Source organism: Lissotriton vulgaris, chromosome 1_2 (assembly GCF_964263255.1).
Source record: "Lissotriton vulgaris chromosome 1_2, aLisVul1.2, whole genome shotgun sequence".
In the NCBI taxonomy this organism is placed as follows: Eukaryota; Metazoa; Chordata; class Amphibia; order Caudata; family Salamandridae; genus Lissotriton; species Lissotriton vulgaris.
Genome location: NC_141686.1, coordinates 309,184,875 through 309,329,053, shown reverse-complemented (window position 1 = coordinate 309,329,053; position 144,179 = coordinate 309,184,875). Strand labels below are relative to the sequence as shown.

Below are 144,179 nucleotides of genomic sequence, written 5' to 3'. Positions count from 1 at the left end.
GCTTCTTTAAAAGAGCCTTGACAACAGCAGTTTCCCAAGTAGGTGTCACCAGACCCTGGGCAAAGGAGACGTTCATTAGGTCTGTCACAGGGACCACAATGGAAGCTGCTGCTTGTTTGAGGAACTTCATAGGGGCCGGGTCCGTAGGGGAGCCAATTTTCAGGGATGCTAAGGCTTTGGAGACCCCGCTCACTGATACTGGACCAAAGGAGTCAAGATGGATAACTGTCTCTCTGGCCTGTGTTCCTAAGTTCAGCTTACCATTATCCTGAGGCAGCGTGGGCTGGGGCAGGGTGTCTTCACAATTTTTGTATGGAAGAACTCTGCAAGCTCCGTACATTTCTGTTTGTCATAAGTGACAGCCGGCTCGGGAACTTTGAGAAGTTCTTTTGTGGTAAATAAAATTACCGGGACTATTTTTCTATACATTAAATGACAATAAGGATAGCTCAATAAAATGAGAGGCACAGTCTGTGATATCTGAGTCATACGGGCTTTAATTAAGTGGCTCGAGACACTGGACATCGGGTTCCATCACCACTAAGGTTCAGGAAGGGATATTCAACATTTTATTAACATCACACATTATATATAGTAAAACTGTGCAATTGCATTGAATACAGTAGGCGTAACAAGTGGAAAAGAGAGTGATAAGAACACATGGGCGTAAAAGAGGGCGTGTACAGGGGCGTACACGGAGGTGTGTACTGGAAACGTCACAGAAGTGTCATAGGTGGGTGGATGCATAGAGAGATTCTGCAGGGTCAGCAGAAACCTTTAACATGGGTGCGTGCGCAACTGAGCATGACGTGGTATTGACGTGTAACTGGGGAGAGCTGGGGGGCTTGACTTTAGCACTAGTAGAGGAGTCTTGGTGTCTGGGATGTCAGAACGACCTGTACCTATAACATATCTGGTATCTTGTGTTTGGAGGATGTATTGTCTGAAGTAAAAGGTCTCTCGGGCAGAGGCCGTTCAATACTAAATGCTAGTGCGTGCATACGTGTCTTGGTGCAAAGCGCGGGGCCATGGGCCTACCATGGTAACGGGTTCGGTAAATCACTTGCAAGGAGACAGGAAGACCGGGCCCTTTGCTCTGCAGCCGGAAACATGTTTACCTATTTCACTAGGCTGGAATGTGTTTTTACGGAGGCTGAGCAGATAACTGTAGGCAAAATACCGTCTTGGCAGGCAGGCCAGGCAGGCCAGGCCAGGCCGAGCCGGGCACCGCTTCGCTGGGCAGGAAGTAAGGTAGAGGTCAGGGATGCATACCTAAACTGCAGCTTTCAGAGACAGAAGAGGCTCGGAGCCTCAATTAAGGGCCTGGCTCGACTGAGCCAGAAAAACGTGGAAAACGTGTGCTTCGCGTTATTTAATAGTGCACCATGTAAATGCATTGGAAACGTGGGCCCTAATGCGGAATTGGTACTTTATACATGAAGGGCTCACTAACTGACATGCTAACACGGGACGGAAATACATTTGTATTATCATGGCGGACACGGGAAGGAAATTACATGACATACATGGGGCACGGGTGCATGGATAGGGTGCGAGTGGGGGTCACACTGACTACATAAAAATTTCTATTTCCTCACTTTGACCACTTTAAAACTCTCTCTAGAAGAACTAGAGGCAGATTTTATATGCTCTTCAAAAAATAGGGCTTTTGCCTGTCGAAGAGCGGACTTATAGCCCCTCATAGCGACACGATATTCATCTCTCCTGGATGATTCCCATTTCTTCCTCCATAACCTCTCCAGCTTTTTACATCCCTTCCTAAGGGTACGAAGCTCGACAGAATACCACGGAGCAGAGCCTACTCTTTTCCCCCACTTTTGAACTCTCTTTTTCGGAATGAGAGCGTCCAAAGAAGCAGACAGCCAATGGTTAATATTGGCATCCACCTTAACTGGGTCCGACTCACAAGGAAGGGGCATGTCTTCCAACTTGGAGGTCCAGTCGTTGATCGATAGTCTGGACCAGGCTCTGTCGACCGAAAAAGCCTGCTTGGCGCTTGTAGGCCGTGAATCAACTTGCCAGAGTGCCAATACCAAGAAATGGTCAGACCACGAGAGGGGATGGGCAGGCCTAGCCATAAAGCGGGGAATGTTGGAGAACATTGGGTCAAGTAAGTGTCCATTTTCGTGCGTGGCCCCAGAATTAATTAAGACCAGCTCACACGCTTTTAGGTCGCCCTGAAGATCTTGGGCTACTGGGTCGGTGGGATCATTAAAGTGGAGATTAAGATCTCCCAGCACCATGAAATTAGCCGTAGATGAGGCCAAGATCGTCACAGATTCCACGAGGGAGCCAAGAACACCGCCAAGGTGTTCTTACCTTTGTCAAAGAGAATGGTCTCAGTTGACCCAATGACTGTGGGGGGAGAAGGGAGTTGAATGGATGGTTCGCCGCCGACGATATTCATATAGCGAAGAGCCATAAGTTCATCACGATCGTAAGTCCGCCTCATAACAGAGCGTTTTAGCAGAGTGTCAGGCCCTAGGCCCGTCTGGGCCCGGACGGGCACAGACGGGCTGGACTCTGGCGTGACTCCGGCGCTGAATCGGCGCTTCCGCTGCGCGTCACCGCTGCGCGTCTCCATGGTGACTTTAAATAGGGGCCGCGCCTCCTGTGCCTAAGACTAAAGCGCTCGCGAAAGTGGCGCCTGCAGAACGTCCCTAAACTACCCCCAAGATGGCGGCGATGGGATTAACCAGCCTAAAGACCCGCGAAAAGTGCGGTGAGGGACACAATTAAGATGCAGGTAAGTGCTACTCTGGGGAAACAGTTTAAAAACAGGGTATGACAACAAATTAAATAAAAGTAAATCTGTCAAAAAACGGGATACTCAGTTTAAAAAACACGCGACTAAGTCCACGCACTGTGCTTGCTTGGTAGGGTAGCTCCTTACGCTAGAGAATGCATAGAGAGAACGCTGTCCGCTTTAGGGCGCACAAATCAATGTCAAGGAACGGGCTGCCTGCTGCACTCGTCTTAAATAGGGGCCGCGCCTCCTGTGCCTAAGACTAAAGCGCTCGCGAAAGTGGCGCCTGCAGAACGTCCCTAAACTACCCCCAAGATGGCGGCGATCAGATTAACCAGCCTAAAGACCCGCGAAAAGCGCGGTGAGGGACACAATTAAGATGCAGGTAAGTGCTACTCTGGGGAAACAGTTTAAAAACAGGGTATGACAACAAATTAAATAAAAGTAAATCTTGTCAAAAAAACGGGATACTCAGTTTAAAAAACGCGCGACTAAGTCCACGCACTGTGCTTGCTTGGTAGGGTAGCTCCTTATGCTAGAGAATGCATAGAGATAACGCTGTCCGCTTTAGGTCGCACAAATCAATGTCCGGTCCAATCTAGAGTGAATTTATTTATAATGTTGATTGCCTATTCATTTATTGGTACACATTTTAAGCTGTATTGCATAATATGGTATTGTAATTATTTTTACTCCTTTTCTGAAAATAATAAAGATATTAGAACAAAAAACTACAATGTACAGTGTAACCCATAAAACGATTACAATTTTACAACGGTTACAATTTTACAACGGTTACCACCACTAGAAATGTAAGACTTAAATTGTTACTCGTACTCTGAAAATCCATATAACTCTAAAGCGCCCCAAACCCCTCTGCGATCATATGTGAGCTATACAGGAAGCAAACAAAGGAATGTCTGACTAAAGGTGAAGAGTTCAGAGTAATGCAAACCAGTTCAAAGCGTCCTCGCTCTGTCACATGCGCAGCGTCCCAGCCTCTCCTCGGTGCGCAAGGACACTTACCGGACTTGGGGTAAGTGACGATGACGATGTCGTTGACCTGGAAGTCCAACTTGTGCAGCGGCACAGGATTTCCTACAACGAAGTTACATCGAGTATCACACAAGTTGTCCTCTGATGGTGCTGGAGGCACCACTTATTGAGGTACATGTTTGTTCTTTTGGTTTTCTTGAGTGGATGGCGTCTCTTCTTTCTGACAGTAACAATGACTTCCTCTTGGAGGTTGTTGCAACTTACTGCTCATACACTTTGATTGATTAATCTGGCTGGCACTGATCATCTGCAGGATTTTTTTGTTTCTTTTCTCTCTTTCCTCTTTTATTGATATTTTGTATTTGTCAACCTTGTAAATAAAGATTTTTTTCTCCCAAAATTTTTATGCTGGATTTCAAATTAATTTTCCTGCCGGAATCTCAAATCACTTAAAGATCGATGCTCTAACTTCTTGCTCTTCAACTCTGTGTTTTCCATAAACCTCTGTCTGATGGCCTGACCAGGGGAGGGTGTAGTGAGGTCAGGGGATTAACAAAAGACATTGCTAGGTTAGCATCAGTTAGTATATGCTTGGCAGTCATTTTTGCCACTTTTGCACATGTTACTACATGGCTTTATTCTTGTGGATAGTCTGCTGGTGCAGTTTCGCATGAGAACTCTCTGCCTTTCACACATTTAGCTTTACACTGTGCTCCTCGTCTGCACACCATATTCAAGGTCGAAAAACAATGTATGCTGCTGATTCACTTTGGTTAGTCCCAAGCCCATAGACACAACATAGAACACAGCTGCACTACTGAAAGTCGGGTGCTTTTAATATGTCATTGCATGCATGAACAGGCATATGAAGAAGTTCATTCCAATGAAGAAGAGCTGTGCTTGTCCTGAGATGTAATTCCTTGCAGCCAAACTTGGAGGTATGGGGTCCCCCTGACAAAGCCCAGAGGTCTTCTATAATTATAATAAACTAGCTTATTGCACAGGAAAAGTGGTAAGGCGCTGTAGTCCTGATTCCACGGTCATTATGAAATGGTTTCCCCTTTTGTGCTTCATGGAATTGTAACCATGCTGATTATATCGTTCTTATGCATTTTGCTGCTAGTAGTGGCACGTGTACTGCATTATAGAGCACATTAAATAAACATTTTAAACTATACTGTGTCTCTGCTTACTCATGTTGTGGACAAGTATGAGTGTTTGAACGAAAGAGTGTTCTCGCTCCCGAGATTCCTTAGAGGGAAGGAGTGACATGTTCTAGGATGTCTAATCATTGGTAGCTTCGCTGTAGTACGGAGAACGAATGAGACACTATTGCTAGTCGGATTAGGGTTCTGGGCACCGAGGTGGGTTTTCTGGTGCACCACTGCACACCAAGGTCCTGGTTTCCTGCGCATAGTTCTGTGTATGTTCAGAATCCCTGCAACAGTAGTCTTTTGTGTCCCTGAGACTTCAGAATACAGGGCGCAAGCCATTGGAGTCAATCTGGGATCATCTGAGATGGGTCAATCCTTGTCCTCACCAGGGCAGCTTAGCAAAGCAGTGAAGCAGTTCCTCAGAACAGTCAGTCCAGGCAAAGTGGCAATCCTTATTGCACAGCAGCCTTTACTTCAGCAAAGCTCCCTCCAGGGCCAGTAGTCTACTGATTTGATAGGGTCTGAGCTCAGTACTTATACCCAAACGTGCCTTTGAAGTGAGGGGTGACTTCAAACCAGCTGCTTTTAGTCCCCTTTTATCCCAGCCCTGTCTGGTAGGCTATCCATGGGTTGTAATCAGTCCTTTGTGTGAGGACAGGACACGGCCTGTTCAGATGTAAGTGTGAGCTCATTTTACCCCTTCTTGCCCAGGAAGGCTATCAGAATGCAGATGAGTTCTCTGTCAAACCCACCAGCCCAGACGTGTATTGGAGACAAGCTGTAGGCACATGGACCAAAGTTCAAAGCAGAGAAATGTCCACTTTCTAAGTTGGCAGGGTATGACCAGACGTGGGTCCCTTGCTCACTTAGCCACTGGATTCAAGCTAGCCAGGCTGAAAAGGGGTGTTACCCCGAAACCGGTCCCAGGATGCTTATTTCTGGTCCACGGAAGACATGGATTGGCAGTTTAGGCTGGACTGTTCCCATGAGGCACAGGGTCAAGACTGATTTGCATATAGCTTTGTTTGAACGGAGGTGGCAAAGTGAGCTAAAGCATTATGATGGATTCAACCCAGATCTGTGATTTGGGGGTGAGTGTCTGAAAAGTTCAGCGCTCCATCCAACATCTCCTTGTGTTTGCTTTGTTCGCCCTAATTTGGCCGGGTATGCCCAGACCTGGGTCCCTTGCTCACGTTGCCACTGGATTCAAGGTAGCCTGGTTGAAGAGGGGTGTTACCCCAAAACCAGATCCAGGATGCTTATTTGGTCCAGGGAAGACATAGCTTGGCAGTTCGGGCTGGACTGTTCCCATGAGGCAAGTCAGAAAGTAATTCCCTTTGGGCGAATTAACATTAGTACATAAGTACTCACAAACATACAGTCGACTGACCAATACCTCACATATAACAAGGAAGCAATGCAAATAGGTGAAAATTTCAATACATGTGAAAACACTCTGGAAAAAATAAAGTATTTAAAACAATTTATTAGCATACATTACATCAATTAAAAACTGAAAATTGGGAAACAAATACAGGACGGAACAATAATCAATAAAATCAACATTCCAATAAAAAAGGAGTTTACAGGGAGAAAGGACTGAACTCAAACACAAAACAGTAATTTTGAATTTTTCCTTAATTTATAATCCCGGATTAACTCCGTGGGCATCGACGCGTTTCGGCGGTTCAATCAATTTAAAGCCGCCTTCATCAGGACAGTGTGTACAAATTGTTTCCCAATACTTCTCAAGCAAGCAAAGGGTCTAGCAGTGTATCATAAGGGGTGTTCAGCCTTCTTATCATTTAGTAGAGATATTCGTCCAGCGAATGATCTATATCTATTCAGACTTCTGATTAAAAACAGTGACGAGAAGCATTTATATAAATTTCAGTATCGTTGACCCATCCAGCTTAATGACTGGAGGAAAAAGGTTAGAAACGCTGCGTCCAAAGCACGCGGTAATTCTATTATCAGTTTTGACTTCCACCTCTCAATGGAGCGTTTTACGGAATAAGTGAGGTTCAAGGTTCAGGGTTCCAGTAGGATACCCACTACACGAGCAATTTCCTCTCTGTAGACCCTTTTATCTGTAGACCTCGTACGTCCCGCGTGGATGTCTGCTCGTCTTACCGGCTAGTTCCCATGAGGCACAGGGTCAAGGCTGGTTTGCATATTGCTTTGTCTGAACTGGGGTGGCTTGGTGAGCAAAAGAATGATGATGGATTCAACGAAGATCTGTGACTGGGGGTGAGTGTGTGAAAAGTTTCAGCGCTCCATCCATCATCTCAATCAATCAATCATTTGTAGAGCGCACTAATCACCTGTTTTTGAGGCCGTTCTCGTAATCCAGTCTGCTGCTGACGGGGGCCTGGGTGACCATTCTTTGTGTTCCTGTGGTTATCCATCTGTAGATCTTGTGAAGCATGCAGAGGGTGTTGAAGCAGGAGGAGGAGATGGCATTAACCTGCTGGGTCATTGAGAGCGATGAGTCCAGGATGAATCCCAGGTTGTGTGCGTGGTCAGTGGGTGTTGGTGCGGCTCCCAAAGCGGCCGGCCACCAGGAATCATCCCAGGCGGAGGGGGTGGTGCCGAGGATGAGGACTTCTGTCTTGTCTGAGTTTAGTTTTAGCTGACTGTTGTTCATCCATTCGGCGACAGCCTTCATTTCTTCTTGGAGGTTGGTTTTGGCGGTGGCAGGGTCCTTGGTGAGTGAGAGAATCAGCTGGGTGTTGTCGGCATAGGAGATGATGTTGAGGTTCTGCAATAGGGCGATGTTTGCGATTAGTGCCATGTAAGTGTTGAAGAGTGTTGGGCTGAGGGATGATCCTTGGGGTACGCAGCAGGTGATCTTGGCGGCTTCAGATCGAAATGGGGGAGGCGGAGGAGGTGATCCATTCCAGGGCTTTGTCGTGGATCCCAGGCATCGCGGAGGCGTGCACGTAGGGTACGGTAGCAGATGGTGTCTGTTAGAAATGGGATCACTGGCTGGCCAGGGCTTTCGCCAAAGTCAGTCAGAGACCACCACTCCTAAGTCAGGGCAAGGGAGTTACACGCCAAGATAACCCCTACTAACCCTCTAGGTAACGTGGCGCGAGCAGCAAGGCTAAACTTGGAGGCGATATGAGTTAAGTATTTGCGCACGCACCCCAGCAACAACACCCAAGGCCCACCACAAAGGAAACTCCACACAAGGTTATATAAAAATAGCCTTTGTATTACACCACAACACATTAGATAAAACACACACTTTACAATGTGCCAGGGGCACGGGCAGAACCACCTGGACCACTGTCAGGAATCAGCACTTTTAGAAGTTAGCACTTTTAGCACATAGAATTAAAACTGTAGTACAAAAATAACATATAGCACACACCCAGTGTCAGGTCCCAGTGTCCTCAGGATGGTACGATGCCAAAAGGGTTCCACCTCTCGATAACCTCTGGGTCTGACTATAACAGACTCACAGTGGGGATCAAGCGAGGGATAACAGCAACAGCAGGGCAGGAACGGGAGGGCGGAGAAGCTGAAATGAGAACAAGAGGCAAACAATCACAACCTGTCTTGTAACCTAGATAGCCTTACTTCTTGTACTTCGCTAATCTGTACCGTCCTAACTAAACTCTAGTTACCTGGAGGGTAGGATAGGGTTGGCTTTGCCTGGCCATCAAAGTGTAGAATACAACAGCACAACCTAAAATACAAGACAATGCATATTAAACGAATGCTCGATACTACAGGAAAAAGCTCCCTATGGCAAGTGTCACATACCAGTGTGAGTTAAGGTAGGGGTTTCAACAGAGGGCAGAATGGAAAACAGCCAGCCAGGCGAAGCTCATTATACCCCTGTTGTGTAAAGAAAAAGTAAACAGCAATAATAGGCTTTTGCATCCTATTGGAACACGAAATAGAAAAGACTTCTGGGTTACGTCACCCACAGCCTTAACGTTGTTATACTCGGCTGATTAGGTCCTGAACCAGCGAGCACACATAAACAAGAAATTGTCTCACAAGGAAATACAGTCTTCCAGTTCGTGAAAATAAAGTTCCTTTCAATCACCCATAACAGATAAACGATCTCTGCCAATGGTGATCACAATCATTTTACAAGTAATACCACTGCCCGTGATCTCCACTAAATGTCAAACGAAGGGCAGTAGCCTGGAACCTCCCCTTAACAAAAGAGTACTACCAGGAGCTGTTAATAGTCAATGAAGCATCTGAAACCTAGAACAACGGGTCCCAAATCACGAAGCCACTGGACAGGCTCCGTTACCCGCAAAGAGGAGCTTCCCCTGAGCGGAACCCGCTATAGAATAACACCAGCAAGAACCACGAAGGACATGAACAGATGAAACAGAAAAGGATACGCTGCAACAATCCAGGACGAGGAATCCTACCGTCAGCTATCCGGAACCAGAATAAACGGCGAGTCGATGTGAGGCTCTCTCCGTCTTGAGGCTTCCTGGAACCTACGTCATAGCCAGACGCGTCGCTCTCCCCCGGGGCTCAAGGGAAATGTAGTCTTTTCCAGAACACATGTTTCTAGGCAGTGTTCACTATGTTCCACCTCCGTGGGTCGTAACAGTACATCCCTCCCCAGAAGAACACTGACAGAGACATGGCTTGTGAGGGAAACGATTGTGGAACATCCTAACATACTTGGGAGCGTGAACCCCAGATGCAGGCTCCCACGAATTCTCTTCATTTCCATACCCCTTCCAAGCTACTAAATACCACAATCTGGTGCGATAAATCTTGGAATCCACAATACCCCTCACTTCATGCTCTTCCTCGCCATTAACCTCAACAGGAGAAGGCCTGATCTTCTTACCCCCCCTCGTGGGCTTGACTAGTGATACATGAAATGCTGGATGTATGCGCAAGGATGAAGGCAAAGCCAATTTCACCACCACAGGATTCACCAGTTTGACAACCTTGTAAGGACCTATGTATTTAGGATTGAATATACTGTACTTCTTGAATCGTATGTTCTTCGTGGATAACCATACATAGTCCCCTTTTTTATACACTGGACTGATCTGTCTGTGTTTGTCTACATAGGTTTTGTATTTTGCCTTGGCTTGTGCTAGGTGCCCCTTAACCTTCAGCCAGATCTCCTGGAGATTCTGCACCCTTTCCTGGACCTCGGGGACAGGGGACGCGGGAGCTGGGTGACGGAACGGAGTGAAATTAGGATGAAAACCATATGTGCAGTAGAAAGGGGCATGTTTTGTGGACCCATGAACAGCGCTGTTATAAGCAATTTCAGCCAACCATAACTGTCCCACCCAAACCTCATTAGTGACATCCACATAGCATCTCAAATATTGTTTCAAGGTCTGATTTGCCCTTTCTGTCTGCCCATCTGTTTGAGGATGGAAGCTCGTGGATGTACTGGATGTTATACCTAGAGCCTTACACCACGTCTTCCAGAATCTGGCGGTAAACTGACTGCCCCTGTCAGATATAATCACTCTAGGTAACCCATGTAACCGCACTATGTTTTGGAGGATTAGAAGCGCCAACACACTAGCAGACGGTACTTTCTTGCAAGCAATAAAATGCGCCATTTTGGTCAAATAATCCACTACTACTAGGATGGCGGTACACCCCTGATCTACTGGCATGCCTACCACAAAATCCATAGAGATGCATTCCCATGGAACATCAGGCGTGGGGAGCGGCTGTAATAACCCTGACTGTTTTGTATGCAACGTTTTCATCTGGCTGCAAACCGGACACTCCGCCACCCAATTCGTCACATCTTTTTTGATGTTTGGCCACCAGAATTGTCTTTGTATCCGCTCAAGCGTCTTGCTGTTGCCATTATGTCCTGCACAAGGTGCATTGTGACACCACTGAAACACTTGCTTCCGTAGGGCCTGGATGGGTACTAACAATTGTTTCTTTCGCATGGGTAGACCCTGCACCATTGTCCACTCTTTATGAGCTTGTAACCATTTCTTCCATTCCTCTCTCTGTACATTTCTGACTACACTGCGTAGAAACATCTGAGTACAAGTGACACCTATAACCTTCTCAGGGTTGATAATGGCCTCTTCCTTTCTGTCTGCAGAATCCAATTTGTTATACTGGCGCGATAATGCATCAGCCTTTCGATTGTCTTTTCCCGGCCTGTAGGTCACGATGAAATCGTATTCTGCGAAATGCATCATCCACCGCATCTGGCTAGGCGTCAAGTGGCGCGCTGCAGCCATGTACTGTAAGTTACGATGGTCCGTATAAACAGTTACCGCATGTCTCGCACCCATGAGATGATGCCTCCATTCCAAAAATGCTGTTCTTATCGCCAGTAGTTCCTTCTCGGCTATTACATAGTTTTGTTCAGCCTGATTTAGCGTACGAGATAAATATGCCACTGGATGCAACTGGCCCGTGTCAGGATGACGCTGTGATAACACCGCTCCTACAGCTACATCCGAAGCATCGGCTTCCACTATAAAAGGCTTGCTAGGGTCTGCATGCATCAGTACTGGTGCCGAAACAAAGGCTTTCTTCAGCTCATCGAAACTTCTTTGGGTTTCTTCTGTCCAAACAAAGGCCACCTTCTTCTTCAATAACCTCGTCATAGGGCAGGCCATAGCAGAGAAGTTTTCGATGAACCTGCGATAGAAATTCGCAAACCCAATGAAGCACTGGATGTCTCTTACGGTTTTGGGTGTAGGCCACTCTTTGACTGCCAATATCTTCCTTTCGGACATCTCCTGGCCCTGTGGTGTGAGCATGACCCCTAAGAATTCCACTGAGGTAGCGTTAAACTCACACTTACTGAGCTTACAGTATAGTCGATGCTCCAATAACGTGCGTAAGACAGCCTTCACATGACCCGTGTGTTGTTTGGTGTTGGAGGAGTAAATCAAGATGTCGTCTATATATACAATGACGAAGCGATCCAAGTACTCCTTCAGAACGTCGTCCAAAAAGAACTGGAAGGCTGCCGGCGCGTTACACAGCCCAAAGGGCATCACCAAATATTCGTATAGCCCAAAACGTGTCTTTATGGCTGTCTTCCACTCATCCCCGGTCCTCATTCGGACTAAGTGGTAAGCTCCCTTTAGATCTAGCCGTGTGAATATCACTGCATCCTTCACCTGCTCTAATAATACAGTGATTAATGGAAGTGGATATTTATTCTTTACCGTAATAGCGTTCAATGCTCTGTAGTCTGCACAGGCTCTAAGATCACCGTTGGCCTTCGGGATGAAGAATAACGGAGAGGCGGCCGGAGACTTAGATTCTCTGATGAATCCGAGCTCTAACAGTTTATCCAAATATGCCCGGAGATGCAGAGTCTCTGGTTCCGTCAGAGCATACACACGTCCTGCTGGTATTTTAGCTCCAGGAACCAAATCTATTTGGCAATCATACGGTCTGTGGGGTGGTAGAGTTTCCGCTTTTGCCTCACTAAAGACCTCTGCCAAATCTTGATAAACAGCCGGGAGTTCCACATCCTGTTCAACTGCCGTGGCTATATGATGGATGCTAGCCAAACCTATAGCTGGACTTGGTGTTATCGGATAACAATTCCTCTGGCAGAACTCCGATGAGAAATGCAGAACCTGATTTTCCCAATCTACTGCAGGATTGTGTTTTCTCAGCCATGGGAGTCCAAGAATCACCCCATACTGCGGTGCGTGAATAATGTTGAAGAACAACCTCTCCTGATGTTCCACACCCATGGTCATACAGAGATCCTTGGTTTGTAACCGAATAGGTCCGGAATTCAACTTCCTACCATCTACCGCAAACACTGCTTCAGGGATTTCTTTCTCTTGCAGTTCCAGACCTAGACTACTGGCTGTGTCCTGGTCCATAAAACAACCAGTCGCCCCCGAGTCTAACATTGCTTTGATCCATATCCTTTTCTCCCGTATGTCCACTCCTATATCCACATAGAAATGTATAGCTTCTTTTGTGCTGTGTCTATCCAATGAAGGGATATACAACGTACTTGAAGGGCACCCTTCACTCCTCTTCAAGCCTTCTCGTTTCCCGCCTCCTGGTCAGAAGACAAAACAGACACCTTCCGACTTTCATACCGGTTTTTTGTCCTCGTTGGGCATTCTCGTATGAAGTGCCCCTTCCTGCCACAGTATAAACACAATCCCCTTTTTCTTCGATATTCTCTTTCCTCTGCCGTCAGAGGGGATCTAACAGCTCCTATTTCCATGGGCTCGGGTTTTGCAGTGGACGTTGCTTCCGCTGTTCTGGAGTACTCATAACTAGACCTAGTCTTGTCCTTTCGCCGAGATTCTCCCCTTCTATCACTGAGGCGATGATCCAACCTCAGCACCAAGCTAATTATATCCTCGCAAGTACTGGGTTGGGGGTCTATAGGAGCCAAGGCGTCTTTCATCTCGCCAGTCAATCCATTATAAAAGATGGCTAAGCGCTTACTTTCTGGCCAGTCCGTTTCAGTAATTAACCTCCGAAAATCATTAAGATAAGTTATCAGATCCCTATTTCCTTGCCTTAACCCCAACAGGTCCCTATCTGCAGACAAGGTGGCCGACCTGCGGTTAAATGTTTTCTCGAAATCTGATTTGAAGGCCTCCCAATCCCTTAACAAAGGATTGTCTCTCTTAACTAGTGGTACTGCCCATTGAGCCGCATCCCCACCCAAATAAGATATGAGAAAGGCCACCCTTGCATGGTTAGTGTTAAAGACCTTAGGTTTGCATGAAAAGTGTAGTAGGACCTGCGTGAGAAAAACCTGCACCTTATCACTATCCCCATGGAACCGTTCTGGAGCGGCCAATGGTATCGGGGCGGGGACTTCCACTACCACGGAGGAAGTGGGCTGGGTGCCTGCATTGAAAGGGTTTCTACTCAACCTATCCACCTGTGCTTGTAATGCTGCAGTTTCGGTCCTGGAAGCCTGCAACTCAGTCTGCACTATGGCCAATGCGGCCATTAGGTCTTCGAGAGTGGTCATGATATCGCACCACCGGGAGGACTAAATTCTTGGGCCGTTTATTCTGTCAGGTCCCAGTGTCCTCAGGATGGTACGATGCCAAAAGGGTTCCACCTCTCGATAACCTCTGGGTCTGACTATAACAGACTCACAGTGGGGATCAAGCGAGGGATAACAGGAACAGCAGGGCAGGAACGGGAGGGCGGAGAAGCTGAAATGAGAACAAGAGGCAAACAATCACAACCTGTCTTGTAACCTAGATAGCCTTACTTCTTGTACTTCGCTAATCTGTACCGTCCTAACTAAACTCTAGTTACCTGGAGGGTAGGATAGGGTTGGCTTTGCCTGGCCATCAAAGTGTAGAATACAACAGCACAACCTAAAATACAAGACAATGCATATTAAACGAATGCTCGATACTACAGGAAAAAGCTCCCTATGGCAAGTGTCACATACCAGTGTGAGTTAAGGTAGGGGCTTCAACAGAGGGCAGAATGGAAAACAGCCAGCCAGGCGAAGCTCATTATACCCCTGTTGTGTAAAGAAAAAGTAAACAGCAATAATAGGCTTTTGCATCCTATTGGAACACGAAATAGAAAAGACTTCTGGGTTACGTCACCCACAGCCTTAACGTTGTTATACTCGGCTGATTAGGTCCTGAACCAGCGAGCACACATAAACAAGAAATTGTCTCACAAGGAAATACAGTCTTCCAGTTCGTGAAAATAAAGTTCCTTTCAATCACCCATAACAGATAAACGATCTCTGCCAATGGTGATCACAATCATTTTACAAGTAATACCACTGCCCGTGATCTCCACTAAATGTCAAACGAAGGGCAGTAGCCTGGAACCTCCCCGTAACAAAAGAGTACTACCAGGAGCTGTTAATAGTCAAGTTTCAAGTTTCAAAAGACCTTTATTCGAATTTGTTAAAATTCATAAAAGTACCGAACACATCAAAGAACATATACATTCACATATTACAAAACAGTTAAATAATTTACATTTCATAATAACAAAGCAAATCATACAGCAATTAGACAATACATTTCATTAAGTTAAAAGGTTTTAGCAGTAGTATCTTCGACTGAATCTGGTTTCAAGGACTTTCCATAGTCTTGCGTGCACGTATGGCTAGTCTTAGAAAAGTGCTAGTGCGAAATGTCACTTCATCATTGTCCAGGGTGAGCAGCAGCAAATAGGAATCCTGAAATGTAAGAGGTCTAAGTTTTCTAAAATATGGGGTTAAAAGCCATTTGGTATATCTCACATAAAATTTGCAGAAAAACAGAAAGTGCAAATCGTCTTGAGTGCTTGTACCGTCACAAGGGCAGGGGGTAAAGTCAGTAAGGTGTTGATACCCCAGAGGAAAAGAGAGCAAAAATTTCACAGTTCCTGCCCTTAGACGAAATAGTAGAGATCGTTCCCAATTTGACATAGGCAGTGATAGATAGGGTGGCATGATTTACATACAAAAACCATTACCGATGTATTTTTTAACCCCTGATTTCTGCAGTTCAATTCCAAGCCGTTCATTACGGTAAAGTGCATACAATGCCTTTTGGACCTCATATTTGTCCTTTGGTTCTATAGCCGTTGGCTCAGTAAACAAAATACCTCTAGCAATTTCATTAAATATTTTAAAAACTTCTTTAAACCAGGGGATCTGCATGCCATTTTCACTGTTAAGGCAGTCCCTGATGATGTTTTGCGTAAGGGCAGCAGCCTCATTCCTCCAGATTCTGATCCAGAAGAGTGCTGGTCTTGCTTTAATAAAGTCGTTTATAAAAGGAAGGTTAAGTTCATTATGACAGATGAAATTGGAAGAGGAAATTGGTGCTCCCAGCAATTTCCTGCAGAAACGGTTTTCCTCTCTTTGAATGCCAGTGCTGCTGGCCGATCCCCACACTTCGGCTCCATACGTAGCAACAGGGGAACACTGTAGTTTAAAAATTTTAACAATAGCTTTAGTGGCACCGATTTTCTTTGGGCGGGGGAGACTCAGGACAGAGTTGTTGGCTTTCGAGAACTTGCTCGTGGCGTGGGCCACATGCCCACTCCAAGAGCCGTTCGCAGCGAAAACCAACCCCAGATAAGGGAACTTATGGACAGATTCAAGTTTATCTGTTCCAATTTGGATAGTACCGAGTTTCCTTTTGCCCGGTCCACAGGACATGATAAAAGACTTTTTAAAATTAACTTTCAAATCCAGTCCCTCCATAAAATTTACAAAACTATGTACAAGCAGACGTAGAGCATTAGGTGTACGTGCCATAAGGACAGCGTCGTCTGCATATAAAAGTACGGGCAAGGGATTTCCTAAAATAGTTGGGACATCAGGGGTAGCTTTCTTTAAACGGTTGGACAAGCCATTAATATAGATAATAAACAGCAGGGGTGCTAAAACGCACCCCTGTCTCACCCCCCTCCCTATCTTGATGGCTCCCGACACCTCTCCGCCCATCCCAACACGTACCCGAGCATTCAAGTCAGTGTGGAGATAGGCTAAGAAATTAACAAGAGCGGCATCGAGACCGTTTGACAGGAGGTTTAACCATAGCTTGGATCTGTTCACAAGATCGAATGCGGATGAAAGATCCATAAAAGCTAGGTAAACGGGGGATGAGCGAGCAATGCAGTATTTATCTATTATCAATTTTAAGTTTAGGCATTGCTCGACGGTTCCTACCCCACTCCTAAACCCCATCTGGCAGGGGTCTAGAAAGTCAGAATCAGACGCCCATTCCAGTACCCTGTTATAGATTATTCGTCCTAGTATTTTTAGAGTATTATCCAGGAGGGAGATGGGACGATAGTTTACTGGGTCAGATCTGTCTCCCTTTTTGTAGATGGGGACAATAATACTTGTAGCCCAGGTGGCGGGCATGGCTACATGTGGGAGACTGTTAAAAATGTTTAAAAGTATTGGTGTCCAAAGATCAACATTAAATTTGATAATATCAATAGGGAGGCCGTCCGGCCCGGGCGCCTTGTTACCTAGGCTTTCTTTGATAGCTTTCCTGACTTCTAAGTCCGAGATCTCTAGGCCTTCTGTTTGGTTCAGATTAGGGAGAGGTTGCTCATCAACGGGGGCGGCATAAATGTTAGAAAAATGGGTCTCCCAGGCTGAGCTGGTTATATTACAGCTAATTTTTGTAAGCTCTTTGCCCATTTCCCTCGTTCTCCTAACTGCAGTCCAAAAAGGGCCACTGCCACCCAGATTGGCGCTGATAACCAGCTTATCCCAGTGATCACAGAGCAAATCTGCCTTCCTTTTCGATGTTTTGTCTTTATAGTTTTTCCTGGCAGCTCGAACAACGTCCTTACACCTGGGATTGGCAGAGAGAGCCTTTCTTAGCTCTCTGTTGGCCACGGAACAAGATGTATCGAACCACCGTGGCTCTTTGTGGACAGCAGAGTGTGGGACTGACAAGAGATTTTTTATATTGATGCATAAAGCTTCAAAATCAGTAATCAGTTCTTCATTATTTGTACTTGGGGAGGAGAGGCATTTCAATAAATCCGGGTGTGCCTCCCGAATCGTATCTATAATGGCCCCACAATCAATTCCTCTCCATTTAAGGCGAAGGCCGTCAATTGAGGGTGTGATATCCCTTGCTCCATTTAAGTTCATAAAAATCGGACTGGGTGCAAGGTTAAAAATAGCAAACAGAGGATTATGATCGCTGAAAGGCGTTTGCACCACAGTGGATTTAATTAAACAGTCCGTTAGCACAGGCGATGTAAAAATGTAGTCGATAATTGAACCGTTATCCCTGCCCTTAAACGTAGGGGCGTAGGGAGAATTCATATCATACCCTACACTCATTACATCAGCAAGATTAAAATCAGAGAGTATGCTAATCAGTTCCAAACCCCTGCGGTCATTACAGTGATCAAAATTAGTGGATCCATAGTTATCTATAAGTTTCACATTAAAATCTCCCCCGATCAGAATACTAGTCTTAGTGTCTACTGACAGAGAGCAATCAATCTTGTTTAAAACCTTAGATAAAGCAACAAAATTTTTGTTCGGTACACCATTAAAATCATTATTGTAAAAATTAATTAAATAAATTGTGGTCTTTGATTTCAATTTATATTCCAGAATTTGAATGTTGGAATTAGCAAGGTTATCCGACTTCAAAACATTAATTGTACCGCCTGCCAAAATTCTAATCCCCGTGAAGAGTCCACCCACCGCTCGGCCAAAACTAGGTTTTGGAGATGTCAGGCTGAAGCAGTGGTAGCCTTCAATATGCAAGTTATCAACAGCCCAAGTCTCTTGAAACATAAGTATGTCTATGTCATTAATTAGTTCGGTCCATGCAGGGTCAGAGAGCTTAGATTCTAAACCTGCAACATTCCAGCTTAGTATTGATAGGCCGTGTTTGAACCCCTGATTAATAATTGTGTGCCTAGTATTGCCATTATCATGAATAATTGGTTCGTTTGAAATGGCCGGAATGCTATCCGACAATATAATTTCTGGAGCTGCCGTTTTAACATGGAGCGATGCAGGTGAAATTATAATTGTGGCATCCTCTTGGTTACAGGTTTTTACATTGTTGCTTAATTCTTTATTTAGGGGTGTAGTCAGTCAATCCTGTTCGTCTAATGATGATAGATAGTCGAACCGATTGAAAGTTGGGATATTGTACATTGGCCTAGCTTGTGTCATCTGTGCAAACTGGAATGGGTTGGGGATTGAGTAGGACCTATCCCTGTGATTGCTCAGGTGCATAGTTGGGGCTTGAGAGTACTGCGGATGGTTGGGGGTAAAAATTGGCATTGGAGGTTGTGGGTGCCAATTGAGGTTGTTGGAAAAGGCGGTATTTAAGTTCTGGTTTTGGGCAAAAAGGGGTGATTTGACCCTTGCGCCAAAATTCATCTCTGGGTGTGAATTAGTGGGGAAATTGTTGGGAAAGTTAACCGTGGCTTGTTCTGGGGGTATCAGGTGTCGATAAAAATATCCCAAGGGAAGGAGCGTGGTGTTAAATTCCAATGGCGATGGTAGAGGGGCGTTAGCTAATGTCTTCTCTGCCCAGTGTGGTTTTCTAAAACTAATAGTGACACAGTCACCCTCAAATTTTTTCCTAAGTGGTCCTATCCAACCCACCCTCTGTGTGTTAATAATCTCCCTTGCACCATCAATCGGGTAATTGCAGTTGGTAATCAGCCAGTGCAGGGTTTTATTTTTGAGTGATGTGGGATTTTCATCCTGATCCTCTCTTAGTTTGGTAACGTTTACTAACACTAGTACATATGCACCGCATTCCGGGGGAAGATTAATGCGGGCAGGAACTTGTCTGGATGTTTTTGGGGTGGGTTGGGTCAAGATAGGATTGCTTGTTGAAACTGAGGGGTGACCTGTGGTACTCGCAATTGGGAGTGTGGTATTCGTGGTGGTATTGGTGCCAGGATCCTTCCTTTTGTCTGTAGATTTACTATTAGTACGGGGTGTAGCTGTTTTTTGTTTAGTAATTGGGCCATTGGCCGGCGCAACAGGTGCGACTTTATCTACATTATTTGGGACGACTGGGGGTACTTGTAATATAGTTGTTTTGGGACCTGCTATATTGGTAGGGTTACTATTTTTTGTGCTAGCTGCAGGACCTCCCTTTAGGAAAGTCTTAAGAGGGTTGCTCAATTCGTCTAGCTGTTTTTCTAATCGAGCAAGCCTATTTTCGATTGGGGATAAGTAAACACTTAATAAATCCCCCAGTCTTTCCAACAGGGGGTCATATGATTTGTCTATGTTTCCGTTAGTGTTTGTTGTTCTACCCTGCTGTACAGTTTCGCTATCATCCCTCTGGGGAATTGCCATAACCTTAGACGCGTTATGATTATTGTCAGGGACGAAGTTGGTATTTTTCCCAGGTTTCCTTTGTGCCCGGCCATATTTCCTGATCGTAGTGACCCGGGGCTTGGGTGCGTGTGACTTCAGTTTTTGAACTGCCCCTTCTCGCCTACCTCTAGCATGCCTGGTGTTATCAGCAGATTTTGCTTTGGGAGAGGGGTTAATTAGTAAGTCAGGCGTTTTTTCCAGGTCTGTGCTGGTGTCGGTGTCTGTGTCTAACAGGGGGATGGAGGCTGAGAGGTTAACCTCGCTGGGAATTGTGTGTATGTCGGCACAAACATCAAGTAGGGGTCTGATGTTGATAGGCATAGTTTGTGCAGGTGTAGTGGCGGTGGCAATAAGGCCAAGCGAAGAACGTTTGGCATGCGCCAGGTCTTGTGATACCCTGCGTTCTAATAGGTTAATGCCCTGATTGATGGCATCATTGGCCTTAAAGATAAAATGGTCAATGGGGCCAGTCACAGCGGCAGCAGTTCTGCTGCGGGTGCCTCTTGGGGACATGCTGGCAAATACTAACCCCTGTTCTGCGATTTAGGTGGTTGCGCAGGGCTACAGATGCAGGTGTCAATGACACGTAGCAAACACAATATTTAAACAAATAATAATAGCAGATAGTCCCAGCAAAGATAGCAGTACCCACAGTTCCCAAATGAGAAATGGCCAGTGGACCAAAGAACAGTACCTTCAATTCATAACGAACGGGTAAATATAAAGGGAGTGGCCCCGTCCCGACCTCCTCGTGCCTCTGAGGGCCACAGAGGGCCCGCCCTTTGCCCGGGCTTCGCCCCGGGCGCTCCCGCGCGCGACTCGCGGGGGCGAGGGGGGTGTCAGCGTTTTACCTGCGCCTCCGGGCGCTTCGAGCGCGTCACGGTCGCGCTGGTGCCCCAGGGGCTGCTGGGGATTGCAGTCCTTTACTCCCGGTGCCGGTGCCTCCCGGAAAAACACTCCGCCGTTTCCCTCACGGCTTTCCTCTGCCCGATGGCAGTCCAGTGATGGCTAAGACTGGTGTCCCCCCTGGTCTCGTGGGGGTCAGCGTTTTACCTGCGCCTCCGGGCGCTTCGAGCGCGTCACGGTCGCGCTGGTGCCCCAGGGGCTGCTGGGGATTGCAGTCCTTTACTCCCGGTGCCGGTGCCTCCCGGAAAAACACTCCGCCGTTTCCCTCACGGCTTTCCTCTGCCCGATGGCAGTCCAGTGATGGCTAAGACTGGTGTCCCCCCTGGTCTCGTGGGGGTCAGCGTTTTACCTGCGCCTCCGGGCGCTTCGAGCGCGTCACGGTCGCGCTGGTGCCCCAGGGGCTGCTGGGGATTGCAGTCCTTTACTCCCGGTGCCGGTGCCTCCCGGAAAAACACTCCGCCGTTTCCCTCACGGCTTTCCTCTGCCCGATGGCAGTCCAGTGATGGCTAAGACTGGTGTCCCCCCTGGTCTCGTGGGGGTCAGCGTTTTACCTGCGCCTCCGGGCGCTTCGAGCGCGTCACGGTCGCGCTGGTGCCCCAGGGGCTGCTGGGGATTGCAGTCCTTTACTCCCGGTGCCGGTGCCTCCCGGAAAAACACTCCGCCGTTTCCCTCACGGCTTTCCTCTGCCCGATGGCAGTCCAGTGATGGCTAAGACTGGTGTCCCCCCTGGTCTCGTGGGGGTCAGCGTTTTACCTGCGCCTCCGGGCGCTTCGAGCGCGTCACGGTCGCGCTGGTGCCCCAGGGGCTGCTGGGGATTGCAGTCCTTTACTCCCGGTGCCGGTGCCTCCCGGAAAAACACTCCGCCGTTTCCCTCACGGCTTTCCTCTGCCCGATGGCAGTCCAGTGATGGCTAAGACTGGTGTCCCCCCTGGTCTCGTGGGGGTCAGCGTTTTACCTGCGCCTCCGGGCGCTTCGAGCGCGTCACGGTCGCGCTGGTGCCCCAGGGGCTGCTGGGGATTGCAGTCCTTTACTCCCGGTGCCGGTGCCTCCCGGAAAAACACTCCGCCGTTTCCCTCACGGCTTTCCTCTGCCCGATGGCAGTCCAGTGATGGCTAAGACTGGTGTCCCCCCTGGTCTCGTGGGGGTCAGCGTTTTACCTGCGCCTCCGGGCGCTTCGAGCGCGTCACGGTCGCGCTGGTGCCCCAGGGGCTGCTGGGGATTGCAGTCCTTTACTCCCGGTGCCGGTGCCTCCCGGAAAAACACTCCGCCGTTTCCCTCACGGCTTTCCTCTGCCCGATGGCAGTCCAGTGATGGCTAAGACTGGTGTCCCCCCTGGTCTCGTGGGGGTCAGCGTTTTACCTGCGCCTCCGGGCGCTTCGAGCGCGTCACGGTCGCGCTGGTGCCCCAGGGGCTGCTGGGGATTGCAGTCCTTTACTCCCGGTGCCGGTGCCTCCCGGAAAAACACTCCGCCGTTTCCCTCACGGCTTTCCTCTGCCCGATGGCAGTCCAGTGATGGCTAAGACTGTTAATAGTCAATGAAGCATCTGAAACCTAGAACAACGGGTCCCAAATCACGAAGCCACTGGACAGGCTCCGTTACCCGCAAAGAGGAGCTTCCCCTGAGCGGAACCCGCTATAGAATAACACCAGCAAGAACCACGAAGGACATGAACAGATGAAACAGAAAAGGATACGCTGCAACAATCCAGGACGAGGAATCCTACCGTCAGCTATCCGGAACCAGAATAAACGGCGAGTCGATGTGAGGCTCTCTCCGTCTTGAGGCTTCCTGGAACCTACGTCATAGCCAGACGCGTCGCTCTCCCCCGGGGCTCATGGGAAATGTAGTCTTTTCCAGAACACATGTTTCTAGGCAGTGTTCACTATGTTCCACCTCCGTGGGTCGTAACACCCAGTCACTACTGGTACCAGGTGAGCACCACCTATGCAATCCTCACTATCCTATGAGATTACACTAGGGAACCTGGGCTCTGCTAGCACCGCCTGTACTAGCAAGAAGGAAACCACCTAAGTATCGCTATACCTGTAGGGGTCTAAGGAAGGAAAACACATGATGCATTATCAACACATTCAGCGGTGTACAAGCAAGGCACATGACATATCAAGACACATTCAGAGGTGCAAGGGAAGGAAAACACATGATGCATCAACAATAAATTCAGAGGTGTAAGAAAATGAACAATTGCGCCAACCCACATAAGTCACCACCTGTGACTGTCCCTAGGCCCTCTGGCCTTGTTGGGGCTAGGACGCCCTGTGTCCAAAGTCAGGCAGGCTGCGCAGGCAGCCAAGAACACAAGCCTAAACGTAGCAGTTGCCCACAAAGTGCTGGGCAACTGGTGCAAATGATGGGGCCAACGTGGGAGCCTCTCTAGGCTCTGAACACTGGTGGGGCGAACACGATGTGGGAGCCTCACAGGCTCTGCAGAAACAAAATGTCCCCCTGAGCCTCTCTGGGCTCTTAACGATACTGGTGGCGCCTGAATCCCTCGTGGGCTCTCAGTAATCAAAATGCCCCCTTGAGCCTATCTAGGCTCCAATACAACTGGCCAGGGCGGTGGAGTCCCTCTCGGGGGACTCGATAAAGGAATATGGCCCCGGAGCCCTTCTCAGGGCTTCAAATAATCACAAGCGCGAGGTCGCGCTACGGGGGAGGGGCGGACACGGACAATGTGTCCCGACGCCCCTCTCCCTTGTCTGCCACTCACGGGGTGTCTCGCGGCGGCTCGGCTCCTCTGCTGGGGCCGCTCTCGACGGGCTCCTAAGCTTCCCCAGACCGGGGGAAGCAGAAAGGAGACTCGCCGGTCCTGCCCTCGTCCGGGCGTCTTGTGCCTGCCTTCCGGGTCACGGCTGCAGCCAATAGCAGCGCGGCCCTGGGAGACTGGAGGCGGGACTTCCGGGTCGCCGTAGGCAGAGCGGCGGCCCGAGGGAAGCTCTTTTTTGAAGTGGCAATCCGGGGGCAATGCCGGGTGGGCACCGGCCTCCAATTAAATTAAGAAGCGAGGTGGGCACTCGCAATTTCAAATAAAGGGGCACAGCCCAAAAAGGGCAACAACAACAGCCACAGGTGCGGCGTGGGCAGCCGCGAACCGGCGGCAACACGCAGGGCGGCCCCTGCTTTCCCCACGCAAAATGCGGGGCGGGGAAGCGCGATCGGCAAATGAACAGGCAAATGCCGGGTGGGCACCGGCCTCCAGCAGACCACGCGCTCCCAAGCGCAAGGGGCATCAATAAAGCGCTCTCAGCGCTAGGAACAGGGTCACAGTGCTCCCAAGCGCTACAAGGGGAAAGTAAAGCGCTCCCAGCGCTATAAGCAAAGGAAAAGCGCTCTCAAGCGCTAGAGGGCACTCAGTTCAGCAACAAAGTCCCTGTAGGCAGGCAGGGGGGCAAGGCTGGGCCCAGAGCCAGCACACTGGGTCTCCAGGCAGGGAGACTCTCCAAGTGGCGGTCCTCTGGCCCAGCGGCAGCAGCAACAGCCCCCTCAGGATCCTGGAAGAGAACAACTTCTGTGGGGACACAGCCCCATTTTTATACACCAAATCCTTTGTTTGGAGGTGCAGGGTGGGGGAGAAACCAGTCGCAGCTGGTTTGGGAGTACCCTTAATGGCCCAACCACCCCTTTCTTTCACTGGCAGGGCTAGGGTCATCAGTCACACCACAGGGGGGCGGAGCCAGCATTGTGTGGGGAAAACCCAGCCCATCCAGGACACAGGTACACTCCTCCCACACATTACTCATGCTAATCTCACACTCACCACCGGGCAGACCCACCCAGCCTTCCTGGAGCCAGGCTCACCAGCCAGCTCCAGCCAATCACACGCCAGGCATATTTTATATTAATATGCCAACTCCTAGAAGCGGCACTTCTACATATGACACACTCATGCAACACACACCATTGCGAAGCATTCACTCTCACGAGTTCGCACATATCAGATTCGAACCTGTACACCCCACGCATCAGGAACTACCAGGGACACATATATTCCCCATGCATTCCTATGGGAGGGCAGGCCTATCTCATCACATGTACTCAGAGTGCGCACGCACTTTCCACTGGGACACAGTGAAAGTGCGCAGAACCCAAAATCACCATCACCAGGTCACCATTACAAGCAAAAAGTCTAGGGGTGAACCTGCCACAAGGGCCAAGTCCAACACAACCCCCTTCCAGCCAAAACGCAGGGTAGAACAATCACCACCGTGATGGACTTCCCTGCTTGGGGCGATAGAACACGGACGCGGGCCCGCAACTGCAGGGACACCCTCCTGTTCTACGCCACGGTGAACCCATGGGATTCCTTCTCAAACCACTGTCTGGACCAACTGGGCTACCCCACTGGTACTCCCAAGTTGTCCGCGGCCAGGACCAGGCCCTGGGCCACCCAGGTGCCACCGGTCCTTGCCAATTCGCAGAGCGGGGGGTAGTAACCCCTGGCACATAGTAGCCATTCTCCACTCTCCCTGTCTGCAAGACAGGACTAGACTGCCACTGGTTCTCCAGCCTAGGGCCACCAACCTCAGGCGGACCAGGAGTCTCAGGGAAGGCTCTACTCCCCCTACCTCTTCTTCTAGGGTTCCTCCTCCTCCTGCGAGGGGTACCCTTACAACGCCACTCCAACCCAGGGCTTATCCCCTCAGGTTGCACCGGGGTCAGAGGTGGGCTCTCCCACCCTCTGCACCCCCTTCCAGAGGTCTGCCCTCTCCCAACTGGAGAAGTTCCTCTGGAAGAAGAACCGGTCAGGACACTGGTTACAGTCGTCCTACCCTTCAGGTCAGGCTGAACCTTAACCTGGCCTCCCAACCTCCGGTCTAAAACCTTTGGTGGAACAATTGCCTGGCACTCCAGGACTTCTGGGGATTCACATGCCATCCCCCTGAGGCTGACACATGACCCATGTGTCGTGTGACTGTCTGCCTGGCGCAGATCTCCCGCCTCCTGTCCACCTGACAGTGCGCAAAGATCCCCCAGACCAGAAGTGGCGCCACCCGGGTCCCCCCAAGAAGATCTAGCCCAACTGGCTAGTCCTTGGTCCACTGGTGCATCCACTGGGAAACTCATCCCCCAATCACTCCTCACTTCGGACTTCTGTGCCCTCCCTCCTGAAGTAGCACTGCCGGACACTGGAACCACTGGAGCTCTAGTTACAGAAGCTCCAGGTTCCCTAGACACTAGTAGATCCTCCTCAAGTGTACTAACAGGACAGCCTAGGTCCCTAACCTGGTGTTCCCTCAAGAAACCACCCAGGTTCTGAGATAGGGCTTCGGGCCTCTGGGGACTCTCAGCCTCCCACTGACTCCTGCTCCACTGAGCCAGGTAGTCAGCCCCTCCACCTCTCTCACTATACTGGGACCTAGCTGGGCTACACTGAGCCTCTTACACCACGCTGGGCTGGAAGATACATATACCACTACTGTTGGACTCACTCACTAGGGACTCTAAAGAACCTCTAGCACTCTCCCAGCGGTCTGCATCATCTGCAAGCTCACATGCATCAGACAATCCACACCCCAACAGGTGTTGGCGCAACCCTGGTGAACAACAGCTGAGCAGGTGCTCTTTGACAATCAGATCAAACAAGATATCAAAATCATCTTTCGTGTGAACCTTTACCCAATCAAACAGTGTATCACAACATTCATCCTCAAACTCCACCCAAGACTGGTGAGACAGTTTCCTACTGTCCCTGAACTTCACCCTTAACTCCTCCTCTGGGGAAACAGGTACCAGACTGGGGGACCTGGGACTGGGATTTCCTACACTGAAATCTATATAGCTGACACCACTGGACTCAACCCTCCCTGGGGAATCCAGACAATCAACACTGCGCGCAGGGGATAGTCTACCCTTCGGAGCTCGTCTGCCTCTGGTGGAGGCCCTCTCAGCCTCCTCTATCCTTTCCTGTGCTAAGACCCTCTCAGTCTCTAGCTGTTGCTTCTTAACCTCCAGCTGTTGCTTTCTAACGCCCAGCTGTGCCATAGCCTGGGCATGCTCTAACTTGAGCTTCTCTAAAGCCAGCTGGTGCTCCCTTTCTCTCCTCCTATCTTCCAGCTCCTCTGGGGACAGGGAAAGGGATGAGGTGCTGCCTCCTACACTGGACCCAGCAAGGGATTCCCTATCTATGGGGTCCTCACTATCTGCTGGCGTCCCTGTGCTATCATTTTCTTCCTCCTCTTCCTCCTCTTCAGGGCTCCCCACAGACCCACCACCCTCCTGGTGTGAGGCCCGGGCCCTTTCCTCACTGCGCTCAAGATCCCTTACACCATCGGACCAGGTAGCTCCTAAGTTCGTACTTAGTATCTGACCCATCCACCCCTATGTCTCTCTCTCTACAGAACCCTTCCAACTCCTGCGTATTGTACCAAACTAGATCACTGAGATCAAAGACAAGCTCCATCTTGGCAGGACGTTCTAGAGACAAGATCACACAGGGAACCTAAGGGTCTGAGCTTAAACAGGAGTACACAATTCACAAAGGTTCAGCAAGTTCCCTCTCCCAGAGAACTCACACTCACTTGCCTAGTGCCACACACCATTCATTCACACACAACCCCCCCCCCCCTTGGACTAGTAAGGCAGTTTCTACCACCCCTGATTCCTCAACCTGACCACACGTGACACAGGTACCAAACTCTGGGTGCAGAGTGGGGGAACAAATGTACTGGACACAATTAAACAATGATACCTTCAGGAGAAGAAAATAATGGAACTTCAAAAAAACAATAATCCCCAAAATTGTGGTCATCTAAAATGCAGAGTTTTGTGTGTGGCCAGTTGCCACTGTGGTACAACGCAAACACAAATCCTTATCCTCACCGCTAAGTCAGGGCAAGGGAGTTACACGCCAAGATAACCCCTACTCACCCTCTAGGTAACGTGGGGCGAGCAGCAAGGCTAAACTTGGAGGCGATATGAGTTAAGTATTTGCGCATGCACCCCAGCAACAACACCCAAGGCCCACCACAAAGGAAACTCCACACAAGGTTATATAAAAATAGCCTTTGTATTACACCAAAACACATTAGATAAAACACACACTTTACAATGTGCCAGGGGCACGGGCAGAATTTACAGGGGATATTTACAAGACAGGGCCACCTGGACCACTGTCAGGAATCAGCACTTTTAGAAGTTAGCACTTTTAGCACATAGAATTAAAACTGTAGTACAAAAATAACATATAGCACACAACCAGTCACTACTGGTACCAGGTGGCCCTGTCCTGTACATTATCCCCTGTAAATTCTGCCCGTGCCTCTGGCACATTGTAAAGTGTGTGTTTTTATCTAATGTGTTTTGGTGTAATACAAAGGCTATTTTTATATATAACCTTGTGTGGAGTTTCCTTTTTGGTGGGCCTTGGGTGTTGTTGCTGGGGTGCGTGCGCAAATACTTAACTCATATCGCCTCCAAGTTTAGCCTTGCTGCTCGCGCCACGTTACCTAGAGGGTGAGCAGGGGTTATCTTGGCGTGTAACTCCCTTGCCCTGACTTAGGAGTGGTGGTCTCTGACTGACTTCGGCGCAAGCCCTGGCCAGCCAGGGATCCCATTTCTAACAGTGTCGAAGGCGGCCGAGAGGTCCAGGAGGATGAGGGCTGGGGTTTCGTCACTGTCCAGCAGGGTCCTGATGTCGTCGGTGGCAGTAATGAGGGCTGTTTCGGTGCTGGGATTGCTGTGGAATCTGGATTCATCTCCGGAATCATCTCCTTGTGTTCACTTTCTAAAAGTGGCATTTCTAAATAAGTAATGTCAAATCCAACTTTTCCACTAAAAAGGATTTATCATTACCATTCCAAAGATAAGAAACATGATTTAGCTTTCAAATTATCAATAACAGCTTAAAAGTGATCAATGTATTTCCAATGCAAGCCTATGAGAGTAGGTCTTACTGTAGGGAAAATTAATATTGCTGTTTGTCACTACATGGACATGTAAAACTTAAAAGTACATGTCCCGACTTTTAATTACACAGTACCCTGCTCTTAGGGCTACCTACGGCCTTCCTTAGAGTTGACCTTTATGTAATAAATGGAGAGTTTAAGGCTTGGCAAGTGGTTTTAGATGCCAAATCGAAGTGGCAGTAAACTACACAGACAGGTCCTCCAATAGCAGGTCTGAGACAGGCTTGAAAGTCTACTTGTGTGGGTGACACAAACAGGGCTGCAGGCGCACCAGCTGCATTTAGATGACAGGCCGTGGGTATACGATATACCACTTTACAAGGGACTTATAAGTAAACTAAATATGCCAATCAGGTATATATCAAATGTCACCATGTTTAGGGGAGAAGCACATGCACATAAGCACTGGTAAAACGCTCAGAGTCCTAAGGCCAACAAAAAGTTGAAGCAAAAATTGTAGGCAAGCAGGCAAAAGGTGGAGTGAAGACCACCATAAGATTGACTGGTCTAACGGACAATGTATTTTGATTTGCATTTTCTGGGTATAGCCAGGGCCACTGGAGTTTTGCAGCTGGGGAGGACCAAATTATGGAAAAGTCTAAATTATACAGCATAGTGGGACACATTGTGAGACAGAATTGCTTCATTATGTTGGGTATTTTACGCATAGTAACACTGTCTGTCTAAATGTTTCACCTGATTAGTACCAGTTTAACAACCGCATACATAATAAACAACTGAAAGAGGGCAAATCACTCTACGAAGGGCCTTCAAATGCACAGGAACACTTGTCACCAAATACACCCTGTGCAACCTAACATGCACTCTATGCAGCCTAACATACACCCTATGCAATCTAACGTACACCAACATACACCCTGTGCAACTTAGCATACACTTTGTGCACTATAACATACACCCGAGCATCCTAACATACACTCTGAGCAACCTAACATACAACCGAGCAACCTAACATATACCGACTGTTAGATCTGGGGGTCTCTAATTGGCGGAGGTAGGTGCCTTAGACCAAGTAGGGACCCTTGCTTCTAGTCAGGGTGAAGTAATACACACAGTGGATAACCCCTGCTCCCCCTCTAGGTAGCTTGGCGCGAGCAGGCAGGCTTACCCCCAAGGCAATGTGTATAATAAATGCACTTAATAAAAACAATGATCCCCCATCCACCACAAACTGAGACCACACAGGTAGGTATATTTATAAAAATATAACTTTATCTATTTGCAGCAATCAAAAATCAACGATACACAATGGTTGCTTCTTTATGAAGGGTTGCACTTAATCTTGATGGTTTCTCGTAATTAGGAAGTTCTTATATATAGAAATAGTCTCTAGTCTCTGAAATCAGTATAAAAAAAATAATGCTACTGACTTATTTCAACTTAGCTCTCAAACGGGTTGCCTGTGCAATACCAGAGTGTTCTTACTTCAAACTCAGCCCTTCGAAATACTGCGCCCAAGCAATGCGAGCGCTTTTCCCCCAATGGCTTCAGGCGCACCGCGCCGAATAGAGCAGACTCGCTCCCAGCCCCGGCCGGTCCCGGCAGCCCTCCGCCCGCTCTCAGATCCTCGGGGAGCGGCGGGGAGCTAGCTTGGCGATCCGAGCAGGGACAGACAGGCCAGGGGCACACACGGCGCTCCCTCGGCTAGGTCGGGTCAATCTTCCCCGGCTTTGGCACTGGAAACACGGCTCTCGCGAAGGTCCCGATGACGTGGACCAATCCGGTCGTGGCTCCCAGACAAGCCTCCACAGATACCCGGGAGTCAGCCAATGATAGCGCGGCTCCCGGGACAAGCCCGCAACGCTGCAGATGCCGGCAGCCAATCAGGACACAGCTCCGGTAATGACGCGGCGGCGCTAGGCCAATCCTAGCGCGGCGTTTGCTGAGGGTGCTCGTTCTTTTTGACCGATGGGAGCGCGGCGGCTTTGTTCTTCGGCCCCGCATCTCGGACCAGGGATGGCAACCTTTGAAGGGTATTTCTGGCCCCGGGCCGCGGCGGTGAACAGGCGGCAGATGATTTTTGAGGGTGCAGGTCACAGCAAGACTGCCCTCACGGCCACACAACCTTTTTAGAGCAGAACTCACGAGGGGAGACACTACGGACCTCCAACCCTCGCTGAGTATGCGCCGATGAGCACACCGATCTCTGCCCACGCTCAGCAGTTGGTCATTAATCACGCACCAGGCAAAAACAGCACGATCTTCGCAGCGTCTTGGAGTTTCTTTAGGAACCTTTTAACCCTGGGTTCCAGGAACAGGAGGCCAGCTCTTCTCAGGCCCTTGGAGATTCAAGTTGAAGACACAGCACACAGCAAAGTCTTTTTAGTTCAAGCAGGCAGGGTCACGGCACACAGCAAAGTCCCTTTCCTCTTCTCAGCTTTTAGTTGAACAGCAGAACAGGTCAGCCCTAAAGCACACAGCAAGGCAATCTTCCTTCAGTTCTCCAGCAGTCCTTCTTCCAGCAGAGGTTCCTCTTGATTGTAGAATCTAATCTTCTGTTGTCAGGGGTCCTTCTCTTATTTCCCTAAAAGTCTTTGAAGTTCTTTGAAGTCTTTGTGCAAGTGGGCCCTGAGCCCGGTCTAAACCAGTTCTTGGTGTTACTGGAGCACTGGGGCTTTCCTGGCTTCCTTCTTTCTTTCAGTATCAGGGACAGAGGTGACAGTCGCCCAGCGGGAGGTGGAGCCAGGATTGTGGTCAGGCAGGCACTGCCCTAGTCACTCCCAGGTGCTATCTCCTCCCACTTCCTTGGCAGCAGATGCAGCCTTTCATCCACGAGCTGACTCAGACAACCTCCTGGGGGCTCTGCAGCCCCTGTCACCCTCAAACCAGACAGTCAATCCACAATCAGTCCCAGGCACAAAGAAACGTTAGACAAGAGAACAGCCACTTTCTAAAAGTACTATTCTCAAACACAGGATTTAAAAACAACCTTTCCTAAAAGATGTGTTATTAAATTCTGAGTTCAGGGATATCAATCAGTTATGTCTCATCTTGTTCCTATTGGAAGATAGGCTGGTTTCCATTGGGACCAGCCTCCCTCATGTTAATCTATGGAGCAAGATAACCTTGCAGCAGTGAGCACACAAAATGGCTGCTGCTCACTACCAGAGCATGTTACCTGCACTAGTACATGCTCTACCTTACCCATGCACTGCACACTGCCCGGGGGGTACCTTGAGCCTTCCATAGGGATGACTGATGTGCACAGACAGGGAAGGGTTAGGCCCAGCCAGTGGGGACACTGGCCAGGCGGACATGGCAGTCCACTGACTGCACACAGGCACTGCGCTGGCAGGCCTGAGACACCATTTTAGGGCTACTTATGTGGGTGGCGCAATCTGCGCTGCAGGCCCACTAGCGGCATCTGTCATTACCAGCCCTGGCACACACAGTGCACTTTACTAGGGACTTCATGGTGATACAAATATGCCAATCAGGTATACCCAATCAATATGACAATTTACATAGTGAGCCCTTACACCCTGGCACTGATTAGCAGTGGCAGAGTGTCCAAAACATCTAAACCAGCAAAAACGAAATCTAGCACAGCATCAAAAATACAGGAGGCAGAGGCAAAAAGATGGGGGAAAAACCACGCCAAGGGTGTCAGGTCTAACACGTGTCCCCTCCAGCTGAAAGTGGGGAGAACTACCCAACCTCTTGGGAGTCCTCATCACTAAGGCAGAAGAATCTGGACAGACCATCAGCATTGGCGTGTTCTGTACCAGGGCGGTGCTCCACCGTAAATTCCATCCCCTGTAGGGAAATGGACCACCTCAACAGTTTTGGATTCTCACCCTCATCTGCATTAACTACCTGAGGGGCCTGTGTTCGGTCTGAACACGGAAGTGAGTCCCAAACAGGTAGGGCCTCAGCTTCTTCAGAGCCCAGACCACAGCGAAAGCTTCCCTTCAATCGCACTCCATCTCTGTTCCCTGGGGAGTAGCCTCCTACTAATGAAAGCCACTGGTGGGTCTCCGCCCTCATTGTTGACTTGTGAGAGTACTGCTCCCACGCCTTGCTCTGAAGCATCAGTTTGTACAATGAACTCACTGGAAAAGTCAGGTGCCTTAAGCACCGGTGCTGTGCACATGGCAGTTTTGAGGGTGTCAAAAGAAGTTTGACAGGCCTCGGTCCAATTCACTTTCCTTGGCTGATTTCTATATGTTAGTTCTGTCAAAGGGGCCACAATGGTGCCATAACGTTTGACAAACCGTCTGTAATACCCGGTGAGACCTAGAAAGGCTCTCACCTCAGTCTGGGTCTTGGGGGGTTCCCAAGCCAGAATGGTATCAATCTTCGCCTGTAGGGGCGCCACCTGGCCGCTCCCCATCTGGTGTCCCAAGTACACCACTGATCCCTGCCCTATCTGGCACTTACTGGCCTTGATAGTGAGGCCTGCCTTCTGCAGAGCCCTCAACACTGCGCAGAGGTGTTGCAGGTGTTCCTCCCAAGTGGAGCTGAACACAGCAAGGTCATCCAGGTATGCTGCGCTGAATTCCTCCAGCCCTGCTAATACCTGGTTGACCAGTCTCTGGAATGTGGCAGGGGCATTTTTCAACCCAAAGGGCATGACATGAAACTGGAAGTGCCCCTCTGGCATTGAAAATGCTGACCTTTCCTTGGCCCCCACAGTTAAGGCAATCTGCCAGTACCCTGAAGTCAAATCAAAGGTGCTCAGGTACTGGGCAGCTCCCAACCGATCCACAAGCTCATCAGCTCTGGGGATGGGGTGCGCGTCAGTCTTGGTGACCGCATTGAGCCCACGGTAGTCCACGCAGAAACAGAGTTCTGGGGGGCCACCAGGTGTAGCAGCTATCTTAGGCACTAAGACCACTGGGCTAGCGCAGGGGCTGCTGGAGGGCTCAATTACCCCTAGCACCAACATCTTGGAAACTTCTTCCTTGATGCTAGCTCTGACCTTGTCGGCCATCCTATAAAACTTCTGTTTCACACACAGACTATCTCCAGTGTCCACATCGTGGACGCACCATTTGGTGACACCTGGGGTCAGGGAGAACAGGGGGGCGAACTGACCCAAGACTTGGCGACAGTCCTTCTGCTGCTCTGGGGTCAGGGTCACACCATCCACTGACCCATCTTGCTCTTTGCTTGCCAGGAGGTCAGGTAGAGGATCACTATCCTACTCCCCTCTAGCATCTGTAGCCATGAGCATAGTCACTCCAGGCCTCTCAAAGTGGGGTTTGAGGCGGTTCACATGCAACACTCTCAGGGGCTGCCTGGGAGTTTTCCGGTTAACCAAGTAGGTAACCTCTCTCTTGCGCTCCACCACCTCATATGGCCCGTTCCACTTGTCACGGAGCGCACAAGGCTCCACCGGCGCCATCACCCACACTTTCTGACCAGGGTGGAACTCAACCAGAGAGGTTTACTGGTCATACAATCTTTTCATTTCTTCCTGGCTAGCCTCCAGGTTCTCTTGAGCGAGCTTCCTGAAGCGATTGGTTTGGTTGCGGATGGCCAGCACATAGCTGAACAAATCTTGAGGGGTTTTCCCACGGGATTTCTCCCACCCCTCATTCACCAGAGTGAGAGGCCCTCTGACAGGGGGGCCATACAGCAACTCAAAGGGACTGAACCCTAAGGATTTCTGAGGCACCTCCCTGTAGGCAAACAACAGGCATGGTAACAAGACGTCCCACTTCCGCCTCATGGGCTCCTCCAGGCCCATAATCATGCCCTTCAGGGTGCGGTTGAATCTTTCAACCAACCCATTTCCTTGAGGGTGGTAAGGAGTGGTGAACTTATATGTCACCCCACACTCCTCCCACAGAGACGTCATGTACCTAGAGATGAAGTTAGTACCCCTGTCAGAGACCACCTCTCTGGGGAACCCCACACAGGAAAAGATCCCCATTAAGGCACGGCCCACCACGGGGGCTGTCCTGAGAGGGACTGCTTCCGGGTACCGGGTGGCATGGTCCACCAAGACCAGGATAAACCTGTTGCCTAAGGCTGTCTTGGGGTCCAGGGGCCCCACGATGTCGATGCCCACCCGCTCAAAAGGGGTGCTCACACCAGGAAAGGGTTGGAGGGGTGCCACGCACTTCCCTCCGCTCTTGCCACTGGCCTGACAAGTTTGGCAAGACTTACAAAAGGCAGCGACGTGCTTCTTCATCTGGGGCCAGTAAAAGTGGGTGACAAGCCTGTGATAGGTCTTGTCTTGCCCCAGATGTCCTGCGAGAGGCACGTCATGAGCCAGATCCAGTAGGAAGTTCTTGAAGCGCTCGGGTACCACCAGCACACGGGCTGCATGGGCTCAGCGAACTTAGGCTCACTATAAAGTAAGTCATCCTCCCAGTAAATCAAATGTTCCTTGGACCCTAGGCCTGCTGCCTGGTCTGCAGCCTGTTGCCGCACACCAATGAGAGAAGGGCACTCCTTCTGCGCCTGGCAGAATTCCTCCCTGGAGGGACCACCATCTTGCTGCCACTGGGTCAGCTCAGGCAATTCCCCTAGTTCGGCCACCTGTTCCCCTGTAGGTTCCAGGGCATCCCCCTCAGGTTCTGCTTCCTCCTGGACCGTGGGAATGGTGGGGGCTGGTTTCCCAAGCCCTCTACCCCTTCCTCTCTTGGCAGGTCCCTGGGCCATTGTTCCAGGCTCCAGGTCTGCTAATCCACCCTTACTGGCTGCCATTGCACGTGTGGTCACACAGATCCACGCAGGCAAGCTCAACATTTCCAAATGAGTTCTGTGCTCCACATCTTTCCATGGAGAGCTCTCCAGGTCATTACCTAATAGACAATCTACAGGCAAGGCATCACTTACTACAACTTCTAAAATACCGGAGACTCCTCCCCATTCAAATGGAACACGTGCCAACTTGCAGAGGCGCACTGAACTGTCGGCTGCCACCACAGGACGGAGTAGATTGGGAATAATCTGCTCTTCAGACACCCACTGACACCTGACAGATGTCACGCTGGCCCCTGTGTCTCTCAGAGCTTCTATCTCTTTTCCATTGATGGTCACCTTCTGTCCATATTTTTTAGTGTTTAGGGGCAGCAAGGTTTCCTGGGCCATCTCTTGGTCTCCTAAAGAGACAAGGGTAATTACTGCTAACCCCTCCTCCTCACTGGAAATCAAATCCCTTCCCAAAGCTACACTGGCTAACCCCGGGGTTGGAGCACCAGTGGGTGCTGTAGGTTTGTTTGGACATTTGGGGGCAATGTGCCCCACCTCCCTACATGCATAGCAAGTAGGCGGGGGCCTGTTGTCCTGCTTGCCACGTATGGGGCCAGGACTTCTTAGGCTTGGGGGGTTGAGACTCCTTCTCCTGGGAACTATTTTGGGGCCCTTTAGAAAACTCCTTTTGATTACCCCTGTCCCCCCACTCTTCTGCTGGGGACCCTGTCCACCTTTGGCTGGGGTACTTGCCACCCCCTAGTGGAACCTGGTGCTAGTCCAGCCTCCTTAGCAAGCTCACTGGGATCAGTTAACTTGCTGTCTAAAAGATGCTGGCGCAGCTCTGGAACACAGACTACTCAAGTGCTCTCAACTAATCAAGTGACAAAACCCCACAAAATCAGTAACTTTGCTGCCCTTTATCCAACCTTCCAGTGCACGCGTGTACATACTCACACACTCCACCCAAGTACTTGAATCAAGCTTCTTGAAGTTCCTAAACTTCTGGCGGTACTGTTCTGGAGTGAGCCCATACCGGAGGCATAAAGCCTCCTTCATAGTGGGGTAGGATAAAGTACCTGCTGCTTCTAAGGGTGCCAAGACATCCCTCCCAGAGGCCTCAAAGTGCTTCCACAAGCCTGCCCCCAATTCTTCTCAGGCATTTCATTCATCTTTAAAGCAAGTTCATACGATCTAAACCACACATAAATATCCTCACCCCTCTGATAATTCTGTACCAGATCCTTTGGTGTGTACACTTTACCCGCCTGTACTGGTTGTGCGCTGCCAGCATTAGGACTGGACTCCACCTGTTTAGCTTTAATGTCCAGCTCCCTAATGCTCAACTCATGAGCAAACTGGAGTTTCTTCTCTTCAAAGGCAAGAGCATTCCTCCTCTCCTCCGCCTTCTTTTCACTTTCAAGGCGCAGTCTCCTCTGTTCTACTTGGGCTTTGAGTTTAAAAAGCTCAATCTCATGGACCCTAGCTCTCTGATTATCCTCCAGCTCCTCTGGGGAAATAACCTTACTGGAGTGGTTGCTGCCAACCTTAGACGCTGGCCTATTCACTGGCAAATCACCGGATACAAAAGCATTCTCCTGTGTGCCTCCCTCTCCAGTAACATCTTCTGGAACATGTTTGGCCTCCCACCAGGCCCTTAGAGCTGTCTGTAGCTCTTCCTTGTTTGAACTGCCCTTCACTGGGCATCCAAGCTGCTTGCAGAATTGCTTCAGCTGCTCCTTTTTATAGATGAGCAACTCCTGAATTTCAAATTCCAATTCTACTACTTCGCTTACAGCTTTCTGAGACATGATGTTTCCTAGACTTTCAAAAATAGGTTTTACCAAAAAGAAAAATCTTGTGCAATCTGTGCTGCTACTAGACTAGTGATGTACAAGAAATCACTGCAGGTCAAGTGCAAATATTAGTTCAAAATCCACACCGCTGTCCAACACTGTTAGATCTGGGGGTCTCTAATTGGCAGAGGTAGGTACCTTAGACCAAGTAGGGACCCTTGCTTCTAGTCAGGGTGAAGGAATACACACAGTGGATAACCCCTGCTCCCCCTCTAGGTAGCTTGGCGCGAGCAGGCAGGCTTACCCCCAAGGCAATGTGTATAATAAATGCACTTAATAAAAACAATGATCCCCCATCCACCACAAACTGAGACCACACAGGTAGGTATATTTATAAAAATATAACTTTATCTATTTGCAGCAATCAAAAATCAACGATACACAATGGTTGCTTCTTTATGAAGGGTTGCACTTAATCTTGATGGTTACTCGTAATTAGGAAGTTCTTATATATAGAAATAGTCTCTAGTCTCTGAAATCAGTATAAAAAAAATAATGCTACTGACTTATTTCAACTTAGCTCTCAAACGGGTTGCCAGTGCAATACCAGCGTGTTCTTACTTCAGACTCAGCCCTTCGAAATACTGCGCCCAAGCAATGCGAGCGCTTTTCCCCCAATGGCTTCAGGCGCACCGCGCAGAATAGAGCAGACTCGCTCCCAGCCCCAGCCGGTCCCGACAGCCCTCCGCCCGCTCTCAGATCCGCGGGGAGCTAGCTCGGCGATCCGAGCAGGGCAGACAGGCCAGGGGCCGGGGGCACACACGGCGCTCCCTCGGCGAGGTCGGGTCAATCTTCCCCGGCTTCGGCACTTGAAACACGGCTCTCGCGAAGGTCCCGATGACGTGGACCAATCCGGTCGCTGCTCCCATACAAGCCTCCACAGATGCCCGGGAGTCAGCCAATGATAGCGCGGCTTCCGGGACAAGCCCGCAACGCTGCAGATGCCGGTAGCCAATCAGGACACAGCTTCGGTAACGACGCGCCGGCGCTAGGCCAATCCTAGCGAGGCGTTTGCTGAGGGGGCTCGTTCTTTTTGACCAATGGGAGCGCGGCGGCTTTGTTCTTCGGCCCCGCAGCACAGCAAGACCGCCCTCACGGCCACACAACCTTTTAAGAGCAGAACTCACGAGGGGAGACACCACGGACCTCCGACCCTCGCTGAGTATGTGCCGATGAGCACACCGATCTCTGCCCACGCTTAGCAGTTGGTCATAAAGCACGCACCAGGCCAAAACAGCATGATCTTTGCAGCGTCTTGGAGTTTCTTTAGGAACCTTTTAACCCTGGGTTCCAGGAACAGGAGGCCAGCTCCTCTCAGGCCCTTGGAGATTTAAGTTGAAGACACATCACACAGCAAACTCTTTTTAGTTCAAGCAGGCAGGGTCACAGCACACAGCAAAGTCCCTTTCCTCTTCTCAGCTTTTAGTTGAACAGCAGAACAGATCAGCCCTTAAAGCACACAGCAAGGCAATCTTCCTTCAGTTTTCCAGCAGTCCTTCTTCCAGCAGAGGTTCCTCTTGATTGTAGAATCTAATCTTCTGTTGTCAGGGGTCCTTCTCATATACCCCTAAAAGTCTTTGAAGTTCTTTGAAGTCTTTGTGCAAGTGGGCCCTGAGCACGGTCTAAACCAGTTCTGGGTGTTACTGGAGCACTGGGGCTTTCCTGGCTTCCTTCTTTCTTTCAGTATCAGGGACAGAGGTGACAGTCGCCCAGCGGGAGGTGGAGCCAGGATTGTGGTCAGGCAGGCACTGCCCTAGTCACTCCCAGGTGCTATCTCCTCCCACTTCCTTGGCAGCAGATGCAGCCTTTCATCCACGGGCTGACTCAGACAACCTCCTGGGGGCTCTGCAGCCCCTGTCACCCTCAAACCAGACAGTCAATCCACAAACAGTCCCAGGCACAAAGAAAGGTTAGACAAGAGAACAGCCACTTTCTAGAAGTACTATTCTCAAACACAGGATTTAAAAACAACCTTTCCTAAAAGATGTGTTATTAAATTCTGAGTTCAGGGATATCAATCACTTATGTCCCATCTTGTTCCTATGGCAAGATAGGCTGGTATCCATTGGGACCAGCCTCTCTCATGTTAATCTATGGAGCAAGATAACCTTGCAGCAGTGAGCACACAAAATGTCTGCTGCTCACTACCAGAGCATGTTACCTGCACTAGTACATGCTCTACCTTACCCATGCACTGCACCCTGCCCAGGGGGGGTACCTTGAGCCTTCCATAGGGGTGACTGATGTGCACAGACAGGGAAGGGTTAGGCCCAGCCAGTGGGGACACTGGCCAGGCGGACATGGCAGTCCACTGACTGCACACAGGCACTGAGCTGGCAGGCCTGAGACACCATTTTAGGGCTACTTAGGTGGGTGGCGCAATCTGCGCTGCAGGCCCACTAGCAGCATCTGTCATCACCAGCCCTGGCACACACAGTGCACTTTACTAGGGACTTCATGGTGATACAAATATGCCAATCAGGTATACCCAATCAATATGACAATTTACATAGGGAGCACTTACACTCTGGCACTGATTAGCAGTGGCAGAGTGTCCAAAACATCTAAACCAGCAAAAACAATATCCAGCATAGCATCAAAAATACAGGAGGCAGAGGCAAAAGGATGGGGGAAAACCATGTCAAGGGTGTCAGGTCTAACACCGACATACACCCTGTGCAACTTAACAAACATCCTGTGCAACTTAAAATGCTCTGTGTGTAACTTACCACACCAGCATACACCCTGTGCAACTTAACATACACCATCTGAAACTGAACACACACCCTGTGCAATTTATTATACACCAGCATACACCCTGTGCAACTTGACATACACCCTGTGCAACCTAACATATACCCTGTGCAACTTAAAATACTCTGTGTGCAACTTAACATACACCAACATACCCCCTGTGCAACTTACCATACTGCATCTGAAACTGAACACACACCCCGTGCAATTTAATATATACCAGCATACACCCTATGCAACTTGACATACACCCGTGCAACCTAGCATACACCAGCATACACTCTGTGCAACTTAACATACACCCTGTGCAAACTAACATACACCCTGCGCAACCTAACATGCACCAACATACACCCTGTGCAGTTTAACATACACTCTGTGCAACATAACAAACATCAACATACACCCTCTGAAACTTAACATACACCCTTTGCAATTTAACATACACCCTGTACAACCTAAAAGACACCCTGAACAACCATACAGATACCCTACGCAACCTAACAGACACCCTGCACAACTGCAGACACCCAGCGCAACCTAACAGACACCCTGTGCAACCTAACAGACGCCCTGTGCAACTGCACAGACACCCGGCGCAACCGCACAGACACGCTGCACAACCGCACAGACACCCTGCACAACCGCACAGACACCCTGCGCAACCTAACAGACACCCTGCGCAACCTAACAGACACCCTGCACCACCTAACAGACACCTTCTGCAACCTAATAGACACCCTGCGCAACCTAACAGACACCCAGCGCAACCTAACACACCCTGTGCAACCTAACAGACACCCTGTGCAACCTAAGCACCCTGTGCAGCTTAACCTACACCCCGTGGTAAATAGCCTACACCCAGTGAAACTTAACATATGCCCTGTGCAAGTTAACATACACACTGTGGTACTTAACACACACCCTGTGGTACTTAACATACACCAACGTACACCCTGTGAAACCTAACATACTTCCTGTACAACGTAACATGCACACTATGCTACCTAAAATTCACCGACATACACCTTGTGCAACCTACCATACACCCTGTGCATCCTTACACACACCCTGCGCAACCTAACATACACCCTGTGCAAACTAACACACCCTGTGCCACCTAACATACACCCTGTGCAACGTAACACACCCTGTGCAACCTAACAGACACCCTGTGCAACCTAACAGACACCCTGTGCAGCTTAACCTACACCCTGTGGTAAATAGCCTACACCCAGTGAAACTTAACATATGCCCTGTGCAAGTTAACATACACACTGTGGTACTTAACACACACCCTGTGGTACTTAACATACACCAACGTACACCCTGTGAAACCTAACATACTTCCTGTACAACGTAACATGCACACTATGCTACCTAAAATTCACCGACATACACCTTGTGCAACCTACCATACACCCTGTGCATCCTTACACACACCCTGCGCAACCTAACATACACCCTGTGCAAACTAACACACCCTGTGCCACCTAACATACACCCTGTGCAACCTAACACACACCCAGTGCAACCTAACATGCAGTGTGCAACTTAATATACACTCTGTGCATCATATGACTAACTACAGCAAACAAACACAAAATACACATTTGTTTAATTCATGGTCTTTATTACATGGAAAATATGCTCCTACGAAAAGGTGTATCTATCAGCACCACCATCCTCCCAAATTATAATTTCAATTTTATTTATTATTATTTTTGCTGCAGGCAACAAGAAGCACTAAAAGAGAGCACTGAGGAATCTGGTCCATTTTTCTCTTGTATGGACACTTGGTGACCCTGGAGAAGCCTCTACACAGTTTCTACCTTCGGATGGTTCTCAGGACTGTGCATGGGCTTGGAGGCGAGCAACTGTTCCTTGTCGTTGCCAACTTTGACCACATCTTCTTCCTGAAACAAAGAGGGATTAGAAGAAGACTCCATTATCTAAGTTTTGTAATTGCAGATTTTATTTAAGCACTGGAGGAACTGAAGTGGAAGCTCAATAGATGTTCGGGGTCCACAAGACGCATCAGCCGATGGCCACAATGCACAAACCTAAAGCGAGAAGCTCGACATACATCTGCTTAGGACACAAAAGCTTTAAGAGACCACATAGAGGTTATAGAAGGTGAGGTTAATAAGATCGATCATAGGGCAATACACTACGGATGAGGGTGCCACTCTGTAGACATATCGTGGGCATAGTGGAGTAAGAGCATTTGGGAGGAGGGGAAGACATAGTTACTTGGTGCATTGTCCTGTGTTGGGCAAACTGGGAGTGGGGCATCTGTAGTGTAAAAAGCCTGAATCATCTAGAAGACGAGCTAGTCAAAGCTGCAGCCAGGTTTGGACTAAATGGCTGACTCCGACCCTTGGCACATGTCCCATGAGACTGGTGATCACAAGGGTGCCAAGCCCAAGACTCTAGGAAATGCACTTCCTTCACACGTGCTAGTTCAAAAAGAGAAAAACGGATAAATGAAGGAAAGCTGACAGTTGCATATACACTATCATGCAGAAACCTGAGAGTGAAACCATGTCTACCACCTTCAGCCCACCTGAACTTCTCCTGTGGTCCGTTGAAGACTTGTAACCAGAGAGGACAATGTGGGGATGCCCATGAGCTCTGTTTCATGGCAATTGTTTCTATGGGTGAAGGCCCGTCCTTAAATTGTGAATTCAGAAAAAGCCAATAATGTGAATATAAAAACCACTCTTCTTTTACACTTCACTTTGTAGTAGGAACCAGTGGCGGCTCCTCCGCTAGGGCGGAGGAGCGTCGCCCCCACTGCTTTTCAGGAGCGTAAAAAAAGGAAAAATAAAATGATAACACAATGTTATCATCATTTTATTTTTCCCTGCTGAGTTTTGCGGGGCACGGCTGGGCTGGGCTGGGCGGGGCTGGGCGGGGCACGGCTGGGCTGGGCTGGGCGGGGCGGGGCACGGCTGGGCTGGACTGGGCTAGACTGGGCTAGACTGGGCTGGGCGGGGCTAGACTGGGCTAGACTGGGCTGGGCGGGGCTGGGCGGGGCTGGGCGGGGCTGGGCGGGGCTGGGCTGGGCTAGACTGGGCTGGGCGGGGCTGGGCGGGGCTGGGCTGGGCTGGGCTAGACTGGGCTGGGCGGGGCTGGGCTGGGCGGGGCTGGGCGGGGCTGGGCGGGGCTGGGCTGGGCGGGGCTGGGCTGGGCTGGGCGGGGCTGGGCTGGGCTAGACTGGGCTGGGCGGGGCGGGGCTGGGCGGGGCTGGGCTAGACTGGGCTGGGCTGGGCTGGGCTGGGCGGGGCTGGGCTGGGCTGGGCTGGGCGGGGCTGGGCTGGGCTGGGCTGGGCTGGGCTGGGCTGGGCTGGGCTGGGCTGGGCTGGGCTGGGCTGAGATGCTCACAGAGCAGGCGGAGAAGTGGTGGGTACTCTCTAGGTACGCATGACAGTTTGGCCGGCGATCTTGGGACAGCCAAACAGTCATAGGCACTTACCATGTTCTACACCCGACTGTAATGCACAGCCTGGGTGGAGAACATGCACAGGGTCGCAGTCACTGTCTGCATGCCAAACCATTGCACTCAGATCAGTCACGACGCTGCTATCATTGTGACAGTAGCATTGTGATTGGAATACAGGAGCATGTGTGCTTCCTGATTCCGTTTCGGGACTCGTCAGGAAGAGAGAAGACAGAGAAGGAGATGCAGCCATGAAGAGGAAAGTGTATTTGTTTTCCTTCCCATCCTCCCCCTCTCCCCCCCTTCCCAGTGCCACTGGTATGAACACCAATTTAGGTGCATTTTTAAACCCATGCTGTTTGCTGGATTACCTTGTGTGGACCAACCTATGCACTGTTTTTGATTTTGCCTCTTTTAAAACAAAACTCATATGAACTTTTTGAATGAAAGACTTCTAATGATTGAACAGGATCTATATGTTTTAGAAGCGAACGCAGAGTACTAATATATTGAGCTCATGAAACAAACACAAACTATTGGTCCATCTAAGTGATAGACGCACAATGTGGCGCCAGGAATCCTAGCTCAAACCCCATCTCTGTGTGATTCTGGGTCAATCAATCAATCAGAGTTTGTAAAGCGCGGCTACTTGTCCGTTCAGATCTCAAGGCGCTGTTGGGGGAAGGGGCACAGTGGATTGGATTAAGTGCTGAGTTCATCTGAAGAGCCAGGTCTTAAGGTCCTTCCAGAATTGCGTCAGCAAGGGTGTTTCCTGAGGTGGATGGGCAGGGTGTTCGATGTCTTTGTGGTGAGGTAGAAGAAGGCCATTTCTCCGGTTCTGGTTTTGCGGATTTGTTGGACAGTAGCCAGGGAAAACTGGGTGGAGCAGAGGTGTCTGTTGGGTATATGGAATGTGAGACAGTGATTCAGGTATGTGGGTCCAGTGTGGGTGAAGAGTTTAAGGTTATCCTTCGGTCGACTGGGAGCCAGTGGAGATTGCAGAGGTGTCGAGTGATGTTGCTGCGGGGGATGTTGATGACTAGTCACTAGTCTTGGTGTGGCGACTGGACAATCTGGAGTCTTCGGAGAAGTTACTGGGTGGCGCTGGCATACCACAGAATCTACCATGCCCTGGGCGACAATCTTTTTGTAATCTAAAATTATGGAAATCATAGACTCTAACTCTGGCCTACCACCCAACCATATCTTTGGGGATTTCATCCTACACTGCACTGGAATCATACAGCTGATCCCTCACTGTGAACCTTCAAGGCTTTCCTATCAGACCTTAACTTCACCTATGTTTGCAATGAACCCATCCACAAGGGCTTCACCCTCGATTTAATCAGAGCTGAGGATAACATGATACAACTGGAAGGCATTTTACCCTGTGACTGGTTGGATCACTACATAATCTCTTTTCCCATCCTAGATCAGGTAATGTCTAGACAAGGTCAACCTCATAAAAACGAACAGTGGTCCTGGAATCTAAGAGAAATTCACGCAATGGACCTAACCTCTGTTAGCAATAACTTACTCCCTCCAACCCCTCACTTGACCAATTTAGACGACCTCACTGAACACTATATACATACTATGACAACTATTCTCAACACTGTTGTACCGAAGCAACTCAAGAGGATAACGGTCAAACAGTCCAAACCCTGGTTCAATCGCTCCCTCAATGAGGAGCATCGTAAACTAATGCTCTCAGAAAGATTATGGAGAAACTCTCCTTCCCTAACAAACCTTAAACAGTTGAGGAGAGCAGGAAGTTCTTACAACAAACATATCCAGAGCACGAAAGTCGAACACTTTAGATCTCAACTAGACAATGCCAAAAACAGACCTAAAAAACTATTTGAAATCATAAAACAAGCTAACCACTCAACCAACCCACAATCTGCTCCCAAGATATCTCTCCCCAGTGAAGAGGTCTTCTCCGTACATTTTATACAAAAGTCCAAAAGATTGAACTAGAACTACAACTTGCATCACAAAATAGGCGTCATTGGCCCCAACCCATTACATCCACTTGCCAGACCTCAGAGACTGCTCCATCCCACAGAGACATAGGCCTTACTCCACATGATAATGCATCGTGTAACAATTTCAGACTTCCTGACGATGTCGAGCTACAGATAATCATAATGTCATTAAACCCCTCTAATCATTTCCATGTTCTTTTGCCGGCCAAATTCTTCAAGGATTTTAGTTCTAGCATTCTCCCTCTCTGGTCCGTGATTATCCATGAATCGCTCATACAGGGTAGGATTCCTGACTTCCTAAAGATAAGACAAGTCACACCCATTCCAAAAAAGCCAAATGTAGACTTATCTGATCCCAACAATTGCCGTCCAATTTCCACTATCGTGACTCTAGCTAAACTTGAGAAATGTGTACACATACAACCCTGCAATCATATTGAAAAGTTTCAGCAGCTTGACCAATACGAATCTGGTTTTAGAGCAGGACATAGTACTGAAATGGTTCTAACCCACATTGATGATGACACCTTGAGTCTACTTGACCAAAATGAGCCTTGTCTACTTATCCTTCTTGACTTATCCTCAGCGTTTGACACAGTCAAACACGAAAACCTGATTGACCTTCTGGAAAAAAGGATGGAGATAGCGGGCCCGGTCTTAACTTGGTTAGCCTTGTTCCTACAGAACAGAACACAAAGAATCAAAGTGAACCATTCCCTCACTAACAGTTCACCAGTTTCAAATGGAGTGCCTCAAGATTCCACATGCTCACCTACTCTCTTCAAGTTGTTCATGGAACCCCTCACAGAAATCCTGAAACGTTCAAACATACAATACCACATGTACGCTGATGATACGCAACTTTATATGAAAATGCCGTCTCTGGAAGATATAAAAACTCTGAACTGTGTTGTTCTGAAAAAACAACAATGGTTAACTCGCAATTACCTTATTCTTAATACTCTCAAGACCGAATTCCTCCTGATTGCCCCGCCCACCCACCCCACACCCATTCAAGACTGGCTCAAACAACTTACAGGGCTCAACTGTGATCCACGTGTTGTTCATTCCACTAGATCTTTAGGTATCATGCTAGACATATACCCGAATATGCAAGACCACATCAGTGCAACAACTCAGCAAGCCAACTACCATCTCAACACACTGAGGAAAATCAAGCCGTTCCTGCCTCCTGTGGACCTGCAACTTGCAGTCCAGTCCCTAGTGATCTCCTGTGTGGAATATGGAATTGTGACCTTGGCTGGGTTGTCCAAAGCTAGACTGGCCCCCTCTTAGGACCACTCTGAACTCAACAGCCGGACTCATCACGGGCTCACATGAACATGATCCCATCACAACGGACCTAATTCAGCTCAACTGGCTATCGCTCGAAGATCGGATTAGGTTCAAGTTTGCCTGCCTGATGCACAAAGCTTTTCATTATACTACCCCCACTTACCTAAACTTTCTGGTATGATTCGGACCCTAAGAATCTCCAGCACCATCCTGCTGAAACCTCACGAATAAAAAAAAATTAAAAAAAGAACCTTTAACCGCGTCTTCTCGGGTCTGGCCCTAAGAATTTGGAATGCTCTTGTGCCCGATGTCCGTTCTAACCCTTCAACCTACTCATTCAAAAAACAAGTCAAAGGATTTATCCTGAATAACCAGCTGCAACAATTGCCCTGAAGATAACATAACTAACTTTTATGCCCTACAGACAAGGCTATCTCAATTGAGACATTTTCTGGGTGCAACTTATGTTCTCGCTACATGTTCCACATGTTTGGGTTTGTTCTTACTGTATATTGGTGTGTTTACTACTAATGTTTATGATGTTTACTTGCTTAGTGACCAATCGTATCCTTTTTCTGCTGTACAGTGCTCTGAATCCCTTACGGAGCATGTTCGCGCTATATAAAACTTTTCAAATAAATAAATCCTATGCACCCTGGAAGGCTGCAAAGGGTAATTCAACAATAGATGCCGGAAGCAGCAAAAAACACATGAAGGTGAGCAACAGTCAAAAAGAGAGGCGCTTTCTGCTGTCACATGGCGCATTTGAAATATGTACGTGTTTTCTTAAGTTGCCTTTTCTTCCACAAAATGACACATTAGCATGCGTGACAAAGCAGGGTTAGTTTAATGAAACTGTTTTGCTTACAAAATCACTTCGCTTTTACACTATCACGGTGCCTTGAACATTCTGTGTAAGACCTCGAAATATGGTGCACAGGGCGTTATTTGTTGTTTTGCCCATATGGCGACTCTGCTATCAAGAAATCATAAAAAACGCCAGCTCAGCTGAGGCTGAGGCACCGACATGGAAGAATGGTCAGGGTTTTTATGAATACACATTCACTACTGTACTCAGTTGGGGGAGCACTCAGAGGTCACTGGGAGGTCACCGCGATCCTGGCGTTTCAGCCCAGCTGGGTCCTGTTGATCCCTCGACGAGGAGGGATGTTCAATTCGAGACCAAGACGGGGACCTACATGTTTTGCCTTTGGGTAATAGTTATGGATCATCCAATAGGGGACTCCTGGCAGAGCATACGTGCGCCCTAGACACTTAGACAGGCTAGAAACGCACTATAGGGGTACTATATATTGAGTACTTATACGCCCGCACATACACATAGTTTTAGCACGATGGTGGAACTGTTCATTGTGTTCACTGTCCTCATATTACTAATCACTTATATCTGCTTCTGTCTATTGATTATCACAGCACATATATTTTATACAAGAATCACAATGGCTCAATAAATATTGAAAACACCCCTTTGTGTATACATTGTATACTTATCTGAGAAAGTAGAGTGACTGAGCGAAAGGTTTCTAGATCGGTTACCCCGATTCCAGAGGGGTTCAGGGTTGTCTAAGGTTACCCTGACCATTCATAACTTTTTTTGGGTGTGGGGGGCTTATGGGGACACTGTGAGCTAGCTGGTCCATAGCCCAACATGTCCTGGGAGATGCACAGAATCAGTGTGGCACCAATCCCAATGTACATGTTGTCCAACAGATGCAGTTCCTACTCGAAAATGGAAACCACACAATAATGCCATTTGGTGTTGGCTAGCGGAAAAATATTTAGGGGAAGGAAGACACCTGTGGGCATATACCTGGAGTTCATCCCAACAACGGCTGCGGGTCTCAGTGCGATTATTCACAACACCACAGAACACATCCTCACATACCCCGCCACCTCATTCGGAAGAAGCAGTCAGGACAGGCAGGCACCACAAGTCCTGGTATGTACCTGTTGTGAGACCAGGTTACAGCAGAGGGTCTTACAGCTGTAGCCCATGGACCACAGGGCAATGCAGATGGCCAGGGAGGTGCCCACCAGCAGCAGGATCCTGATGGCAGTGAGCACGCTCTGCAGAGGAGAGAAGAAACAACACTGAGATGCATCATCACGCATCGACACCCTCCTTTCCAAGAACCAGGGCCGCTGAAGGTAACCAGGAGCCCATTTCAAATCAAGTTAAGGGCTGTCTGAAGCCAGCACATGTGAGTTTGTCTGCCTGGTTGCTTTACTGTCCCATGCTCTAGGGTGTAGGTTCTTTACCCCCAACCATAACCCTCCCACTGGGGATGAGCTGTCCTGCCTGGTCCTGAAGTTTTCCTTTCTGAGTCTTCATATTAAATGAACTGTTTTACAATTTACTGGTAAGGTTGAAGATAAACCCCTCAACCTAAGATTTGGTCTCCCAACACTACCATTTCTTTGATGTCAGAAACACCTCTTGTTCCTGTCGCTTTCACCCTTTCAATCACAATATCTGTCCCAGTCGTCTTTACTGTCTGCCACCATCTCCTCCACTCGGCCACCTTTTCTGCCAACAAATCTCTTGTCTTTCTTTGTCATTTCCCTGTCCCCACACGGTCCTGCTCAATCTCTGCCATTCTCTTTTCATCTACTTAACCCTGGTCACTTTGTTTTCTCCTATATCTGTCTATATAGTTATGTATGCATGCATGTACGTATATGGTATTTCTACAGCACAAACCTATCCAAACGTCAGAGAAGCTTTTAGGTGAAATTGCAATGCCACATAGAAGCAGAGGAAGACTTCCTGAGTGAAACAGAGGGGACGTGACTGAGTAAGTAGGAAATGATGTCTGCATAGTTCTGGCATCTGAAGGATAGCTAGGAAAAATTGAGAAGTAGGAACTTATGTCTGTATAGTTCAGACATGGAGAGGTAAAGCAGTTCCCCGAATATCCCATGTGTTGATACTTGAGCGGCATAGGCAGCGGAGGAGTGCAGACTCATGTCGATGAGTATTGATAGTTATGGCTCAGTCTCCAGGAATGAATAAGTGGTGTGCAGCCCTTTTCCCAGTGTCAATGGCATGCATATTTGTTCTTCAGGGGTGCAAGTGCTCCTCACATGCTAGTCACTATGTGGGTGTGTGTAGGCAGACCGGTGGGTTCTTAGTCCCAGCCAATCATGGTGAGTCTCTACTTACCAATAATTTGGAAAAGGCAGCAATGCATTCCTCCATCGTCTGGTCTCTGGAACCATTATAACGATTTACTTCTCGATCACAGATGTAAGAGGGGCTCCAAAGGTACCGGGTCCACCTGAAGTCATTGGCGATCATCACAATCCCTGCAATGGCCACAGCGAGGCTCGCCAGGTTCATCAGCCACGCGGCTGACACCTGTAGGACAAATTTACAAAATCATCATAAGTACCACAAGTGTGGGCCTCGCACCCCAAGGTGAAGTCACAAACACATGTAAAAGGTTGGGTTTAAACCCGCATTCTCAGCACCCGGTTCTGTACTTTACGGGCCAATGAGCATAGGAAAGACTTCACTTGTATCAACAAAAAGGCAAACACCTTTTGAGGAACTCCTGATTAATCAAAAACAGTTTCTATGTAAGACTTTCAGGGATATTGATTTCTAAAAGGAGAAACAAGTCATCACTGATTATACAGTGGCCTCGGAATGCTGCACCAAGGGAAAGGACAGATCTCCAAGTGTCAGAAACTCTTGCAGAGGGACTGCAGAGCATGATCGGTAGAGGTATGGCGGATCACACCATGGAGCCTGGCCAATCACCTATGACATGGAGGATGGGTTAGGAGATGCTATGAAGCTCTCAATGGCTGTTGGAGCAGAGGACTTGGGGTGAGGAACACAATAGAGTAGCGGCGGGTCATCAGACCTAAAGAGCGACGTGAGCCGAGGTGCCGGGGGTGGGTTCAATCACACCTCAAGAGGGGGTCTGCGGGATCGAGCAGGCGAGTGCAGTGCTACCAAATAACAAGCTTGGAATTAGAAGGTTGTAGAAATCAGAAGCAGCTGGTTCGAATACAGAAACATGAAGGTGGGACGAGAAAGACTGTGCCCAAGAATGAAACCGCCAGCACCAAGTCTCCATGCCATGCCAGCACCACGTCTCCATGCCATTCCAGCACCATGCCTTAGTGCCATGCCAGCACCATGTCTCCATGCCATGCCAGCACCACATCTCCATGCCATGCCAGCACCACGTCTCCATGCCATTCCAGCACCGTGCCTTAGTGCCATGCCAGTACCATGTCTCCATGCCATGCCAGCACCACATCTCCATGCCATGCCAGCACCACATCTCCATGCCATGCCAGCACCATGTCTCCATGCCATTCCAGCAGCACCTCTCCATGCCATGCCAGCACCACGTCTTCATGCCATGCCAGCACCACGTCTTCATGCCATGCCAGCACCATGTCTTCATGCCATGCCAGCACCACGTCTTCATGCCATGTCAGCACCATGTCTCCATGCCACACCAGCACCACCTCTCAATGCCATGACAGCACCACCTCCCCATGTTATGTTATGTTATGTTATTTATTTTTTGTATAGCGCACGGATGCCGCAGCCAAGAGGCGTCCCGGCGCTTGGAGAACTGGATAACACAACACATATGAGAAGGCGAAGGCAAGAAGACAAGACTAAACTGTGGAGAAGAGGAAGGTCTTCAAAGCCTTCCTAAAAAGAAACAAGTCAGGGATTGAACGGAGTGGAGCTGGCAGAGAGTTCCAGAGGGCAGCCGCCAGCACTGAGAACGAGCGTCCACCCATTCTAGCTTGTTTAAAACGCGGCACCATGGCGAGGTTCAATCCAGCAGAGCGAAGAGCTCTAGCAGGGACATAGTGCAGGATAGTCTGTGAAAGAATAGGAGGGGAAGCTAGTTTAAGAATTTTAAAAGTTAAGCAGAGGGCTTTGAACTTAACTCTTTGCTCAATCGGTAGCCAGTGGAGATTCTGGATAGTTCGGCGAGCTGAGACAAATTTCGGGAGGCCGACAAGCATCCTAGCCACCGCATTTTGGACCCTCCGAAGGCGGGATAGTTCGGCCTGATTTAAGCCCAAAAACAGAGAGTTGGCATAGTCCAATCTGGTAAGAACCAGAGCCTGGACCATAATCTGTCTTGTCTCAGCATCAAAAAATTTAAACATAGGTCTCCATACCATGCCAGCACCATGTCTCCATGCCACGCCAGCACCATGTCTCCATGCCACGCCAGCACCATGTCTCCATACCATGCCAGCACCAGGTCTCCATGCCATGCCAGCACCACATCTCCATGCCATGCCAGCACCACATCTCCATGCCATAACAGCACCATGACTTCATGGCATGCCAGCACCACGTCTCCATGCCATGACAGCACCATGACTTCATGGCATGCCAGCATCACATCTCCATGCCACTGCAGCACCACGTCTCCATGCCATGCCAGCACCACATCTCCATGCCAGCACCACATCTCCATGTCATGCCAGCAAAACGTCATACCAGCACCATGTCTCCATCTCATGCCAGCATGCCATCTCCACGTCATGCCAGCACCACATCTCCATGCCATGCCAGCACTGTCTCCATGCCACACCAGCACCATGACTTCATGCCATGCCAGCACCATGTCTCAATGCGGTGTGTCCATTGCAAGACCACTCACTTAAGATAGTTCATAAGTGCAACTGGTTGGTGGAAGTGCTGAAACACTTACCCAGCAGGGGCTGCCACGCTTTTCTGCAATGATGGAGACTGCTCCAGCCAGGATGAACTGGGGAAGGAAAAGATAACGTCTCAGGCATGATCAAAGAGATACTTCTGGAGAAGATAGGAATTCCACATATCAGGAAATGCAGTTATGTCATATGTTTTACTACATTATATAAATGTGAGTATATAACTTGATTCCTTAATAAATAAGAAGTAGTTCAAAAAACAATAAGGCAATACACTTCCTGTACTAGACCGGTACCATGGAAAATCTTCCAGACTTTGTCACGTTTAAAGATAAAGTCTTACCTTAAAAGGATCTCTACATTTCCAATCCAAAACCAAAAAGTTTAGGTAATTGATCCGCCAAAAACATTTTAAATTATTTAGGTCTAACACAGAAGACTCACGAGAGCCCCAGGGTCTTCAATAATGTTAATAGGAACAGGGGTTTGATTAAGATGGGGTTCACTCAGTCCACCAATATTCACTCCATATATATCCATTTGGTTCACACCAAGCCAGCCCCAAAGATTGCAACCCTGCATTCCACACACCCTTTAAGGGTTGCACCCTCAGTCTGTGTCAATGGCCAACAGGTGTTCGGCTAGGGGGTGTCGGAGGTGCGAGTGTCCGATGCTAAACCTGCTGTGCCTTCTGGACAGCAGGAGTGTGTGTACACCCCCTTGTTTCTGTGTATAAAGCATAGTGGCCAAGTGGTCTGTGTAGATTAGGACCACCTGGCGGAGAAGGTTCCTTCTAATCGACTTCTGTGAGCTCGAAGGGGCTGATGTTCTCTCTGAGTAGACTCGTGTTTTTCCGCCACTGACCTGGACAGTTATGTGATGAGACTACACCGCGGGTGGCAAGTTTCTGCAGAGCATTAATGATCAGGAGGGCCATATCCTTCCTTAGAACACATGAGCCTTGGATCTTGTGTGCAAATACATCTCTCTGGCCCCTGGTCTCCGTCTTGGAACCCTATTTTAAGGTTATAGATTGAGGGTCCTTCGTTATACCTTTATCCGAAGTATCGTTGTGAACATCAATTCACATCTATCACCGTTTACCATCGTAGAATTACCTTCTTATACTATCTTGGTATTTACTCGAGAGCTATACATTACGTCTTTCTCCTTACATCTATCTGTGACTACCGTTCAATATTGGAACTTGAGTCTCTGACGATTTACATGATTTTATGTTTGAATTCACTTCCATCTTGAGCCACTCTTTCCTTGCCAAAGACGGTACACCTGAGGAAGGCTTCCAAAGCCGAAACGCGTGTAGTGTGTCACCCACCGCTTTGCCTGTGTGCTACCTACCACGTTGCCTCCATCACTCTCTGTTACATGCTCGTCCTTGTGTTGGCTATGTAAATTTTAGATTTGTTTGTCAACACTATTTGAATCATTATTCTGAAATGTATCTATGAAATGTGTTAATATATTCAAGATAAAAATATAAAAGGAAAAAAAATGTGTATAAAAAATATATTTTTGTGATAAATAAAACAAATCAGAATACATCTAAATATTTGGTGATTTAGTACAACAGTTAGTGGGCTGACAAAACAACAGTACTCATCTATTTAGTTGTCTGGTTTTTCACTAGTTATAGACCTTTTCAAAAAGCGACTACAGAAGGTGTTCAACCTTATCCAGTACGATTCATCATCAGAGCATTTACTTGCTTGATAAGGGAAGCGGGCTGCACATGCCTCTCAACCTATGCTATCCAGTGACTGGCGGAAGTTACTACAGTAGGGACACACCCCTCTTTCATTGTAACCCTGAAGCGTACTGCCTAAAGAACCATGTAAGAGCCATGTCAGGGGTTCCATGTCTGCATCTTACTTTTATTAAAGCTGTGTGTGTGGTTTACTGGTGACAGTACCTGGTGAGGTCCATGTGGAAGCCAGGTGCCTGCTACCTTTAGAGATGGTGACCTTGGGGGAGCGTGGCTAGCCGCCCAAGATGGCAGACATGGTTTGGTGAGGCTCCGGGCCCTGGGGAGAATAATCCTGTGTCATCGCCGGGCACAAACCTGCTCTTGGGGCTTTGATCGCTATCCTGTGTCCATTGGGTGCACATGATGCCAGCCTGCTGAATTTGACCTGATCGGAGCAGCAGCTTGGTCGATGAGCAGTGCCTGCCGGAGCTAAGGAACTGCGGCCTACCTGCCTTAGCACTGCTGGCACGATGCATCACGTCTCCCGCTGCCTGGAGGCGGTCCTCGGCTGGCAGCTGGGGCTCTTCGGACCCAAAGACTTGGAGCGACGGTGACTGACTACTGCGAGGGATGTCCGGCGGCTGCAGTGGTGAGGGCTGTGGACTTCTGCTGACGCAGGCGCCTGTGCCGGCCCCTGAGCTTCGATAGCGCCCTCGCCCTGTGCCGCTGTGTGCCACACTGAGTGGTGCTCACCGTTCTATCTTCCTGATGCTATTGTCCCCCGCCCAGCCTTGTGGGGCTGCTGAGGCCTACCGCAGAGCGACTGCAGCGAGATTTCAAGACCTGGGCTTCTGGTCCCTCCCCCCTGACTGGAGCGATGCTCTGGACGGCTGCCTAGACTCATACCATGGAGGCCTACCTGCCCCTGAGACCAGCGGTGCTGCAGCATCATGGCCCCTGCCTGCCTCCTGTGGCGCGGTCCCCCAGGCAGCCATGGCTGGGCCCTGCAGCCGGAACCCGCTTAGAAGCTGAGGGTTGTGGACCCTGGAGTGCCAGCACATCGCGAAGGAGCTGTGACGGAAGATCGCGGGAGTCGGAGAGAGACCCACAGATGCAGACCCCGATCCTCTGGTGAGTGGGGTGCAGCGTGCTTTGTCCGGTGCCTGGTGGGAGTCCACCCCCTGTATTGGACTATACAGGACAGAGAGTGAGGTGGGCCTACCTTTCAACGTGTCCTGTACCTGGCCCGAAGCAAGTGCAGACGGAGTAGTGCCCCCATGCTGGAGTGGTTGTGCGGTGGAGTGCGGAGGTGGATGCTAATTGCAGGAGACTCTGTGCGCCCTGCAGGATTACTCTCTCCAGACCCCCGGTGAGTGATGCACGTCTGGTTAGAGCTTGTGGGCGCCATGGGGAGACTCAATGGGAAGACTTTGGACAATCATCCTGCGACAGGCACGCCAGATGTACCCGAACTACTGCTGGACCACCCTCACCCGGCTCCTCCTCAAGGTTCCTAGAGGTCCCCCTGATAAACTTGACCTAATACTAAAAGAAGTCAGAGACTCCAGTAAAGTAATAGAGCAACAGATTGGAACCCTTACGACTGGCTTTACACTCCTCCGGGCGGACCACGCGAAACTTGCTGACACGGTCCACGCACATGAGAAAGCCCTGACCAATGTGGAACCTCAAATCACGGAACACACGAAACAGATAAAAGAACTACAACAGCAAGTCCACGGACTACAAGACAGGATCGAAGATGCGGAGAGCAGGAATCGCGGGAATAATATATGTGTCATAGGACTTCCAGAGCGCAGTGAAGGCTACAGAGCTGCTGATTTCGTGGAAACCTGGTTTCGAGACCATGGGCTCAAGAGGGCTTGTCGCCATACTTATGCATGGAAAGGGCCCATCGAATTCCTACTGGAGTGCCAAGAGCAGGGGCGCCTCCGCGACCCCTGATTGTTAAAATACAGGGACCGCGAAGTACTTTTGCAAAAAGAAAGGGAACAAACGCAGATCCAATTCGAGAACCATTGAATCTCGCTGTACCCTGACTACACAGTAATGGTGCAGTGCCAACGCTCTTCCTTTCAAGCAGTGAAGAAAAAATGACGGGCGGTCCAGCTCAAATATGCATTACTATTCCTGGCCCCAACAAAAATTATACATGACCGAAAAACTAACTTTTTTGACAGCCCAAAGGATGCAAAGGAATGGCTGGAAGTGATGAACCTTGAATCAAGCCAAGGTGGGTCATCCGGCTCTGTGCATCACAGTCCTACCAGATCTCAGGGCCGTGGCCCTCGCCATGCCCCCAAGGGCCCGCACAGCTCCGCCACCAATGGTCCTACACATGAACAGATGATGAGTAGCAGGACTGAGGCACTGGCAATAGCCTATTCCTTTCACGATGACAACCTTAAGATTGTGTCCGACTTGTCACAGGACAGCATCATTCAATCGGACTCCGAAAATAGTATCACCCTGTTCCCCTCTGTGACACCTCAGATTGTCGATGATCTGGCGGATGCATAACAAGGCGTGCCTGCTCACTTTGCTCACCGATGCAACAGGGCAACACAAGCTATGTGGCGGAACTTCCGAACCTACCTGTGCCCTTTCCTTTTTCCTACCTAATTTGCGTTAAAATGAACTTGTCATAGAACACTAGTTACATCATTTAGATGCCATATGTGTATCTAATGCCCAAACTGCCTGAGTGTCTCCCTGTTCAGGCTTGCTGGACTTGTCAATATCATGTTTTATGTAGTGGGTATGCCTAAGGTGACCAGTCATACTAGATGAAAATGCTCAAACGTGCCCACCCCCCACGGTTCCCGTTGAGCTATCAGAACCTTTGAAACCACACGAGCAGCATTATGAGCGGTGGCGGCGACCCCCCACGAAGCGAACGCACTGTTCTATGCGGTTTGTAAGTTTTTGTTATTTGTTTGGCCCAGCACTGTTTAATAGCTGAGCCGAGTATTATTAGTTTGAAGGGGAAGGGGCACTCCTGGCCAGTAATAGTTAATGGGCGCCGAGTTAGGGGGAGCACAGCTTACATTCTTGAATCATGCCTGACCACTCCACCACTTTAGGTTCATATAACTTGCTGACCTGGAATGTGTGGGGACTTGGACCTGTGCATAAAGAACACCGGGTTCATGCCCACCTCCTTAGACATAAAGCGCAAATAGTTTTTCTTCAGGAGTAGCCAAATCTTCTCTACTAACTACTCAGTTTTTGCACGAGGGGCGGCCATACATGTTCGCCGCGGTGTCCCCTTTACAGAATTGGACCGACGCATAGATGAACAGGGTATGTTTATATTGCTGAGGGGAACCCTCGATGGCCAACCAGTGGTTTTGGGTAGCATTTATGCCCTGAACATGGATCAGGACAAGTTTTGTACTCTGCTAGGCATTGCCTTAACTGGGTGTGATACATATCCCTGGATATTGGGAGGGGACTGTAACACTGTCTTGGACGTGGAGTTAGATAGGTCCCATCCCCCGCTGCATGGCACTGGCGCCCACAAACAAGCTAATGCCCTGAAAACCTGGATGAGTGGATGCGGACTGAGTAATGTTTGGGGAATGCTACACCCTACACATAGGGAATACTCCTTTTATTCCCCAGTACACCAACTCCATACTAGGATAGATAGGTTTTTGTACTCCCTTAACATTGCCACCCAAATACACCAATTCACATACCATACTTGGCCAAGACCTTCTCTGATCACTGCCCTTTAGAGATCACCCTTACATGGGGCAGGGAGCCTACCCCAGTCCCCACTTTCAAACTATGGCCCCAACTGCTGGAGGATGCCCCCTTTCGTACCGCGCTATCTGCAACTATCACAAACTATTTTCTGAGAACTGGAACACAGCTTCTTCAATCTAATCAAATGGGTTGTGAGGGGCGCAGTGTTTGGGTCGACAGTGGGGGCTCGGCAGGAGGTACATAGGAACCTTATCCGTATAGAAAACCAAATGGCCGAGCTGGAACGCGCAGCAGTGAGAGACCCAGGCAAACAGGCCCCTTTACGGGACGCACGCATCCAGCATGCTGAGCTCCTTGAAACTCTCCATGTTATTGAATATAGGGCATTTACACAATTGAAACACACTGAGGCTGATAAGTCAGAAGCGATGCTGGCCCGGATATCCGGATATTGCCGGATAGCCCAACCCCTCCCATCATCGCCTGGATTAATGTACTTACCAAGGGCATGGTCCACACTCAACTAGAGATATACGCTGCCATTTGTAATTATTACAGTGATCTTTATAACGAACCTGAACACATTGAAGACACTTTAGTGGATGCATTTTTAAACTATTTCACATACCCAATACTTAAAGCAGACACACAAAAGGTGCTCTCAGGCCCCATTACTAGACACGAAATACGGGCTGCTATCAATATCTAAAGTGTAACAATGCCCCGGGACTCGGCGGCCTGCCCATAGAATTCTTTGAAACTTACTCAGACGCTCTTGTTCCTAAGTTAGAAAAGCTATACAAGACTGCCTTGGAGTCCAGTCACGTACCCCATTCCACCATGCAAGCCTTAGTCATTTCACTCCCCAAACCGGGACGAGACGGCACTGACTTATCTAGTTACCGGCCCTTGTCTTTATTAGCAACTAAATATAAGGTCCTCAGTAAAGTCTTAGCAAACCGACTCCTGCCCTACCTGCAAGAGCTCGCACCGGAAGTCATATTTCACGAGAGTACTCTATACACAGAGGCGCACAACAGGGTTGTTCCCTTTCCCCGCTGGTATTTGTCCTCGCCATTAGCGATAGCACTGAGGCACACAGCTGAGCAACCGGGGATACCAATAGACGGCACCATACACTTAATCTCAATCTACGCTGATGACATAATCCTCTACCTACGCAACCTCACTGCCTGGGCAGAGCCCCTCCCTACCATTCTACCTTTGAACGTATCTCAGGACTTGCCATTAACGAAGGGAAATCAGACGCTTTCTATCTCCGTGACGGACCTCACCCAAACATGCTACATTTTGGCACATATACCCTACCAGTAACGCACTACACATTTAAGTACCTAGGTATCCAGATATACAGATTACAGGTGGACCAACTTGATGCTAATCTGTCCAAGGCAATTACTGCAATACGCTCAAGTGTATCCTTTTGGACATCCCTGCCACTGTTGGTGATGGGGTGGGTTGCCATCTCGAAGATGGTGGTTCTCCACTACTCTTATATTTTTTTGTGAATTTACCTCTAGTGATTCCTCAGTCCACCTTTCACACACTCGACACAATCGTACTAGAGTTTATTTGGTGATGGGCCGATGCAGGGTGAGTCTCAAGAACTTAGAACCCCACAAGGGTGAATTGGGGGTACCTGACTTTAGGGCCTATTATTATGCTTGTCAGCTTCATTGGCTATCGTATTGGACAGCAGGTGGGAACCTGCAGGAAATAGGGTATGAGACCCAAGACTTAGAGAGAGGAGACTTACATACCCTTTTATTGCCGAAAGTACAAATTCCCCCTGCAGAGCCTCCACTACTTAAAACGGCACTTCACTGCTGGATTAAGGCTCTGCTTTACACCTCAGATGCGATACCATACGCCAGTAATGTTCCCCTATTGGGAATACCATCCCCTGGTGGCAGCCTCACAAAGGCTCGGCTACGAGTCTGGACGGATGCTAGCGTAGAGGAGGTGGGGTTGCTGTTTGGTGATGGAACCCTCCTAGATCATGACGCCTTTATTTAACTCATGCAGCAGTGTCTCACTACGTTACGAACACATGGGCACCTCAACGTAATGAAGCTCTGCAACACGAACTGGTACGATCTCTCTATTACATGGGGGAGGGCAGCCATCTTTTTAGATGGTTATACGTCACAAGTTTCAATCTCACTCACTGACCTTAGGGCAAAATAGTCCGAGACAACTGAAGCTGCACTGACCGATAAAGCATGGGCGAGTATTCTGGAACACCCCAAGCGTATATCCCGCAATGCCAAATTTAAATTCATACAATGCACGGTGTTATACATATCCTATTTAACCCAAAAAAGAATTCATCTCATGTTCCCAGATGCACAACATCACTGCCCACGTTGCAGGTCCGAAGAGGCGGGCTTTACCCACATGCTTTGGGCTTGCTCTCATCAGCGTGACTGCTGTGGGGTTGGTCCGAACTGCACTTGGGGGGATCACACATTTACTACTCACGGACAATATACTGGAGTGTTTGCTGGCTTCCGCAGGCGCACAAAAGCTTTGAAAGTTCAACTTCGTTTCCTCGACCTTGCCCCCATATTGGCCATACGTGCAATCACCATGAGATGGAAATCCCCAAGATGCACTACTCTATCTGCATGGCAGGAGGAGGTGGTACAGTGGTGCGGTGCCGAAGGTGCAGCACTTACATGCAAAGAGGCACGCGGACTATGTAAACTCCCCATCTCAATGGAGTGGGACCTTATGCTGGAAGGTTTTAAAATACTAGATCTTCACCCCACGCATATCACCCCTACCCCATAATATATCCAGTTGTATGCGGTCCTCGATCCCAAGGGCTGGTGTAGGTCATATTCCCATTTCAACTGATCACTAGGAGTGACCCGCAGCAAGTACTATATACACATATACACTAGGTGGTCGTATGGCACATAGGAACCGACTGGCCAGGAGGGAGGGTGGGGGCTAGGGGATCTCATTTTAACGGGGTTGTTTAAGTATATATTACGTATTATACTGAATGGTACTTGTATCTTATGTATGCACTCATCTCTCTTATTTGTCTTTAATATAGTTACAAGATTGTCCTATTTATTTTGACATATGAAAGAAGATCTTTCATCTCCATGAAGGAAATCTGTGTTTCAATTCAAAAAAAGAAAATGCCATGTTATATCTGGTATGACAACTTGAAATCACTTTGTGGTTTTATTTATTTTATTTTAAAGGTTTATATAGCGCTAGCTTGACCCGGAGGTATCAGAGCGCTTTACATGAGTATGAGACAATTGTTGCAGGTTACTTCGTTACAAAGGTTACACAGTTATTAGAGCATGGCAACATAGTTACATGTAAGGTCGAGACAAACAAAAATGGCTCTATACGTAAGGGAAAAAGCAGGCACGGGGTGAGGTTCAGGGGAGGGGGGTAGGAGCAGGGGAAGTAGACAGAGAATGTAGGAGAGAAAAAGGAGGGGAGGGTGAGAGACACAGCATGGAAAGAGAAGGGGGAGTGTGACGGGGACACAAACCGGTAGACGAGTCAATGCTGCATCCAAAGTCCAGTAAGCTGTGATCCCAGGGGAAGTGATATCCTTTCCCCATCGCTATTGTGAGAGGCTCCCTATACGCAGTGGACTCTCCCAGAGGGGTCTCTGAGATTTCAAGGCCTCCATACTGGATCCTTCCCCAAAAAGGGGAGAGGGAGTGCTTTGGCAAGGGGTGCCATACCATACCTCAACTGCCTTGGCGCTGTGGACTCTCTCAGCGGGTTTGCTGAGACTCCGCAGTATAAATATTGGATCTTTCCCCAACAAGGGGAGAAGGAGTGCTTAGTCAAAGGGCACAAAGGACAGGGGGCTAGGCGGTGTAGCAGGCAAGGGGAGAGATTCAGAGGAGAGGTGATAGGAGCAAAGGAAGTAGACAAAGAAAGAAAGTGCACTAAATGGGAACAGCCAGCGTCAGTTTAGGGGACAGACTGTTTTCTCTTTGTGGCCATGAGTTTGCCCCATCTCTAAGGTAACAGCCTGGCAGTGGCAGACGGGGAGCAGAAGGAAGCCAATTCTGCTACCTGGCCCCTATGCTGCACTCCTAAGATTGAAAGTTCCAGATCAATGACATTGTGTAGACCGGCTTTGGGTCCCAGAGTTCCTGCATCTGTGCTCGCCATTGTGATGGAATAGATAATTGTGTAATGATGCACTCTTCGATCGCTGCATACACAAATAAGGATAAGCCAGATAGCACCCGACCGTCTGCAGATTAAATAAAGTCAGACAGTCGGGAACCTGGGCTTTAGCAAGTTTTGTGGGCATGAATGAGGATAAACGAAGCCAAAATAAATAAATAATCAGTTGTGAAATGGAACACTCCTCATGAAACGCAAGCGCTGTAAAAAGGTCTCCGTATGCAGGCTTGGATAACAATGTCTGATATAATTAGAGAAGAACTGGCGATTTTCGTGTCTTCATACCGCTGCCATTTTAAAGTCAGGCTCTGATCAGCTCAGTTTGTAAGACCATGGGAGGCTGTAGTTGTCCCCTTAATTGAACTCTCCTAAAGGCTGAGTGCAATGCATCCATAACGCTTGCATATAAATCTCACTTGCCGTGCGCTTCATAACAAGTTCAGTAAGAGTGTGCCCCCCATTGCTTATGGAGCCACCATTTTAAGGTCAGGCTTATTTAGCTCACAAAATCGTAACAATAAGGAGTTGGCAATAAGCGGTGCAAATATCTGAGATAAGGGGAGTCCAATCGAGGTGACGAGGATCAGACGTTTAAGGGAGTACTTAGGGTCAATAGAGAACATATAATGACCTCCATGAAGTAGTGGACGAAATCCGCCATTTTGAGGGATCAGATTTAGCCGATTTTTGGTTTCCGCAAGAATGATCTCACTGCGGTCCAAAAGCTACCTCAAACGGTGAGGACGAAGCTGCCCACTGTTACTGTTGTACATATCCTGTATCTGAGGTCTCCTCAGAGGCATCGTTTAATTCCGGTGATGTGGGGGAAATAGGGCACTGTTCGGGTCAGCGGCCACTAGGGTCTTGAACCCAGCAGCGCTGCCTGAGTCAGTATGTGCAGATCCGTCCCGAAGGCTCGCCCCCAGTAGTGGTGCCCTCGATGGGAACAGACAGTAGCCAACTGTCGCGTGTAGGAGTCTGGGCACAAGCAGGGTCATCTCCTCCGGGGTACTGTGCCATGTAGTGACGGCTCCCGTGATGTGCATGAGCCTGGCCCGAAATTGTGCCGTCTTCCCGTGGACGGGGCTCTGATTCGCTGAATCCAGTTGATGCATCTTCTGTTGCGGAGTGCTCCTCGAGGTGACACGGCTAGAAGCCTTCAGCGCTTTGTTTTAGACCTATCTCTAAAATGGTTTCTGAAAGGAGGAAGCCCCCTGTCTGTAAGTCTCCAGTATCCCACATCAACGAGCAGTCCTTTGCCATATCTGTGTTACAATTCAGAAAAAGAAAATGCCATGTTATATCTGGTACGACAACTTGATATCACTTTGTCATGCTTAATACAGTTTGTTTTTAAAAGAAAAGAGATGGTGACCCTCTTTTCAGAACACTAGCTTTGTAGAAGGTTGAACCTCCAGCCTGCATACCCTCCTTCATGCCAGGTCCCTCCGAAACTGACTCTGCTTGGTGGCTGTGGAGTCTGCCATTCCATTCCTGTTGTTAACAAGAGGTTTACGTCTGGTAACAAAACCCACTGATGTATATCTTCCTGTGCTGCTGTTGTTCACATGACCTGCATGGCCCTGTCTAATCTCTAATCAACAACATCATTTAGATGACTCTTACATTGTTTCACCTGCTACTCCTGGCTTGAAAGCCTGAGAAAGCTTGGGCAACACCAGAAGATGCCCTCCTTGAGAAAAAGTTTTTCTAAATCTGGCTACCTGCCTTGGCCACTGAAGTAGGATAAATGACTAGGCTGGGAGAGAGCGTAGTACGGAGTGGAGCTGCTCGACCTAGGATTGCTGAGGCAGATTCCGTTTGTACTTACACTTATTTGTGCTGTGTGCTGGTTTTACTTTCCTGTGTGACATTTTTTTACCTTTTTGGGACAGTCTGCTGTTACGGCGGTGCCGCGCTCTGATTGGCTTGCTTCCTCAAATCAGCGGCATGCCTGGGAGGAACCAGTTGTGCCCCCCAGGTACTTCATGCATGCTGTGGCACGGAAGGGCAGAAGACGCACCAAAGGCGCTCCAAAAGACAAGCCAGTCTGCGCACGGATGTCACTAAGAGCCAGGCACTATGCCTATTTGCCCCACCATAGGCCAGTCTATCCATGTGAGACCCTGGTTGCCATGCAGGGGAGCATCTCTCTGTGCAGGAACCACAGCTGGTCTCCCATTACTAGCTCCGCTTATTGCAGCCAGTACAATTTTAGGGCTAACTATGGCTCACATGGCCCCTCATACCTTAAAGAATATAAAGACAGCAGTTCAAACTGTGTACCATAGCCAAATATTATGTGGAAGTATTTGATATATTAGCCAAGCACTCTCTTGACATTTTATTTTTGACAGAGACCTGTCTCTCTTAAGATTGTGTCGCTATCCTCGCCTTGGCTATCCCTACAGGTTATGCCATGGGAAATGTGAATGGAGGAACCGGCGAGGGGAGGATGGGTTTGCAGTGAGTTATGAAGCTATCTATACATGTAGTCTCACTCAGGAAACCCTTCCAGACTGCAAAAGTGCCATTTTTAAAGTGGCTCTAACTGATATTTTATGTTCTCTGGACTCCTTATTTATTGCCCACCAGGACCGTCCAAATCTTATAGAGAAGCAGTAGTCAATGCTGCCACCACACTGGCAATTAAATCAGCCTGTGAAACCTTTAAATCTGAATCTCTCGTTTTCTGATTCAGCTATGCGTCATCTATACTCACCTTTGACCTGTTTTTCAGCCTGACTCTGTCCCCGACGCCACCTGCATAAACATTAGGTCACAAAGCTAAAGTTGAGACATTGTAGGCTGTGTAAACATGCAAAGTCAGCACAAAAGAACAGCTGATGTCTGCACTGTGGGTTTCGTGTGTATTTTAAACAATACTAAAGCCTTAGATAAAGTTTGTTCAGATAATCCTATCTTGTTGTGCAGCCTCAAGATGCAACAGTTACACAAGGCACCAAGGTTGTTGATTCTTACAGATTGTCTCATTTGTTTGTTCATCCCAGAGCCTTATTTACCTGTAGGCCTTTCTTGTCTGTGGTTTTCACTATATAAACCCATGTAACCATAGTTCAGTGTGTTCTATCCTCGGTATCTTGATGTTACTGATCGGATGGAGACCCATTCCTGAATGATTGAATAAACTACCCATGGTTTGTATTTTGCTCCAGTGTCGTTTCCTCCTTACTTGATAAGAACGTGTGGTGAAGTGGTGATCCCTGCACCAGCAGGTTACAGATTAATCTGCTCCACAAATTGGCGCCCAACGTGGTGCCCCATCAAAGGTTTGCAGTCTGACTGGGGGAGGAGATCAGGTTGTTAAGACGAACTTCACTGAGGAGTGCACCACCTGATGAGATTAGTGTTGCTCGTGGTCCAAGGTGATTTTTCAGCTCTCCAACTCTGATCTTCCTGGCGGCTGCTAGCCTTGACTGGGGCCTTTGGACAGTCATTTCTGGATCAAGGAGGATCGACAGGTGGGAGGCAAAGACTACACATGAGGTAAAACTGCATTGAACTGGTTCATTTGGTTTGGATCTGTTTGATCTTTGCTTGAATTGGTATTCGTCTTTACTTGGTATACCACATCTTTAGGCATGTACACCCTTGACTCTACCTGCACCGGCGTTGTGCTGCCACCAGGAGGAGTTGTTTCCAAACATTTCGCCTTCAGCTCCAACTCCTTCAAACTCACATCATGCTCCATCTGGAGCTTCTTTTCTTCCATTGCCAATCTTTGTTTCTCCATTTCCATTTGTCCATTTCATTTTGCCATCTCCACTTCATGTGCCCTGGTTGCTGCCCTATCTGCTGCCCTGTCTGCCAGCTCCTCTGGCGACAGGCCTCTGTGGAAATCCACAATGCCTTCTGGTGGTTCCATTACCACTGCATTCTGTGGCTCTCTTGACTCCTTCCAGACTCTCAGCGCCTTGATGAATTGGTCTTTCTTTTTGCATCCTGTTAGGGCAACTCTGAATTTTTGACAGACCGCTCTCAACTGTCCTACTGTGTAGCCCTCCAGTCCCCGGTGTTCCCAATCTACTTCATCAATCCCGGAGATTATGGAGGGTGCCCTTCCGGCAGAGAGGGAGCCAGGCATGGCTTCTATAATGGGAGATCTCTCAACAACATTAAAAAACAGAAATATGTGGCTGTGTTATAGGTCTGCTCTCACTATGTGGTGATCAATAATTTACTGTACATAAATCACAAATGCAAATTTACAATCCCTTCCGCTGCGTCCAATGTTAGAATTGGGGGTCTCTGGTTGGCACAGGTAGGCACTTGTGACAATCAGGGACCCTATCCTCTAATTAGGGCAAGGGACTCACTCCTCAGAATAACCCCTGCTCACCCTTTAGGTTGCGTGACGCGAGCAGTCAAGGGTAAACTTCAGGGCGATGTGTCAGTTAAGCATTTGTAATTATACACAGTAAATACACTGATTACCCCCACAAATAGACACCAGGCGGTAATTCTATAAAAATACATATTCTTTATATAAAAATATATGTAGGTAGGCAGAATTATCACAAGACCTTTTATAACGTTTTCAAATTGGGGCCACAGTATTTAAAAATGGCAAGTGTTCTTTGTAGTTCTTAAAGAGGCTTAGTTCTCGATGTTCAATTACTAGAATAATGTCTCAACAAAACCTGGCAGCCAATTCTGGTCTCCTATTGTGGGTCATGGCAAGTTGGGAGCTCCGTAGCTCTCTGGCGTACTCGGAGAGCATCGCACAAGGAAGCCCTTCTAATATGCACGCGTCTCGCGGTGCGCGGGGTACGAGTCGTACTATTTCTGTGCGACCTGCACTCCAGACTGAACAGCGGCTGTCCCTCATAGTACTCGCCTCACATCAGCGGCGTGTAGCTTTGGGAGGGTAGGCATGTACCTGGTATCAGCTGTAAGCGCACAGTGCTCCTGGGTAAAACAGAACGTTGCGGACCCTGAGTCCGTGGTGAGCACAGCGCTGGTAGGCGGTTGAGGTTTTTTGGGTGCCCCGGTCCCCACGCCTGTGCCAGGGGGGACGATACATACTCTGTTAGTATGCTTCGTGGCACCAGCGTATCTCCGGGTCTCTTTGGATCAGCAGGTGTGTTCTCACAGGTAAGCATGCCAGGCCGAAGACGGCTGAAATGCCAGAAACCGGTCCCCGGTAGCTTGTCTCCTTTCTGGTGAGGAATTGGCTTGGTAGTTTAGTCTGCCCTGTTCCCATGATGCACTGGGCCAGGGACAGACTGATTTGCATATAGCCAGGTTCTGATCTGGGATGGTGCAGTGAGATAAATAACGGTGATGGATCAAGCCCTGATCTTTGGACTGGGTAAGAGTGGTCTGCTTAATTCAGACACTCTGTTCATCACCACCCCCTTTTCTGAATCGTTTTTGGCCACTATAGGTGTGGCAGGGTATACTCAGACATGAGTCCCTTTCTCACTGCACCATCAGGATTCAAACAAGCCGGGCCGAAGACGGCTGAAATGCCAGAAACAGGTCCCCGGTAGCTTGTCTCCTTTCTGGTGAAGAATTGGCTTGGTAGTTTAGTCTGCCCTGTTCCCATTATGCACTGGGCCAGGGACAGACTGATTTGCATATAGCCAGGTTCTGAGCTGGGATGGTGCAGTGAGATAAATAACGGTGATGGATCAAGCCCTGATCTTTGGACTGGGTAAGAGTGGTCTGCTTAATTCAGACACTCTGTTCATCACCACCCCCCTTTTCTGAATCGTTGTTCTCACAGGTAGGCGCGGCCCACGACCTCCAGTACGGACGGTACTGGGGGTCACCTCAGGAGGGCGGCGTGGCCTGTATCGTGACTTGGGAGGCAAAGCGGGGCAGCCGGGTACGTTCAGATGTACGGGCGGCTATCTGGGCGTAGATCGCTCTCCGAAGGGGAATTCCGGCGGGAGGGGCGAGAGAGCACTTTGGCGCGCACCAAGAGCGGGCGGAGTGACAGAAGAGCAGGCGGCCTGACCTGAGGGGCAGAGAGCGGCTCTACACGAGCGGGGCTCTCAACGGGTAGAAAGGCAGGCAAGCTTCTGGGTGCCACTGCCCTAGGAGGGGGCGAGGGGGCGCAGTCTCAGCTCCGGCGGGAAGAACACACAGCTCGATTTAACAGATGAGCGAAGACACAAGGAACCCACTGGTCCTGGGGTTCTGTTCAGGGGGCAAGCTCAGTCAAGCCCTTGGAGATAGTTCTCAGCACAATAAAGCAAAGTCCTCTTAGGTCTTCTCCTCTCCTTCCTCAGCAAGGCAAACTGCAGGCCAGTTCTTCAGCTTCTTCTTGGTCCTTCTAGTTGGGCAGAGGTTCGTTGTGGGAAAACAGGATCTGGTTTGCTAGGAGCAGGGCTCCTACTTTTATACAGCTTTTCTTTTGTCTTGGCAGGCCAGGGGGGCCTTTGCATAGTTTCTTTCAGTCTCTGAGCACTTTGTTTGGCAAACTCTGGTCTCTCCTTTCAGTGAGCAGGGCAGGCACATCAGATGCTCCACAGGAGGTGGAGCCAGCATTGTGGGGACAAGTACAGCCAGGAGCACTCTGTTGACAGTCTTCCCTCTTCCTGGGCCAGGTGCAGGGCAGAGCCATCAGTCGCTCCCCAGGGGGTGGAGCCAGCATTGTGGTGGCAGAGCTCAGCCCTATTCAGAGTCAAGGGGCACTCCCACCACCCATCCTGGTGTAATCCCTCTATACACCACCTGTCATCCCCAGCCCTGTCATTCACAGAAACCAGACAGCAGATACACATAAGTTCAGAGGCGGGCTGAAATGGCTAGGCAAGCAAATACTAACTTTCTAAAAAGTAGTATTTGCAAACACAGGATATTAACATAAACTTTACTAAAAGAAGTATTTTATTATTCGGAGTTCAGGCATACTAAACTTAACTTTCCACCATGTTCCCTGAGCCTGCTGGGATTATAGAGTGTAATAATTCCAGCTGACCATTCTGGCCCATGGGAACAGGTAGCCTTACAATAGTGAAAAACGAAAATGGCTGTAATTCACTATTAGGACATGCCACACACATCAGGGCATGTCCTACCTTATGCTTACAATGCACCCTGCCCTAGGGCCTACCATAGGGGTGACTTACTGTCAAAGCCCAGCTCACCTGAGTTTCTGTTCGGTTCTGATGGAGGTTAAAGACAGTCCGACCTCACCCTGAAACTGCTTGTTCCAGCACACTAGTTTTAAACAGTGCACTAAGAACCAGAAGCTCAAGGGAAGGGGGAAGTGGATAAAATATAAAAAAGAGAGACAACACAGTTCTTGCGTTTCCACTGTAGAAGTGCTGCTAAAATCTGCGGCCCTCTCTGACTTCTGTAGAAACTGGTGCCTAATGAAACATAAACAAAGAACAGATAAGTGCAACCTATCCCTAAATGTGTTCCTGACTATCCCTTAATCTATTAGAAATTCTCTTCTAAAAGTACCTCTTGGATCCTGGTCTCTAGCTTCCAGGTTGGAATGTGTTACTGTTCTGGGATGTGCTTTCTATTACTGTAAAACTTCTGTAAAATCAAACGAATATCATTATCAGAATTACCAACATATAACATTCACCTTAATATAACTAAAGCCTAAATTCGTAATAGCAAACTCACTTTTCACACATTTCCATACTTTTTATAAAACGAATACTGTACTTTTACAGCAAAATACAGCAGGTAATTTGTGCAAGTCCTTGATTTACTGTTTGCCTTGCTGTCAATGGTTTTCTCTGTTCGTTTATTAAAAAGTTCCATGTAAAACAATGTTTATTTCACAAAGTTCCACAAATTATTCTTGTAACAAAGGGTTTGAACCACAAAGTTCGTGGGAGATATCTTGTTCCAAATTGTCTTTACATGAATCCAGAAATTGCCGATAAAGTTCTTTCAGGTAATAAAAAGTTTTGCACTTACTTGTTGCTGAAAAGGGATACTGATCAGTCTAACCTTGTCCTCTTTCTGTTTTGCAGGTCGATTGCAGTGGACAGAAGAGGGGCTGAGGCAAGAAGGAGCCGGAAACTGGAAGAAGGAAGAGCCAGCAGCCGTGCCCGTTGAAGCCAATGAAGGTCTGGAGAGAGCAGGTGTGCCAGCGCCGAAGGATCTGTTCTTAGGTAAGTGTGAGGTAGACGAGCACAAGCACTGGGTGAGGCTCGGGGGCTGCCTTTTATAGACAGGGCTGGGTGTGGTTAGAAGAGCTGGGTGTGGTTCGAAAAACTGGGTGTGGTTCTCACAAGCAGGTATGCAGAGCTTCAGTTATTATGCTAATGAGTTGAAGTAACACATGGCCTAGGGAGGAGTGCTCTAAATAAGCCTTGGTAAAAACAAGGTCCAATGTGAAAACAAGACAGCAATGTCCAAACTTGTGAATACATTGAGCAACATACACAGAAGTCTTAGGGAGGGGCTGAGATAACAAGAAAGGCTTTCAATAGTATGTTTAAAGAGAGCTATTACAGAGACCACTAGTGCAATGAGAGGGGACATGCTCTTTGCTGTGCACAAACCCTAACACTTACATGAAGTAACGGGAAGGTTGAGGGGCTGGCAAGTGTGTGCACTTGCCCAGCCAGCATGACAGTACCAGACTGCACGCAGGTTCTGCAGTGGCAGACCCTAGACATATTTTAAAAGGCTGGTTCTGTGGGTGGCGCAACCAGCGCTGCAGGCCCACTAACAGCATTTGCCCTTACAAGCCCTGGCACTCCTGGTGCACTTTACTGGGGACTAACAGTAAGTCAAATGAGCCAATCATGGAAATCAATCACCGGTACACTCTACATTGGGAGCACTTTCACTGCGGCACGGATTGGCCATGGCGCAGTGCCCTGAGCAGCTAACACCAGCAAAACATCTGAGGCACATCAGCAAAATGTGGAAGGGAGACTCACGCCAAGGTGCCAGGTCTAACAGTACCCATGCCACCCCCTTTCCCAGTCCCAGAAGTACCAGTGGCTGGTCTGACTTCAGGCTCTGAGCACAGTCTCATGTATTCTGGCGGTGGAAGACTGTGTTGATACAGAACAGCTTGAAGCTCATACCTTATACAGGTCGAGTCATCAACAGGTGATGCCAGGCTCAAGTCCTAACCATAAATGACCATGTCCTGTGGGTATTCCTACTGCCAGAACAATCGGAACATAACAGGTAAATAGGAACATGGGCCTCAACGTTTAAGTACTGCAAGGCGTGCTGGCCAACTGTTGAATGGATTCTCATAGTAAAGATGACTAGTTGCGTCCTTAACTGGTTGTCGGGCTTCAGTGACTTGGGTACTGAACTGGACATGGAAACCGGAAGATATCCACTGAACCACTGCTCTAGGCAATGCAATTTGGAAACTCCTCAACTGCACATGCCCTTTCCTAGAGGTGGACCTAGTTATGTGGGAGATGGGTTCTGGCATTTGTGGCCCAGTTTAATTTTTGATACTGCAAACTCATCAACTGAGGCATTAGCCCACTGAGCTGCGAAGCCTGGTACCAAAGGTAGAACCAGTATATGGATTTGGCCCCAAAGCACTGCATCCCAATCCTTAGGACATGCTCGAATTATAGAACAAAGCCCTTGTAGACAGTCAGAGACCAACTAGTTGTGAAGATTGGAGACAACCCACAGTCAGCCCCTAGTGAAAAACCTAGGCCACGACGTCTGCCATCATATCTCACGCCCAGAGTCAGCGGACACATTCTAGTTTTCAGAGGGTTCGCTGTTTTAGTACTCTTGTCTCTACTATAGAGAAAAGACCTATTTTTCATTTAAGTTTTAGTACTGATTGGACCTTACCAGGGCCTCCCCAGCCCCCAAGGAAGGAAGGAACCTGATCCAACTGCAGAGCAGTAGTACTGGTGAGTGTGGGACACTAGTGGTAAATATTGGTGCTCACCAGGGCACTGCCTAGTAACTTCTGACTGTACAGGACTCCTGGAAACAGGCAGGCTCACACGGACACACACCTTACCATCACTGTGCATCCCATATGCACAAAGGCCCTCTCCCCTTTCAGTCGTTAGGGATAACATGGCCCTTGCAGCTATGAGATAATACTAAAAGGACAGGCCGGGGGAAGCTTGAGAAAGACTTACTCCAAGTAGTACGAAAAGGTCCTCAGTGAGTCACAAAGACTGCGAAAGGGTCACACAGAGGGGTGTGCTAATAGATGCCAGAGGGCACATCCACTGCTGCTTTCAGGGTAGGCTATCCAGAAAGAACATTGAGATGTTGGCATGGACTTTCAAGGAGTCAAAATAACAAGAATTTTAACATGATGTATAGTCTCAGTGGAACAAAAGAAGTCTGCTGCTGTGAACAGGGGAGGGTGGAGCAAGGAGGCACAAGATAAACTTGCTTTTTATGTAAATTAAACAAAAATAAAAAATAAAAAAACGAGAGAGGCAGGTTGGGGGAAGGCGAAAGTCTAAAAATATATGATGGTTTTAAAAATGGAAGTTCAAATCTTCAGATTTTTGAACGGAATAAAACCTCAATTTCCCAATTTAATTTACACCACCTTCCTAATCAGTCCCTACAGACTCTCCAGCTCTCAGTTGCCTCTCTGCATGTGGAGGTTCTCGCCTTACTGCTCTCTTGATCTGCAAGTTTTCCTGTCCTTACCAAGACTCCTGTGTCCACTTACCTCTCAGAGCTCTCGTTCAGGGAAGGCTTACCTCTCTCAGTGAGGGGGTGCTTCAGCTCAGAGTGAAAACAGGGGGAAGGATGCTTTAACCTATAAACTGCCAGCTAGATCCCATGGCCATGAAAAGCAGACTCATAGGTTCCCTTCAAGTGTTTGACTGAGATAACATTCACTCCTAGTTCCTCCCCTTCAATAATCTTGTTTCACAAGTCTGGTCCACCCCCTTTTATAGTCCCGCCCTCAGCATCTACTCACCGGGATCCCAGTCCAGAACCCGCTCCCGGTGTAGAACACGGGCCCATATTGAATGAAGCAGGACATCACTGCATAGAAGACGCAAAACAGGCCAATCATAATCTGGAGAGCCTGCAAGCGAAGAAAATAAGAGGTTAACCATAGCGTGCCCTCCTTACTAACACCCCTCCACGCCCTCTATACGGCCTGGAGACAAAGTCACAGAGAGGTTAATGATAGCATCCACTTCTTACTAACACCCCTCCATGCCCTCTGTATGGGCAGCAGACAAAGACAAGGAGAGGTTAACTATAGCATCCACTCTTTACAAACACCCCTCCACACCCTATGCACAGCCTGTAAACAAAGGCGCAGAGAGGTTAACTATAGCATCCACTCCTTACAAACACCCCTCCACACCGTCTGTACAGCCTGCAAATACAGACACTGAGTGGTTAATCATATCATCCACTCCTTACAATCACTCCTCCACACCCTCTATACTGCCTGTAAACAAAGACCTATATAGGTTAATGATAGCATCCGCTCCTAACTAACACCCCTCCACGCCTTCTGTACGGCTTGCAGACAAAGACATTGAGAGGTTAACCATAGCATCCGCTCCTTACTAACACCCCTCCACACCCTCTGTACACCCTGTAAACAAAGACGTATAGAGGTTAATGATAGCATCCGCTCCTAACTAACACCCCTCCACGCCTTCTGTACGGCCTGCAGACAAAGACACTAAGAGATTAATGATAGCATCCACTCTTTACAAACACCCCTCCACACCCTCTGTACAACCTGTAAACAAAGACACAGAGGTAAACTATAGCATTCACTCCTTATAATCACCCCTCCACACCCTCTGTACAGCCTGTAAACAAAGACACTGAGAGGTTAACCATAGCATCCGCTCCTTACTAACACCCCTCCACACCCTCTGTACAGCCTGTAAACAAAGACGCAGAGAGGTTAACTAAAGCATCCACTTCTTACAAAAACACCTCCACACCCTCTGTACAACCTGTAAACAAAGACGTATAGAGGTTAATGATAGCATCCGCTCCTTACTAACACCCCTCCACGCCTTCTGTACGGCCTGCAGACAAAATTGAGAGGTTAACCATAGCATCCGCTCCTTATTAACACCCCTCCAAAGCACTCTGTATGGCCTGTAAACAAAGACACAGAGAGGTTAACTATAGCATCCACTCCTTACAATTACCCCTCCACTCCCACTGTACAGCCTGTAAACAAAGACACATAGCGGTTAACTATAGCATCCACTCCTTACAATCACCCCTCCACACCCTCTGTACAGCCTGTAAACAAAGACACAGAGAGATTAACTATAGCATCCACTCTTTACAAACACCCCTCCACACCCTCTGTACAGCCTGCAGACAAAGACACTGAGAGGTTAACAATATCATCCACTCCTTACAAACACCCCACACTCCCTCTATACAGCCTGCAAACAAAGACATAGAAGTTAATCAGAGCATCCATTCCTCACTTACACCCCTCCACACCCTCTGTACAGCCTGTAAACAAAGACACAGAGAGGTTAACTATGGAATCCACTCCTTACAATCACCCCTCCAAGCACTATGTACAGACTGTAAACAAAGACACTGAGAGGTTAATGATAGCATCCGCTCCTTACAAACACCCCTCCAAGCACTCTCTACAGCCTGCAAACAAAGACACTGATGTTAACCATAGCATTTGCTCCTTACTAACACCTCTGTTAGCCCTCTATACAGCCTGCAGACAAATATACAAATTTTAATCACAGCACCCTTCTCCTTACACCCTTCTCTTCTCATACCCAGCACAGCCTGTAAACTAAGACACAGAGGTTATGTTCTGTGGCGTTTTAGGCTCTGTGAGGAAGATGCCTTGCGGAGAGAGACCCTTACCGAAGGAACAACAAGGGGAGGTCCACATTCATGGGTGATGGTTCCACGGCGATCGACAGAACCACAGCATCCAGACACCTTTGCTCTATTTCCACAGGGACGCAGACAGAGTCATGCCCCGGAAGTACCACCCCCGCAAACCGGAAGAAGAAGCCCGGGACCAATATAAGAGGGGCAGAATCAGCCGGGGAGGAGAGAGGAAGAACGCTGGAGTGGGATCGTCGAGAGAGAAGACGCAGGGCCCGACTTGCTGAGAGAAGACGCGGGACCCGATTTGCTGAGAGAAGACGCGGGACCCGAGAGAGAAGACGCGGGACCCGACTTGCTGAATACCCGGACGCCAGGAAATCCTGAGGACGGTGAAGAAAGCTGGTGTGAGAACTGGTGGTGTCCGGAGGAGGCTGGGGAGCGGCCGTAACTCAGGAGAGTTACGGCGGAGCCGCTGAGTGTTTTCGGCTCGGGGTTATCACGGAGAGGGAGGGAGAAGAAGTGGGTGGGAGTACCGGGGACGAAGCGTGAGCAGGAGGGTAGTCTTGGCTAGTTGAGAATCCCTTCTGTGAAATATATGCCTTATCAACCAAGAGCTTTGACATTGTCGCATGATTGTGCACCTATTTTTCTCATTCTGGGCACATAACTCTAATTCCCAATAAGGAGTCTACCGTTTTCCTTCCCCCATTTTCGTTACCCTTATCTTGTTCTTTTTTTCCCTTGGCTTTCGGTACTCAAGACCTATTACTAGACTGGGCACACCGTAGAACATAGAGCACCAAGGTGTGGTGATGGGAGTATACCCCTAATCTTAATCGTACAACAGTCTGACGGCTCCTTTTCTTCTCTTTATCCTCCTATGAGCCTCTGGGATGACCACCACGGTCAAGGGGAACCAAGAAGTGGAACAACACCTTTGTCCTCATCAAACCCTTCCAGCTCACAGGACTCATCGGAGGAAGAAGACCGTCCAGGGACCCCATCCCAACAGTCTACAGTTCCCTCTTTTGTCAATAAACCATCTTTCAAACCCATACTTCAGCCTCCACACCTGTTTATCAAGCCTGCCCTCCCACAAGTGGTGTCAGAAGTAGGATACAAAGGCGAAATGGAGGCTGCCCTAGCAAAGATGGCCGAAAACCAGGAACATTTGGGGAAAGTCATGGAACGCTTTTTGAATGTGGTAGAGGAAGACCCAGATAAGTTACAACAAGTACTCGCTGGACAAGGACAGACCCAAGGGACCGCTATGGACAAACTTACCGCAGTCCTAGGACAACAACGAGGTCCCACAACCCTACCGTCAGTCGTCCTACAACGATACGTAGCTGGAGAAGATCCGGATTTCTTTTTCAGTAATTTTGAACGCATGGCAAGTGCAGCCTCATGGCCCGCAGACAAATGGGGTCAGTATTTTGTACCACTGCTATCAGGAGACCTACAAGCTGCCTACCAGGCTGCTCGCCTCCAAGGAACAGTCCCCTATGCAGAAATAAAAAAATGCATCTAGAGAGACTAGGAATAGACAATGAAACCTACAGATTAAAATAAGGCAAATGAAAGAAGAACCTCAGGAGACGCCTCGCGCCTCGTACTTTAGAGTAAAGGACATGGCGGACCGTTGGCTAAAACCCGCCACTACAGATAAGGATGGGATTATGGCAAAAATTTCCCTTGAACAATACCTAACATCCCTTCATCCACCCAATCAACGTTGGGTCCGACAGCAAGCTAACCTCACCCTAAAAACAGCAGTAGAAATAGCTAGTGCTTATAGCAGGGCACAGAACTTTCAAAAGGGATGAGAAGAAAACGCAGGGAAAACAGGGGGACACCCACTCCATCGGCCATCAAGACCTCCTTTAGCCAAGAAACCTGAACCACTTACTCTCATTCCCAGTGCCCCTGTGCCAAATATTCCGTTCATTCGACCCCCTGTGACGGGACACCAGTGTTTCCAATGTGGAGGGATGGGACATATAGCTAGATTTTGTCCACAAAGAGAAAAGCCTATAGAAATAGGGATGGCTCGCAATTACTATTGCTCTCCCCCAGACAAGAAACTTCCCCCTTACAAGTGCACCATCTCTGTGAATGGGCAACCAGTTACCGCCTTAGCTGACACAGGGTGTTTGCATAGTGTAGTCAGGCCCCAAGACTTAGGTAAAAGTATAGGTCCCATAGAGGGAATGGCCATTAAATGTGTACATGGGGACACCAAACCGTACCCCGCTGCTAGGGTGCTCATTTAACATCCTCAATATCAAGGTACATCCCTAACTGTAGGTCTGATACCTCGGCTACCGGAACAAGCCATCCTAGGTAATGATTACGCTAAGCTGCCCCAGTTGCTACAGGAGTCAGATTTGGCTGAGGATGAATGGTTAGCCACAGCTCCTTTCTCTAAAGACACGGAAAAGTAGTGGCCGTCTACTAAACCCCGGAAAAGCCGAAGACGGAGAAGGGCCGAAAAAGGGGGAAATCCCCTGGTAATGCCCGTCGTTCCGGTAGAAAACCCATGGGAAACAGACCGAAACTTTCATGCTGCCCAGCGAGAGGACCCTGTACTTCAGAAGGCATGGAAAAAAGCACTTGAGGATGAAGACCCACAACATGTAGGTCCTTATTTCTTCACTAAGAATGGCTTATTGTATCGAAAAGGCAGTTCTGACCAGAAAGCCCAGTTGTTAATACCAGAACCCTTTCAAGAAAAGGTATTATATCTTGCACATAGTCACCTTTTAGGGGGTCATTTTGGTGCTGATAAAACCGCGAAAACTATTGTAGAGAAATTTTACTGGCCAGGGATATATCAGCAAGTAAAGAAATACTGCAGGGAATGTCCTATTTGTCAACGGCACAGCCGTTAACATCCTCCTAGGGCCCCGTTACAACCTCTTCCCATTATCAATGACCCTTATAGTAGAATAGGCATGGATATCATTGGACCCCTGCTACCTTCTAGAAGTGGGTATAGATACGTACTGGTTATGGTTGACTATGCTACTAGGTTCCCTGAGGCTATACCACTTCGCCGACCTGACACCGCCAATATAGCCAAAGCCATGATCGGAGTTTTTTCTCGGGTAGGATTTCCCAAAGCGATCTTATCTGATCAGGGACCTCCTTTTGTCTCCAAAATGATGAAAGATGCATGTAAGCAGTTAGGGGTAATTCAAATTAGAACAGGCGCCTATCATCCACAAACGGATGGATTGGTGGAAAGATATAATGCCACCATCAAAGCCACCTGAAAAAACTGTTGGATCTAGAAGCGCGGAGGTGGGAAGACATTCTTCCCTTGGATTTCTTTGCCATCAGGTGTAAGGAACAGAAAAGCACCGGGTGCTCTCCCTTTGAGTTACTATACGGGCATAAACCGCGTACCCTTCTAGATATGGCTCGGGAGCAGTGGGAAACAGAACAAGACGATACCAAGCCCCTGCCGGAATACGTCTCGAACCTCAAAACGCATTTAAGACAAATTCGAGACATAGTCCGAAACAATCTAGAAGACACACAGAATGCCCAAAAGACCCAGTACGACAAAGGGGCCAAACTGAGAACTTTTCAAGTAGGGTACCTCGTGTTACTCATGATGGCCTCTTCGGATCAGAAACTTTTGGGACAGTGGCAGGGACCCTATACAGTGCTCCAACAAGTCACCCCTGTAACCTATCGTATAGAAGTAGACAGCCCCAAAAGAATCTCGCAGGTTTATCATGTGAATCTGCTAAAGAAATGGGAGGGACAGGGTCCGGTATCTATCCATAGCATAGAACCCCAGGAGCCACTGTTTCATCAATGTATTGATCCTGAATTGCCCAATTCTTTGAAATAGGAATTGATCCAGGTGTTACAACCTCTTGGTTTTGTCTTTTCCACTACTCCAGGGATGACCAACCTTATTGAACACGCAATCAAAACCCCACCAGGTAAATAGGTTAGACTAAGACCATATTGCATACCTGAAGCCAGGCGTCAAACAATAAGAGAGGAAGTGCAGAAGATGTTGCAGATGGGAATTATAGAACCATCTAAAAGCGAATGGAATTCTCCCATTGCGCTCGTACTGAAGCCAGATTGGTCAATTCGATTCTGTATTGACTTTAGGGAAGTAAACAAGATTTCAGAGTTTGACACCTATCCTCTTCCCTGAGTGGATGAAATGGTGGAAAGAATAAGGAGAGCAAAATATATCAGCACCCTAGATCTGTGTAAAGGTTACTGGCAGATACCTTTAAAAGAAGAGGACAAAGAAAAAACAGCCTTTTCCACCCCTGACAGGTTATATCAATTTAGAATGTTGCTTTTTGGTTTACATGGGGCACCTGCAACATTCCAGAGAGCCATGAATATAATCCTAAGGTCTTATGATGGTTTTGCCGGGGCTTATATTGATGATATTGTGATATATAGCGATACATGGGAACAACACTTGGCCCATCTCACCACAGCCATCCAAACTTTAGGCGCGCATGGGTTAAAAATCAACCCAGCCAAAAGTCATCTGGCTGCTCAAACTGTTAAGTATATAGGATACCTATTGGGGGAAAGTGTCATAAGACCACAGACGTCTAAACTATCGGCCATTTCCCTTATACCATTTCCCAAAACAAAAAAAGATTTGAGAGCGTTCCTGGGTTTACTAGGTTACTATAGAAGATTTATCCCTAAGTTTTCCCAGATGGTAGCTCCTCTGACTGATCTTCTACAGAAGAATAGCAAAACTGAACAGATTTTGCAATCCCCTCTTAGTGAAGTGAGACGTTCCTTTGAGTCCTTAAAAAATTCTCTGACCTCGGAGACTGTCCTGGTTAGTCCAGATTATTCTCGACCCTTTGTTTTGCAAACAAACGCCTCCGACCAGGGGTTAGGAGCGGTCCTATCGCAAGAGACACTCCAGGGAGAAAAAACAATTTTGTACATTAGCCGTAAGCTCTTCCCTCAAGAGAAAAATTATGCAACTATTGAGAAGGAGGCCCTCGCCATCAAGTGGGCAATAGAGACCTTACGTTATTATCTAGAAGGAAGAGAATTCACTCTGTTCACAGACCATGCCCTATTAGAATGGTTAGCTAGGAACAAGGGCCACAATGAGAGGGTTCTGAGGTGGTTTCTATCGTTACAACCTTAAAGATTCCACACCCGACATAGAAACGGGCGAGACCAAGGGAACGCTGATTATCTGTCTAGATATGCACAGGAGTCACCAAACCCTAGAAGAAAGACAGCAAGGGAAAGGGGATGTGAGGAAGGTGCCTTGCGGAGAGAGACCCTTACCGAAGGAACAACAAGGGGAGGTCCACATTCATGGGTGATGGTTCCACGGCGATCTAGAGAACCACGGCATCCAGACACCTTTGCTCTATTTCCACAGGTACGCGGACAGAGTCATGCCCCGGAAGTACCGCCCCCGCAAACTGGAAGAAGAAGCCCCGGACCAATAACAGAGGGGCAGAATCAGCCGGGGAGGAGAGAGGAAGTACACTGGAGTCGGATCGTCGAGAGAGAAGACGCGGGACCCGACTTGCTGAGAGGGAAGATGTGGGACCCGACTTGCTGGGAGAAGATGCGGGACCCGACTTGCTGAGAGAAGACGCGGGACCCGAGAGAGAAGACGCGGGACCCGAGAGAGAAGACGCGGGACCCGACTTGCTGAATACCCGGACGCTAGGAAATCCCGAGGACGGTGTGAGAACTGGTGGGGTCTGGAGGAGGCTGGGGAGCGGCGGTAACTCAGGAGAGTTACGGCGGAGCCGGTGAGTGTTTTTGGCTCGGGGTTATCAGGGAGAGGGAGTGAGGAGAAGTGGGTGGGAGTACCGGGGAAGAAGCGTGAACAGGAGGGTAGTCTTGGCTAGTTGAGAATCCCTTCTGTGAAATATACGCCTTATCAACCAAGAGCTTTGACATTGTCGCATGATTGTGCACCTTTCCTTTTTTTCTCATCCTAGGCACATAACTCTAATTCCCAATAAGGAGTCTACCGTTTTCCTTCCCCCATTTTCGTTACCCTTATCTTGTTCTTTTTTTCCCTTAGCTTTCGGTACTCAAGACCTATTACTAGACTGGGCACACCAAAGAACATAGAGCACCAAGGTGTGGTGATGGGAGTATACCCCTAATCTTAATCGTACAACAGTCTGAGGGCTCCTTTTCTTCTCTTTATCCTCCTATGAGCCTCCGGGGTGACCACCACGGTCAAGGGGAACCAGGAAGCGGAACAACACCTTTGTCCTTATCAAACCCTTCCAACTCACAGGACTCATCGGAGGAAGAAGACCGTCCAGGGACCCCATCCCAACAGTCTACAGTTCCCTCTTTTGTCAATAAACCATCTTTCAAACCCATACTTCAGCCTCCACGCCTGTTTATCAAGCCTACCCTCCCACAGGCTCCGAGTGAATTTTCCCGATTCATGCCCTTATATAGGTACAGATCATGTTGCCCTAATATAGGCATAGAAATCAAACCCTTATTTAGACATAGCTTATGCAGACCAAAAACAGGCATGGCTACTTCCACCCGTGAAAACGTCACAACGATTTCTTGGAAAATCGGCTTAAGCAGTTAGGGAACTTCCCCTTTTTTGAATATTGATTTGTCCAAGAACTCATGTACTTTGCAAAGAACAACTAATCCCTAGGGGTTCTTTCCTGACGTTATTATGCCTGACTTTACGTCAAACTATAGCATTCCTAGACACCTTCAAGGAATAAATATACCTTCACTTGCTCTAGCGAGACACAGTAGTTCGGAGCAGTTCGACTATCTACTTGCCCGACACAGCTCGCTACAGCAAGTGCCAAAGGAAGCCGACCCTCCAGCTGACGCACTGATCAAGAAGCTGCCCTTCTCCTGCCGAGAATCCAGTTCCAGTGTTTCCAAGCTCCCCTTGCGGGGTTTTGGAAAATCGAGTCCCGAGACAGAGAAACCAGACCTCCTTCAATCTAACTAAGGTATGGAGCTGATTAGAACCTAGAGAAATCTTGGATAGATTCTGGGCAAAGAAAACTAAACCAAGGCTACACATTCATTGTTATTTATGTATGTATTTTTATATGGCTTAGAAACCATACAATGTTCTTACAGTATTATTTTATAATATTGTTCTCGCTGTACGCATTATTCTTTGCAGCCTGCATTACGATTTTAGCAGTTCACTTTCTCTTGCATGAGAAAGAAGACTGTTCAAGAAACCCTTTTTATTGAAAACGCCCATCTCTCTATTTCTCTGCAACTCTGTTGAAATGAAGCACGCACGATTGAGTGAGTGAAATACTTATCTATTGTTTCCGCGACTCTAGAGATATATTTCTTATTCTTGGGAAACAAAGTTGTCATGTGTATGCGGTTGTCAGAAACGAATCCCTTATTGTGAATTCGAGAACGTTTCTAGTGACCTCTGAGCTAGCTGGCACTCACTATTAAGTTTAGTATATTCGATAGAGACCTAGTCGACCTCAGTCCTACGTCTAATCTATAGGATATGTTATTCCAATGCGCAGAGCCTATTGGGAATATAGGAACTACACAACAGTTAACCATGCATCCTTTCCTTGCAAACACCCCTCCACACCCTCTATACAGCCTGCAGACAAAGACAGTGAGAGGTTAAAGATAGCATCCGCTCCTTACTAACACCCCTCCACGCCCTCTGTATGGCCTGCAAACAAAGACACTGAGAGGGTAATGATAGCATCCAGTCCTTACTAACACCCCTCCATGCCCTCTGTACAGCCTGCAGACAAAGAGACATGTTTTAGTCACAGCACCTGGCTTCTTACACCCTTCTCTACTTGCACTCTGTACGGCCTGCAGACAAAGACACAGCAACCGCTACTTACACCGTTTCCTCTCCGCACCCTGTATTTCAGCTTGAGAGCATTTGTACCAGATCTGGAAAGGGGCGATGGGGGGGGGGGAAATCGCTGGTGGCAACGGGTGTCGTTGTCATGTTGGAGGCTGATGCCGGTTGGGAGGTTATAGGTTTGACCTAGGCAACCATTGCTAGGGTAATGTTGGTCATCATGGGGTCATCCACAGCCTTGCAAAATGCACAGTGCTCTCCGGGTCTGAAGGAGATCTCATGTAATAATCTTAGGAAGAGCGGTAGATGGAACTGGGACTGGGATCCCGGAGTCATCGAAATGATGAGCTGGTGCGATTGCGCAGTCATCTGAGGAAGGTTGTCTTGAGTTGTTCGAGTTCTGGTGCATATCTGTGGTATCATTACAGGAACCTGAACAAGGCGCAGCAGGCTTCCATAAGGTGGGGTAGCTGAGATGTACGTAGAGGGGAGGGAGGTTTGCATCTCATTTGAGGAAAAATGCTGTATTGAAGGTTCATTTTTCTTGAGCGGTCTCAAGCGGGTGCCATCTTGGAGAGAGGCAGGCCGGTGTGGAGATCACTGCGCTAGAGCCAGTTGATCACAGGTAAAAAAAGGGGGCCACTCACCGGTGTCCGAGTAAGAGGCTCACGGCAAGAGAGGTCCCAAGCAGCAATAAAAAAACCTGTTGGTTGGACATGTTATGTCGAGATATTTTCCTGGAAGTGTTCTCCCCGACGGCCATAATGGAGTCAGGTAAGCCGATGTTGTGGGAAGTGTGCTGCAAGGAGATTCCTGCACGAAAACCGAGAACTTTTGAGGTTTTCTTCTGTGGTTTGAGACCGGCTAGTGGCTGGTCCAGCCAAACCTGCAATTGAGGTCCTGGTCTTTCAGTATGGGTAGGAGTCGAAGCAAGGTTCAGAGCAGCACTGTCTTGCTTAGTTATGCACCTCTAGAGAGGAGTGTATTGTGAAGCGAGAAGAAGCCACTCTGAAATTCAGGATCAGTGATGAGGGGGGTCGGGGGCAGGGGGCACTAATCTAAGGAGTAGTGTACACAGCTTGTCTAGGTGGACCACCATTGTCGATTCTGGCAGGAGAGCCATAGATCCTGTATTAGGCATCAGATTGTCCTCATGGGCCACCATTTTGGGGTCAGACAGAGGACCACAAGGCCTTCAGTACTCTTTTACCATCACCGAAGTTATATGCTTGAAAGGAAGGGGCGGGGGGGCAAACACCAGCTTAGGCCGCCCATTGGTGAGACCAGTCTTCCGCAGGCCTGTACACCCGAGAGGGTTAAGCGCCGAGCACGCCTCACTCATTGGAGTCTTAGCTGCTTTATCTCCTTCCAGCTATGCGGGCCTCTAGGGCCAGAAGTCGGCGGCCGCAGCCCCTCAGTTCAGAGGTGTCTGACCGTCCAGAGGATGCTGCTTTCAGCCTTGGTGCTACAGTCCTTACCTCCCGACTCGGGAGCCCATCTCCTCTGTCCCTCATCAGTGGCCTATTGGCGGCCGCCTGAAGCACCTCCCCAGCCTCTGGAAAAGATAGGCAGAGATTACCCTCAGGAGTCTTTCCTCATTTCGGGGCCCCTGCTACTTCCCAGATCAGCCATCTCGGAGCTCCAATGCAACGCAGCCATCTTCCCATCAGACCTCTGCAGCTGACATTATCAGAGCTCCTGTAAAAGCTGATATTTGTAAAGCGCAAACTAACCACCCATAAGGGTCACAAGGCGCTGGGGGCCGTCAAGGAGATTAGTGGAGTGGAGTGGTGTGGCTCACTGGTTAGAGGCGGCAGACCTGTAAGCAGAGAACGGCCCGGGACCAGGGTTCAATTCCCGACGCGGCAGGGTCTTGGACCAGGGTCAACGGACTCGATAATTCTCGCTTCAGTGCCTACTCTAACCAGGGAACACACTCGGCAACTCTGGGCATTAAGCTTGCCTCATCTCTACAACGGCCCCCCACAGACGCCGGGGATGCCTGGTTTCACCCTGGAGATACCCAGAAAGGGACCATCTCACAGGAAAAACCAGGATGGGTTCCCCAGCGGTCTACAGCGCCAGGACACTCAGGTAGAGTAACAGTGCGCTTTACAAGAATCCCACATTTACATTAAGTGAGCTATTGCCTAGAGTAACATGATACTGAGCTGATCTGCCTCCTGCGCTAGGGATCGAACCATGAGCCCTGCGCTCCGAAGTCAGCTGCCATGGCTGCTGCGCCACACCTCTATAAAAGGAGGGAAAAACAGCTACTTACATCTCTATCAAGCTCAACACAAGGTTCCCCTCTGGTCCAATGGAAAACCAGGCTTTGCCAATGTACATTTTTTAATCCGTTCCTGCAATGACAGATATGCTGATTAGTCCAAACGTATCAATCCAGTCAGATGCCTGCCCAGTTCCAACAAGCCATGCCTCCGTTAGACTGAACACCTTCATCTTGGACTGACAATGCTTTTTTCACTTCTTGGCCATCTGGTATCTCCTGTACCAGGTTGTAAGTTCAAAATTCTCCAGGTGATACACACTGCAAGACCCATCTTTCAAAGAATTCCTGAACTTCTTCTGGTCACCAATGGAGAACAACACATGGAACTTGTTGCTCGTGTTTAGACCCAACATTTAATTTTTTGAAAATCCTGAAGCAGCACAAATATGGTTTTCCATCTCCTTTTCCATTGTTTAATCGACCAACTAGACCATTTGGCTGTCAAGCGCGCTTCAGACCTGTGCTAGGAAGGAAAGGCAAGATTCAGCGAAGCCAGCCAGAAACAAAAAGTGTAAGAGTGACATCTGCAGCTGTTTCCGAAAATTGTGAGGTTTCAAGGGAAAGGATGCCATGATCTACAGTGTTTAGCAGTTGAGAATGAAAGGGAGTGGCCACAAGGCATTTTTATTTTATCTCTGGTGCATGCAAGAGTTTAGCTATAACTTTGCTCTATGGCGCATCTCATCAATTACTTTGGTACCTTTTATCTTTTGAGTTCCACCACACGTGCACTCCACACTTCAGGGTACCAGATCTTTAGGCTGCGTCCTGGGTTAAACCCCAATGCTCTTGTGTTGACTCCATTTGGCTGCTATAGGTGATGCTTTTGTGCCTTCCTTGGGTTGGACCTTCTTTACCTCTTGGGTAGAACCCGTGGTCTGAAACCTCTTTTCTGCATTCTAATCTTCACAGCTCCGCTCTTGTATTTACTCCACAGGCTCCTACATTTCTGTGTTTGGCATCAATAGTGGTTCTCTTGCTTCTCATCGCCCCTGGCTGGACTGGTTAGATGAATGCACTTGCCGCTATGCATCCTTTGACAGCATCCAACAGTTTCACCACCTTCTGTTTGAGGGTCACCCGTTTCTCACCTTTGCGAGGTTTCCTCTACCAATCCTTTTGAGTATTTACATTGCATCACTAAACTTGCTTTGTTGCCTCCTTATATTTCACTAGTGCTCTGACAAGTGGACTTCAGACTTTTATTCTTGCATTTTGGGGTCACCTTGTGCTCCTCCCGGTTAAGCAGTTGAAACGTCTGAGTGAATTCCTTTTAAGCGTATGCCCAATGGTTTTCTGCTTCTTGGTTTGCAAACCTGAGCTTCGTAGATAATTCTGAGAAATACCTGTAATTATAATATTGGATTAGGTTGTACCCCCAACAGGCGAAGGCTGACCAAACAGATTTATACAGCTCTACTATAATTATTTCCTCCAGAACTGACATAATAACCATTTCTCAATAGTCTCAAAGTAACACGTTCTATTCGGCCAGACATGGGTCCTTCTCCAGGTTGGACCACCTATTCACGCACATTGACCAAATGGGCGATTTTGCGGAACCCCGCATCCTGGCGCGGGGAATCTCTGACCACTTCCCGGTCAGCGTCATTCTTATGGGCGCAGTGATCACTAGGGCATCTTTCCTGAGGATAGACCCGTGGCGCCTTCGGGTCGAAAGAAGAAAATTGGCACGGCGCACAGCTGGTTGTGTGGTTTGTTTTGTTTAAAGATTGAAGGTGTTAAACAAGTTTAAGGTGCTCCGGCAGGTGACGCAACTGTCCAACTGCGTCAGAAAATGTAAATTGGTTGAGTGCGCTACTGAGGTGTAGGCGCATCCCTGCACATGGGCACACTTATGAGGTTCATTGTTGCAGAGCAAATGACTCTAATAGATTTGTGAAAGTTCAATTTCCAACTTTTATTTCATAAGTTCATTTCCTTATAAATTCATGTATCGTATTTCAAGTATTCAAGTTAAAGGCAGTTTTTCAAAAAGATGCTCCGATGCATTTCGAGCCACCAAGGCCCTTCCTCAAGGAGCGCTGCGAAGAAACAGGATATAGCGCTAATCAATTTCCATTGTAAATGATAACATATGAAAACATATACATTGCATCACAATTAAAGAAAACATCATGTAACCATTTGGGTTCTTGCGTGTTACGCCAGCGGGTTATACAACAGTGCTTAGGTGGAGTGACAAGTTTGTAAACGGGATCATAATGAAAGAGTGAAATTCGGGTGGAGTGTGAATAAGGTGGCTGCTCGTGCAAGCATTTTACAAAAAAACGGTAGTCAAAATCGCGGTACATGCGGGAGGATTACTGTTCATTACAGTGCCGGTAGGGGACTAGTTCCCAAGTGTGCAGTAAAGGTGAAAACATAAACAAGCTGCTCGTTCATGACGAGACTTACGTAATAGTTTTAGGTTGATGTCCTCATAGCATCTGAGGAAACAAAAAACGAAATGGACACATTAATAATTAGCTACGGTAAAGCGGGTCTCCTCGGTATCGGCAGACCGCGAGGTCAGACTTACTGGGGCGGGTGAAGTTCGTGGCGTCTCAGTGGAATCTGCAGCGGAGTGTCAGGAACTTCGCGTAGTGAACGCGGAGTTTTGAGATGTGATCAACAGCGATAACGGACTAAACGAGAAGTTGAAAAGGTGCGGCCATCTTGGAAAAGGGTATATGTGACACATAAATAAAAGAACCATTCACAAAACGTAAATAAGAAAACAAGCAAGATTAGGTAACAGTGTATCAACAATGTACCCAAAGGGTACTACAAATAGCAGCTCAGTTCAATCCGGTCGTTGAGACCATGGGGTTTCAAGGATTGTAGTCTATAAATCCATGCTGTTTCTCTTTGTAAGAGAATTTTGTTCAAGTCTCTTCCTTCGATATATGGCACAGTTTCCAAAACAAGAAATCTGATTTGGGACACATTATGGTTGGCCTCATTAAAATGGGTGGCCACACTGGATTTAGTATTCTTGATGCGAATATTTGATTGATGTTCGTTCATTCTGATCTTTATTTTTCTGGTGGTTTTTCCGACATATATCATGCCACAAGGGCATTTAAGTAAGTAGATCAAGTTCAAAGAATCACAAGTAGCGTCTACGTTCAATTTAATTTGGAAACCTCTCATGGGATGATTGAGGCTGTTCCTTCTGATGATATTATTGCAATTGCTGCAGTGGTGACAGGGGCGTGTGCCCGTATGTTTGACTGGTTCATTTGTTGTGCTTGATAACATTTCTTTGATGTTTTTGGAACGGGTGTGAGCGAAAATGGGAGGTTCTTTGAATAGATCACCAAAGTCTGGTTCAGAGGATAAAAGACGCCAGTGTCTCATAACAATGTTTTTGAAGGATCTGCTTGATGTCGAGTATCTGGAGACTAACACCATTCTTTTGTCATTTTTCCTGATAGATCCTTTAAGGGCTTCTGTACGGGGAATGACTGATGCTCTCTCAATGGCATTCTCTACTATTTCCTCAGGGTATCCTCTGTTTAAAAATCTGGTGGCCATGATTTTAGTCTGTTCGGTTGTGGATTCTGGATCAGATACAATGCGCTTAATTCTGAGCATTTGGCTGAACGGTAAATGTCTTTTCAGAGAGTTTTGATGAAAACTGCTGTATAGTAGTGTGTTATTACGGTCAGTTGACTTTCGAAAGAGGTTTGTCTGCAGACCATTTTCAGTTATTTTGATAAGTACATCCAAAAACGTTATCTCTTTCTCGCTGATGTTCCATGTAAATTCAATCCGGTCATCTTTTGAATTTAAATCCGTAAGGGCTAGTTCCAAATTTTGTCGGGAACCTTTCCAAATAAAGAATAGATCGTCAATATAACGAACATAAAGTTTCAGATAGTTCATCCAAGTTTTATTCATGAAGATGTTATTGAGTTCAAAATTGCCCATGTAAATATTTGCGTACGCAGGTGCAGCGCAGAACCAACGACCCAGGAGGGGTAAAAGAGCTGGAAAAAGACACAGAAGGTACTCAACAACTTCCGAAAACCAAAACAAAATCCAGGAAGAATCGTTAGTAATCAACATCTCGGATAAAACACTCATGGAACATGAAATTAAAACTCTCCAAAAAGGAATGTCATTCATCCCCACAAGCAACACTAATCTCTTGGAATTAGAAATTAGCATCTTCAAATTCACCCGGAAGTTGCGTTTAAGACATTTATTTGAGAAAATACTAGACCCCCCGACTAGACCCCCGACAGAACCCAAACCGGACCTATTGCTAGGTCTTAGACCACACAGCACTTATATGCCTCCTTCCAGCCATAAGAGCATAGACAACTTTGAAACCCTTGTGAGACAAGACATTTCAAAAATCAACTTTAAGAAAAAAAAACGCAACAACATGACAAACAAAGACTTAGACACATTGAAGAAGATTGCAAACAACAAGTCAATCAACTGCCTTAAAGCCGATAAGGGAGGTACCCTTGTGATCCTCAACACTAACTAACGTCTTGGATCCGAATACATATTTACCACTAGATGGGAACCCCACCAGTGAATACAAGATTGAGCTAAACAGACTCATCAACAAAGCACTCGATGAAGAAATCATCGATGAAAGAACAAGAAAATATCTGACAGTGGAATACCCTAGGAGCCCAACCCTCACCATGTTACCTAAAATACATAAAGACTTGATGAATACCCCCTTTCGTCCAATTGTTTCCACAAAAGGGTCTTTACATGAACCGATCGGTAAATTTATCGACCAATACCTGCAACCTATGGTTACCCACTTAGAGAGCTATATAAAAGACACTACAGAATTTTTGAATAAACTATCTTCCGTAAAGATTGACGAGAATGAACAACTGATACTGTGCACTGCCGACGTCAAGAGTCTATACACCTGCATTCCCCATGAGGGCGGAATTGAAGCCATTGAAAAGGCCTTACTCTTGAGTGATATCTCAGAACCTCTAAAAACATTCATCCTGGGCAATTGCGCTGCACCTGCGTACGCGAATATTTACATGGGCAATTTTTAACTCAATAACATCTTCATGAATAAAACTTGTATGAACTATCTGAAACTTTATGTTCGTTATATTGACGATCTATTCTTTATTTGGAAAGGTTCCCGACAAAATTTGGAACTAGCCCTTATGGATTTAAATTCAAAAGATGACCGGATTGAATTTACATGGAACATCAGCGAGAAAGAGATAACGTTTTTGGACGTACTTATCAAAATAACTGAAAATGGTCTGCAGACAAACCTCTTTCGAAAGTCAACTGACCGTAATAACACACTACTATACAGCAGTTTTCATCAAAACTCTCTGAAAAGACATTTACCGTTCAGCCAAATGCTCAGAATTAAGCGCATTGTATCTGATCCAGAATCCACAACCGAACAGACTAAAATCATGGCCACCAGATGTTTAAACAGAGGATACCCTGAGGAAATAGTAGAGAATGCCATTGAGAGAGCATCAATCATTCCCCGTACAGAAGCCCTTAAAGGATCTATCAGGAAAGATGACAAAAGAATGGTGTTAGTCTCCAGATACTCGACATCAAGCAGATCCTTCAAAAACATTGTTATGAGACACTGGTGTCTTTTATCCTCTGAACCAGACTTTGGTGATCTATTCAATTGCAATAATATCATCAGAGGGAACAGCCTCAATCATCCCATGAGAGGTTTCCAAATTAAATTGAACGTAGACGCTACTTGTGATTCTTTGAACTTGATCTACTTACTTAAATGCCCTTGTGGCATGATATATGTCGGAAAAACCACCAGAAAAATAAAGATCAGAATGAACGAACATAAATCAAATATTCGCATCAAGAATACGAAATCCAGTGTGGCCACCCATTTTAATGAGGCCAACCATAATGTGTCCCAAATCAGATTTCTTGTTTTGGAAACTGTGCCATATATCGAAGGAAGAGACTTGAACAAAATTCTCTTACAAAGAGAAACAGCATGGATTTATAGACTACAATCCTTGAAACCGCATGGTCTCAACGACCGGATTGAACTGAGCAGCTTTTGTAGTACCCTTTGGGTACATTGTTGATACACTGTTACCTAATCTTGCTTGTTTTCTTATTTACGTTTTGTGAATGGTTCTTTTATTTATGTGTCACATATACCCTTTTCCAAGATGGCCGCACCTTTTCAATTTCTCGTTTAGTCCGTTATCGCTGTGGATCACATCTCAAAACTCCGCGTTCACTACGCGAAGTTCCTGACACTCCGCTGCAGATTCCACTGAGACGCCACGAACTTCACCCGCCCCAGTAAGTCTGACCTCGCGGTCTGCCGATACCGAGGAGACCCGCTTTACCTTAGCTAATTATTAATGTGTCCATTTCGTTTGTTGTTTCCTCAGATGCTATGAGGACATCAACCTAAAACTATTACGTAAGTCTCGTCATGAACGAGCAGCTTGTTTATGTTTTCACCTTTACTGCACACTTGGGAACTAGTCCCCTACCGGCACTGTAATGAACAGTAATCCTCCCGCATGTACCGCGACTTTGACTACCGTTTTTTGGTAAAATGCTTGCACGAGCAGCCACCTTATTCACACTCCACCCCGAATTTCACCCTTTCATTATGATCCCGTTTACAAACTTGTCACTCCACCTAAGCACTGTTGTATAACCCGCTGGCGTAACACGCAAGAACCCAAATGGTTACATGATGTTTTCTTTAATTGTGATGCAATGTATATGTTTTCATATGTTATCATTTACAATGGAAATTGATTAGCGCTATATCCTGTTTCTTCGCAGCGCTCCTTGAGGAAGGGCCTTGGTGGCTCGAAATGCATCGGAGCATCTTTTTGAAAAACTGCCTTTCAGTTGAATACTTGAAATACGATACATTAATTTATAAGGAAATGAACTTATGAAATAAAAGTTGGAAATTGAACTTTCACGAATCTATTGGAGTCATTTGCTCTGCAACAATGAACCTCATAAGTGTGCCCATGTGCAGGGATGCGCCTACACCTCAGTAGCGCACTCAACCAATTTGCCTTCGGGACGAAACCATAAGTGACAAACTCCGGGAGGATTCCCAGTTATATTTCGTTGAAAATCGGGGCTCGGTCGAGTCTCAACTACTTTTATGGGAAGCTTATAAGACGGCTCTGAGAGGACAGACCCAAGCATTGATTGGTGCTCAGGAGAAAGAGGAGTCCATACTGATCAGACAGTTAGAAAGCGAGAGAAATCCTTGAGCGTGACGCTGGTGTGACGCCCTCACTCGATCACTGTCATATGTTGGCCCTAAAACAAAAGGACTCCCAGCACTAACTGAGAGCGAAGCACAAGCTTATTCACTCGCTACGCAACATCGGATATACGATGTGGCAGATAAAGGTCTGAAGCTATTGGTGTGGCTTGAACGCCGGGACAGGGAGCGATCATGGGTGGCTGAGGAACTGGATGGGACGGGATCGCTAGCCTCCACTGGCACAGATATAGCGGAAGCATTTACGTCATATTTCGAAGGGGTTTTTGTGATAACTGGGTGTGAGTGTTTGATTGGTTCAGATGCTCCGTCCATCGGCACCCCCTTTTGTACCGCTTTTTTCGCCATAAGTTGGCAGGGTATGCTCAGACCTGAGTCCCTTGCTCAATTTGCCACTGGATTCAAGCAAGCCTGGCTGAAGATGTCTGAAATGCCAGAAACCGGTCCTAGGAAGCTTGATTCGGTCCAGGGAAGGCATGGCTTGGCAGTTCGGGCTGGACTGTTCCCATGAGGCACAGGGTCAGACTGATTTGCATATGGCCATGTCTGAACTGGGGTGGGTGGCAGAGTGGGCTAAAGAATGGTGATGGATTAAACCCAGATCTGTTGACTGGGTGTGAGTGTTTGATTGGTTCAGATGCTCCGTCCATCGCCACCCCCTTTTGTACCACTAGTTCTAGTGGGCACCTTGCACCAGTCTAATCGGCCCTTATTGGATGTGGTTGTAAAGTCAACCTTATAGAAAGCTATCCTAGTGGTAGCGTGGGCCAGCAGTCATCAGGCTAAGACTTCAGAGAACAAATTAAGCAAGTTGTTTTACCAATTATAATCCCTGGAGTACCAAATGAAAGGACACCACACAAGGTATATATCAAATATATATGTATTTATTCTAAACACAACCCCTCTGCACTCTTTAGGAGGTCAGAGGTAAAAAGTACAATACAAGTTACTTCATTAGCATACGATTTTGCACAGTATACGTTTTGCCCTAGGGGCCTCACAAACCACGTACTCAAATATTGGTATAAGAACCACGTCTGGAATAGAAAGTAGGCCTAGGACCTAGGGAATCGATGGGGCTACTCTAAACAACCAAAGGTTAGGAAGTAGGAGGCCCACGGGAGATGCCTGCAGTGTCTAAACACAGCCGGGAGTTACTATTGACTTTCTATGGGAAACGAAGAAGTTACAAATTTACAATTAAAGGACACTTCCGGGTGGACTACGATGAAACCCCTTTAGACTAGGACACTTCGAGAGTCAAGACCCACGGGAGCACCGGAGTACTCGTGTTACCTCACCCAGGGAAGCCGGGTGCATAGGTGCCTTTTGGTGTCGGGTATCGTCGTCGTTTTCAATGGAGAGCTGCAAAGAAGTGCTCCAGGCGACCAGGGGAAAAGTGTCTGGGTGGATCCAAGGGTTGATCGAAGATCTGAAGAACCTGAAAGCAGAAGGGACAGAGTCTGGGTCACTTGCCAGTGACCAGGAAGGAACCAGGAAGGAACCAAGCGATGCCGGGTGATTTTAGGTGAAGAGGTGAAGCTTGTCTCTGCAGCCACGAGGTCCAGGAGGTGTCGACGACGACCAGGAGCTGGATTCGAGCTGTCCCACAAAGGATATAGTTGACTGCGGTGTCGGTATCTGGATTGGACCCAACAAGCCTTGGCAAACGCAATCCACGCAGGAGATAAAGATTGGCTTCGGTGCAGACCAGCAAGGTCTGTGGCGCTTCTCCTTTGTAGGGAAGTTGGAGCAAGCCATGAACAACCAGGAAAGCAAGGTAGATTTAAAAGGAAGTCTTCGGGGGCTTACTAGCCAACGGACTAGGAACTGGGAAGAGCGGGCCCCACGGGTCACTCGTGGAGTGTGGGTGCCTGGGCTTCACTGAAAACGGTGCTCGGGGCTGGGGCTTTTCATACCCCAATGCACAACTGTGAGATACCTTGGGAGTCGATGCAGTTAGCAAAATGCAGAATGTCCAGGAGTTCCAGTCCCACATCTCTCGTGTCTGCCACGGGTCTCAGCTTTGCTGGGATCATCGAGCAGCGTCAGAGATGTCTGGAAAACTGTGTCCTGTGTTGCAGATTCTTCGGGAACCGGCGGGAGCCTTGAAAATGCAGACCAGCAAAGTTGCTGTTGGTGCCTGTTTGCACAAGGTGGTCACTCCTTGACCACAAGGGAGCTGTCTTCCGTCTTCCAGTCGAAATGGAATGTCGAGGGTCCTTGATATGTGTTTCAAAGATTCGTCCAGGGTAATCTAAAGTCCTAGGGATACAGCTCCTATACTTCTACTCAGTTTAGGAGTTGGACTACCTGGAAGGTCCCTCCTATGGGTGGACCTGGGAAGGAGGTGGTTACAACCCTTTCCCTTTGTATAGTTTCGCACCAGAGCTGGGGCTGAGTGCCCCAGCAACTGGTTTGAACCGGGCTATGCATGGAGCACCTTGTGTGCCTCAGGCAGTGTCTGGAAGGCATTCACTGAATGCAGCCTTCCCTGCCCCAATACACTACAGCCTGTCTGGGGAGGTGCTGGCACCTCCCTGGACAGGAAAACTATTGTCCAGGCCACCCCTGCCGGAGTTTCGTCCAGCAGCAGGAGGGCAGACTCGTGTCTGTGGCAGCAGCATCCATTTTGTGATGCTGAGGCTCTGTTTAACTTTAACCGGGTTTACCAGTAACTACATGTCTTCTCCCTCTAGAAGGGTGGAATGCTACCCCCGCCGCCAGGACTGGCGGGGGGTAGTACTCCAAAGTGTTTGACACCTTACACAACATGTTTTGATAAAGCCAAACCAAAGTTAGCATTAACCACGAGGATTATAATGCACTTAAGAGTATATGGTATGGCTATATCATAGAACAGCTATAAGGAGATGGTTCCGAAAGCTGCAGAGGGGCTCAGCTCATGCTAGGGCACCCTCTCACATAAAACCAAGCACTCTGCCTCCAGGATTGTCGAGGCCTATCTTAGGAGTGGCTTATAGGTGTATATGTGTCTATATATGTATATAGATATAGGTATACAATATCTAAGTAAGGGGTGATTACACCACCTTACCTAGGCTGTGTGAACAGACCTGTGGTGTCAGTTCGGAAGGCAAACCAGGGGTGGCACAATACATGCTGCAGCCCCTGGTAGGCCTAGGGTGCACCTATACCCTGGGTACCTAGGGTACACTATAGAGGGACTCACAGAGGTGACCCAATACCCAATCTTGTATGTACCTAAAGTGCATTATATCAATTTAGAGAGAGAACAGCTAGGCTGTGGTCCTGATTAGCAGGGCCACAGCCAGACTAAAGTCGAAAAACCAGAGAATAACAGCAAAAAGTGGGGGTAACCATATGAAGCAGACCCTACTCTCCTACAGTTTACACCCCAATATGCACCTGTGCAGAGTTTCTGCAGGACTTCGCGCTGCCCACACTGTCCAGGAACAAAGAGACCGACTACAGGCTAAATTCACTGAGGTGCAGATAGGACAAGCCCTCAAATCTCTTCAAGCCGGGAAGGCGCAGGGACCGAATGGGCTCCCAGTAGAAATATACAAGCGGCAGGTGAATATCATCATTGACCCTCTCCTTCAGATGTATTTAGAGACGCGAGATATGGGGAAGCTTCTGCCGGATCAGAGAGAGGCCACGATTGTGGTAATCCACAAAGCAGAGAAGCCGGCTGATCAATGCACTTCTTTCCGGCCAATTTTGCTTATTAATGTGGAAGCCAGGGTCTCAGCTAAGGCCCTGGCGACAAGGCTGCTCTCTGTTATGCCGGATCTGGTACATGTTGATCTTTCAGGGTTTATGGTACTCGTCAAAATCTACATCACTTGTATGGGGTCTTATATATGATGGAAGACTTGGGCAACACTCAGACAGCGTTGATGGGGCTGGACGCCTCAATGGCCTTCGACAATATCGAATGGCCATATTTATTTATGGTACTCCAATGACTGGGCTTTGGCCCGAAATTCCGCAGCTGGGTACGACTGTTGTACAAGCAGCCGGTAGCGAGGGTGGGAGTTAATGGGGCGGTGTCTTGAGCTTTTCCTCTGCAAAGGGGAACCAGACAGGGGTGCCCTCTGTCCCCTCTCCTGTTGGCCCTGGCCCTAGAGCTGCTGGCTCACTGGATTCGGAGGGACAGGTCATTCTGGGGCCTGGCTCTGAACAATGAGTGGGAAGAGCGTATCTCCTTATACGCAGATGATATTGTGTTATATATGGCCAGACCTTACCACTCGATAGCGCGGGCGCTCCACCATTTTGAATTGTTCGGTAGCTACTCGGACTACACGATCAATTGGGCAAAGTCATTGATTTACCCGCTCTCGGGCCCCCCGTGGATCCCGACGAGGAGTCCAGCCTCAATGTCGATAAACGGGTTTAAGTACTTGGGGGTATACATTACTGGAGATAGAGCGGAGTTCCTTGCTTGAAACCTGGATCCCCAACTGATACGTCTGGGAACAGACGTGAGCAATTGGAGGTCACTACCTCTTTCCCTCATGGCACGAGCTGCAATGTTTAAGATGCTGGCACTGCTGCGTCTCCTATACATTCTACAAAATACGCTGTATTCAGTTCCTAATGGGGCATTCATGCGAATATCTCAGGCACTATGGACGTTGCTTTGGGAGGTTGGCAACCAAAGGATAGCACTGCGTAAGTTGACAATGGGAGTGTATGATGGGGGGCTGTACTACTGGGCTTCACAGCTACAGGTGGTCAATGACTGGGTGTACTCGGCAAGTTCGGAGCCGGCTTACAGAATTGATTGGTTGGTCATGCCAAGGGGAAACTACAAGCCACTCCTTTACCCTCTGAGGCCGCGAAAGGGCTTGCCATCACATACAGGGGTTGTGATTCAGTGCTGGAGGGAGGCAAATAAATGCCTGGGGTGGACGAGCTCCCTGACAGGCGGAACCCCGTTGTGGTTTGGGGATCATTTAGCAGAAGTGACTCGATTGACTGGCTTTAGGGGATGGAAATGGGTAGGTATTAAGTATTTAGGGGACGTATGGAAAGGGGACGCCCCCGATCCTTTAACTATCTTAAAAAAGCATACGACCTCCACGACTCACAACATTACCACTACATACACATTACTCATGCTCTACGTTCACACATGCGGGGTGACATGTCAATCCCGGAGTATTCCCCTATGGAAGACAGGCTTCTCCTTGCTCCCATTTTTGAGAAACCCAATTCCACAATCTATCATAAGCTTATAAATAACATGCCTGATCCACTAGTGTCATAGCGGGAAAAAAAATTGTCTCAAAGTAGTCTTCATATGTTTTGGTGTCTGTGTGTCTCATTGTTATTGTCAAACTGTTTTTATCTAGACGTTTTTAATTGAAACTTCATTCAGTTATTTGTCACTTCCATTGATGACTCTGACCCTTCAGGTAGTTGCAATAGATTGTTACACACCTGTGTTGGTCGTGTCCTTGAGTGGTACCCTCAACACCATAGGTGGGCTCCTAATATTAACATACTATCCTGGTCAGGTCTCTTAGCAACAGAGGTGAAGGAGTGTTACCTGCCACCCCCAGCGCACCTTGAACAAGTCGCAAATTAATACCATTGTGTGGCTGCACCCCTCTCAAACTGGCCACAAATGGACACCCACCACTTTTTTTCCACTAACCTGGCTTCTCACTCAACCAACACTCTCCCATAGGCAAACTCTTCCGTCCTTCTTTCAATGGCCATACAGCCACCGTTTCTCACAACGACTCTACTATTGGGATGGCCACTTTCGCCCAAGTCTGCAATGGTCCTTGGAGCTCGCCAATAGACCCAACCTGAAGAAAACATGGGAACCCGCAAACTGTTCCTCAGACCTCTCTCTTTGTTCACCCCACTCTCTTGCCATGTACATGTAACATAATGCGATCAATTGTACCCTTTCTCAATTCTCCGAACGACTCTGTTCCCGTTTTCTCCATCACAAGCCAAAACAATAGCTTTTCAACCCTCTGATCCTCCTTATACACCTTATCCTCCGAATCCTTCTTCCATGTCCCCAGTCTCACCTTTAAAGCAACTCCCCCATCCTCATCTCCTTCATCGAAGCCCACTTTGTCCTCTGTTGCTTTCTCCAGAGCATCCCAGTGCTACTCGTTGCCTCCTCCCTCTGTGAGAGGAAAGACTTATGGTAGCATCTATCTGTCCAAGCATGGATGAGTATCAAGCCTACGACTTATCTTCATAGACAACACAAGGATTCCAGTTCACATCCCACCCTGGCATTCTAAAATGCCCGGATATCTCCAAACCACAAGTAGCATGCCAGTCAACAGTTGAGAGCAATGCCCGACATAATTTACTCACGTACCCCCAAGACCTTCTGCTCCCCTCTGACGGAGGTGGCAGGGGTCTTGCCAGCATCCTGAGAGAGGGTCTTCTGCCCCTGCCACGCTCCCTTGGCAGACTTGAAAATGGTGGCCAGGCCTGAGGGCTGGTTAATGTTGATGGTAATGACAGCCGGCTTGGAGTAATCGCTCGCCGCTTCGACTCCATTGACGCAGACGATATTGGAAGACATGGTGCCTGTCTGGAAGGAGAAGAGAGAAATCAGTGAAGCCTGCAGTGCGTACCCTAAAATACAAACCAAACAATGGCACATTCTCCATCTGATCAGAAGACCAAGCCAACACACCCCATTTGGCTGGAGAATGTCACTTCACGTGTCTTCTGTTTAAAATTGCCTCCACTACAACTAAATTAAATGTGGAAATTAATTTCCCACTTTTTTTAGGTCTCGGCATCGAGACCTATTGTCATGGAGTTCGCTCTGAAGGGACCTAGAGCTGTGAACGCGCCGACCAGGGTCTGTGAACGCGCTTATGCAGGCCGGCCGAAGGCAGGCACACACACATGCACGCGCAGTCTCTCACACACACACACACACACACGCAGACACACCCACACACGTGCAGACACACGCGCGCAGACACACACACACACGTGCCAAGCCCCCCAAGCCCCACTTACCGCATCAGCCGCCACTCCTGATTTCTGCTGCCACCAGTCTCTGGGCCATCCACTCCATGGGCGCGGGCTTCTCGCAAAGACGGAAGTCCCGCCCCACGACAGCCGTGAGCTTGCACATCCCGAAACCGGAAGTTCGGGAGTGTGCACGCTTACGGCTTGGGTTTTTTTTGTGATCGTGTTAGGCATAGCACCATACGTGCAGAGATTCCCACCCACGAGAAGCAATTATTTCTGAAAGGAGTCACAAAACGCTGTTTCACTGTGGCTGTTTGTCAGTCCTGCTTGTGTGAGTGAACTTCACATCAAGTGATGCAGATGCTGTCAGCTGGCCGCCGCAAACAAACAGAAGAAGCCTGAGTGAGTACTGAGCAATCGTATTTTTTCCTAGACATTTAATACAGTTTTGAACCATATTTCACAGTTTATCTTCTGTGCGGTATAGTCTGCGTGGTTGTCCGGTTGCTTTAGAAAAATATTTCTGGAGTTGCCCAGCGTCCAATGGTTGTTTATTCTGAAGGCCTGTGTGCGTGCACATCCCGAAACCGGAAGTTCGGGAGTGTGCACGCTCACGGCTAGTTTTTTTTTGTGATCGCGGTAGGCATAGCACCATACGTGCAGGGATTCCCACCCACGAGAAGCAATTATTTCTGAAAGGAGTCACAAAACGCTGTTTCACTGTGGCTGTTTGTCAGTCCTGCTTGTGTGAGTGAACTTCACATCAAGTGATGCAGATGCTGTCAGCTGGCCGCCGCAAACCAACAGAAGAAGCCTGAGTGAGGACTGAGCAATCGTTTTTATTCCTAGACATTTAATACAGTTTTGAACCATATTTCATAGTTTATCTTCTGTGCGGTATAGTCTGCGTGGTTGTCCGGTTGCTTGAGAAAATTATTTCTGGAGTTGCCCAGCGTCCAATGGTTGTTTATTCTGAAGGCCTGTGTGGTCTCGGTGTTTACCATCATTAAACTTGGGTTGCTCTCGGAATACATAGAGATGGAGCTTTCCGTTCTGCCTTTCAGGTGAACTGGGCGCCTTGTGTGACTGTTTATCATCATGTCTTCTATCAATAAATGCATCGTACATGTTGGACAGGCCACGTGAAGGGCCGCTCCCCCTCTGCCCGACCAGGCCCGAGCCCGGTCCCTCAAGTGTCACACACCACCACTTCACGTTTTCCGTCCCCTCCGGGACCCTTGCCTCTGAACATATCGACCTCGTGGGCCCGATCCATTACTGGCCCGCGCGCCCAGCCCGGGCGCCATCTTGGACACTCCGCCACGAGGCCGCGTGGCCCCCGATCGACCCCAACCCTGGGCCTGGCCAGGCCTCAGACATCCCGGCACCACCATCCACCCAGGAGGTGAGCGGACTACTTGGCAGGTCAATGGGAGAAAGAGGTGTCGATGGTTCTCCCTCGCCAGGTGCCGCTCGCCCCAACCTCCCCGGGCGCTGGCTCCACCCCCCTGCTGGGTGTCTGGACCCCTTCATCCCGGACCCCCCAACCCCCAAGTGCGAGGGTCCGGACATCAAAGGGCACCAGCCCTATAACTGGGGCAGCTCCAGAGCAGGAAGGCAGTTGTATCCTGGAGTCGAGAGACGCAGTGAAGAACTCATCCTTGACGGACTACTGGCGCTGCCGTAGCCCTGCCTTGCGAAACATCGTCCTGCCTGCTGGCGCTGCCGCAACCTTCATCGTCGTCGGGACCTGCTGGCGTGGCCGCGGACCGTTTGTAACCACCATCTTCATCAGGACCTGCTGGCTCCGCCGCGGACCGTCGCTTCCTTCATCCATCTCGGGACCTGCCTGGCTCCGCCGCGGCCCGATCATCTAGAACGCCGAGCTCGAGGATTGAGAGCTATTTTCATCTATTGGTAACAAGACTGTCCCGCTACCCTTTTCCCAATCCAGAGACCAGAATCGAGGGGACCCCTGAGTCCAGACCTCCTTGTATAATTTTACCGTACCTAAAGAATTGCTGATAAAGTATCGTTGAACCTTATCCTGGTGTGGTGTCCGTCTGTGGGGGGGAAGTTACTTGTCTGTACGATCGCTGGAGACGGCTCTCCCCGGAGACCTCTCCCCTTGTCCTCGGCCGACCCTCCCGGTCCGTCTAACATTGGTGGCCAGCGGCGCGATCCGAATCACCGCATAATCGTACAGAGAGTAGCTCACCCCACGACGAAATCACAATGACAACCAAAGAAAGCGGATCCACCGAGAAATTTCAAATGGAGAAATTGGACGAGTACAGCCATCGTGAACTAAAACAATTCTGCATCGAACTAGGTATCGCTACCACCGGTCTAAGTACCAAAGACGATTTCAAGCATGCCCTAGAGTCCTGGGCAGAAACCGGGGCCGTAGGAACCACCGACCAAAACATCGCAGCAGTAGGAAAAAACACCACGGCCCCCGAGGAGCAAAGAACGGGTCTCTCGCAAGACGAGATCCAGGAACGAGAAAGAACACGACTACATGAACTAGAAATGGCCCGGCTCAAAATGGATGTTGAACTTAAACTGGCCGAACAAAAAATAAGCTTAGAGCACCTGCGTCTCCGCGAAGAAAGAGAGGAAAAACAGAGACAAAGGGAGCTCGAGGAAAAGAGGCTGGCGTATGAACACGAGCGCAAACTAGCTGAGATAGACTTACGCAAGCAGAACAGAGAATTAGGGGTGCCCGAGCAACCCTGCGACCCAGGGGCAACAGAGAAAAAGGTACACATCCCCAAGGATGTCGTTCGAGAATACTTCCGAGAGGACGACATCCAGCAATGGTTCAAGGCCTACGAAATCGCTATGACCGCCCACCGGATCGATCGAAGCGATTGGGGAGCCGGTCTATGGGAGAGATTCCTCAATGAGGGCCGCGATGCCCTGCTACAGTTCCCGGACCATCAGATGACCTCCTATGACCACATGAAAGCTGCCCTCCTCACCCGCTATGGGCTCACACCCGAGATGTACCGTCAGAGGTTCCGAGACTGCACCCGCATCCCGGGTACAACTTGGGTGGACTACGTGAACTACTTTAGCCGAGCCTTCGAGGGCTGGATCAAAGGAAGCAATGTCACAACGTACGAACAACTCTTCAACCTCATGGTGTGGGAGCATCTATCAAACAATTGCTTCATTGAGCTCAGGCAGCACCTCCTCGACAGCAAATTGACTGATCCACGGCAGCTCGCAGCCGAGGCTGACCGGTGGGAAATCACCAGAGTGGGCCGAAATGGGTCCTATGAACAGAACCGGAACAACAACGGTCAGCACCGTCCCCGAGGAGGAGGGGGGGGCCAAGGGCGAGGAAGAGACAACGCTCCGGTCGCCCCCGCTACCAGCACCACCCCCCCGGCCAACCGGGGCAGCACCCCGGCGCGACCGGGGTACAGAGCCAATGTCACGTGTCACCGATGCCAACGAGTCGGCCACTATGCAAACGACCCAAATTGCCCGCAGTACCAGAGCCCAAGACCCCGCCAAGTGGCCGCTGCTGCCCTAGGGGAGGAACAGATCTCCGAGGAGCAGGAAGAATACGAACAAGAGCATCAAGAATGGGAGCCAGCCGCCATGACTTTAGCATGCTTAGGGGGGAAAGACATGGTCCCGCGGGTCCCCCTACCCGCTAACACCCGGAAGTACAGCCAATGGGTGAGCATCAATGGACGCCAGGCCGAAGCCCTCCGTGACACCGGGGCCAGTGTAACAGCCGTCCGCTGTCACCTGGTGACCCCAGAACAGTTCATACCAAACATTCTCTGCCCTGTCCGTTCAGCCGATAACTCGGAAAGTCTGTGTCGGATGGCCTGCGTCCCTTTCGAATGGGGAGGGGTCTCCGGCATGTTGAAGGTAACGGTCCGAGATGATGCTCCCGTAGACTGTCTCCTGGGGAATGACCTTGAAAGCTCTCCCTGGGCAGCCGTAGAACGAAGAGAACACCTGGGGATGTTGGGCGTCCCGGACTGGGCGTGCGTCACCACCCGGTCCATGGCCGCCCGTGCCAATCCCCAACAAGAGGAACCCGAATGGCCGGCGCCTCCTCCCCCGGTCGCCCCAGTCGAAGACACCGACCGTGCCGTCCCCCCAGAACCAGCTCAACCTCCGGACCTCGCTGGCCTCGACCAGTGGCATCAAGAGGGGGGACCCACACAGGAACAGTTTCGCCAAGAGCAAAAGACCTGTCCCTCCCTCGAGGGACTCCGCCAACAAGCCCTCGCCCAGAGCGCAGGGGATACCTCCGGAACACATTGGATCTACTGGGACAATGATCTGCTATACAGTGAACAAAGGATCGCGGAGTTGGGGGCCAGCCGAGTGCTAGTGGTGCCCCTCCGTTTTAGAGACTTCTTGCTAAACCTGGCCCACGATGTCCCCCTGGCTGGACACCTGGGTCAGGATAAAACCTACAGCCGCCTAGTGACCCACTTCTTCTGGCCCAAAATGAGGAATGATGTACTCCAGCATTGCCGATCTTGCCCCACGTGCCAAGCCAGTGGAAAGAGCGGCCGCAAACTAAAGGCCCCCCTGCAACCATTTCCCGTGGTCACCACCCCGTTCGAGAGGGTCGGGATAGACATTGTGGGGCCCATGGACCCCCGTACAAAACAAGGACATCGGTTCATCCTGGTACAAGTGGACCACGCCACCCGCTACCCCGAGGCTGTTCCCCTGCGAACTGTGACAGCCCCGGTGGTCGGCCGGGCCCTGATGGGGATCTTCTCCCGTGTGGGCTTCCCCAGAGAAGTCGTCAGCGACAGGGGCACAAACTTTATTTCCAAATATATGAAGTCCCTCTGGCAACAATGTGGGGTCACCTACCGATTCACGACCCCCTATCACCCTCAAGGAAACGGACTCGTTGAGCGGTTCAACCGCACGCTCAAAGGGATGATTGGGGGGTTGGAAGAGCCCCTCCGTCGCCAGTGGGATGTGCTGCTGCCGTGCCTCCTCTTCGCATATCGAGAGGTCCCCCAGAAGTCCCTCGGCTTCAGCCCGTTTGAGTTATTGTATGGACACCCCGTACGGGGGCCTCTCAGTCTAGTCAAGGAAGGCTGGGAAATGCCCCCTCTAAAGAACCCCCCAGATGTCTTCAAATACCTCCTAACCCTCCGCAACCAGACCCGACGGTTCAGAGAGCTGGCAAAGGCAAACTTGGAGGCCAGTCAAGAGGACATGAAAAAGTGGTATGACCAAAATGCCTCCTCCATCGAATTTGAACCCGGACAACAGGTATGGGTGATGTCCCCCACCGAGCCCTGCGCCCTGCAAGACAAGTGGACGGGGCCCTTCAAAGTAGTCGAGCGTAAGGGTCCTGTCACCTATCTCATCGACATGGAATCTTCACGGAACCCCCTCCGAGTCCTCCACGCTAATAGGCTGAAACCCCACTTTGTGCGTTCAGAACTCAGCCTCCTGATGGCCACAGACAATGGAGCCGAAGAAGACTCCGAACCCCTTCCTGACCTCCTACGGACTCGGGAGAAAGATGGCTCCGTGGATGGGGTCCGGCTCTCGGGAGCCCTCACCCTGGACCAACGCCAGGAATGTCGAGACCTTCTGTTGCAGTTCTCCGATCTGTTTTCCCTCACCCCAGGTGTCACTTCCTGGTGTGTGCACGACGTGGACACGGGGGACAGCCCCCCTATCCGCCACCGGGCCTACCGCGTACCAGATCGGGTACGGGCTTGCATCCAGGAAGAAGTAACCAAAATGCTCACCCTCGGGGTCATTGAGCCCTCAGACAGCCCCTGGGCCAGCCCAGTAGTACTGGTCCCCAAAGCAGCCGCTCCCGGCACCACCCCGGAACTCCGGTTCTGCGTCGACTACCGGGGCTTGAATGCGGTCACCAGAACAGACGCACATCCCATCCCCCGGGCGGATGAACTAATCGACCGCATAGGAGCTGCCCGCTATCTCAGCATTTTCGACTTGACGGCGTGCTACTGGCAGATCGGCCTCACACCCCGGGCCCAAGAACGATCTGCATTTTCCACTCCTGATGGCCATTACCATTTCAAGGTCATGCCCTTCGGCATGAAGAATGCCCCCGCAACATTTCAGCGGCTAGTCAACCAGGTCTTGGCCGGGCTCGAAGGATTCAGCGCCGCCTACCTAGATGACATCGCTGTGTACAGCCACCACTGGTCCGACCACCTCCACCACCTCCGAGCGGTGCTACAGGCCCTTCAGCAAGCTGGCCTCACGATCAAGGCCAGCAAATGCCAAATTGGTCAGGGGTCCGTAACCTACCTCGGACACCAGGTGGGAAGCGGCCTGGTGGCCCCTCTGCAGCTCAAGATTGCCGCCATCCAGTCCTGGCAGCCCCCCATCACCCAGACCGAGGTCCGCGCCTTTTTGGGACTCACGGGCTATTACAGACGGTTCGTGAAAGACTATGGTACCATAGTGGGGCCCCTCACAGAGCTCACGTCCAAAAATCAACCCAAGAAGGTCAACTGGACCCCAGATTGTCAAACAGCCTTCGAACAACTCGTCGTCCAGACGGATGCCTCCGACCACGGCATTGGGGCGGTCCTGTCTCAATTGAACACCGAAGGCCTTGATCAGCCAGTGGCCTTCATCAGCAGGCGACTCCTACCTCGAGAACAACGCTGGAGCACCATCGAGAGGGAGGCCTTCGCCGTGGTATGGGCCCTCAAAAAGCTCCGGCCCTACCTCTTTGGCACCCACTTCCGGGTGCAGACCGACCATCGACCCCTGCAGTGGCTGATGCAGATGCGGGGGGAAAACCCAAAACTACTACGTTGGTCCATCTCCCTACAAGGGATGGACTTCGCTGTTGAACACCGGCCTGGGCCAGATCACGCCAACGCAGATGGCCTGTCCCGGTTTTTCCACCTCGACGAGGAGAGTCCCCAAGAGGATGGGTGACTCTCCCCGCCTTCAGCTGGGGGGACGCATGTTGGACAGGCCACGTGAAGGGCCGCTCCCCCTCTGCCCGACCAGGCCCGAGCCCGGTCCCTCAAGTGTCACACACCACCACTTCACGTTTTCCGTCCCCTCCGGGACCCTTGCCTCTGAACATATCGACCTCGTGGGCCCGATCCATTATTGGCCCGCGCGCCCAGCCCGGGCGCCATCTTGGACACTCCGCCACGAGGCCGCGTGGCCCCCGATCGACCCCAACCCTGGGCCTGGCCAGGCCTCAGACATCCCGGCACCACCATCCACCCAGGAGGTGAGCGGACTACTTGGCAGGTCAATGGGAGAAAGAGGTGTCGATGGTTCTCCCTCGCCAGGTGCCGCTCGCCCCAACCTCCCCGGGCGCTGGCTCCACCCCCCTGCTGGGTGTCTTGACCCCTTCATCCCGGACCCCCCAACCCCCAAGTGCGAGGGTCCGGACATCAAAGGGCACCAGCCCTATAACTGGGGCAGCTCCAGAGCGGGAAGGCAGTTGTATCCTGGAGTCGAGAGACGCAGTGAAGAACTCATCCTTGACGGACTACTGGCGCTGCCGTAGCCCTGCCTTGCGAAACATCGTCCTGCCTGCTGGCGCTGCCGCAACCTTCGTAACCTTCATCGTCGTCGGGACCTGCTGGCGTGGCCGCGGACCGTTTGTAACCACCATCTTCATCGGGACCTGCTGGCTCCGCCGCGGACCGTCGCTTCCTTCATCCATCTCGGGACCTGCCTGGCTCCGCCGCGGCCCGATCATCTAGAACGCCGAGCTCGAGGATTGAGAGCTATTTTCATCTATTGGTAACAAGACTGTCCCGCTACCCTTTTCCCAATCCAGAGACCAGAATCGAGGGGACCCCTGAGTCCAGACCTCCTTGTATAATTTTACCGTACCTAAAGAATTGCTGATAAAGTATTGTTGAACCTTATCCTGGTGTGGTGTCCGTCTGTGGGGGGGAAGTTACTTGTCTGTACGATCGCTGGAGACGGCTCTCCCCGGAGACCTCTCCCCTTGTCCTCGGCCGACCCTCCCGGTCCGTCTAACAGTACACTTCCCGACATATCTGTTTTTTCATCTTGTCACCTTGTGGCAAACTGCCTGGTACCAGTGATGCTGATGTGCTGTGTCCTGAGTGCGATACAAGTATGATGCACGAAGATCAGGCTGCCCTTTTGCATGATGGAGTAACCTCGACATTTGCCTCAATATGTCAGAACCCTTCGGCCACAATAGGGACCGAGGCAGGAGGAAATACTCTATAAAGTAGCAACACCAACAATACTGTTGCGAGAATGTAGTAAGTAGTAAGCTAAGAACTGGTCAGTATTTAGAGCCTGATTCACAAAAATAAACTTACACTTTCGTGTTAGTTTAAGATTTTTTTCAATTCACAAAGAAATTTTACAAGTAGTATCTTTAGGACTGCCTATCTTTGTCTGTCCCGAGTCTCGCCACGGGAGCAGAGACTCAGCAATCATAAACATACCACTGGTAAAATTATTTTGTGAATTGCAATAAAGCGTAAACTTGCACAAAAGTGTACGTTTAGCCAAGTAGAGTGTGTAAACAGACTTAAAATGCCCCTGCTTAACACAGGATGTCCACCACATCTCTCCATATAAGAGCTTGGAAAATGTATGTATTTATTTACTTTTTATTTATTTATTAGTAGAGCAAGAACAACAAACTAATTTGTTGCTAGGCACCAGGATCAATAAAAAATGTGTTAGCCTATAACAGGTACCACTAAAAAGAAATTCGGGAAGCAGTATGCTACTGCTACTGAGAAATTTAGCTAGTACATTTTCAAACAAAACTGTTTTGTTTTCCCCCCCTAAATTATAGCAGAGCATTTTTTCCTTAGAAGTGCTTAAGCAAAGAGTTTCAAGTCGTTTGGCCTTGAACTGCACATCTTTGGTATCCCTTGCATTGGAGTTTTGATCTAGGAACAAGTAGGATGGATGGACTTCTTGATCATGCATTCAAAAACTAGACATGTTGATTTAAAGATGATACGATTATGCACTGGTAAGTGCCGAGTAGTGAGTGCCGAGTAGTGAGTGCCGAGTAGTGAGTGCCGAGTAGTGAGTGCAGAGTAGTGAGTGCAGAGTAGTGAGTGCAGAGTAGTGAGTGCAGAGTAGTGAGTGCAGAGTAGTGAGTGCAGAGTAGTGAGTGCTGAGTAGTGAGTAGTGAGTAGTGAGTGCAGAGTAGTGAGTAGTGAGTGCAAAGTATTGAGTGCAGAGTAGTGAGTGCACACTAGTGAGTGCAGAGTTGTGAGTGTGCAGAGTAGTGAGTGCAGAGTAGTGAGTGCAGAGTAGTGAGTGCAGAGTAGTGAGTGCAGAGTAGTGAGTGCAGAGTAGTGAGTGCAGAGTAGTGAGTGCAGAGTAGTGAGTGCAGAGTAGTGAGTGCAGAGTAGTGAGTAGTAAGTGCAGAGTAGTGAGTGCAGAGTAGTGAGTGCAGAGTAGTGAGTGCAGAGTAGTGAGTGCAGAGTAGTGAGTAGTGAGTGCAGAGTAGTGAGTAGTGAGTGCAGAGTAGTGAGTAGTGAGTGCAGAGTAGTGAGTGCAGAGTAGTGAGTGCAGAGTAGTGAAAGCAGAGTAGTGAGTGCAGAGTAGTGAGTAGTGAGTGCAGAGTAGTGAGTGCAGAGTAGTGAGTGCAGAGTAGTGAGTGCAGAGTAGTGAGTGCAGAGTAGTGAGTAGTGAGTGCAGAGTAGTGAGTGCAGAGTAGTGAGTGCAGAGTAGTGAGTGCAGAGTAGTGAGTGCAGAGTAGTGAGTGCAGAGTAGTGAGTGCAGAGTAGTGAAAGCAGAGTAGTGAGTGCAGAGTAGTGAGTAGTGAGTGCAGAGTAGTGAGTGCAGAGTAGTGAGTGCAGAGTAGTGAGTGCAGAGTAGTGAGTGCAGAGTAGTGAGTAGTGAGTGCAGAGTAGTGAGTAGTGAGTGCAGAGTAGTGAGTAGTGAGTGCAGAGTAGTGAGTGCAGAGTAGTGAGTGCAGAGTAGTGAGTGCAGCGTAGTGAGTAGTGAGTGCAGAGTAGTGAGTGCAGAGTAGTGAGTAGTGAGTGCAGAGTAGTGAGTGCAGAGTAGTGAGTGCAGAGTAGTGAGTGCAGAGTAGTGAGTGCAGAGTAGTGAGTGCAGAGTAGTGAGTGCAGAGTAGTGAGTGCAGAGTAGTGGGTGCAGAGTAGTGGGTGCAGAGTAGTGGGTGCAGAGTAGTGAGTGCAGAGTAGTGAGTGCAGAGTAGTGAGTGCAGAGTAGTGAGTGCAGAGTAGTGAGTGCAGAGTAGTGAGTGCAGAGTAGTGAGTGCAGAGTAGTGAGTGCAGAGTAGTGAGTGCAGAGTAGTGAGTGCAGAGTAGTGAGTGCAGAGTAGTGAGTGCAGAGTAGTGAGTGCAGAGTAGTGAGTGCAGAGTAGTGAGTGCAGAGTAGTGAGTGCAGAGTAGTGAGTGCAGCGTAGTGAGTAGTGAGTGCAGAGTAGTGAGTGCAGAGTAGTGAGTAGTGAGTGCAGAGTAGTGAGTGCAGAGTAGTGAGTGCAGAGTAGTGAGTGCAGAGTAGTGAGTGCAGAGTAGTGAGTGCAGAGTAGTGAGTGCAGAGTAGTGAGTGCAGAGTAGTGGGTGCAGAGTAGTGGGTGCAGAGTAGTGGGTGCAGAGTAGTGAGTGCAGAGTAGTGAGTGCAGAGTAGTGAGTGCAGAGTAGTGAGTGCAGAGTAGTGAGTGCAGAGTAGTGAGTGCAGAGTAGTGAGTGCAGAGTAGTGAGTGCAGAGTAGTGAGTGCAGAGTAGTGAGTAGTGAGTGCAGAGTAGTGAGTGCAGAGTAGTGAGTGCAGAGTAGTGAGTGCAGAGTAGTGAGTGCAGAGTAGTGAGTGCAGAGTAGTGAGTGCAGAGTAGTGAGTGCAGAGTAGTGAGTGCAGAGTAGTGAGTGCAGAGTAGTGAGTGCAGAGTAGTGAGTGCAGAGTAGTGAGTGCAGAGTAGTGAGTGCAGAGTAGTGAGTGCAGAGTAGTGAGTGCAGAGTAGTGAGTGCAGAGTAGTGAGTGCAGAGTTGTGAGTGCAGAGTTGTGAGTGCAGAGTTGTGAGTGCAGAGTTGTGAGTGCAGAGTTGTGAGTGCAGAGTTGTGAGTGCAGAGTTGTGAGTGCAGAGTAGTGAGTGCAGAGTAGTGAGTGCAGAGTAGTGAGTGCAGAGTAGTGAGTGCAGAGTAGTGAGTGCAGAGTTGTGAGTGCAGAGTTGTGAGTGCAGAGTTGTGAGTGCAGAGTTGTGAGTGCAGAGTTGTGAGTGCAGAGTTGTGAGTGCAGAGTTGTGAGTGCAGAGTTGTGAGTGCAGAGTAGTGAGTGCAGAGTAGTGAGTGCAGAATGCAGAGTTGTGAGTGCAGAGTAGTGAGTGCAGGTGCAGAGCAGTAAGTGCAGGTGCAGAGCGGTGTGTGCTGTTGAGTGCAGAGTGCTGTGTGCTGTCGAGTGCAGAGTGCTGTGTGCTGTTGAGTGCAGAGTGCTGTGTATTGGCAATGTAAATGACAATGTCATTTGTTTATGATTTAAAGAGAAAAAAAAGAAATGTCATGAGCAATGCCAATAGCTCTTTCTTTAATGATGCCGAGACCATTGCATTGTAAATGCTTGTCTTTAAATCTATCCAAATAGTTTTCTCAAACGCTGCCATATATAAGTTGGGTAATATCAAAAATGTACTTTCAATTTGTAAAAGCCACCAACTTTAAGACACCTCTCTACACAAGATGTGTGTTGGATGACAGTGCTAGTTTATGCTCCCATCAACTCCACTGCATGTAATACAACTCTTCATAGTCACTGTTCATTTACTATCTAAGAGGGTGCTCCAGCTCTTGGTGCCTCCTTATTGAAAAAATAAATGTGTGTATATATATATATATATATATTCACAGAAAAAACCATAGGTTTTAGGCCATATATAGTTAGGAACTTGCATTTACAAAACCTTGAAAATTCACTGAAAAAACCATTGGTTATAGACCATATATAGTTAGGGATTAGCCTTTTCAAACCCCTTAATTTACTCGCACAAAACCATTGAAATTCGCATATATAGTTAGTTGCAATAACTATATATCGCGCACCCGCAATCCACTGCTGATGATGTCACATATTACATCATTCATGACATGGTTAGTGACATCACTGATGACATCACTGATGACATCTCAAACGACATCACTGATGACATCTCAAATGACATCACTGATGACATCACTGATGACATCTCAAATGACATCACTGATGACATCACTGATGACAACATCCAGTGACTGTATGTTTCTGTAAAGTTAAAATATGTCTTACATATTGAAGAACGAGTGGATGTATAAGTGTCTGGATGAAGGATTTAGTAGGTGCATGACTGACTGTATGAGAGAATGATTAAATGTGTCTTACTAAGTGCATGGGTTAGTGACTAAACTGTCTTAATTTGTGCATCATTATATCTGTTGTTCTACAAACTGCTGCATGTGTTGATCAGTAGCTATATGAGTAACTGTATGGGTTATTGATTGGTTGTCCAAGTATTTGTATGGGAGACTGAGTGTGTGTGTATGGGTGGCTGGGAGGTGTGTGACTCTGTGCATAGATGTGTGAGTAGTTGATTCACTATATGTATGGGTTCAAAAGTGTATGTGGAAACAGCTGCATGGGCGGTTGACTGTGCATGAGTGTATTGGTGAGTGAATGGATATCTCAGTGCTACATGTCAAAGTAAGTACATATGTAAAACACAGTACATGTGAGAGTTGACATATATAAATAACTGTGCATAAGAGCCAGTGAATGTGTGAGTGGCTGTATGGATCATTGTGAACATGTATCAGGGATTGTATAAGAGAGTAAATATGTGTTAGTATATGTTTGAATAAGTAAGGTGTGTATAACTGTATAGTTGAGAAAATGGAGGTGTGATTGATTCTTTGCATGACTGACTAGGTGTGTGAGTAACTCCATGGATGAGTGACAGTCTGTGAGTGTCTGTTTACACTGATTGTATCTAAGGTTATATTAGAGTCTGAAGAGGTTCATGGTATTATCACATGAATGATATCATCAGTGATGTGATCAGTAATGTCAAATGAGATGTTATCAGTGATTTTATCAGTGATGTCATTTGAGATGTCATCAGTGATGTCATTTGAGATGTCATCAGTGATGTCATCAGTGATGTCACTAACCATGTCATAAATGATGTAATATGTGACATCATCAGCAGTGGATTGCGGGTGCGCGATATATAGTTATTGCAACTAACTACATATGCGAATTTCAATGGTTTTGTGCGAGTAAATTAAGGTTTTGAAAAGGCTAATCCCTAACTATATATGGTCTATAACCAATGGTTTTTTCAGTGAATTTTCAAGGTTTTGTAAATGCAAATTCCTAACTATATATGGCCTAAAACCTATGTTTTTTTCTGTGAATTTCAATGGTTTTTTAATAGCAAATATCAAAAGCTGTCAAATGTCAAGTACGTGATAGGTAAAAACTTTTTCGTGTTTATGCACGCTGATGTGCTTTGAACGCTGCCCCCCCTCCCCTCTTTTCTCTTAGTAGTACTCTCTCTTTGCAGATAGTGAAGGGTAGTTAACGCAGGCCTTTACCCCCGTTGTAATCCGTCGTGCCTGCTTGTCTCTCCATTTGATTGATTGTTATCCAAGCATTTACTGTTTTACAATTGATTCTCTTTGGTTCATTCTCTATTTACAAACAAGCACAAAGTCGCAATACTCTGTTTAGTCTTTGCAGATAGTGAAAAATCGTGTAAAAAAATAAAAGTAATCGAGCAAAATCAGTAGGCCACTAATGGGATCTCTTTTTGACCTCGCTAAAATAGAAACATTAGGAACAACCCTTCATGAGAAATACGAAAATAGTGAGATGAACTGAGCTCCACACCATGAGGGCTGCAAGACAGCTCGGCTCCGTCACCCACCCCGCCCAAAATAACGACAAACCCTATGCAAATATTATAAATATATACAACACACCAGCAAAGTAACAGGGTAAAACATTTTATTAAATAACTATTTACATAACTATTTTATACTTTTTGTTGCCCGATCCGGCTAGCTCAATCGATCGAGCATGAAACTCATGCACTCTGATAGCAAGCGTTGCTGCTGATGCTATGCAGACCAAAACTGGATTTCAGTTTGTACATTCTTCTAGATTTTTCCATCCAAGGCTGGTTGAGTTTGTAGAACGATGGCTTCAGATTTTCAACATACGGTGTGGTGGCGCGGACTGGGAGGGGGCGCTTGGCTCCTGCCCCCTCCCCAAGTAAGATTTTCATACGTGAGTGTACGTTCATGGTTTTGGTCCCTGAGTTGCTTCGATGTCACTGCCATGCTCAAATGGCATAAGTTCTGGATGTTGGGTGCCATAGTTCAGTTCTGAGCAGCGCTTGTAACACTGTCTGAAGCTTAATTGCACCTACTGCAGCTTCACTATTCTCAAAGTAAGTGAGGGCCGTTTGTGGACCTGACTGCATTTGAAAACAATGTGATATGGTACCTCCCTAAACCGCTTGACGGAGGCCCCCGAGGGGCGGTGTGATGGCACGCACTCGGAGAAGACGCTTGGCTCCGACCCCCTCCCCAAGTCTTATAGCACTGGTGTAGCCTGAGATCGCCCCCGACATAGGCGGCCGGCTCCCGGGGTCCGGCGGAACTTTTTGCCTTTTGATGACTCTTCCATTCTGGACCTTGTCCCACAATCAGTTTGACCTGAAGACACGCTGTAGTGGGGCGCCCCTTTACCGTTTCAGTTGCCATTCTGCCCGCTTTTGCTACACTGTGCCTCTTCCGCCATTCAGCTGTTTACCGCCCGCTCTTGCGACTACAGCGTCTCGCTCACCATGTAGTTGAGTTGCTCCTGCTCTTGCGATGCAACGATAGGCGGCTGCCACAGGACTCTCAAAATGGCGGCCGGCTCTTCAGATTTGGGCGTGGTCCACTAAAATGGCCCTGGGACACCTTGGAACTCAGACGCTTGCCTGATAGGGCTTGGGTCCCATTCTCGAAAGCGTCCCCTCAGCCTTGAACATTCTACAAAAGTCTTGGGGGCCCCCGACTCCCGCAGGCTTCTGGTGGGGAGCGGCTACCATGATTGCTCGTGGAATGGCCACGACTGAGCTACGAGATGGTGGTGCTCTCATGCTGACGCCAGCTTCAGTCTGAAACATCCAGAAACACTGTAGACTACCAATTCGATCAGTTCCGGTAGCGCCCCAACATGACCCGGTAGAGAAGAACTTGCCCTCCCCTCTTTGACTGATGGTTTTTGTTGCCTGTCCCTTCTGTTGTCATTTAACAGAACTTTTTAGAAAGCTGAAAGGGGTTGTGTTCTGAACGCTGGTTGGTGGAGACATTTTGACTATATTCTGGACCTACGTTGTCGCGTAATGCGTTATATGACACACCGCGTTAGCGCACCCGGAAGTGCTCCGGTGCGCGAAGCGCAGCTTCCCGGAAGCCATCCAGGGCGCGGCGCGCAGTGCGTAACGTAAGCATAACAGGTCATGTGACTTGTTAATAAAACTTTTCATTGGTTCATTTTACTTTTGTTATTTTAATGATGAAAAGCTTGGTCATATGACCTAAAAATTACGCTTTTTATAGGTTTCGAACATTATTTTTTCTTAAACATATATGTTATAATGTTCCAGGCTAATGTACTTTCCCGGAAAATTTACAACTGTCCTGCAAGTAAAATATATTCCTTTTTCGAGAAAAAGGGCGTTTCTTCGTCCCATGATGGAGCCGTTCAGTATAAGAGGCTCGGCCTGCTGTCTTAGTCGCCGATACGCCTGATTATCAGATTCTTATCGATCACTTTATGTTGCAGGAGTGGAAAACACAACTGCCCTTGACCATTTATCTTTACTGCGTTCCTGCGTATTATACCTTTTATCCGTCATGTAATTGGACTGCTTTATTTCACTTGCCTTTTACTGATTCGAAAACAGTGACTAAAATTAAAAACTTTACCAATGTAAATACTACTACCATGTTTTGTTTTAAAAACCTTTATTGTGAAAATGTCAGTATACAAATACGGGCCTATAACCACGTGGGCCGGCCACGGAGCAAACTGAAATCGTATATGATGAGGAGACATTTACATTGTAGAGGAACGTAACGAGCGGGCCATTAGGTTGCAAGAACTAAGGTGTCTAACAGTTGCGGAATCGGTGGACGTACATTTTGTAATTAAAATACGACAGGGCCACTTACAAAAAAGTTATCTAGATATACATTTGCGGGCAAGTACCATGGGTCACGTTAATTAGAACTTTCAATAGTACAGTAATCAATAACACATCAGAACTTAATATCAATAGGGATGTCGAAATATTCAATCAATTCTCTTCCCCGCCCGCCATGAGCATCAAAACTGCATTCATATCTCGTGATATCAAGGTTGTTCAACCAGTACACAACAAGGAGTTACGAGTCCCATTTATACCGGCGCCATTTTGGGCGAGGCCGGGCAGGTCCAAGATATAGTCAAAATGTCTCCACCAACCATCGGCCAGACCAGAACCCCTTTCGGCCCTTTATGCTACAAGATGGTGTCTTCCATTCAGAAAATATTGTTGGCAGCACTTTGAAAGGAAAGATAAACAGCCGTTCTCCTAGTGAGTCTCACATTGTTACATTTAGGAAGAATGTTGAAGAGTAGTATGTTGAAAATCTGAAGCCATTGTTCTACAAACTCTCAACCAGCCTTGGATGGAAAAAAAAATCCTGAAGAATGTACAAACTGAAAACCAATTTTTGTCTGTATAGCATCAACAGCAACGCTTGACTCAGCTTTGTGTGAAGCCGCCATTTTGATTCAATCAATAACGTCCCCCTGCACACATTCAGGGACCTGGTCGTGTCTTCAGGTCAAATGGATTGTGGGACAAGATGCAGAAAGGAAAAGGAAAAAAGTTCCGCCAGACCCCGGGAGCCGGCCGCCTATGTCATGGGCGATCTTTGGCCACACCAGGGCGATAGTGAAGCTGCAGCAGGTGCAAATAAGCTTCAGACAGTGTTACAAGCACTGCTCAGAACTCTCAACTATGACACCACCTCGGTGCCATCCGGATCTTGGCGCCTTGTGCAGGTTCCGGCCTATTCACAAATCGGTCCACTACTGACATCACCTCATAAGCCAACGGGGCACCCCACGCTGACTTTCGGCGCAGCATTGTAGGATGGCCACACCAGTGCGGCAACTTGCTGGACACCACCTCGGTGCCATCCGGATCTCGGCGCATTCGAGTCACTGTACCGCAAGAGTGACCGCAACTCAGCTGGACACGCCGTCTTTCGGCGCAGCATTGTAGGATGGCCACACCAGTGCGGCAACTTGCTGGACACCACCTCGGTGCCATCCAGATCTCGGCGCGCTGTGCTGCCTTTGGCCTACTGTAGCCGCAACTCAGTTGGACGGCGAGTGAAACGCTAAGGGGCGCCCCACTGCAGCCGAGGAGCCTCCATCTTGGGGGAGACGCACAGCCCCCACTGACTGACGCGACCTCACAGGCCAACGGGGTGCCCTACGCCGACTTTCGGTGCAGCATTGTAGGATAGCCATACCAGTGCAGCAACTTGCTGGACACCACCTCGGTGCCATACGGATCTCGGCGCGTTGTGCTGCCTTCGGCCTATTCGCACATCGGTCCGCTACTGACGCCGCCTCACGTGCCAACGGATTTTCTACGCTTTTTATAGCCCTATGCCGCATAACAGGTCATGTGACTTGTTTATAAAACTTTTCATTGGTTCATTTTACTTTTGGTTTCCTAATGATGGAAGGCTTGGTCATATGACCTAAAAATAACACTTTTCATTGGTTTAGAACATTTTTTTTTCCCAAACGATGAAAGCCCCACCTTGTTTCTGGATGTTTCAGACTGAAGCTGGCGTCAGCATGAAAGCACCACCATCTCGTGGCTCCGTCGTGGTCATTCCGCGAGCAATCATGGCAGCCGCTCCCCACCGGAAGCCTGCAGGAGTCGAGGGCCCCCAAGACTTTTGTAGAATCTTCACGGCTGAGGGGACGCTTTCGAGAATGGAGCCCAAGCCCTAGCAGGCAAGCGTCCGAGTTCCAAGGTGTCCCAGGGCCATTTTAGTGGACCAGGCCCAAAAGGGAAAGAGCCTGCCGCCATTTTGAGAGTCCTGTGGCAGCCGCCTATCACTGAACCGCAAGAGTAGGCGCAACTCAGCTGAATGGCGGATTTTGGCACAGTGTACCAAAAGCGGGCGGAATGGCAACTGAAACGGTAAAGGGGCGCCCCACTACAGCACACGAGCCGCCACCTGGGGAGGCCCGTTCACGCCGCCTCCTCCCCCCCCCACTCCCCCCCCCCGGGGCGCCCCATGCCGTTTTTCGGAGCAGCATTGTAGGATGCCAAAACCAGTGCGGCAACTTACTGGACATCACCTGGGTGCCATCCACATCTCAGCGCGTTCTGCTGCCTTGGGACTATTCGCACAACAGACCGCTACTGACGAGGCCTCCCCGCGCACCCCCCGGGACGCCCCACGCCATTTTTCGGAGCTGCATTGTAGGATACCAAAAACCAGTGCGGCACCCAGGTAACATCACCTGGGTGCCGTCCAGAACTCAGCACGTTGTGCTGCCTTGGGACTATTCGCACAAAACACAGCTACTGACCATTGTTGCTTCTTTTTTCAAAAAAATGTTTAAATGTATTTACTGTTTTTGTTGCGTTCTATATATTTATAAGTTATTAAAGTGTTATAATCCTACTACTTTGTTGGAGTATATTTTTAATGTGACACATAATTGTAAAAACTTTGATGTACAAAGAGGCATCCCTGGAATCTTCCGCTTCAGGCTCGGACCCACACACCCTCACAGTGAGAATCCCCTCCCCAAGCACAATACAGGATGGTTATCAGATAGTAGGAACCCGTATGGTGTGACGGATCTCATGGGGTGGGGGCCTTCATCTACTGTAACTCCTTTGAAGAGGGATGATTCTCATACATGCCAACATTTCAGAAGAGCAAAGTGGGACATTTTTTTTTAAAAAATCGGGAGAATGGGGCCTTGAATCGGGTTATTGTCATGTGTGGGCTTTGGAAGTGTGCTGCTGCAGGATCGGACATTTCAAACTCAAATGCACGTTCTTTTTCTTACCTTTCCGAAGCATGGAGCGCAATAGCAGGCAGAGAAAGGGTGATGCAAGTGTTGAACACTGCCTGGCCTGGCAAGTTGCTGGCAGTGCCCCCCCCGCCCGCTCCTGAAACAGGGCACACACACCGCCGCCCGAGTACTTCACAGATCTTTAAAAGACCATGCGCTTGTTAATGAGGCTTAAATGGTTTATCACCCCTTCTAGAGCCCCTGCATCGGCCCTCTGACGTTTCCTGGAAGAATTAGCACGAAACACAATACCAAGCCCTGTCAGCTGAAACCCCCGAGGAATCGGGTTTTTGCTTGCAGGAATCGGGAGGCGGGAGACTAGCACTGAAATCGGTAGTCTCACGCCTGAATCGGGAGGGTTGGCATGTCTGGATTCTCTACAGCTGGGGCCATAAACTACATCCGCAGGGCTAGGTGATAGCCTGGGACCGGCCTGGACAATCGGACACAGAGGAAGAGGAGTGTCAGAGGGTGCGGTAGTGAATAGGGTGAAAGGGAGGTGTCGGGCGGGCACAGGGTGTGATTCTTAGAGAAGAACAGCGCAGATGGGGGGAGGTTTATGGCCCATGCATGAGAGAGAGAGCGGGGGTGACCAGTGCGTGGGGGAGATGCTTGCGAGGGTGGGGAGCCGTGCTGAGAATCGACGGCGTGCAGAGAGTGGGTCTGGTCAAGGCATCTAAAATGGCTGCCGTGCACGACAAAATTGTGGCATTGGAAAAAAGCCAGATGGCGCAAACAATGTTTATCAATAAGGATTAATTTATAACAAAATATTTTATCGCAGTGACAAATTGGCGGTCAACACTTCCTGATTTCCATCAAATCGAACGTTAACAGACGTCACGCAGCAAAAAAAATAAAACGCTCACGCACAGCCGCTGGAAGACATGTATCAACATATATGAGCCTCCTCAGCCACCCTCAGAAAACATAAGGGATCAGGATACGTCTCCCGTACCCCCTTATACCTAGTAATTTAATTAAATCGAAACACAAAATGGCGAATTCCCGTTTCGCTACCAGATTGCGGCCCGGTTCGCGATCCGGGAAGCGCTTCTACCGTGAAAAATCAATTTTTTTTTATTTTCCCCACGGGACCCTTTAATAACCCCAACATCATTCCTAGGGGGTCAAGAGGGGTCTACCTTGCCCCCTTTCATTAAATTCCCCCTTCGTTTTTCACCTCTTCTTGTCTCTCGATCCTACCGAGAGACAAGATGGCGGCCGCTACGGACTGTTTAGAATGTTGACAGACACCGGAAAGCCAATCAGCTTCGCTACGCAAAGCTCCGTTGCGCGAAAAGTAAGCGAACCGGAGCGCTACCCGGAGCGCTGTTACAGATATATATCTTTTTTTGAACGTTAATTTCTCAAAATCCACTGAAGCACATATATTGAGACCTAGCAAAGGCACATCGGGCTAACAGTCCCTACAATTTTGGCAAGTTTCGTGCAAATCCATTCAGCCGTTCGAGCTAAAAGTGAGGCCAACCGCCCTATGGAAATTAACATGGGAAAAACGCGTTTTGGGACCCCCCTTTTTTCTCGGCCCCCCCTTGACGAAACCCCCCCAAATTTTAAAGGGCTGCTCGGAAACAAAATGTGCCATTTTCCTGAAAATTTCAGCCGATTCCGTCCACAAACGCCAAAGTTATTAGACATAGAATTTTCAAAGGTTCCATAGACAAAAAATCCTAACTATATATACCTACTGGCGAACGCCAGTAGGTAATATATATATATATATATATATATATATATATATATATATATAAATAATACTACTTTTGGTATTCACAGAAGTTAGGATTTTGTCTTAAGTTTGTCTTAAGACAAACTTAAGATATACTTAAGACAGACTTAAGACAAAATCCTAACTTCTGTGAATGCCATAAGTAGTAAGTGCATTCTGTGAATACCAAAAGTAGTAAGTGCATTCTGTGAATACCAAAATAGTAGTAAGTTTAGGATTGAGTCTTAAGTTAATTCTGTGAATCTGGCCCTTTATATATATATATATATATATATATATATATATATGAAAAATATTTCCCAACCTATTATGATTAAGAAGCAGGCACTATTCGTCGTGGGGATTCTCCCATTTATTGCCTTAGTTACATCAGACACATAAACATCAGAGGGACGCGTTTCGGCAGTCTTGCTGCCTTTATCGACCTAAAAATGCCATATTGGTGTTTCTTTTAAAGCTGACCCTTCAATAATAAAAATAATAATAAGGGGAATGCGTGTGCGGAGGAGGAAGTTCAAACGCTGGGAGCTGAAGCTTTCTTGGCTGGGACTAAAACTCATCTGCTAAGGGCACATCCTCACCCTGGTATAACCACCCCTGTAATGGAGCTGGGCACCGCAACGGCACTGGCCGAAATAGCGGTGGTGTCGAGGGACCTTTTGACTGATTGTCAATGGATTGCACTGGACACATGAACAGGAATCCTGAATAGTATACAGTCGCCACCGTGAGTTCCTCTCCTTTGCACTTGGATATTAACATTCTCAAAGCGGACTGCTTCCGAACAAGGGAACGCTCTGCTCTTGGAAACACATGTTCTGGGAAGAGGTTTACGAGACAATAAAGTGGGCGACTGCACTCCAAGGAATTCTGTTTTGTTTAGCAGAAATGTGTGACTGTTGGTTTTTAAATGAAAGACATTATTGTGATACCTTTGCTTTTTACAAAATCAAGGACTCGTAAATAATCAAGTCTGGGGGGGGCGGAGCTTGCAGGCGCCAATGCCGGACGCGTGAGCGCTGTGCTCCGCGCCATCACCGACAAAATCCGACTAATAATCCTCCAACTACGGAACTTTTGCTGCCATCAACGAGCGCAGTTGTCGGGGGAGACTGTAGGCATCTCTCTGCTGCCTTCCCGAAACGTAATTGCAGCGAGCTGAGGCGAGACGGGGAGGAGGAGGCGGGACGGACCCAGGCCCCAAAGCAGCGGACTTTCCTTTGAGCGGGGCCGGCGTACGTGCTGCGACGTGCGGCCAGAGGACAACAAAGCCCCCGCGGGCCGAGTTGCGACCTTGACCCCGGGAGTCAGACTTCGTGTGTTGGCCTGTCGGCTGGGTTGCCGGGCACACGTCCACTGAGGCTGACCATGCCCTTGTGCGGAGAGATGAGTGGGCGGACCGAGGCTGGTGCAGACATACGGGAGATAGCAGGGGCGGCCGGCCTAGGACCACGTGAGCAGCGAGCAGGGCCTGGCGCTGCGGCCTGGTGCGGTGTCCGGTGTGGGCCTTCCCATCTGGGGGGTACATTGGTGTGCCCCCCTCCCAACCTCCAGTGTGCTGTTCTGCAGGCGACTGGGTGACGCCGAAGAGAGGTCAGCATTGGTTCAGCTCGGCGCCAGGGACCCCGGGGGGTGCTGCTGCGGGTGCATCAAGGCGCTGGTACTAGCGCTATACGAGTTGTACGGCGGAGCAGTTAAGTCATCCTGCCCCAGCGGAGACCTGGACCACCTCATCTCTATCTGCTTGCAGCAACACTCACGCCCCTTTAGGCCCCCGTCTCACTTGTGGGGGAACTACGGAGCACTGAGCCGTGTTTGGAACACTGCGCAATCCATAACTGCTGCACTTGAAGGGCGGATCAAGGATAACCGGTTGGACGCTTAGTGTTGTGCATAGGTGCACGTGGACTATGGAGGTACCCACGGGGAGCCGCCTGCTGTGCGGGGAGCTGGGTACATACTGACGCGGCCGCTGCCGGGGTCCAGCGCGAGAGTGGATTGCGCAGCGTGATCGGACGGCCCTCGATATTAATGCACAGTGGGCCCTGGCACCTCGGACTACGACGCACTCGTCATTGAGAAGACGCAGAGGCGAAACAGCAGAGGGGTCAGCGGACAGGTCAACGGGTGTCGGACCAGCGAGGTGCAGTGTTGTGTCGCCTTCTCCTGGCGCCTGCATAGGACGAGTTCTAGGGCCGGGCTGAGCGGCCCCTAACGCTGCGGACGGCCAATCATGGGGAAAAAAGACAGAACGCAGTCCAAACTGGCCTTTGACCAACGCAAGTCAAAATCACCTGAAGAGCAACAGCCGGAGCACCCGGCAAAGGCTGCGGGCTCTGAAAACACGCTCTATACCGGCATCAAAGACATGCTAGTATCCATGGAACGGGGGCTGCAGGAAAGTATGGCATCCATAGGTACGAAGATAGACGCTCTCACCTACCGCATGGACCGCATGGCGGAAAGAGTTGACAAGCATGCGGAGAGACTTGACATGTCGGAAAGGCGCATCACAGAGGTGGAGGAGGCCCAAACTGAATGGGACAAGGATCGTAAGCAATTCTCCAGGCTCCTACAAGTTATCCAGGAGAAGTCGGAGGATTTGGAGGCGCGCTCGAGACGCTCCAATATCCGCATCACTGGAATTTCGGAGACGACGAATACTGGCAGGATGGAACTATTTGTGGAGAAATTGCTAGTCACTTTGCATGGGGATGATATCTTCTCGTTCGTTGTGGAGAGGGCACACCGGACCTTGGCACAGCGACCGCCCACGGGAGCCGCCCCCAGGCCCATTATAGCGAAACTGCTGAACTACAGAGACCGGGAGACCGTGCTAAGGGTGGCCAGAGAGAAAGGGAAGCTGCAGTACGAAGGCATGGAGGTTTCCCTGTACCCGGACTTTACAGCGAAAGTCCAAGAAGAGAGGAGGCGCTTTGCACCCTACAAAAGACAACTGCTGGAAATGGGGCTTGAATACGCAATGCTATACCCTGCGAAATTGCGAATTAACAGGGGAGGTCATTCACATTTTTTCACCGATCCAAAGGCACTCCAGAAATCGCTTAAGGAATGGACCAAGGAGCAGAGGGCCAGCCCTAACAGAGAATCCGACGACCTAGCGGACAGTAGCAGGCTGGATGAATAGGAATGACGCCTCAGCTGGCATCTTGGAGGTGCACGTTGGTGTCGTCTGGCTGCTGCGCGGTGCAGTGGCGTGGGGTTGCTGCGAGGCAGAGACTTCATGCGGTTTGAACTCTGAGGTCTGCGGCAGAGACGGCAGGCATGGCTTTCCAGAGACTCGACGATTGGGTGAGATCGCTCTTGTTTCTTTGTAGTTACCCGCTTCCATTTCCTCTCTCCCTGTTTTTTGAGCGCAAGACTGCGACATGAGGCTGAGTTGGGACATTCCTGCAGGTGTATGTTTTCAGTTCTTTTTCTACACTTTCATTCCGTAGATGGACATAGCGTAAGGTGGTGGCGCTTGGGGCGGCGACAGCTTGTTCCATAAATGTGGTGCTCTTGTGTGTTTACCCTAGCGACCTCTGCCCCAGCGCGCATAGCTCGAACTGACCCCAGATGGACTGTAACTGGGGAGCTTCAGAATGGTTCTATGTTCTTGTACTTTGAAGATGGGTTGGGACCCTGTCAGGCAGGTTGGGGGAGGTCTGCTGGGGGAGGAGGGTGGCTCAGGTTTATGGGGGTGATGGTTGTTTTTGGGGAGTTCTAGGGGATTTGCCATGCAAGCTGCTCACTGACTGTTTTTTCATAAGGACTGTTGCTCTTCTAATGTGTCTATGGACAATATCTAATTGCAAAAGGGGAATACTGTTAGCTGTCATACTGCATTCTCATCGACAATGGCTGATGTAGGTAACAGAACGAATGTTGGTGGGCCTGATTCATTGAATGTCTTAACTTGGAATGTGAGGGGTCTGAATGATCACCCCAAGCTTAGAAAAGTATTGAACTACTTACAGAGACACCATGTGGATCTTGCACTTATTCAGGAGACGCATCTCCCTCCCTAGAGCAAGATGCTTGATACTTCAGGCCTAAGGGGTTGCTGTCTCGCAGCGGGATTCACCACACATTCGAGGGGAGTACTCACATGGGCTAATCCTCGCTCGCAGCTGCGACTGTCCTTAAGTGAGGCAGACCCTGAAGGGCGCTTTTTGATTGCGCGTTGTTTAGGCAAAGGGTAGGACCTTGTGGTGGTTAATGTTTATGGGCCCAACTATGATCACCCGGAGTTTTATGCGGAGCTAGCAACTCGTAGCCGGCCCTATGAGGCTTCCAGGATGTTGTGGGGGGAGAATTTAACTTTGTCCATGACCCTGATAAGGACAGGTCCAGGGGGCCGGCGCGCCGCCCGGCGGCCGCGGCCCTCCTCATGCAGGTGGAAATGTTGAAACTAGACCTGGTAGATGTCTGGCGCACTAAGCACCCCACGCAGGGAGGGTTCACGCACTACTCTGCCTACCATGACATACATACACGCATTGATTATTTCCTTGCCTCTCAACAGTTGATCGCGGGTGTCCGCAGCTGCGAGGTGCTGCCCCGCACGCTCTTGGATCATTCCCCCTTGCTGCTGCGACTGGTCGCCCCGACTAAAAGAATCCCCCCTTTCACTTGGAGGTTCCCTCCCTATGCGCTCCTCGATTCGGCATTTAGGGTGACCTTGCTGATGATATTGAGTCTTTCTTCTAAACGAACCTGGGCTCTGTGGACAGCTTCCTAACACTGTGGGATGCTTTTAAGGCTTACATTAGAGGGATGGCCATGGCCAAACATTCCAGTACGCTTAGGGCCATCAGGCAGCGGTTGCGGACTCTAGAATCCCAACTGAAAGAGCTGGAGCAGAGGCAAAGTGCCTGCCCTGACTCGGACACCACGGAACGTCTAAAATCGCTGCTGGCTGAATTTCATGAGGAGGCTGATCGTGAGATTCAACACATGGGAAAGTACGCTACGGCTTGAGTATATGGGGAGGGGGATAGGCCTGGCTCAGTGCTGGCCCGTATCATGAGGCAGGAACGGAAACCTTTGGTAATAGATGTACTGACTTCTCCAACAGGGCGTTCCCTTATGGACGAAACAGAAATTATTGCGTCCCTCAAAAATTATTACTCTGACCTTTATCAATCCAAGTCCTCTCACATGGAAGAGGAGATAGAGGACTACCTTAGCTACATAAGGATGCCCTTCCTGCCGGACTCCATGAGGGAGTTCCTTGCGGCACCGGTGCAGGAGGATGAGATACGGGAAACGCTGGGAGGGATGAGAACGGGTAGTGCCCCGGGTGCCGACGGTCTTACTGTAGGATTCTACAAGGTATTTCTGGACATACTCATGCCCCACCTAATTACACTCTTTGATGAGATTTGTGCAGAAGGGTCGTTGTCTCCCACCATGAGTGAGGCCCTGTTGATAACGATACTGAAGCCGGGTAAGCCACCGTAGCTTTGCGGCTCATACCGGCCGCTGTCTCTTTTAAACATTGATGCTAAACTGTATGCCAAAGTTCTAGCTACTCGGTTGGCGCTCCTGGTCCCGGATCTTGTGGCGCCGGAGCAGGCTGGGTTTGTCCCGGAACGGAATCTGACTTATAACATCAGAACAGTGTTGGGTACAATGCAGAATGTGCGACAAGAAAACAAGGCCCTAGCCATATTTCTTGATATGGAAAAAGCTTTTGATTCAGTCGAATGGCCCTTCATGCTGCGAGTGTTGCGGAAGCTTGGTCTGGGTGAACCCTTCCTGCAAATGCTAGGAGCATTGTATTATAAACCCACAGCCAGATTACGAATAAGGAACACTGTCACTGATCCCTTCGCAATCAGCAGAGGGACAAGACAGGGCTGCCCTCTCTCTCCCTTACTATATGCTCTAGTGGCGGAACCCCTGGCCTGCGCGATTCGGGAATACCATGCTGCGGAGGGCGTCAGTTTCCCGACGTATAAAATAGGTATATCGACATATGCGGACGACACTCTGCTATATGTCCGCGACCCAGAGAAGAATCTCCAATCAGTACTCAGAGAGGTGGTGAGGTTTGGGGCGCTATCAGGCCTCAAAGTCAACTGGAGCAAATCTGTGGCGTTCCCATTGACTCCAGTCACCACACCTTTTGAGATGGAGTTCCCCCTTCAGTGGTCCTCGGATCCGGTCCGGTATCTGGGGATTATGTTACATGTGTACCCTGATATATTGATCCGGGAGAACTACGGAACGGCATTTTCCAGACTGGTAGATGACATAGAGAGATGGTGCAAACTCCCCCTTTCCCTAATGGGCAGAATCTCTATTATGAAAATGGTGGTGCTGCCCAGATTTTTGTTCTTATTCACAAACATCCCAGTCGTCCTTTCCAAGGCTTTTTTCAAACAAATGACACAGGCACTCACACGTCTGGCGTGGGGGTGGGGGGCACCCCAGGGTACAATGGCAGACTCTGACATTACCTTATGAAATGGGAGGCCTGGGCGCCCCGGACATGGAGAGATATTACCGAGTGGCGCAGCCTGCGCACCTTCATTCCTTGCTTCACGGATCCCCGATAATCCCGCATGTTATCCTCGAACGCCTATTTGCGGAACCGCGCCGCTGCCTGCCACAGTATGCCTGCCAGTGGACCGGAACATAGGTAGACTGGACTCCATAAAAGCCACGAATCACGCATGGCATGAGTTGGCACGGGCACAGAGCTGCATTCTCCTGTATTCCCCGCTTATGAGAATTGAATAGGCGGTTTGGATCCCCTTGCTCAGGGAAAAGGGGGTCACGAGAACTTTGCAGAAGCTGGGAGTGACCACACTTGAGGATCTGTTCACGGACGGAGTGGTGAAGACGTGGGACCAGTTGTCCCCCCCACAGGCGGATGCTTCACTACTGTCCCGCTTTCAATACCACAGGTTCCGGGGGCACTGAGGGAGCTCCTGGGCCCGGATTTGCAGGAGCCTACGGAAGTGCCGGAACTCACCTATGTGATCAAAACTGTGTCTGCCCGTAAGTTGGTGACGAACATTAATAAACTGGGACCCCGGCATAGGCAGCCCCAGCCCTCCAAAGCTAGAACAGAGTGGCAGCGCGATCTGCAGATGCAGATAGAGGATGACATGTGGCGATACTGTTGCCTCAGTACGAAGAGGCTGTCGTTGAACGGACGGCATAGATTGGTCCATTTCAAATTTCTCCAGCGCGTATATTATACCCCGGAGAGGCTGCACAGATACGGCTTGCGGCAATCCCTGGAATGTGAACGTTGCCATACGCTGTCAGCCGATTTCTTCCATATGGCCTGGGTCTGCCCGGGAGTCAGCAAATTCTGGGGGGAAGTGTTTGCGGAGCTGAGCTTGATCCTAGAGGTGGAGATCGAGGCTGACCCTGCGTTGGCATTGCTGGGATATTCAAAGCCCTTGCCTGTAGCCCTGAGACGGTTGGCAGATATGGCCCTGTTGATAGCCCGAAGGGTAGTAGCTGCTTGCTGGATGAGAGGACCGTTGCCCACAAAGAAAAGATGGGCGAAGGATATGTTGTACTGCTGCACGCAGTCTGAGATATATAGCGAATTGCTTCCTCCCATGAGTAGGCCCAAGAACTTTTGGACATTGTACCGGGCATATGTTAGCGGTGCTGGGGAGGAGGAGGAACCGGAGCAAGGTGGGGAGGTTGATGTACTGCTTGCACCTGAGGATATAGAGTAGGGCCTGGGTAGGGAATGTAGGATAGTGTGCGGCTGATGCCACCAGGAGACTGTAGTGAAATCATGGCGGGCGGTGGGGCTTTGGGCTGGGAGCTGCTCATGCCGTTAGGCGGCGCACAAAACTTCCACTTTCTTAGTTGAGCAGCGCTGTGTTTAACCAAGTAATAGTAAGGTTGTACATAGGTCAAGAGCACAGATGGCGATGTTTGGGTGGGGGGGGGTAGTTGGGGTAGGAATTAGTCTCTTCTTTCCTTTCCTTCTTTTTCTCCCTTATGATACGGGGGGGAGTCGTGCCTATTTCTCCCTTGTTCAGCACTGATACCTATTCATACACACTCAGTATTTTGTTGACAATTGCTGTGCACAGCATTTACATCAACGATGTATGGAATTAGTTTAAATCGACAATGCATTGTGCTTACATTATTCGCCGCCGAGCCTCCGGGATGTCGGCATTCAGGCTGTGTCATATGGTTGCTGATCGCTTTCAGTGTTTCTTTGTATAAGAATGCCGCCCTATTGGGCTGCAGGCGACTCGCCCTGTTGTAAGAATCCTGGCGCGTTTGCAGAGGGGGAAGTAATTCCCCTTGAATACTGGGGGTCCCTGGGGGGCAAGTAGCCCACCAAGAACCTCCAGTATGCGCCAGGGAGCTGCATTGCAGAGAGGTGTAAAAAGGGGCATGGCCTCTTTACACGTCTCTGCATCGCAACCCCCTGGCGCATACTGGAGGTTCCTGGTGGGCCAGTTGGCCCCCAGGGATCCCCAGTATTCAATGGGAATTACTTCCCCCTCTGCAAACGCGCCATGGGGCGCATTTGCAGAGTGGTGCAATCCGTCACCTCAAGCCCCACCCCTACCTTCACCACTGTGCAAACGTGCCCTGTGGAACGTTCTGAAATGGGGTTTTAAGTCCCCTTGAATACTAGGGGTCCCTGGGGGTCAACTAGCCCACCAGGAACCTCTACTATGCGCCAGGGGGCTGCATTGCAGAGAGATGTAAAAAGGGGCGTGGCTCTTTACACCTCTCTGCAACGCAGCCACCTGGCGCATACTGGAGGTTCCTGGTGGGCTACTTTCCCCCCAAGGACCCCCAGTATTCAAGGGGAATTACTCCCCCCCCCCTGCAAAAGCGCCAGGGGCCGCGTTTGCAGAGTGGTGCAGGGAGGGGGCGTGGCCTCCTCCCCACCCCGGTTTAAAAAGTGTAGCCCCCCCTTCTTTTTCTTTTTTTTGGGCCCTGGTGACCCCATCCCCCAGGGCCTGACCCCCAAATACTTTTTTTTAATGGGAAGGGGGCCGCGAGGCCCTCTTCCAGTGGCTAATTCCAGGCCACATTTTTTTTATATTTTTAATGAGGGGGCCTGCATAGCCCCGCTCAGGCCACTTAAGGCCCCGGGGACCCCATACCCCGGGCCGGCCTGCCTCCTTTTATTTATTTATTTTTTGTAAATATTTGGGGAGGGGGGCCGTGTGGCCCCCCTCCTGGGCCACTTGTAGCCCCGGGTCCCCATCCCCCTGGCCCACTCAGTTGGGGACCGTGGGGGGGTCCCCAATCCCCCCACGGTCCCTGCCGGCTCCCCGCGTAATGCGGGAGCCGGCATTGCTTTTCTACATGGGGAGCAGCTAACATGCTGCTCCTCATGTAGAAAAGCAATAGGCTTTGGTTTTTGGAAGAGAGAGCAGGTTTCCTGCTCTCTCTTCCAAAAACCAAAGCAGTTTGCTATGGTAGGGCAGGAGCCGCGAGGCTACCGCCCTACCATAGCAAACTACAGTGTCCCGGGGGTAGGCACCCCGAGACACTGCAGGAGCCGGCCCTGAGGTGTGTCAGTCCCCAGGGCCACCACAAGGCTCCAGGAGGGGGCCCGCAGGCCCCCTCCCAACATTTAAAAGCCCCGGGGAGTGGCTGGAGGGTCCATCACGGACACTCCCAATTAAAATATGTAGTGCCCCGGGGAGGTGGCAGTCCCTGGGGTGTGTGGGGGGGGGGGCTTGAGCCCCCCACACAGTTTTTTTTTATTTTAAAAAAAATTAGAAGCCCCGGGGGGTGGCGATCCCTGGGGCTGCGGGGGGTCTGAGCCCCCCCGTACACATAATGTTAAAGCCCCGAGGTGGCGGTCCCCGGGGCTGGTGGGCCCACCATTATTATAATAAAAAAGAAGCCCCAGGTGGTGGTGGTCCCCGGGACTGCGGGGGGGCTGTGAGCCCCCCCACATTCCTAACATTAAAGCCCCATGGGGTGGCGGTCCCCGGGGCCTTGGGGGTCCTTGTGGGACCCCCTGAGCAGGCCTAGGGGAACAGGGTGTTTCTGCCCTGCCCCTTTTCCGCCTTTTGCGCACTTGTTTTTTAGTTTTCTTGTGCCTCGGTTCTACCGAGACACAAGATGGCTGCCAACACTTCCTGGTTTGGAGTGTTGACAGACAGTTGACAGCCAATTAGCATGCAGCTCGTGCTCGTAATGGTACGCGTATAGTCCTCGGAAGGTACGCATACCGTACTTCATCAATAGATAGATCTATGATTTTAATTTTGATTTTCTCAGGGACTACTGCACGGATTAACACCATTTAACAGAAAGCGTAATCTGCTAACCAAACTCTACCTTTTTGCCAAATTTGGTGTAATTCCGTTCAGCAGTTCGGGCTGTAGGCGTGTCTAAAGGTCCCTATGGAAAATTGCATGCGGAAAACACATTTTGGGACCCCCCTTTTTTCTCGGCCCCCGCTTGACGAATCACCCCGAAACTTTCAGGATAGGAATGGAGCAGCCCCATCTTCTTGGAGAATTTCGCAAAGATTCGTCGACGGGCGCTAAAGTTATTCCAAATAGAATGTTGCGGATTTCCTATGGAAACTAGGTCCTAACTATATCTACCTACTGGCGACCGTCAGTAGGTAATAGGTATATATATAAACCTGCGAGCACGTAGCAGTTTGTCATCCTCTGAAGAAGAAGGCAAGACCTTTGAAACGCGTAAGGACCAAAGACACTCTGCCGCTTTTGTAATTAACTGGAGCTTCCCTTTCATACCAATAAAGGCTGTCTACAGCATGCTGCCGCTTCGAGTGCTGCTTTTGCAGGGGCAACCTTTGGAGCGTGATGTATCAGGCGGCCGTCCCGCCGCCAAGCTTGCACCGACCTCAACTCAAAAAGACGAGGGCCACGAGACTCAAGATACACGGAGCCTCAAATGTGGAGCGGCAACAACGGATTTAGAAAGGGAAATCCCAAAAAGCGTCATAAAGTGAAAATGTGGAATAATCTTAAAGCAGGAATACAACTTCCATAAGGCACTGCGCCATTCCGAACTGCCTATTAAGGGGCGTGCCATGAACTAACTACACATGGAACCTGAAACCTGCGAGCACGTAGCAGTTTGTCATCCTCTGAAGAAGAAGGCAAGACCTTCGAAACGCGTAAAGACCAAAGACACTCTGCCGCTTTTGTAATGAACTGGAGCTTCCCTTTCATACCAATAAAGGCTGTCTACAGCATGCTGCCGCTTCGAGTGCTGCTTTTGCAGGGGCAACCTTTGGAGCGTGATGTATCAGGCGGCCGTCCCGCCGCCAAGCTTGCACAGACCTCAACTCAAAAAGACGAGGGCCACGAGACTGAAGATACACGGAGCCTCAAATGTGGAGCGGCAACAACGGATTTAGAAAGGGAAATCCCAAAAAGCGTCATAAAGTGAAAATGTGGAATAATCTTAAAGCAGGAATACAACTTCCATAAGGCACTGCGCCATTCCGAACTGCCTATTAAGGGGCGTGCCATGAACTAACTACACATGGAACCTGAAACCTGCGAGCACGTAGCAGTTTGTCATCCTCTGAAGAAGAAGGCAAGACCTTCGAAACGCGTAAGGACCAAAGACACTCTGCCGCTTTTGTAATGAACTGGAGCTTCCCTTTCATACCAATAAAGGCTGTCTACAGCATGCTGCCGCTTCGAGTGCTGCTTTTGCAGGGGCAACCTTTGGAGCGTGATATATATATATACACACACACACTTACTTTTTTTAAAAAACCGGCCCGATGTAAAAGAAATAAAAAAATAAAAACAGGGGTTCAGACTTCGGCTCCTCCAGTGAACTTATATCTTCGAAAAGGGAGCCCAGAGGGTGAAAGAGATTTCGGGTTTCCCTTCAGTCACAAATCACAAACACAAAAAAAAAACGTTTCTCTAAGGCCAAGTGTTTTCAGATAGAGTATCTTGATCGCTTTGGTTTCATACTCTGCGAAGTGTGTACATCACATCAATTTATATTTTGTCTATATAGCAAAAACCCTCTTCTGTCTTAGTGGTTGTTTGCAACACTCTCTTGCCTATCACTAAAAAAAAGGGCCCTAATTCCACTGACAGTCCCCCCAGAAGGAAAAACGATGCCTGGGTAACCTATTCGTGAAAAAAGTGTGGGAGGACAAAGTAACCCCTCACGGACGAACCACCACGGGGTAACTGGCAGGTACTCACCAGATAAGCCCACTGTTCTCATCATCGGCGGTTACTTTGTCCCCAAAAAATAATAATGAAATGCGTCCATACAAAATAAACTGTGTAAGTGTAATAGAGTGACAATTAGATCCACTCTATAGTGGTGACGGAGTGTAATTATAATTGACAGGCACACCTTTCTCACGATTACTTTATTATTCACTAGGAGTGAACTGTCAAATTAAACAAGCATTTGCAATGCAATAGGTCTCGCAGCATTAAAGTTTGAGTTATTGGCATTGTATATGACAATGTGTTGCATTAATTTTTTAGCAAAGTCTGTATTAGTGTATAAAGATGATAGCTGTTGAAAAATATTAAGCAATGTTGGCAATAATAATATATTATAATAATATTGTAAGTTACTGTTGTAGTTATAAGCATTTTGGTTGCGCATAGTGATGTTGTGGTGCCCCTGAGTGATGCTGTGGTGATGCGATAGATAGTGAGGGCGAAAGATAGAGGGAGGGCGGGCGAAAGATAGAGGGAGGGCGGGTGAAAGATAGAGGGATGGCGGGCGAAAGATAGAGGAAGGGCGGGCGAAAGATAGATAGAGGGAGGGCGAGAGATAGATAGAGGGGGCGAGAGATAGATAGAGGGAGGGCGAAAGAGAGATAGTGGGAGGGCGAGAGAGAGATAGGGCGAGGGATGGAGTGTGGGCGAGGGATGGAGTGTGGGCGAGGGATGGAGTGTGGGCGAGGGATGGAGTGTGGGGCGAGGGATGGAGTGTGGGGCGCGGGATGGAGTGTGGGGCGCGGGATGGAGTGTGGGGCGCGGGATGGAGTGTGGGGCGAGGGATGGAGTGTGGGGTGAGGGATGGAGTGTGGGGTGAGGGATGGAGTGTGGGGCGAGGGATGGAGTGTGGGTCGAGGGATGGAGTGTGGGGCTAGGGATGGAGTGATGGATGGATGGATGGAGTGGGGGGATGGATGGATGGAGTGGTGGGATGGATGGATGGAGTGGGGGGATGGATGGAGTGGGGGGATGGATGGAGTGGGGGGATGGATGGAGTGGGGGATAGATGGATGGATGGATGGATTGAGTGAGGGGGATGGATGGATGGATGGAGTGGGGGGATGGATGGATGGATGGATGGAGTGGGGGGATGAATGGATGGAGTGGGGGGATGGAGTGGGGGATCAATGGATGGAGTGGGGGGATGGAGTGGGGAGCCGAAGGGGTCATAAGGAAGGAGGGAGGGAGGGAGGTCATGTACAGCCAGTGCTCATTCAACTAACTGAATAGAACAGTTCTGGTTTAGCATGGTAGAGGAGTCTCGTACAACCAGTACAAAATGTCTCAAACATGAATTGAAAGCAGCAGGTAAGTCAGAAGAAGATGAATCTGTAGCAGTTGCGGGCATAGGAAATGATATTTAAAACCATATGATTGTATACGTTTAGCTGAAGGGGTCGTATAGACGTTGAATAATGTGAGGCTCAATGAGGAGCCTTAAGGGACCCCATAGCCTAACTTCAAACGAGATGGCAAGAATGGAGATTGCCAGATTTCATGCACCTGGATTTCCCATAAAGCTCCAGGCAGTGCTGCTAATACCGACCTCTGTCAAACACTGCTGCAGAGTAGGGTGGGAACTGTGTTAAGTGCAGCTGAAAGATCGAAGATCAAGACAGCACCTTTCCATTGTCCTGAGCATTCTTTATCACGTCACCCCAAGAGGGCAGTTTTCAAGCTATGACATATAGAAGACAGAATGAGTGTAATGCAGAAGTTTATTATCTTCCAAACAGCCTGTTAATTGGAAATTGACCAGTTTTTCAAGTATTTTGGAGACAGAGGAGCAGCACTTTTGGGTTGAAACTAGACAGGAAAGAAGGATCGGCAGTAGGTGTCTTTAAAAGTGAAATCACTTTAGCCTTTTACCAGCAGGACGCAATCACTGCCTACTCCAGAGTCAATAAAAAGTTGAAGGAATACCGAAGCAATGGTTTCAGCCACATGGTGAAGAATAAACGGAGGGCATGGTTCACACCTCGATATACAGTGCAGAAGAACATGTTTAGTTTGTTCTACAAAAATAGGATCACATTTGTCTAAAACGCAAGTAGATGCGACGGTGGGCTGAAGATGGCTATCAGCGAATGAAGTGATGTTTGGTTGTTCCATCAAACTAAGACTATGTTTGGGAGTAGGGTTTTGTGATGGTTAACTGCAAGCTAGTCTCAGCGCCCACAATGACTGGAAGCCATAGAAGGCCTAGAAGATGAACAGTTAGCTAAGAACAGAAAAAAGTCGGGTGTTGTACGGATTAACAATACTTCAGAGTAAACTTTACAGTGCAATAGATCGCTAGTCAAAAGTACACCTGTCAGTCCTACTGCACAGCAAACAGCCAGGGAAACTAACATGGAAGAACAGCAGCAAGATTTAGATTTGCAACCATAAAAGAATTAGAAATAAAACAAAGTAGAAGCAGTAATGTCTAGTGAGTCCCTTGATTGAAAGGAGCACTCCTTATAACTCACAAGTAACACTTCAACTCTTTGGCAGGGGTAGTTTAACAAAATAGAGACGCAAGCCATAGTCAGAGTTGGCAGATGCTGCAGTGAGTTAAACACTCGCTGCCAGCATCTAATGACGCTGGTCACAAATCTGAATTGTACTTTGGGCATCAAATATCTCTTGTGGGACAAGGCAACCTTATTTTCTTAACAATGCAGTTTGTTTTGAATGGATGTCAAGGTTATGGCAGCATAGAAAGCACAGGCAAGAATCTGATTAATCCCTTGTGAGTGACTAGAAGTCCAAGTTTCTAAAGAAAAAGTCATACAAATAGTTTCAGATCCAGCCATCACATTGCACTGGTATCCATAGGATAAAATCAGTCAGTATGAATTCAACAAACCCGGTTATTTAGGCTCATATTGTTCTTAGAGGATGTTATCAGGATGAAAGACCTGTCTAAGGGAGGCTAGAGAAGACAAGTGGTCAAATTGCATTCATTTACATTTGGTAGTTACAAACGAAGAATTTCCTTTTCTAGACGCAGATCAAGTTCACTAAAAAACTTGAAACCAAGAAAACTAGTAAAATAACAATTGTGCACAATACCGTATGTGAGGGCTATTTGTTCTATTACACAGGGACAATTATTTGCAGATATGGTAAAAGAAACATCAGAAAAGATTAAAAGCCATACTGCACCTTTTATAATCGGTCTAAATGAGGCTTATGCCTAAGACTTGGGGCGGGTGTCGAAGGATGAGAAGGTGGAAGAGCTTGTATTCGTACTCAAAATGTTGTAACATTTTCCTTTTTAAATCCTAGAAACCTTTAAAGTTCAATGGATTGATTCATAAAAAAGGTCTATTGCGGGGGCACTAAACCCAGGTGCTTCCACTTCCTCAGGCCTCAAATCATTTAAAATAAGCATTAGCACATTAGGCAACAACATTCATCTGCAAATAGGCAGTCACTGTAACCCAAGAATTGGTCCCAGGCCCAAATACATGGCAGATTAAAACAAGGTTTGTGTTGCAGAAAATGCCCCCAGAATCCCGCCGCGGCCGCACCGGTAGTCAGGCAAGGTCGCCTGTGACGGGGGCGGGGCCGCGTCCGGACTGGAAGAGGAGGCAGGCGGAGTAAATGCGTCTCGCGGCCCGAGGCTCCTGTGAGCGGTGGAGAGCCCCGGGCCGCCAGCAGGAGGTTGCGCAAGTGTTGCGGGGCTCCCTTGACCAAGAGGGAGCCCCGGGAAAGGAGCTGGCAAGAGCCACAATGTAAACTTTGGGGAGGGGGCACGAGGCACATGCCCGGTGCCTGCCCCTGCTGCGTCCTGAGAGCGGAGTCCCCCGAGATTGGCCCGGTAAATTTAAAAGGGTGGGGGGGTCTCGGTGCACTCGTGTGTGTGTATGTGTGCGAAGGCGGGGAGGGGGGGTGTGGGGCTCGGTGCGCGTGCGTGTGTATGTCTGCGGGGGGGTGTGTCTCTGTATGTATGTGCGTGCGTGCATGGGCGCTCGTGTGTGTGTGTCACTGTGTGCGCATGCGTGGGTCTTGGAGCTTTCCAGGAGAGGAGACAGGAGCTGGCCACAGCCAGCACGTTCGCGTGCGCGTGGCCCGCTCAATTCCGAGCGCGCGGCCAGCTCCTGTCACCTGTCCTGGAAAGCAGTGTCGGTCACAATAGGTCTCTGGCGAGAACGCGCTTTCGCACGGTTCAACGCCACGAGACCTAAAAATGTGTGCTGGTTGCTCTCCGTGCATACCAATTTCACATGCCAACATGTTCCATTGCCTACAAACTTTGGCAAATTCTTCAGGGCTAGACACCTCGTCACAGCACCAAAGTTGGACACACCATTCTAGAAAGACTGTCAATAGAAAAAAAGAGCACAACACTGTGTTAAAAAACTACTGCCAGCTCCCACAAATTCCCAAGAAATCTTCATTAAGAAATCCATTCTCTAGTTACCCTCATTCAGCTTGTGTCTTTCATACCAGCTTGTGAGGGTATGCTCAAGTCATCCAAACTCCTTTTGTGAGTCCTCCCTTTTGATTGACCTTTTAGTTGTAGTGTCAATCTAATCATCATGGAGAAAAGAAAGCACATATATATAGCACTATAATGTACTTTCATGTATTACATGTCATTGCGCCATAATCATACCAGATCTCAATGTAGCTTTGTTAACAATTAAAACCACTGTGCAACATAGTCTGATGTTTACACCAAACGAAAAACTATTAAAAGAGTATACAGAGTTAAACACTCCCTTTCCCACTACATATTATCATGAGGGGTGGACTCCACACATCCAGCGTGGACCGCCTACTTTTCGAATTTTTAAACAAACTCCGCCCATTCCGTAACAAGATCTTATAAACTTGGGCTACGTGAGCAACAGTGTGCCAAAACCAGCCCGAGTCCTGTAGGACAGTGTTTTAAGGACCGGCAATTTCCGTGCTCGCGTCGGACACCATCGTGTATTCCTGGCGCCCCTACTCCTCACCGGATTTGGCCTAACGGAGCGCAGCGCCTCGTCCTGCGTCTCCTTGCCTGCCTCTGAACATCTTTAAAAACGTTTGAAGACGCGGTCACGTGAAAATGTGACCCGCGTCTACTGCGGCCCCCATTATGGATTGGGAAGTGTTCTATTCCATGAAATAGTGTATTACAGCACCTTAGAGCCAGGTATTTGCTACTTTAAAAAGTTACTGCGCAAATAAAAACAAATAAATACCTTAATAACTATAATGGAAACACCATTAATATTATAGTTTTTATAACGGTCCAAACAATAAGAAGCCAAAAAGAATTTTTTGTTCATTATTAATTCGAAACAAAGCTGACTTAAAGGTTACGGCGCAGGAAAAGACAAATGACTGCCATACTGTCTCTTGATATTATTATTATTTTTATAGCAGTCAAAATAGAAAGTGCAGCAACGTTTTTGTTCATTATTAATTCAAAGGAAAGACAACTTTATTACCAGCATAGACAGACAACCAGAATCTCTTATGTTTACACAAATGGCATAAATACCAAACCAGATATAAGGATTACTCGCCATTATCTTGTCAATGCTGGAAGTTTGTACATCATAGCTTTCTCTGAATATGTTAATTACACTTCAGTGTTCATCTTGTTAATTTCTTATTCCATCATTACACCCTGTAAGTCACTATGTGTCTTCCGATTGTGGGACTTCTAAACTATAGAAGGGCACACATTTTGGAGAAATGCACGGCGGGGCCACAACAGCTGATACCAAAGGCACATCACGGGCACTCCTGATTCTGTTTCGCTGATAAGAATCTTGTATTAATTACCCAACCCTATTCCATTGGATAACCTTGTTTAGCCCCTCCTGATCACTTTTTTTCTTGATAGATCCATCTTGCTTCTTTAGACAGGAGGATCTTCTCTATATTCTGGGGATTGCCTAACACTTTCTCCAGGACTACCCAGGTGAAACTGTGTTTTGTTGTGTGGCAATGTTGTACTAGGTTTGTGGTAAGTATCCCGGCTCTTATCGTGCTAAGGTGTTCCTGCATTCTTATCTTAATTTCTAGAGGTAAGGCCTATATATTGAAGGCCACACTCACAAAGTAGTCTATACACCACATTTATGGTATTACAATTACTGAAATGATTTAAGAACCACTCCCTCCCTGATATTAAGGTCACACTCGTGGTCTTTTTAGTAAGTGGACAAACAGAACAGGTTCCACAAGGGAAATGTCCCTTAGGGATGGTGGTCTCATTCTCTTTGGGTGCAGATGGTACACGGGTATGTACAAGTTTATCCTTCAGGTTTCTGGATCTCTTAAAAGCGAAACTAGAAGGTGGCATTACAAAGTCTTTATTTGAAAGCAAAGACCAATGCTTACGGATGGACTGTCTGATCCTAGTAGCCAATGGGTCAAAAGTCATGACTACTGGGACGCAGTCATCTTTTTCTTTCGCATTTTTCTCCAAAAGAACACTCCACGGAGTGTTCAGGGCTCTTTTTTTTATGGTCACTCCCTGACCATAAAGTTTGCAGACAAGGGTGGGGCAGTGGTGGTTCTCAATTCTAAAGATTATGACGCTGAGGTCAATAGACTGTTGGGAGTACGGACTAACTATCGGCCCCTCAGTCGTGACCCGGTACAGGATTTACTAAAGATTATACAGGAGATAGTGGGCAGAGCGAAGGAAAATAAATGGATTTCGGGGAAGGAGGCAGAATTCCTGGTCAATGAGAACCCCAGGACTCCTGCCTTCTATGTGGTTCCCAAAATTCACAAGCCTACACGCCCCACTCCCGGACAACCGATTGTATCAAGTATACAATCTGTCCTCGAACCTTTGTCACAATATGCAGATTATTTTTTGCGGGAATCAGTGATCAATCAACAATCTTTTGTAAAAGATACCACAGAGGTTTTGAACATTCTAGATGGTATGTCTTTTGATCAAGAACAGGAATTTTTTGTCACGATCTATATAGAGTCACTCTATACTTGTATCCCCCACGACGCTACGCAGGTGGCAGTAGTGCGCACACTGGGGGAACAAGAGTGGTTTGATGATGTTCCTCAATATTTTGTGATGCAATGTGTCGAGTTATCCCTCATTAGGAACTACTTTAGTTATAAAGACCAATTGTACCTCCAGACGACAGGTACGTCGATGGGGGCCACCATGGCACCGAGTCTGGCATGCATCTGTGTCGGTCAGTTCGAAGAGCATGTCGTCTATCTATCCACCAATCCCTTCAAGAGGAATTTACACCTCTGGAAGAGGTATATAGACAATGTGCAGACATTGCTCCCACCCGGGGATAGCATGCAAGGAGAGCTGGTCGCTCCGGGTGGGTGTAATGCCGGCTTCCACACTATGCAGACAGCGGGGTTCTGGTGACTCCCCCCATCTTGAGATTTATGGGTGCTCCTGTGGATACCGCGCCACCCACCTCTGGGCCCAGGGAATGGGATCCCTAGCACCCAAGAAGGCAAGGAGTGCACACCCCTATCCCTTTAATGATTGGTATTTTGTCCTTGGGGATGGGATCTCTGGGGTCCTGGGGGGATGGGGTCTAATAAAACCTAGGGAGGGCAGTTTGCGGCTCCCTCCCATTTTTTTATTGCTTTTGGCACTGGGCCTAATAAGGTTCATGGGGGACCATGAGGCACCCCTTATACTTTTAATGCAATGTGGTCCCAGGGAGGTTGGTGACCCTGGGGCCTAATAAGGCTCAGGGAGGGGGGGCCCCATCCCCCTTTTTATCGCATTGTGCTCAAGGGATGAGTCCTTGGGGCCCATCTGTTAATGTTTTTGGCCCCAAGATGATGGCTTACTCTGGGTCTACCAAGAAACAAGCATCCCCGTCCCCTAATAATATATTCATTTACCCTGAGGGATAGGGCCCCCAGGGCAAAAAGTGACCGAGTGAGTACGCCGCTTGTACTCCCTCCCTGTTTTAAAAACAAAGGGCCTGATGGTCCCCTGGGCCAATAGTGGCTTGGACAGGGGGCTGCGTGACCCCCTTCTCCAGGCGGGGGGTTGGACTCTTACAGGGGTCCAGTTCCTGCAGCCAACCCCATGCCTTTGGTCATGCGTGGTGAAGGGTTGTTTGATCGTGAGGGGCTGTCACCGGGTCTGCCAGCAGACCATGCCAAGCGCTCACCCCCTTGCCACACATGGCCAAAAGTTGTGCATGGCCAGGGTAGGCTATACATATGGTAATAATACATTATGTTAAAAAAAATTAACTCCCTGGAAAACAACAAAGGTTAAAGTGACCTCTTAGCAATCCAGCTGTGTAGGACTTACTGGAGGTAAAAGGAGAGGTAGTTGGCATCAAATGTATGTGCCCCAGGGAGGTGGCAGTTCCCTGTGCAACGGGGGGGGGGAGGATCAGGCATCCCCCCACATTCCTATTCTTAAGTGCCCCAGGGGGTTGGTGGTCCCTGGGTCTCCGGGGATGGAGGCTGAGCGTGCCCCCCGCATTCCTATCAAGTGACACTGGGAGGTGGCAATCACCAGGGCAGCTGAGGGGGGGCAGGGCTCCCCGTATTTCTAGCATTTACTGCCCCAGGGAGATGGAAGTCCCCAGGGCTTTGCTTTATACAAGCTTAGGAGAGGGGCCTCATGAGCCCCCCTCCTTCATTTCCTTCATGCCCTGCAATTTGGCCACCCGGGGGCTTTAAAAAACAAGCAGTAGAAATGCAATTGGTCTCACATTTGCTTGTATTAGAGCTATGGGTGTTGTAATGGACAATGTTTTTTACCCATGTGTTATGTAGTGTATGTATGTGGTGTGTAGTGAATTTTGTGTTAGTTGCAGTTGGTGTGTTGAATATATGTTTTTATTTGTTAAAAGAAGTTAAGACAAGTTAAAATTATAAAAATATTAAAGTTACATGAAGAGTTATGCAGTAAAGTGAAGTTAAATGTAGCAGTGTGATCTGAATATAGAGCAGTTGAAAGGAAGGCATATGGGACCAATCGTGTTTGGGGCTAAAATCAGCGTTGTGAATGGGAGGGGCAAAAAAATCATGGCTTCTGCAGGGGAGGGGTAGAGTGAATACACAACATGAGCAGGGTGTGGAGTACTTGCGGGCAAAGCAGTGCTAGCAGGAGGTGTAGGGTTCAAGCACGCACACTAGGCCCGAATTCCTAGTCTTCAGTGCACTTGAAGGTTTCCAGAGACCATCCTTCCCTATACCCTGGATCCCAACTTTGGCAAACCGTGCTTTTTGGGCTTAGAAAGATGAAAATATTGCTTACAAGGTTTCCTAGCTGTATTTTACCACCACACACCAATATTCTTCACTGAATATTCGTTATCACTCTGATGACTGTGCCTTATAAAGACCATTTGTATGGTTTTTGGTTTGAAAGCTCATGCCTTCATTTAAAAGAATTGTAATTGCTTTTTTGCATTTTTATTTTGCAGTTTTGATCTATCACCTTGATTTTCTTGTAGGTACACAGCCGAAATCCTTCTCCTTTGGCCATTTGATTGAATGACGTGGATGCATTTTCCTTCAGAGTGACATTGTTAGGCTCTTCTTCAGGAAAGCGAATACTCCTGAACCAATTCTGTGTGTGTCACCGGGGGTCTTTGTGTTCTCCTCGCCCCTGTGTTTGAGCTCTGTGCTGCTGTGGAGTCTAAGACAAGAGTCTCTGCTCTGGTCCGCTGAGAGTGGGTTCAAAGGCCTGATGCACACACTAATTACGGGGCATATCAGCAAGGAACGGCGATGAATAACACAAAGGGTGCTTAGCGCTTTGTTATTCATCGCCGTCTATCTCTGAAATGTATCGCCCTGGTAGCACGTTATCAACAAAGGTTGCTTCAGGGCGATAAAAATTCCAGAGATAGTGGGGGAAATCGCAGTTTTGCAGGGAACATCGCTGGTTTTCCAGCGATGTTCCCTGCAAAACAGCGATAACGGCGGTAACCTTGCTGATACGACCCTGTGGTCTTATCAGCAGAATCCACCCCCTATGTTAGGGGTGGCTAAGTCAAGAATTTAGCAGACGTTTGCTGTTTTCTCCAAAAACTAAAGTCTGCTAAAATGCTAGGAAATCCTTGCTAATAGCGCGAAGCCGCGCTATTGATGTCCTGACATGTAGTGAATGTCAGGAACACCCACTTTGCATCTCATTTGAGATGAAAAAGGAGGCGTCGGGAAAAAAGGTGCTAACATGCGATTATGCATGTTAGTACCCTCTTGCTGATAGGGCGACGGTTTTATCTCTGCTTTTTTGGCTTTTAAAGCCAAAAAAGCAGAGATAAGCCCTTGCTGATATGCCCCTACATTGGATAACACCTCTTATTTACAGGGTATTAATGACTTCTGTAAGGAGCTCTGAGGAAGTGCAATACAGATCAGTTCTTGCAAATTAAATTGAGGAGTTGGGCAAAGAGGATTTTGCCATTACATTGAAGACGTTCTAATGTTTTAGGTTAAGATTAAATACTATTTTACTGTTACCTCACCTGTTATGTTCTGCGGATGCTTATTTTTTGTTTTGTTGATCATATTCAGGTCTTTGTGCACACTCATGTGATTATGCTTTCATGAGTGTCTCCAATGGCCCATGCTGCTGTCTTCACTTTTCAATGTCACTCTCAAACCTCTAGAAAGAGGCCAGGCATATGTTTATCCTAACTCCTATCTACCCTGCACCTCACGTAATTCTTCTTATTGAGGCCAGCCCTTTAGCGTCACACAGGGAACCTTTGTCCTCCAGTACTCCTGATTTCCTTGAAAAAGCCAAATCAGAAATACTTATTATTGTTGGTCCCTCGATTATTTAGGGGCATATTAACAAGGAACAGGGAAAATTAACGCTAAGGGCGCTTAGCGGTAATTTTGTTAACGCCCCCTATCGCTGGACAATATCACCTGGTTATCATGTTATTAACAACGCTAACCGCCTATTTTTTTTTAAACATATTTTTATTAAGTTCTTGGCAGAGAATCAATGACATAATGATTACCAAATATCCGACATGTAAATCTAAACATACTAAACTGAAAATACATTGAAATTGCCCAAGATAGGTACAGATCAAACAAAAGATTGTATTTAAACAAAAACATACTGTCCCAGATCCCAGATATCCAGCGTTGTACGCTTTTCTCAGTCAAAGTAATCTTTCCAGATTTTAGTAAATTTACGTAAAGCTCCAATCCTTTTTGCATACCTCAATTCACTATTTCTAACTCTCTTGATTTTTTGAAAACATTCATCTGCAGTTGGAATTATTTCTGATTTCCAATATTTAAGAATAAGAGATCTGGCAATTGCAACAATGATGTACAAAAGCTTCACCAAGGAATCTTCCAAATTAAGCTCTGGATCAACCCCAAGTATAATCAAATTATTATAGTTATCGATCGTAAAATGTAAATATTGAGACAATATAAAAAACACATTTTCCCAGAAAACCTTGATTTTGGGACAAAAGGCAATAATATGTGACCAATTAGCCAAATCAGGTTGAGTGCATCTAAAACAATTAGATGTTGCATTACTGTACATTTTGGACATCGTTGCCGGTGTATAATACAATAGCCATTTGCTAAAGAAAAGCATACGTCTCCAGTTCGCCCCTCTAAGGACCGTGAAGTTTAATTTATTTAGTGTTGTCCAGTTTATTTCCTTTAAATTGAAGCTTTCATGTTTCTGCCATTTATTTATCGCTTTGGCACTCAGATCCTCCTCCCTATTTTCTGCCAAACTTTTCTCCATGTTCCCGCCCTCTTGAATACTGGGGACCAAAAGATATCGTTCGTTAAATTAGAGATCTGACTTAATTGTGTTATATCAATAATACTCAGTAACCTATACAGCGCTACATATGAGCCCATAAGAAGAAAATTACCACTTATTAACACTGCCATCTCATCGGGAGTCAACCAGACTCCAAATTTAATAAAATTTGATAAGTTAATGAACCCATATCTTGCCCAGGTAAGTGTGATGTCTAATTCTAATCTGGTCCCTAATCCAAAAACAGCCTCTCTTAATGGAGTTACTAGGGACAGGAGAGAGAGTGAGTACCTTTTCAGCATAACATCTCGCTTTTTAAGAAACCAACGCAGAGTCTTGTATCTGACTAATTTGGGTGATTTAAAAATCGCGAGAGGAGAAGGTATTTTGGATTCTTTGCAGATTAAGTCAAAAAAGAA

The 144,179-nt window shown here is 48.6% G+C and overlaps 1 protein-coding gene across 1 annotated transcript; it reads right to left on the bottom strand.

Annotated features, from left to right (window-relative positions):
• Positions 1 to 41,429: 41,429 nt before the first annotated feature.
• Positions 41,430 to 128,028, bottom strand: LOC147736579 (transmembrane protein 176B-like). Its single transcript, XM_086953322.1, has 7 exons — positions 127,966 to 128,028; positions 98,355 to 98,573; positions 72,741 to 72,851; positions 52,260 to 52,316; positions 49,721 to 49,915; positions 48,505 to 48,624; positions 41,430 to 41,726 (listed from the first exon to the last, which is right to left on the bottom strand). The coding sequence occupies exons 1-7, from the start codon at positions 128,011 to 128,013 to the stop codon at positions 41,628 to 41,630; spliced, it is 849 nt and encodes a 282-aa protein (XP_086809448.1). The 5' UTR covers positions 128,014 to 128,028; the 3' UTR covers positions 41,430 to 41,627.
• Positions 128,029 to 144,179: the final 16,151 nt, after the last annotated feature.

Bases quoted from the DNA above. Each gene is read 5' to 3' on its own strand.
- LOC147736579 (XM_086953322.1), bottom strand. From the start codon at position 128,013: ATGACACAGCCTGAATGCCGACATCCCGGAGGCTCGGCGGCGAATAAT. The intron at 52,317-72,740 runs GTGAGTAGATGC...TTCCTTCCCCAG, and splicing joins GGTTCTGGACTGGGATCCCG to TTCATCCTGGCTGGAGCAGT. The intron at 49,916-52,259 runs GTAAGTGTTTCA...TTTGTCCTACAG, and splicing joins AGCGTGGCAGCCCCTGCTGG to GTGTCAGCCGCGTGGCTGAT.